General features: G+C 57.3%; 1 protein-coding gene and 1 long non-coding RNA gene across 2 annotated transcripts; one reads left to right on the forward strand and one right to left on the reverse strand.

Annotated features, from left to right (window-relative positions):
• Nucleotides 1-13,401: 13,401 nt before the first annotated feature.
• On the forward strand, nt 13,402-109,914 carry RIMBP2 (RIMS binding protein 2). Its single transcript, XM_053901887.1, is given in 24 exon segments — nt 13,402-13,626; nt 16,579-16,668; nt 25,755-25,877; nt 41,832-41,936; nt 49,424-49,474; nt 60,349-60,550; nt 63,651-63,796; nt 64,425-64,504; nt 68,049-68,064; nt 68,066-68,159; nt 70,505-71,317; nt 79,674-79,825; nt 81,739-81,876; nt 81,878-82,201; nt 83,334-83,477; nt 88,438-88,596; nt 91,099-91,785; nt 93,381-93,498; nt 98,244-98,428; nt 99,314-99,482; nt 103,939-104,039; nt 105,045-105,116; nt 109,130-109,264; nt 109,739-109,914. Coding segments are annotated over 24 exon segments (4,287 nt in total). The 5' UTR covers nt 13,402-13,470; the 3' UTR covers nt 109,766-109,914.
• LOC109257599 (uncharacterized) lies at nt 52,437-54,226 on the reverse strand. The gene is made up of 2 exons (XR_002076048.2): nt 53,145-54,226; nt 52,437-52,602 (listed from the first exon to the last, which is right to left on the reverse strand). It is a non-coding gene; the product is annotated as an uncharacterized LOC109257599 (long non-coding RNA).
• Nucleotides 109,915-115,999: the final 6,085 nt, after the last annotated feature.

Below are 115,999 nucleotides of genomic sequence, written 5' to 3' on the forward strand. Positions count from 1 at the left end.
CCTCCGTTTGAAGCCGCCTTGTTGGCGGTGCTTGGTTCCAGCCGTCGTGCTGATGACCAGGGAAGCGGTCCCTCCCGGGCTGGGCGGAGGGCTGTGCCCGGTTCCCTCTGCCGGTGCTGCTGGGCCACGGGATTCTGACGATGCGGTGTTGCAAGGCTAGAGGACCCAAAGGGGAGAGTCGAGGTGCCCCATACATCAGTGACCGCCAGAAGCGGCCGCCACCCCTGGGACCAGAGGACAAAGAAAAGGGGGGCATCACTGGAACCGAGGAGTGTGGAGGAGGGGCTGTCTCCGCATCTGGTCCCCTGCAAAATGGGGGTGCTGCTTGCCGGTGGCGTGGAGCCAGCGCACAGATTTTCCGGGGAATGTCGCACAGCCGGGGAGGCTCAGGGCTGCTTGAGTTCCGGCCGGTGCAGGAAGGAACCCCGACAGTAGAGGCTCCGCCTGCCCCCTCGGGCCAGCACCCCCTGCGGCCGGGCTACTGGGAGGTGCAGTTCTCAGGCTTCCAGCCGGAGCCCTGAGCAGAGACCGCAGGCAGTCAACCCGCATGTATATTCTTGTTATGTCAGCAAAACCCCGAGGCTTGGAGAGGCGGACGCGTTGGCCTTTGTGTGTGGAGGGACCATACACCTGTCCGCTGAGCACTCCCGCAGCTTTGTCGTGGATCACGCTCCGAAAACCAGGTCGCTGGATTCGCGGGAATGCCGCTTCAGTGGGTTCACGGAGAACAAGTGGCAACGCAGACCACGGTTTTCCTTTTTTCTTTCTCTTTCTTTCTCTTTCTTTCTCTTTCTTTCTTTCTTTCTTTCTTTCTTTCTTTCTTTCTTTCTTCTTTTTTTTTTTTTTTTTGCGAAGCATCCTTACAAGTCAGTTTTGTTCCTGCTTAAAACAGAAAGGCTGTTTTTCCCTTTTGCAATTTAAAAAATCCCCTTGGAAACCTGGGGTCTCATCGGATGAAATTCATTGTCCCTGACGTTAAGGAGCGTTCAAGTCAGATCATGTCCTGGGGCCGCGGGCGAGCTGGCGGTGGCCTTGTGGCGCTCACTTCTGGCTGTGGGAATTAGGATATCGTTGTCCTGCAGAGGACATCCTTTTGGATAAGAATGGCATCATTCCTGTCATACTTCTTTCAGACGGTGTAGTCCGGGAACTCCCCTTCATCCACCACCCTCTTTTCTCAGCTTCAATTTGCCAGTTTCTTTTTCTGCAACAAGAGTATGGGTGTTTTCTAAGGCAAGGGATCAAGCAGATACTCTGATAAAAATTCACGTTGGGCTCCCAGAGCGTCAGAGAATCGAGGGAGTCGGTTGGGAGTCTAGCGGGTGCCTTAGGCTGGAGACCTGCTTCTGGGAGCGTGCACACACGCGGGGGCCTCTGCCCTGCTCCGGGTCCCAGGTGCTTCGTCCCTCGCCCTCCCCCAATCCTGCGTTTTTCGCTCTTTCTGTTCCGGTGTCTCCATCTTCACCCTTTGCCGCGCTGCGCTGTCTGCCTGGCATGCCTTCCGGGACCTTCCGGGACCTTCCGGGACCTTCCGGGACCTTCTGGGGCATATCCACATGGCTTGTTCCCACTCTTCATTAGGTCTCTGCTTACGTATCATCTGATACCTTCTCCGACCTCTTTTTCTAGAAATCTCTATATCTGTTTCCCGCTTTACTTTTCTGCATACACAAGGCTATGTAGACAAATAAATACGATACAAATTATATATATCCAGAATATAGTAGAATACACAAATTCTCCCCAAAGCTCCGTAAGATCGGGATTTTTAGAAGTGAATTAGCATGGCTGTGTTCCAATAAAACTTTATTCCCAAAAACAGGGGGCAGGCTGGATTTGGCATGGCGGCTGTGGTTTGCTGACTCCTGCCGTAGAAAGCCACCAAAGACCATTAACCCGCCCCCGGGCACGTCCTGGGTCGATCCCCCTCCGTCTCCGCCTGCCCAGCTCCCTGCCACCTGCTTCCTCTCCCCTCACTCGGTGCTGTGTGTGCACAGCGGTGGCGCCCCCCCCCCGCAGCACATATAAGAACGGGAGGGAGAAGTCCCGCCTGCCGCTGCCCTCGGTCTGAGAGCCTGGCCCGTGCGGCACGGGGAGCCAGTGGGAAACAGCCTCTCTGGGTTCTCGGCCGCCCGGCCCAGCAGGTCTGCACTGCTCGTGACTCACTGCATCAATGCGAATCCTGCAAAGTCTATTTTGCCACTCGAGAAACCATGCTTGCTTATTATAGCTCAGATGTTGAAGAGCTACGGCGTGTAGACTGTGGTGTGCAGGGCGGCACAGAGGCTGTGCACAACCGCGTGCTGATGCGGTGTAGGGCCAGCCTCACACCTGGGGTCGAGGGGGGGGTGCGGGAGGAAGGGCGGCCAATGCGCGGGTGAAGGTCTGGGCCCTGGAAGGGGTCGCCTGTGTGCGTCCACCCACCCGGAAATGAGGAGGGACAGTCAGGACCGGAGACAGAAGCGTGCAGGTTTATGGCTAGCTGTGACCATTGGCGCATGGGGCTGCCAAGTTTTCTGATTTTTGTTTTTAACCAGGAAGTGTAAATCCTCATTTTTACATAAAATTTCCTATTTTTATTTTTTTTAATGTTTATTTTTGAGAGAGAGAGAGAGAGAAAACGACCAGGGGAGGGGCAGAGAGAGAGGAAGACACAGGATCCGAAGCAGGCTCCAGGCTCCGAGCTGTCGGCACAGAGCCCAACGTGGGGCTCAAACTCGTGAACCGTGAGATCATGACCGGAGCCGAAGTCGGATGTTTAACCGACTGAGCCACCCAGGCGCCCCTAAAATGTCCTGTTTTTAATGTTGATAACTACTTAGATATCTTGGGGCCGCATAAAACATAGTGTGGGGGGCAAAGCCACTCACGTGCCACCGTTCTGAGTAATCTCCCTCATACGACACGGGGAGAAGCGTAGAAAGTGTCAGGTTTTATTCACATCGAGGGATTCTACAGACACGCACTGCTTTGCATTTGTCAGCTTTCGGGGCTCAGAGATCCTGCATGAATGAAAACAGAAGCAGCACATTTGCTGACAGCTCCGTCCGGAGAGACGGAGCGAGAGCGAGCGTGCTTTTAGGCGGATTTCACCCTGAGTTCAGCCTGCGCGAAAGGACCAGTTTTTAAAAAGGACCCGGGCTTGGTTCTGAGCACTTGCTGCAGACCTTCTAGTGACTTCCGCGCGCTGGGCAGAGAGGCAGTCTCGTTTCCTCCCATCAGAAGAAATCAGGATGCTTGTGCTGGTCCCCGGGGCTGACGAGTTTGTGCGAGGGAAAGGTTTTCTTGTGCAGATAGAGACGCCTGGGGAGAGGATTCTGCGGGGGGAGATCAGAAGCTTACGTGTACTTTCTTTCCAATATGGGCCAGGATCTTTCACACGGGCTGCTGATTTCAATCTTCCCAACTACCCTGCAAGGGTGTGGGTCGTGGTGCTCATTTCCGCAGGTGAGATTAAATAATTTGCCAGCCAGCGGGAGAGCTGGGGGCTTCCAAAGCCGAGTCTCAGCCTGCCTTTTCTGGAGCTTTGCCGACCTTGTACTTTGGACACGAAACACTGCCTTCTTCCCGGCCCTGCGCCCGGTGTCTCGCACACGCCGGTGGCAAAACGGGATTCACGGATCCTAAGTTCTGTTCAGAATGTCAGCTACGGAGGCGGAGAGTAGAACTTCTGGGGCAAAGCCCACAAGGTAAATCACGGCCTCGTATCAGCCCAGAGAGATTCCACGGGACCGATCTCCGCATTTGCAGACGTACGGCCCCAGCTCGCTAGTTAGAGCTGGGAATAGAATAGAAAAGGCACCGTAGTTGTGTCCCAGGATCCCGTCCAGGACGCCACACCGCAGGCATCTGCCCACCTGGATTTGCCAGAGTTTCTCACTTCCTCCTTGTCTGCTGTAACCTTGACGCTTCTGAATAGTGTTGTCCAAATCTCAGATGGTCTGTCTCCCAGTTGGGGTTGTCTGATGTCTTCTCATGATTCCACTGGGGTTATAGATTCTGGGGGGAAAGAAACACAGAAAAAAAAACCCCATGTCTCATTGGCAACATTGACCTTGTTCACTTGGTCAAGGTGGTGCCTGCCACGTTTCTCCTCAACTGTTACTTTTCTTCTCTTCCCATGTTCTGGTGTTTGGAAGCAGGTCCCGGAGTCCAGCCCACACGCAGGAGGAGGGGACTAAGCCCTCTGTGCTAGAATCTTGTTTGGTTTAAACCAACTTAAATTTTATTTATTTATTTATTTATTTATTTTTTAATTTTTTTTTTAATGTTTATTTATTTTTGAGACAAAGAGGCAGAGCATGAACAGAGGAGGGGCAGAGAGAGAGGGAGACACAGAATCCGAAACAGGCTCCAGGCTCCGAGCTGTCAGCACAGAACCCGACACGGGGCTCGAACTCACGGACCGTGAGATCATGACCTGAGCCGAAGTCGGGCGCTTAACCGACCGAGCCACCCAGGCGCCCCAAAACCAACTTAAATTTTAAAATGAAACAGCCAGTATGGTGGCTACTGTATTATACAGAGCAGGCCTAGAGCAACTTCTGAGTTAGGGCTCCGGTATCGGGGCTGGCCAGGGGATAATTATTGCACAGTCAGTCAGTCCACAAGTGCCCCGAAGAAATGAAAGTCCAGATACTGTCGTATAATTGGGGTGTGATGGAGAATTTTTTTTCGATGCTAAACTTGGACTCCCAAGCTCTTCTGGAAACTGCTCCCAGAGGATTCATAAAATCAAGCAAGAGCTGGCTCTTCCTTCCTGAGCTTCTATTTTGGGTTAGATAGAGCCAATCGCTCTGACAGATAGGGATCAAAAGTGTCAACCTATTCCGGACCCATCTGTGTTTCGGAAGGCAACAGCCACAGGATGATTGTTTTTTTGACCCAAAATAACATGTAAGTGGGTGGCGATGTTCTCCCAGCTCCATAAGCCAGTCTGTCTCTTTGTCTGTCTGTCTGTCTCATTCTTATACACATCCCTGGCTCTGTCACATAGTTGCCCCATGCCTCAATTTCCCCATCTGCAAAACGGGGGCAGAAATAGTGACCCATTTAAGGGCTTGCCGCGAGGCACCAATGAATCATTGGCTGGACTCACGTCCGGTGCCACCTTAGTCACTATTCCTATCGTCCCAGCTTCACTGTTTGTGCGGCTTCAATACGACCATCACCATCAGCCTCTCTAAGACACATTGTTAATGAACGTGTTCAAGTCGTTTCACCCGTAAACTAAATGTCATTTTAAAAGGACCTTCGTATCGTTATTATAAAATGAAAACCCGTATTGCTTTTTGTATATTCAGTCTAACTGGAGAAATGAAAAGGAGACAGAAGGCAACCTTTGAAGTTCTGTAAGCGGTGGCCTGCCCACGGCTCAGAGCCTGCGGCCCACTTTCTATTTGTAGATGCGCCGAGCCAGGAGCCTAGCACCTGCTGAGACACTCTGCGGAAGGACTTCAAAGGGTTGAGGACAAGGGGGAGCTTTCTCAGGACGTGAGTCAGTCGTTTAAGGTGCCGGGTCCACGCACCACGTAAAACGATCGGAGAGACACGCTCAGTCTGGGCAAAGCTTTGCTAAGTGACCCTGAGGGTGGTTTTGCCAACTCACCCCAGCCTTTACCTGAGTCCGAGACCACGGGAGGCATGGGCCCCGCAGACACGGCCAGGCTTGTACGTAGAGGAAGCAAAGGCATCAGACTGTGCGGCCTGGACTCCGACCTCTGCTTCCACGCTTCCCAGGACCCTACGTCGTGTTGAGTCGTATCTGTCTTTCCACGTCCGCAGAGGGTGTGCTCACTTGAGCAAGAGGATTCAGGCAGATCCTTGCAGGGGCGGGATATGGTTCACGTAAGGCAAGAAGCGGGGCTTCACCTTAGTCTTTAAAAAATAACCTTCGAGTTAAAGGAACTTGGAGATGCGAAGTTTGGAGAGTCAAAACGAGCGGCATCTGATCTCTGACTGAGAGACCAACCGCTCTGCCTGCAAATGAGACGGTCCCACTGAAGAGCTGGGCGGCGGCCGTTCATGACGGAGGGGGCTGGAAAAACCCAGAGCCCCTCACGGAAGGGAGCCTGTCTGAGGTCCTGTCGACGGCGAGGGGAGCGTGAGTTGGCGTGCAAACTTTTGAGCGGAGCTGGTGGCGCGTGGTCCGTGGCCGCCAAACAGGTCTAAGGCAGGTTCTCTTCAGCTGCCTTCACATTCAAAACTTCAGATTTGGGGAGATTTTACAAAACGCTGTCCGTTTCTTTTTTTTTTTTTTTTAACGTTTATTTATTTTTGAGACAGAGAGAGACAGAGCATGAATGGGGGAAGGACAGAGAGAGAGGGAGACACAGAATCGGAAGCAGGCTCCAGGCTCCGGGCCATCAGCCCAGAGCCCGACATGGGGCTCGAACTCACGGACCGCGAGATCGTGACCTGAGCTGAAGTCGGACGCTTAACCGACTGAGCCACCCAGGCGCCCCACGCTGTCCGTTTCTAATAGGAGACGTGGCGATGCCAGCCCACGTCAGCTGTTGGCGGTGGTCGCTTGGGGCTGCGACATGGCACCCTCCCTGAGAGGCCACACACCCTTCTCTTTGCCCCAGTCTGAACCACCACTGATCTTCAGCCCCGGGCTGCTTCACGTGCTGGTGTAACTCCTAGGCTTTTGGGCCATCCGGTGTGAAGTCTGCCTTGAAGGTCATCTCTACCAGGACCTCTGAATCCACTGTCTGCTGACTTCTAGAAGAAGAGCTCTGGCTTCGGTGAGCTTTGCTGTCGTCATCCATCTGAAGGGCACCACCATGCCCCACTGGCGTGGCCAGCCCGGAGGAGAACCATGGGTGCCACGTGTTGGTGAGGACTCCCGACGCTCCTCGCTGTCCAGAACTGTCTGGCGGTTTCTATAAAACCTGAACGCCCGCATGTGCCACGATCCAGCAGCAACATCCCCAGGCAAATATTCGTCAGGAGATACACACATCCGCCAAGAGACATGTTCCAGAATGTTCTTTGCAGCGTTATTTTTAAAGGCTCCAGATCGGGGTCAACCTTGGTGTTCAACAGGAGCCGAATATGAAGAAATAAGCTTTGGAATATTTATGCAAGAGAAGAAGTGCTGAAGCAGTGTTTCACAGCCATGGGTGAATCGTGGACAAAGTATTGAGAGAAATACCCAGACGCCAAAAAGATGTCTCTGTTCCATTTACACAGAATGAACAAAGAGGCGTAACAGATTTGCGGACCTAGAAGTCACAACAGTGGTCACTTTGGGGGAGGGATTGACTGGGAGGAAGGCAGGAGAGAAATCTGGTGCTCCTGGAAATGGTCTCTTTCTTGGTCTGGGTTATGCTATGCTGACGTGTGCCCTTTGTAGAAATTAACAGACTTGTACACCTATGGCATGTGCTCTCCTGTGTATGTATGCTTTGTTTTCATCTAAACAATTAACTTAAAAATACCTGAAAACATCCACGTGGGAAAGGAATTTGGTCTGTTTTCCATGGTGTCAGATGTACCGCGTTGTGAACAGAAGACAGGTGTGGATCTAAAACTAAGGACATGTTTTCTAACACCTGGAGGGCCCTGAGTCATGAGGCGAATTCTGTCAGTGTTAATGGAAGTGATCTGTCTTTGGGGAAAGAAAGTTAGTCTTACTGAGTCAATGTTTGGGTAACACAGAGAGCTCCTTAATTCGTCCAGATTTATAGCCTGACTCTGCCTCGTCGGGCCATGTTTCAGAAGAACCGTTTTCAAAGAAAAAATTTTTATGTGTATTTATATTTTGAGAGAGACAGAGAGACAGAGAATGAGAGGGGGAGGGGCAGAGAGAGAGAGAGAGAGAAAGAGAGAGAGAGCACGCAAGCAACAGCATCTGAAGCAGGCTCCAGGCTCTGAGTTGTCAGCACAGAGCCCAACGCAAGGCTTGAACTCACGAACCACGAGATCATGACCTGAGCTGAAGTCGGATGCTTAACCGACTGAGCCACCCAGGCGGCCCTAGAAGCACCATTTTCATTTGCTCATATAACTCAAGGTTCCTGTGATCAAGAATTTGAGACTTGGTGGAGGAAGGTCTCTGGTTGGAGGGAGAGAGCGAAGCACTGACATTCTCAAGGCAATAGTGCGTGTTGTAACAATACCGATAAATCATCTCTTGAAAAAGCAAGACGCCTTTTTAAAAAGGCACTTAAATATTTTACATTGCTGGGTGATTCGTGGAAGGATCCTAGGAGGCTCATCCTTTACATTAACAAAGTTATAATTGATACATTTTCTTTCTCGCATTAGCAGCTGGCGAGCTCAGTACTCAAATGTGATATTCAATCAATGGGTAACAATCTTCTTTATGTGATTTCCTTGGCATGTAGTTTTCCACACATTGTTCTCTTTTTCTTTTTTTAAAATCATTATTCTTAACTGCCTTATTGCATAAGTATTTTTATTACAGGCATTCTCAAACCCCCCTTTTTTTTTTAGAGTAGGTGAATGCAGTTTATAAGTTATTATGCATTGCACACACTGAACGAGCGTATGGTGGAGACAGATTTTATGCGGGATTCGGTTCTGAAGTCAGCAGGTTATCTTGAAATCACATATGGGAAAACTGACCCTGAAAGTCGCCTTCGGTAAGAGCTGTACTGGAGATAGACCTCACGAGTGCTGGCCTTGCCTGCTAGCCTTGGAGAGACTGCTGTTTCTCGGTTGAGGACCAGATGTGCTGGTAGTTTGCCTCTGGGGACCAGTTGTCCCACGTGGCACTCGGAAGAAGAAGCTCTTGGATACGTGGCGGGGACGTTTGCCTCCGTTCAGGCTCTGTTGCAGGAGACATGTGTGACACCTTTTGCGTCATAAAACTAGCCATTTTACAGTGAACAATCCAGTGGTGGTTAGCACATTCAGTGTTTTACAGCCACCACTTCTGTCCCGTTCCAGAACACTCACCCTACCCCAGAGGAGACCCCATACCCACCAACAGCCACTGTTTATCCTCTCCTCCCTCAGCCCCTGGCCACCATCAGTATGCTTTCTGTCTCATTTGCTGTTTCTGACGTTTCCTATCAAATACATACAATGGACACACAACATTTTATGTTGTGAAAAGGGGCTCCTTTCACTCAGCATGTCTTCAAGCTTCGTCTGTGTTGTAGCAGACATCAGTCCTTCACGCCTTTTTATGGCTGACTAGTATTCTGTTGAATGGATAGACCACTTTTCGTTCATCTGTTCATCAGACGATGGACGTCTGGGTTTCCACCTTTTGGCTGCTGACAGTAGCACTGCTCTCAACACTGATGTATGAGTATTTGTTTGAACACTGGTTTTCAGTTCTTTGGGGTAAATACCAGGAGTGGGATTATTGGGTCATATGGCAATTCTGTTTCACTTTTCTCAAGAATGGTCAAACTGTTTTCCACAACAGGTGCAGCATTTTATATACCCCCCCTTCCCCAGCAGTGCACGAGAGTTCCAGCTTTTCTGCACCCCTGGACAGGTGGCATGATCACTGTTCTCTTCCTCTCTGCTTGCTCCCCAACCTTGTGAATCTTAGGTAGAAGAATTCTGGGGGCACCTGGGTGGCTCAGTTATTTAAGTGGCCGACTTCTGTTCAGGTCATGATCTCATGGTTCATGAGTTCGAGCCCCACGTCGGGTTCTGTGCTGACAGCTCAGAGCTGCCCCTCCCCCCTTTCAAAAATGAACATTAAAAAGAAGAAGAATTCTTATGGGTTTGACCCCATTGTTTTTGGTAGAGAAGAGCTGAGCTGTCTTTGGGGCAGCCTGTGTTCTGATGAGAGTGAACAATGGGAGGCGAACAAATTTTTAACTGTGTTTATTTTCCATCATTAGGACAGAGCATATGTTGCAGGTACATGTAAGTTGATGAAATACTTTTATGGAGAGCAGCTTTATTTAAAATTCAGATGTGTCTGGTTCATGAGCTGGCATTAGAACCTGCTTTGTGTGTTATATTTTTCTGCTTAAGCTTGTCTCTAACCTGTGTTAGAAAAATACCTTTTAAATAGCACAGTGTGCTTCTCTGTAATTGCATTATTGGCGTATGTATTATGCCTGAATGTCAAACAGGTCTGGAAGAGCATGTGTCTGTCACAGTTAAAGCAAGTGCACATTTATAGATTTTTCTGAATATAGAAAGGAACTTAGAGTTTGAGTCTCCCCTCCTCAGACCTGAGGATGACAGGAAACCAGATACAGTTATTTCAGTAACAGTCTCTTTATTGGCATAACAATCTTTCACACTCAAATGGCCCTTTCCAGTTTGCAAAGTGCATGTATACACATTCCCTCATTTAAATCACTCTTGGTGATTTAGTGATTCAGCACTTATATTACACTATATTACACTATGTTAACTAACTAGACTTTAAATTAAATTTTGAAAAAAACAAACAAATGGACACTTGGTAAGTGTTAGGATTAGGCCTCAAACCCAAGTCCTCCAGGCCCCAATGATTTCTCCGTGTAACATGATGACTTAACCAATTGTCCTGGCCTTGAGTGCAAGGGCAGGAATGGGGCTCAGACCCTGGACAGCACGCCAGACAGCACCCCCAGGCAGCACCTTGGACAGCACCTTGCTCAGCACCTTGGACAGCACCCAGGGGGCAAATCACTCCTTCCGTTCTGTATTTTTCACCTTCTTCCTTTGCTTCAAATGCTGTCACCCCAAGGAACCCCCCTCCCCTGCATATACACATGCACACACACCCACACACACACACACACACTCCCTTTTCCTTCCTTTCCTCCGTCCTCCTGGTCACTCCTCTAGGTGAGAACCACTCATGAAGACTTTTCAGAAAGAAAAGCACTATCAAGCACATCCCAGTGTTGACTTAAATTATTTTTATTATATTTTCTTATAGTTAATAATTATACCCTCATTTTACTAGACTTGAATATTATAACTACACAGTCTATATATTTGAACATAATATTATGTATTTATAATTCATAACATAATTACATGTGCCCAGTGATAAAACTGGTTTATAAAATTTTTACAGCTTTCTTAAACTGTAAAGCCAAAGTGAATGAACATATTTGAGGGAAACAAATGTGTGAGGCCAATAAAATCCAAACTCAAACTTGTAATTTAGTATGTCAGATATTAGTTTACTTAAATTTTCCTTTGTAGTGAAGATAGCACCATTTGACAGTTGGCTGAACGGTGATTCACTGAATCTTTCAAGGGAGAAAGTGGCCGTCTTGAACCATTGAAATGTGGATTTAATTACAGTTCCTGGTGTGGATGAGGTGGGGGTTCTGAAGACCCAGGTACCCCCTCGCTCAGCCCTGGAGCTGCTCTTGGGAGCTTTGTGGAAACTCGGGCTGTATCTCAGTGTTTCAGGCAGGGGCTGTGTCTCAGCTTGGGAAGCCGTGACAAGGTACCACAGACTAGGCAGCACCAGCTTTATTTTCTCGTGGTCCTGGAGGCTGGAGTTCAAGGTGCTGGCACGGCCGGTGTCTGGAGAGGGCTCTGCTCCTGGTCTGTAGGTGGCCCCCTTCTAGCCGTGACCTCACGCGGCCTTTCCTTGGCACGTGTGTGGAGAGAGAGCTCTCTGCTGACTGTTCTTATAAAGACACCAGTCCCACCGGATGAAAGCCCCACCCCGTGACCTCATTTAATTACTTCCCTAAAGGCTCCATCGCCAAATGGGCGATTAGGGCTTCAATATGTGAATCTGGGGGGACACGTTTCAGTGCATGGCAGGTAGGTAAGGCAACACAGCGGGTAGGTGTAAGTGGGCAAATTTATCTTTGGTGAACCTGTGCTTCTCCTTTCGCTTCTTGCACCCAGGGAATGCACTTCACCCCCATCCCACCTCCACCTCAACCCACCCACCCTTCATTCTAATGAGGTCTGACTTCTTTCACAAAGTGCCCCATTTTTAAGCCAACATTTTTAAAAAATTTTTTTAACGTTTATTTATTTTTGAGATAGAGAGAGACACAGCATGAACGGGGGAGGGGCAGAGAGAGAGGAAGACACAGAATCGGAAGCAGGCTCCAGGCTCTGAGCCGTCAGCCCAGAGCCCGACGCGGGGCTCGAACTCGGGGACCGCGAGATCGTGACCTGAGCTGAAGTCGGACGCTTAACCGACTGAGCCACCCAGGCGCCCCTAAGCCAACATTTTTAAGACATATCTGTTATGGGAAGGAGCACACAGTGTATGTTTTTGTCTCAGTTAAGAGCCAACATTTAAAAACAGGGATGTTTCAGATCGGAACCCGGACCTCCAGTTCCTAAAAACCTGGAACAGCTGGGTTCTCTCTCCTGCTTCGCATCAACAGGTTGGAGACAGTTTGCTGCTGACTTCTTTAGATGGGGGCATGAGCCTTGCCAATCTCTGCATTTCTTATCACTCTAGAATGTTCTTCTTTCTGGCCCAATCTACCCCTTTATATTGCCTGCTCACTCCCTGGGGTGTTAGAATTTGTAACTGTTGCAGGGACCCTTCTCTTTCGGCTTTATCCTTATCAGGATTCATTCCCCCTCCCCATATTTTTGCTAAACAAGAGATAAAAAATCAAATACAGCTATTTCAGTTTCGTGCATTAGTGGATATTAATGCATTAAAAAAACTCCTTGACTGGCACTGTCTGTAGTTGCCCTTTGAGGGAGGCTTCAGGGGTTACAGGGCGCCAGCAGTTCCTCAGATCGGATCCCAGAACTCTGGTCGGCCCGCCGGGAGCTGGTCCCAACTTCTGTATGTCCCTCTACGACGCAGAAATAGGACTGCGCCCCTTCCTTTCTGTGCTCGCAGGCAGGTGGCACTCTGACTCTTGCAGGGGAGGCCCTCTGTCACTAGGCATCCACCGTCTGGCAAATCCGAAACCCTCTTCCTTTGTGTGGCTTTACGCTTAAAGGGTCTAAGACTCAAACTGTTCCCCTTGCAATACTCAAGCCCTCCCGTGGAAAGGACAGCTGTGAAGTTTGTGCAGGAGCGAGCAGATACACAGACGCGGGTTGTTCTCCCTTCACGCCGTTATTTCAGGTCAGGAGTGCTGAGCCAGAGGGTGATTTCATCCAGCAGTGCTCGGAAAGTTCTTCATTATCTCAGTCCTGGTGATGCGTGAGTCACCAGATCCCTGTCTTCGGGCCGTGGGTGTGTGTCGTCAAACTCAGTTCCCGGCTTTCAGATGTGGTCCACGGTGCACAGTGTCCAACCTGCACAACAGGGGCCGCGAGCGGGGGCCCTGCTTCACCATCGCGTGGAGCGGGTGTGTGCACCTGGCACCCCAGGCACCCCAGGCACCGCTGTGGCTGGCCGCTTACCCCAGGCTGCGGAGAGCCTCGCGACTCAGGCAGGCCTGTCAGGTTATGTTAAATCCACTCCGTCCTCCTCCTCCTCCCCCTCCCGAGAACTGTCATAGCTGGAGCCACCCGCGCGCCTGTTGGGAGACTCTCATTTTGTCGTGTTGCGACCACAAGCCCACATCTTTTGGGGGCCTGCTGGTCTCAAGCATGCGACCAATACACAAGGTGATCTGTATTTTGCTTGGTGGCATTTCTTCGGTGGTGCCGATTAACTCAGAAAGGAGTCCTCTAGTTGGAGCGGGGACAGCATCCCTGGGTGGGCGGCTCTGGTCCTGCACAGTGTCAATGATGAGAGCTTCCAGGGTAAGTCTTCTTACTTTGCGGCATCCGAATAGGACCCGAAGCACGGACAGCAGCCATTTTTGGAATCTTCCCTTACGTACTGCAAATACATGCATGTCAGAGCAGCACCGTGCCCTGGGGCGACAAGGGGTGAAGTCTGCGGGAACTGTAGCGCTTGGGACAAGACCCCCGGACCCGCCCTCCCACCCCCGCTCCTGCAACCGGCCCCATCGCTCCCCGCCCCCAGCCACCTCTGCACTTTCTCCGGGGGTAAACAGCAAGCGTGGATAAAGTGAGATACCCGTAATTTGGAGGATAAATCACATAGGTTTGCAGGTTCAGAGTGGTATCTTCTTTTTTCTTTGGGCCTTTGCTGGGTGTCTTTGCCAATGAATCGGCTTCTGTCGGCATCATTGTGTGGAGGGCTTTGACACGCTGCGCAGGTATTTTGTGATTATCTAAGTGTAGGGCAGAGGATTGTTTGTTTGGGAGTGGTTTTGTTTTCAGCAGCTCCTTCTGTGGTTGGCCTTCTTGCTGGGGGCGGGGGCGGGTCACCAGGATAGTAAGTGGTGCCCGAAGTGCCAACTCATGCTTCAACCGAGCTGGAGAAATGGCATTGGGAAGAGACGGTGGTAATTCTTTTCTTTTGCCTGGCGACGTCGTGAATCAGTGCTGCTTGGACAGGATTTCGATCTTGAGCTGTTTTTCTTGGGAAGACGGATTTCGTCAGGTTAAGCGGCTGACCTGGAATCACTGAGAAGGAACGTAAAATAAGTGAATGGAACTTTTATGTAGCCTCCAAAAAATTGGGTGAATGAGCCAGTGCTGTTTCCTTCCCCTGAGGTTCCTTTTCTGCAGTCAACTCTTCCAAGTGAGGTGCAGAGAGGTGATGTCGTGAGCGAAGGGGTCATCTGGTGGTAGAAAGTGGAAGATGGGAAGACGTAGGCAAAGGTGGTCATGCTTCCAATAGGGAAGGGACCACCTTTTTGAGCCGTCATTGTGTGCGGGGGAGTGTGCTTAGTGTTCCGGGAGAATTATTGCAGTTAAATCTCCACACCGCCTGATCGCGTAGGCATCTTTACATCCTCAGGCCTCAGAGAGCTGTGCGGCTGTCGGACAGCCTGCGCGAGGCCAGACGGCTTACGAGGGGGAAGGGCTAGAGGTTGTATTTGGGCAGTCTGACCTCAGAACCCATACTCCTCTCCCTGTAGCCCCAATGTTTCTCCTGTGGTCCTCTGAGATATTGCTGCCTTCGTCTACCATGGGGCACATAAGGTCTCCAAGGTCAGGACCCTGGTGTTTCGATGAGTACACCCATACCCTTCAGATCGCCGGTGTTATGGGGAATATCCCCGAGGAGGCAATGTGACTGCTCTATTGTCAAGCTCATTCCCGTAGGTTGGGGAATCATTGTTCCCAGAACAAAGCACCATTGATATGGTGTGTTGGGAAGGCGTGTAGGGTTGCTGCCTTGTGTTTTATCACCATGGAAACAAGGTAGGTGCCAAAGAGCAGAGAAGCTCCTGATGATGGAGAGGAAGGGACGTTGACTGAAACATGGGACCTGAAAATAGCCAGGAGGAGCCTCCTTCCTGTGGGAAGTGTCTGAAACCACAGGACTCTGCCCTTTTCCTGTTGGGAGGGTGAATGGAGTGTAGAGGAGAGTCACCAGATCAGTTCTAGACGTGGGTGGCCTGCGGATATTGACTCACTGAGGAGTGAACGGAGGACAAACCTGAAGGACCAGGCAAACAAAATTGCAGACTTGACTGGTGGAGGCTGATGAATCGCCAGGCACCTTCCACTGTGGCCATTAGTTGTCTCTATTGCCTCTTTCTTGTTCTTTTGGATGGATGTCATTCCTTCTCCCTCTTTGCGAGAACCCTCAACATACATATTGAAGTCATTTTCAGATTGCTTTATTATTTTTATTTCCTCTGGTGTCAATGCATCCTGATTACTGATTTTGTCACATCTGTAGAGTACTGTGAGTTTTTCTTTTAAACGTGTTTTGGCATTACCATTTTCAGGCTTTTCTTTAATGGGGAGAATTACCCCCAATTTCTCTCTCTTTCTGTGCTCAGCCCCACTCTATCTTACCTCTCTGCTGTTACTATGCTACACCCTGAATGCCCCCAGTCTCGAATTAGGTTTGGTGACTGGTAGCTCACTGTTCTCTTAGTAGGTGATACGAGGGCGTAACACAGTGCACACACTGAGCCAGCGGGCCTGCTCCCTCTCTGTCTCTGGGTGTGTTACCTTACATAAGCTGGAACTCTGGGCAGACGTCAGTTATATTCAGCTTTCTTTGGGGTCTGGGGCTGGACCGGCCTTAGGGCGGGTGGTAAGCTTTGCTCAGATATCTTGCCTCATGCATGAAATTCAAGTCCCACATACACTGAAAACAAACAAACAAACAAACAAACAAACAAACAAAACCTAGACTCCCAATTCTGTGCCTGAGAATCTGGCCTGAGTGTCCCACTCACCATGGGTGTTCCAGTCATTTGTAGTCCTCATAGATTTTTTTTTACCCCATTTTTGAGCAGGACAAAGCCTTTCAGATCTTCTCTAATGTTATTTTGGCAATGTGTTTGGACTGGCGTTTGTGAGGAAAGGGTCAGTTCAAAGCTTTACTTACCAAGATTGCCTGGTTAGTATGCAAACGCGCAATACAGGTCAACGTGCCACATACTGTGGGTGGTTTATCCGCTGGGAATCTCACTACAGCCTTAATATATATTATTTTATTATAATCTTATAACGCCATGTGGAGGACTGTTACTCCCGTTTTATAGAGTAGGACACTCATGGCCCGGAAAGAAGAAGGAAGCCGGTCCCACATCGCACGGTGTTTGCAGAATCACCTCTTATCCAGGGGCTAACTTCCTAATCAGAAACCTCAGCTACCGTGCTCTGCCGTGTCCCTGAAGTTGGGGAGTCATCTCATGACGCCCTTTCCTTCTGTCCTAGGAAAAGGAACTGAAGGATGCCATCCAGGGGAAGCACCACCTGAGACCCCACTATGCAGGCCTTCCCGCACGGGGCTGGCAGCCTCACAAGGTAACTGGAAGCGGGGTGGCAGGGAGGGGTCTCGGGGAAGGAGGGGCGGGGGAGAGGGAATCACCCAACTCCACCCAGTGCGTGGGTGGCCGGTTCCTGGGTCACATCCCTTTTATTCCTCCGTGCGATGCCCGTACCCAGCACTTAGTGGCATCTCGTTCACCGTCCACTAGTTCTCTCAACGTGGAAGTCTGTTGGGATCATACCCTCAACAAAGAGCCCAGAGCAAACCAGTTGGGGTCCCTCAAACCTGCCCACACCAGGTCCCCCCCCCAGCCCCCTGCCGGCTTCTCTCAGCCCAGCAGATGGAAGGTACCGTCCACACGACTGCCCAGGGCAAGGTGCTAGGCGCCACCCGGACCCTTCCCTCACCTCATGCCTACATCCCGCGCGCCAACAAGCCACATCAGAACTTCCTCCCCGTCACAGCCTCCAGGCCACCACTTTCTCCTGCTGCTATCGTCCCCTAAGGGGCCCATCGCCCTTCTGATCATCCTAGGTCATTTTCTGGCAGCAGCTAGACTGGTCTAGTGACAGGACCAGGTGACGTGGCTCCTCTGAGCAAACTTCCGATGCCTCCCATAAACGGCAGTGGCAGTCCTTCCGTGGTGCCATCTTGGTCAACCTTACCAGCCACCCCACCTTTGGCTCGTGACGTTCTGGCCACTCCGAACCTTCTGTTCGTCAGACCAAGCTTGTCTCAGCGCTGGATAATTTTCCCTGCTAAGAATTCTACTTCCTCGTCTCCAAATACCTGGCAGTTTCTGGGCATCCATTCCTAAGAGGTACCTTCTCGGCAACACCTCTATTGCTGCACACAGGTGGCCCTCTCTCCCCCCTCCTCTGGTCTTGGCGACCTCACTGGGTTTTGTTTTCTCGTATCTCTTACCACATGGTCGATCGCGCGTCTTCATTTCTGTGTCCGCCTGTCTTCCTGCGACGAGAACGCCAGCTCCAAGGGAGCACAGGCCGTTGCTGTCACATCCAGCAGTGTTTCCCCAGCACCAGCAACAGCGCACACAGTAGGTGCTCTAAGAGTATTTGCTGACGATTGGCAGTTTGCAGCTGCTAATTTCACAGGTGTACTAACATGTATTTCAGAGAACGGAGTTCTAACAGTTCACAAAAAAATTAGAGCTTTCTTGATTTGACACTCTTCTGCCTTCCAGTTGGCCAATTTTTTTTTTAAAGATGTGCTTTTCAGAAAATAAGCGTTAGCAAGGATGTGGAGAAGTTGGAACCCTCGTGCGCCATTGATGGGAATGGAAAACGGTACAGGTGTTGTGGAAAACAGGACGGTGATTTCTTAAACAATGAAAAATAGAACGACCAGATGATCCAATACTTCTGTTTCTGGGCATATATCCAAAAGAACCGAAAGCGGGGTCTTGAAGAGATATTTGTGTAGCGGTGTTCACAGCGGCACCATTTGCCCTAGCGAAAATGTGGAAGCAACCCACGGGTCCGTCACCAGACACACGCACCAACAAAACGCGGTCTCTATTACAACGGAATACCATTCCGCCTTAAAAGAAGGAAATTCTGACACCTGCCACGACCCGGATGAGCCTGGAGGACACGATGCTTAATGAGATAAGCCAGTCATAGAGGACGATACTGTATGATCCCACTTAGGTCCCCAGAAATTCAGGAACCCAGATCCCCAGAGTCAGAGAGTAAAATGGCGGGAGGGTTAGTGTTTGATGGGGACAGAGTCTCGGTTTGGGGAAGATGAAAAGAATTCTGGAGACGGATGGAGGGATGACTCCATAGCAGTGTGAATGTATCTTGTGCCACTGAGCTGTACTTAGGAATGGTTGATGGTTCAGTCCTACGGGATGTGCGTTTTACCACTATTCTCTAAAAAGACGTGTGCTCGGTGCATCCCAGCTTTCCAAGTAGTGCCCTTCCCCTCATATTCCCACCAGCCCCCACTCTCTCTGCCCTCTTCCTTTCCAAACCTCTCAGGAAAGACTCTGACAAACTCATTCTCCCTGAGGCGTGAATGCTGAATGAGGCTTAGCGGCCCCCTCTGCCCAGGAGTATGTCTATTTCAACAGGAACGGCCGTGTAACGTAATGGTGGTGTTTCAGGCAGCAGAGGCAGGCTGAGAGCAGGGCGGTGGGAGCTGGCTGTAGGGAGGACTGAACTTGGGGTGGCTTTCTCGTGCACTTGTGTCTCCTCCTAAGCGGGGCTCCTGTGCCTGGAGAGGTGATTCCAGCTTTGGAGGGGCTGAGAGAGACAGGGCGGGAGCGGGGACGATGGTACTTCCCGGAGGCATCTGGCCAAGCCAGTGCTGGTCAGTAATGGGTTAGAGTCCTGGTTCTTGGCGTCACCGTCCAGGCAAGGGCTCCTGTCCGGGACCTGGCTGGATGGCTGTGCTGATGGGCCACCCTGGTCATCCTAGGGGATCCTCACAGAGTCCAACACTTTTTCACGGAAGGTTGGAAACGTCTTCCTGGGCTGCATCCCCGCCTTGACTTTTTACACAAGGCTGCTGGGCACAGACGAGGGCTTACGTTCCTTCCAGCTTTGCAGAGGTGTGTGAGGGCGCCCAGTGACTCACCAGCACAGACAGGAATAGCAGAGCTTTGAGAGAGAAGGCAGGGAGACTGGCGGGGCCACGCAGCTCTGTCCTGCCCCTCTGCCAGCTTTGCAGGCTCAGTGTTAGTTCAGAGTGCCTGGGCTGGCTGTCTGAGATGGGGGTGGGGGTGGGGGTGGAGAGGGGGATGGGAGGGGTGAGGGGGATGGGTTGGAGGTTGATATGGGATGGAGAGGGACCGAGGGAGGGAGAAGGCCTGGGAAACAGCAGTTCTCACAAGACCGTCCTTGGAGCCTGGGTGCATGTCCAGCGTAAGCAGGGAGGTGGAAGGGACCGGGTTGGTTAAATGATGCCAAAATAAGTATTCAAGCCCAGCACCAGACTCATGGATCGGGGAGCCGTCCCTGTGACCCTGCAGAAACACAAGGAACCCTCCTGGTTCTCGGGACGATGCCTGGAAATTCCCAATTCCCCCATCTGATTCTGGCCTGGGTTTGCAATGTGCTTCTCAGGATCCCCGATTAAGAAAGCAGTAGTAATGACCCGAGCTCTTAATTCTGGAGGCAAAAAGATGCATCGTCACTGTCGTCCCAGGAGCCTGCCCGGAAATGATTGCCTCTCGGGTGCAAAATCTGACGTGGGCTTCTTGGGAAAACCGGGTTGAATATCGGATTGGGGCAGGCAGCCCTGTGCAAGGAAACGAATGAGCCGGGAATCCAGGGCACGGGGCACAGAATGTGTTCAAGGTCCTTTACGCTGGCAAACCCGACTTTTCCCTGATTAAAGAAAAATAATTCAGATTTCCCATTTGCCTCAGTCCAAGGGGGCCTATGAAACTCCCCCCCCCCCCCAAACTGGGTAGCTGTTCCTGGGGCCAGTGGGAGGTTCGGGCGCATTCCCAGGGCATCACCAGATGCCTCAGGCTGCACTTCCCCTGGTGCCACTGGTCTGCCCCCAGGCCTGTGTTCTGAAATGGAAATGAGTCAACTGGCTGGATCTGGTGCCCCAGGTGTTAAGGGGCTGCGTCTGTGTGCAGTGGGACGGTCCCAGGGCAGCGTGGAAACCTGGCATCGGCTGCGTCCTGCAGCCAAGTTCGGGGCAGGAGGTGAAGTCCATGACCTATGAACCCATCACCCGTGAACTCCACTTACCTGCTGGCCAGAAATCTGAGGGTGGCAGGAATCCTGGGTCCGGTTATGAATCACTGGTACGAACAACAGTCATCCTACTTACTAGCTGTTCTCACTCTTCGTCTAGTAAGAGAAAATTATGGGTGTTGATAAGGACAACACCTGTAGACATCCGCGGTTTGTGAGGCTAAGAGCCCTGGCTGGAAAGAGAGGGCCCTGGCCCGGGCGGGGGTCACACCGGAATATCATCCGTTTTTCCTCAGAACAAAATCCGCTAGGAGTGAGCACACTGTTACATTTCCATTTGACCAGAACAAAAGAAGAACCGTCCGGGCTCCCGACTTTGAACATCTCAGAACCTTTCCCAATGCGTTTCTTTGTTTTTTTGTGGGGTCGTAGTTTCTGTGTCTTAGTGAAAAGCCCTTTATGTCCTTTCTGCTATTCTGAGAACTCTTTCTCCGCGCCTGGCTCTGTTCCCAGGAGCACGTTCTTGTCCAGGCGCAGGGACGTGGGGGGGATGTGGGTCGGCCCCGGGAGAGCTCTCTGCCTGTGGGAGTGCCCGGCTTTGAGCTAGACGGCAGGCAGCGGGGACCAGGGAAGTGGTAGGCCAGGGGGCTTCTCTACGGAGGCTTCTGGCACCATCAAGGGCTGGGAAGGCCCACTGGGCAGCGTGGTGAGGCCTCAGGCTCCAGCCCCACGCACCCCCCCAGCCAGCTGACATTTACTGTGTTTTTTGTTTGGAGGCATCTGTTTCCAGGCGGGATCAGCTGCTACCGAACCCGAAAGAACGACGCCCTCCCTGGGTTTGTCAGCTGGGATTCTTTCCAGCTGCCTGTAGCAGGGACCCAAGCTTGGTGGCATAAACACCCGGGGGGCATTATCGCTCTCGTGCAGGAAGATGTGAGGAGCCCGGGGCAGAGGCGGCTGCGGAGACGCAAGAGGGCCCGGGCTCTGCTCCTCCCCAGTGCCATCGTGCTGGGGCCATGATGTGTCGTCTCCACGACACGGTGGCTACTCCGTCCCCCAGCATCACTTCCTCGCTGGAGCTGGAAGAGGAGGAGCAGACCGAGCCTCTCTCAGGAAGTGTGTTCAGGAAGGGTCACCGTCCCCCAGAGATTTCTGCTCAGGGTCATGTGGCATCTCCACTGGGAGGCCCGGCGGGGAAGAGACTGCACCCCCAAGGCTGTTCACACAGGTGTGGCCAGTAGGGGAGCCGGCAGCCGGCCCCAGCCGAGGCCTCGGTGCTGGGGACAGACAGGAGATTGTCAGGCAAAGGCATCTTCCAGGGGACAGCTTGGTGTTCGCGGTTTCTGAGACGCTTTTTAGCTTACCGTCGCCTTTGTCCTCCTTCTCTGGTTGTGGGGACTCTGGAGCCAGGCTGCCTGGGGTCAGAAGTCCTAAAACGAAGGTGTGGGCAGGCCGCACTCTTCCTGGAGGCTCTAAGGGAGAAGACGTCTCCTCACCGTTTCCGGCTTCTGGAGGCGCCCCCGTCCCTTGGCTTGTGGGCCCTTCCTCCACCAAAGCCAGAACAGCGTCTTCAAAATCTCCCTTTTAGACGCTGATGCTCCTGCTTCCCTCCTGTAAGGACCCCTGTGATCCCACCGGTCCACCTGGACTGTCGGGGACGAGGCCTGGACACTCAGTCACCTCTGCAAAGTCCCTTCTGCTGTGTAAGGTTCCGGGGACTTGGGCGTGGACAGCCTGCTGCAATCTTCAGTCACGCCTTTGCTTACCTCCCCTCCCTACCAACAGACCCTCTTGCCCTCCTCGGAAAGACCAGAGTGATGCCCTTAATCATTCTGGTAAACGTACGGGGGAGACTCTGGTAAGTTTTAGGTGCGAGAAATACTGATCCTGGTGCGAGAGGAGGTCTGTGACAGAATCAATGCCAACCACTTCCAGAACCTTCTAGTTGTCCAGACGTCCCCTGCATTTTCTTCCTCGTCCATTTCAACTTTCCTTCAAAGCACTGACTTCCAGACCGATAAAACTTGTTCCCTCCCTCCCCCCAACGTCATCGCTTTCTCTCATGTTGCTGTAGTCATCTGCACTATTTCCAGGAACCAAAGTACAGCATCGCGGCTCCACGTGGGGGGAGGGGGGGTTACGGCACACGCGGGCCTCGCACATCTGCCCCAACCTCATCTGCAGCATCCCGGCGGGAGGGCGGGGGTCTGGCGCCTGCCAGTAGGTTCCAGACGCACAGCTGGACTGTGACTGTCCCCAGGTTGGGGACTGTCCATTGTCAACCACGGCCCCCGCTCAGCGCCCCTTCGGGCGTGATTTCCGACTGCCCCACGCTCTTGTGGGGACAGTTCACGTCGCCTTCCGCACAGGGAGCCCGAAACCCACCCCGGCTTCCCGACAGAGCAAACGTGCTTCTCGGAAACGCCTCACTCATGGGGACTTTGAACCCTTCGTTCTGTGTCTCTACTGTGGGAACGTTGTTTTCTTTCGAGAATTAATCCACCGGAGTCCCAGTAGGAACAGTTGGCCCCTTCAAGGTGGGGGACGGAGGAGATACTGCTCACAAAGCTGTGGGTGTGGCTCCGGGAACCAGGCGGGGTGGTGGGGGCAGAAGGCAGCGGCAGCCAGGCCGCTGGGTGGGCAGCCCAGGGGGCCAGGGCAAGAGCGCCGGCCGTAGGTAGGGGGACACTGCGTCGGGCCCCCGGGACCGCCCAAGGTGCGTGACTCGCGAGGGCGACTCGTGGGACTCCGTGTGCAGTCGCGCTCGTGGCCACGGTTCATCACGGCGGAAGGACCCGAAGTGCCGTCGGCGCAGGGAAAGCACGTGAGCAACACCCGGGGGCGGGCGGGCCCCAGCCTCCAGGAGCCACGCAGGACGCGCTCCGTTCTAGCGGCACGTCGTCACGGCGCGTGCGAAGGGTCGCCGCGGGAAGCCCGGCAGGGACTCGGCGTCCAGGGTCATGGTCTCCCGGGCGAGTCCCAGAGCCCCGCCCCCTCGAAGGAGAGCGGGGGGTCAGCAGTAACCACGTGGTTTGCGCAGAGTCTGGACACGGGGAGGCCTCCCATTGGTGAGAAACGGCGGGGGGGGGGGGGGTCCTCCTGCAATCCACATTCCCAGCCGCCAGCCACTGGCCAGCCCGGCCAGCAGGCCCCTTCCAGGGACAGCAGCGTCAGGCCTGCGGACAGAACTCTGTGTCTGAACAGCCCCAGCCGTGGTGGCGAGGGCGTTAACCCCAGCCTGTGTCTTCTCCAGCCCCCGACTTCCTGCTGGCATCTCCCGCGGCCAAACTTCACTAGGAAACGGACAAGCTGGGAGAGCGGCGATGGGCGTGTGGGTGGCCAGCAGACCTGGATGGACCAGCAGAACTGAGTTCCCCGGGAACACAGCCACCTTGCATTTGACCGTCTTCCCCTGATGCCTTTCCGTTCCTGGAACCCTGGCCGTGCCAGGCAGCCTTCCAGGCACTGGGGACAGAGAACTGGGTCACAGGGACAAGTCCTGTCCAACTGGGACTTAGACTCTAACAAGGAGCCACCGCAGGGAAATGTAAACAGCTACGCAGGATCATTCCAGATAGTGAGACAAAGCACGGCAAAGCACTGAGGGCGCTGGGGGCAGGTGAGGGGAGGAGCGTTTTGTTATCTCAAGCATGGTGGGAGGGCCTGATGAGGAAGTGGCATAAATGATGAGCAGGAGCCAGAGCCACCACGATCGGGGGGGTGGAGGAAGGGGTGGGTAGGGGCTTGCTGTGGTGCAGGCAGCACGTGCAAAGGCCCTGGGGTGGGTGGGACTGGGTTTGGCTTGTTTACAGGACAGTCGGAGCATGAGAGTGGTGGTAACGGGGCCTCAGGTGAGAACGGAGAGCTGGCGGGTCAGAGGCTGCAGAAGCGTGCCGACCAGCCAGGAGTCTGGATCTCATTTCCACGGCAGCTATGGGACGTCTCAGTCGGAGAGAGGCAAGCCTTGACTTACATCTGGGCCTGTGCTGGCTGCCGTGGGAGACCGGCCTTAGAGCACTGGACGTAACTCACGGGTCACAATTTCTTGCTGGGGTTCAGGTGTGAGTTCTGTGTAGTTCCATTAGGTCACGACTTGTTCACCTGGTGCGTCTGAATTTTTTCCCCAAGCTCGCGGCCTGACGCTTCAGGCTGTCGCAAAACGGCACGAAAACACTCCTGTGAATCAGACCTCTGTACGACCTCTTAATAACAGCCTCCCCGTGACCCTGTGCCGTTCAGGAGCTCCAAGTGGGTGCCTTTCTTTCTCCTGGTGTCACGGAGATTGTCAGGTTAAACGCACACGCTGCACAGAGGGCGTGTGAAACGGAAAGGACCTCTTTTAAAGCTGACAAATACGACCTTGTGACAGCCTGTCATCGAAGCCCTAATTCATGCTGTAACATCTGGGGAGGAGGGAAAGAAACGAAAAGGCCGCGTTTCGGTTCAAGTATGCCGCACAGTGAAAATTAATGGGGAATAAACCTAGGTATCTTCCCTCATCACGGCATGTCCTTCCTGGTTTCCAAAAAGCCACAGGAGAGATTGAGGGTAAGTGGTGCCCCCCCCCCCCCCCCCCCCCGCCCCCGCCCCAAGTAAATTCAACACTTGGTTCTCAGGGGGTCTGTGGTCTGAGACTGGACCTGGTGTCTGAGGTTCCTAGAGCATCCATCATCATAAAGCACACAGAGCCTTGTGGCCATTTTTGTCCACTTGTAAAACAAAAGTGGAATTTTCAGACAAAAGAACTCGTATCCTGAACAATTTGGGTAACGCTTTGTATCTGTTAGGGGTGTCCGTTCAAAGGAACAGAAAACGATTCAGCTTGGTGTAAGCAGACAAAAGGAATTGGGCTGCGTGACTGGAAACGAAAATATCAGCTTCAGGCACAGCTTGATCTAGGTGCTCAAATTACGGCGTCAGGACCCTGCTTCTCTCTCTGCTTCTCTTGGCTGTCTTGTTGGCTCTGTTCTCAGATGGACTCTCCCTTCCTGATGGCAACTGGGGCTCCAGACCCATCCTTTTGTCTTCAACTTTCCTAGTCCGGGGGGCAAAAGAGGAAGTGTCTTCCCAGGCTTCCATACCAGTCCGGTGTCTCATTCATTCTCCACGGATGCAACGGGGTCTCGTGGCCCTTCCAACCAGTCGCTGTATCAGGGGGTGGGATAGCACTGATTGGCCAGGCCCGGGTCACATTCCCATTACTCCTGAGCCGGTCACTGTCACTGTGGTGGGGAGGCAGGAGGAAGAGGGATGTTGTGTGCTAATTGTCCAGCCTGGGGCACATGCGTTCACCCTGACCCGCCACGAAGTCCGTGATCCAGGGTGAGGGAGGGGAAGGCTCCCTGAAAAGTCACGGAGGAGAAAGTGGCAGACGCCAGCTGACGACAAACCCCACAGATGGGGTGCGTGTTACAAACGGCCCCCCTCTCTCCCCCCGCTACTTGTAGGTGAAAACAGAGCATGCCTGGCTCCAGCACGTGCTCGCCATAGTGACCAGAGAACGCGATTTGGCCGTGAAGGAGAAACGCCAGCTCCAAGCCAAGCTGGAGAACCTAGAACAGGTCCTAAAGGTAGGAGGGGACCCTCTGCCTCCCTTAGGGTCAGCGCGAGGGACGAGGCTGAGGAGCGGAAGGCGGATGAAACCCTGTTTGAAGCCGTCATCCAAATTCAGGGCTCTCGGGGCTGTTTTTACCCTTTCCGTGGCATCAAGAGCGATAAATAACAAAATTCAAATGTTTCTGGAAGCGGTCCCGTGAAACCAGTGACGCATTCCCATTTCTTAGGATGCTAAACACAGCTGAGCGAGAGACACCAGGCGGGGCTCTGAGCAGAAATGGAGCTTCCTCGCGGTGAGGACCAGGGGCGTCTACGCCGGTCCCAAACTCCGTGAATTTTAAGCTGCTCCTCAGAGGTTGAATGACCTTTGTTATAAAGAGAACAGCTAAGTCGGAAAATGGCTTCATCGGGGTGCAGGGAACCGGACAGTCCTCGTGCATTTCTGACGCACTGGGCACCCCGTCAATGTTTAACGGGAGTTGGGGGGGGTTGCTACCGATGGTGCGGAGTGAAGCTGAATGAATTCTCATTGAAGAAAAGTGTTGTAAAACGTAAAAGAATAAATTAGTCCTCACCTGCGGTCCTCCAATGTGGCACCTCCGTGGCCTGGGTCCTTTGTGGTTCCCACGCCACGCCCAGCACCCACTGCTCCCCACCCCCAATCAAGAAGGGATTGTAATTCTGTCTAGGGCCCCATCTGGGGAAGCAGTTGGATCTCCAAGGGAAGCAGATTGGTGGCTGGGAGGGACTGGGGTGAGGTGGGAAATGGGGAGCGGCTGCTTTTCTTTCGGGGTGACAGAATGTTCTGGAATTTGTGTGACGGTTACCCACCCTCGCGAATTTACCGAAACCGCTGCTCTGTACCCGTCCGAGGGTGAGCTTGATGGTGTGGGAGCGCTGTCTCAACTAAAGGTAGAGATGGCTGGGGGCTCAGTGGGTTAAGCTCTGGGTTTCCGCTCAGGTCATGACCTCGCGGTTTGTGAGTTCGAGCCCCACACCAGGCTCTGTGCTGACAGCTCGGAGCTTGCTTGGGATTCTCTCTCTGCCCCTCCCGTGCTCACACACTCTCTCAAAAAAAAAAAAACAAAATAAAAAGATGGCCTGCTCGCCGGTGGTCATGAGGGGTAACCCAGCTGCATATGTGGCTGTCAGCCTGTGCCCACCTCGCCTTCCCTGAAGGACCGGCCGGGCTGGCTCGGACCTCCTGCCTCCCACCACGTGTCACCCTAGACAGATGAGGCCCTGCCGGGCAGTCGTTCATCTCCACAGCGCAGACTGCCGCCTGAGGTCTCTGAAGCCACGAGGCGTGGTCTGTGCCACTCTGCCTTCGGTGCCCGGACAAAGTCGGTGTTGGGTGAACCCCGTGGCGGCTGGGCTGGGAATCCCCGGCCATGCCCTGGGGCTCTGCCGACAGCCTGCTGGATTGGCGTCGTCGTGAAGGGTAGTGCAGAGCAGCGGTTCTCAGCAGGGGTGACTTTGCCGCCCAGGGGACGTCTGGCGGTCTGGAGGCGTTTGTGATCGGCACGACTGGGGAGGGGGCTCTGGGTGTGTAGCAGGCACGGACCCCCACGAGCACAGGGCAGGCGATCAAGTGGTGCTGAGGCGGATAAACCCCGTGGGTAAGCTTCCCACTGCTGGGGTAACAGAGGCTGCGGCTCAAACACAAGTGTCCTACGGTCCAGGGGGCCCGGCGTCCCAAATCCGGGCGTGGGCAGGGCACTCCTTTCCGAAGGCTTTGCGGGGACTCTTCCATGACTTTTCCACCTTCTTCTGGCTGCACACGGCCCCTACCTCCACCTGCAAACCAGCGATGGGGCGTCTTCTTTGCTCTCTGACACCTGCCTCCCGCGTGCACGGACCCTGTGGTCACGCTGGGCCCATCGTGTGGTCACGGTTTCCCCTCAACACGCTTCGTTACACCTGCAGGGTCCTTGTGCCGTGGGACGCGACACACTCCCGGGCCCCAGGGACTGGGAGGGACGCGTCGTTGTCGGCCGACCCCGCCCTAGACGATTAGGAAAGTGAACAATAAGGCCGGTCCTCTCTGTGGGCAGAGGAGGCCTCATTTATGGCTTCAGGTGTGTGAAATTCCCACATGTCCAAACCTCCGTGTGTCCCCGCCTGCCTCTGCAGCAGGTGGACGCCTGGGTCTCGACCAGCGGCGTGGAGCCCGCCGCCCTTCCCGCCTGAGCCCGGGCTTGAACCTCGGCACAAGGGCCTTGCACACATGTACATGTCCCGGTTGTATCCCTCGTCCCGTCCCTACAAACAGCCCTCAGTTTGGCGGCCCTGCCTGCCGGCGTGTCCACCCTGTACGCTCGTGTGTACGCCCACCCTACGTGACGGCGTGTTGGCCCTGCGTGTGGACGTGTACGCCGTGCGTGACGGCGTGTCGTCCCTGCGTGTGGGCGTGACTGCCCTGCGTGTGGGCGTGTCGGCCCTGCGTGCCGGCGTGTCCACCCTGCGTGACGGCGTGTTGGCCCTGCGTGTGGACGTGTACGCCCTGCGTGACGGCGTGTCCACCCTGCGTGACGGCGGGTCGGCCCCTGCATGTGGGCGTGTACGCCCTGCGTGACGGCGTGTCGTCCCTGTGTGTGGGCGTGTCGGCCCTGCGTGCCGGCGTGTCCACCCTGCGTGACGGCATGTTGGCCCTGGGTGTGGGCGTGGTCGCCCTGCGTGCGTGCGTGTCCACCCTGCGTGACGGCGGGTAGGCCCTGCGTGTGGGCGTGGCCGCCTTGCGTGTGGGCGTGTCGGCCCTGCGTGCCTGCGTGACCACCCTGCGTGACGGCGGGTCGGCCCTGCATGTGGGCGTGTACGCCCTGCGTGCCGGCGTGTCCACCCTGCGTGATGGCGTGTCGGCCCTGCGTGTGGGCGTGGCCGCCCTGTGCGTTGCGAATTGCCGTGTGCCCATCAGGGGAGAGGGATGGATTCGCGCATCTCAGCGGCGTCTGTGTGCACGAGACGCACGGCGGATCCCAAGCCCCGAGTTACGTGACAACTGCGTCCCCCGTTCACCCCCAAGTGTCGATGGAGCACTGACCTCGTCCCACCTTTCGGGCCGCGGGGACACGGCGGCCGGCAGGGTGGCGCCAACAGAGAGCGTCGAGAGCGGCGTAGGTGATAGGCCGTCAGGCGGCGGTGAGTGCTCTGAAGGGAAACGGGTCAGGGTGCAGGAGCGGGAAGGGATGTGGTGGCCCTGCGGGGTGGCCTCTCCCGGACGTCCCGCTGCGCGGAGGGCCTTGTCAGTCCTCAGGGGGGGAGCGCTGCGGGCGTTGGGGAGCACACAGGGCGGGAGCACACAGGGCCTGCTGGACACGCACCGGGATTGGCGGCACGGCGCGCAGACGGTGGGGGAGGGGCAGGCGGTGGAAATGACCCGACTGGGGTCAGCTGGGGCAGAGGCCTCCAGGCCAAAGCAGAATTCCAAGATAACGCAGCGTGTCCTGAGGGTCGTCGGACACTGTATCGGTCACGTATTGTCGCAGTACTGCCGGGCCGCAAAGCACCCCAAGGCCTGTGGCCGGGAACAGCCCCCCGCGTCGCTCACGAGTCTGTGGGTTGGCTACGCGGTGCGTGTCCTCTTGGCCGCAGTGGCTGAACGCTTCCCCGCGGCCGGCCGGCTCTCGGCTGGTATCTGCTGGCTCCGGGCGGGCGACCGGCTCCGTGCCTGGTTGCTCCGTCCTCCGGTGGGCTCCCTCCGGCTCCCGATCGCCGCGTAATCGTGCGCGTTGCAAGGGGCGGAGTAACAGCCAGGCTCGTGGGGCTGTGCGGTCCCGCGCCAAGCTCGTGGGCTCAGGGCAGGACAGCGTTGGGCACGCTGCGTGGGCAGCTCGCCGCAGAGGCCACCGGCGTGTTGGCGGGTGACAGAGTGCATCTGCTGTCCCGTTTGTGAAGGGGTCGCTCCTGTGGCCATGCGGAGCCTGGCGTGAGGAGCGGGAGACGGATGGGGAGCCGCCCTCCAGCCCGCCGGAAGGGCGGCCTCCCCCAGGGGGCGCAGGGCAGAGCCAGAGGTGGGTTTCCGAGGTCAAGTCAGACCTCGCGAGGGCCTGGACGTGGGGCGGGACAGACGGGGTGGCAAGGACAACGGCAAGGGCTGGGCTGTGAGTTTTCGCTGTGATGCAGCACACCGGCGATGGGGGCCGGGGGTCACGGTCACCGTGTGTTGGAGATGGGGTGCCCGGTGGCCGTGGGATCCTTTGTGCGGAAGAACCCCGTGGCCTCACTCCAGAGACCATCCTGCTGATGGTCCGGAAGGCGGCTCCGTTCAGTTACAGATGACGCGTGTGGCAGAAGCGGTGCGCTGGGTTCGAGTGTGATGCTCGGACGGCACTGCTGGCACCTTGTCACCTGACCACCTGCTGGTCCCAGCCGGCTCGTGCCTGACGCCATGGTGAAAGCCCCCGAAGTGTCGGGCGGCAGAGGGGACGTGCCAGAGGGGACGTGCCGCTCGGTAAACGAGGCCCACTCCCTGGATGTTAGCGCGGTGTAGTTATGGGCCCTGGCTCCGTGCCCGGGGTGTCTCAACTGATAATCGGCCCGTCGGTCACGTTCCTAAGTTGCCTCTTTTTGTTTCCAAAGATCGCCGATCTTCCGCCGGCCTGGGCGCTGGTGATTCCGTCTAGCTAAAGGTGCCCGTGACTCTTCTCTGATGGGCTGTAATTGGCTGTGTACATCACGGGTCCACTGACACACGGCCCTTCCAGAGACCCGTCTGCCATGCCAGGGGCTGCCTGGTAGCACAGGCCTCAAACGGACAGAACAGTACGACCCCGTGTGCCAGCTGGAAGGGGAAACGGGTTTCAGGGTGCCTCAGACACTTCAAGAGCTCCTGCAATCGCCCCGCTGAAAAACCCAGTGGGACCCACACCCAAGGACACACGCGTTCGTTCAGCGGTATTTAACGGGCACCTAATATGTGCCAAACGCTCCGGGTGCTGGAGAAAAGGGACCTAAGTCCACACCCTCGATTCAGGCCAAGTTTATCAAGAAACTAATGTTTATGTCGGGTGGGGAGAAGAACGGGGGGTAAAGACGCAAATGCCCGTTTGTCTGCAGTGCTTGGGGAAGCTGCGTGATGCTGTGACATGTGGGCAGCGACCTGGGGGGAGGGAGGGAGGGAGGGAGTGTGCAGAGCAGGTACCGAGGCTGAGTCGGGTGGGTGCCTGACATGTGTGAGGAACGACGAGGGGCCTGAGTCGCAGAAATAGGAAGCAGATGAGGCCAGGGAGGCAGGGAAGAGCCAGGAAAGCTCAGGTCTTGAAGACTGAGCCACACTGGCCTCCTAGTGCTTCTCTGGGCATGCTCCATCCACCCCAGGGCATTTGCACTTGTGGTGCCTGTTGTGCGATGGCTTGTGTCCCGATCACCCACAAGGAGACGATAGGTGCCGGGTGGGCAGCTTCCCTATCTTTTCTGCTTATCAGCGAATGCCCGGTGCCCACGCAGGCATAGAGAAGCCACGTAATAAGCGTGGGCTGAGTCACACACAGGCATGGGATATTCTTAAGTCTGCCCGGTGGAACCGGTCACTTCCAAGCGACCTGCTCACAATGGCCAACAGTGCGAGGCCCTCAGCTTTCAGAGGCCTTCAGGTGTGCCCTCCCTGCGTTATCCCCCAGAGCCCATCCTCCACACGGCAGCCACAGCCATGTTGGCAAAAGAACACAAGACCGCTGTTTACACCTAGCAAGTGCTTCTTCTTGCCCAGAGATTAAAATCTGCACTCTTGCTACAGACCCCAGCCGCTGCCCCCCGACCTAGTCCTTTACCCCTGCTCCTATCCAGACCCCTTCACCCTGTGCCTACCCATGCTGGTCGTCTCTGTCTTTCTGGAACATACGACACCTGTTTCCACCTCAGGACCTTTGCACTTGCTGTTTGGAATGCTGTTTCCCTCAGCACTTTGTCTCTGTCTTGGTCTCGTGTCCCTTCCTTGGCGATTCTTCTCCCGACCCTCTTCTCCACAGGAGCTACTGTCCTGCCCGTCACCACCACGTTGCCTGAATACGTTTTCTTCAAGACACCCCGTCTTCTTTGTTTTGTTTACTTGCGTGCTGTTGGTTTTCCCTCCCAAAAGTAACACACTTGAGAGAGCCTGTTTCAGCGCCTAGGACAAAATCCGGCATATGGTGGGCACACAGTAAGTACCAGTCGATTGAGTAGATCGGCGAACGAGTGAACGCAGTGTGAGCGTCCCCGTTGCCAGCGCTCTCTGTGCCGCGGGGGATAGCCGTGGACTTGAAGGCCGGCAGCCAGGGGAGCTTGTCGGGGCGGATTGCTTCTCTGGGGTTTGCCAGTGCTCTGCCAACACGCAGCCGCAAATCAAGCCCTGTCTCCTCCTGGCACAGACAGAGCGTCTGCAAGAGGACAAGACGCTGCAGCGCTCGCGGCTCCTGGCCTGCGCGAGCCTGGCCGGGGGGCGGTCTGACATGGACGCCCGTGCCGAGCTCTGCGCCCGCATGCCCAGCGGTCCTGGCAAGTGTCCGACCTGGTGGCAAAAGGGAGCAAACCCACGTTTTCTTCCTCCAGCTTCTCGGGCTCTAGGATATCCCGCAAGAAAGCCTCGGTGTGTTGCACGCGGACTTCCCGTTGCCCGGCAGTCACGGCCTTCTAGATCCTAGCGTGCCACCAGCTCCCGTGGAAAGGGAGAGCCGCTTGTGGCATCACGGCCGTGCGTCCAGCCAGGCACAGCCGCCTCCGTCTTCTCTGGCTTCTGGTTCAGGGCCCGGGAGGTGGTTCTGTTTGTCAGACAGAACAGAGATGTCCCTCTGTAGTCAGGAGAGGACGAGAGCCCTGGCAGGGGACAGCGTCCTGTCCCAAGGAGAGCTCAACACAGACACCGCTGAGGAGCCACAAAGCAGGGAGGGACCACTGCCCCCCCTGAGAGGGCACGGCCACCGTCCCCTCCCAACCTGGGGGCAGTTCCTGGGGGCGGGGCCGCAGCCGTGGAAACTGCAGGGCGACACAGTGGGGTGAGCGGTGTCCCCCACAGTCACGTCTGCTCAGAGCCTGGCTGGGGGACCCTGTCCGGGAAGAGGGCTCGGCAGGTGGAACCCAGCAAGATGAGACCACACGGGAGGAGGACGCAGCTTACCCGAGCCTGCCGTGTAGAAAAGGGGGTTTGGAGACACAGGCGTGGGAGGCACACTGCGGGAGGACGGGGCACAGACGGGAGTTATGGGGCCGAGGCTCGCCAAGGGCTGGTGGCCATCGGCAGAGGGGCCCTGCCCTGAGCCCCTGGGGGAGCCTGGCCCTGCCCACACCTGATTGCAGGCCCCTCCAGAAAGACTGCGGAGCGAGGCTGGGTTTTATCCTTCTTTTTTTTTTTTTAGTTTTTTTTAATGTTTATTTATTTACTTATTTATTTATTTATTTATTTTAAACGTTTATTTATTTTTGAGACAGAGAGAGACAGTATGAACAGGGGAGGGGCAGAGAGAGAGGGAGACACAGAATCGGAAGCAGGCTCCAGGCTCTGAGCCGTCAGCCCAGAGCCCGATGCGGGGCTCGAACTCACGGACCGTGAGATCGTGACCTGAGCCGAAGTCGGACGCTCAACCGACCGAGCCACCCAGGCGCCCCGTAATGTTTATTTATTTTTGAGAGAGAGATCGAGCACAAGCAGGGGAGGGGCAGAGAGAGAGAGGGAGACACAGAATCGGAGGCGGGCTCCAGGCTCTGAGCTGTCAGCACAGAGCCTGACGCGGGGCTGGAACTCATGGACCGTTAAATCATGACCTGAGCCAAAGTCGGACGCCCCACTGACTGGGCCACCCAGGCGCCCCCTGTCCTTCTTTTAAAATCATGGCTTGGTCGAGGCCGTCCTGCACGCTCTTGGTCCGACACGCGGGACGCCCGCGGCAGGTTCCCCGTGACTTGCTCAGTCTCCCTTCAGTGACCGGCTGGAATTCACGGCACCCTGTGCCAAGTCTGCAAGTTTGACCTGAGCATGCAAAAATGTTTTTGATTAATTAAACTCGGCGTGTTATGGTTTATGATTCAAAGGAAAAGGGAAAAAGCATTGAGGACCAGATTTTGTTCTTGTAATCAACAGATTAGTCCATTTAAACGTACGTAATCTAAGGCTTATTTTGTTAACGAACAACTGATTATCTGGGATTAATAAGTGATTCTCAGAGTAACAAGTAATCTTCCTCATCCGCGGCTCGTTCCCCGTGCCCCTCCCGTGTCCTTGCACCTGCCCGTGGACATGCGTCCCTGGACCTGCTGCCGTTATCAGCTGTATTTAACGTTTTCTGGCTCCTTTTCTAAGTTCTGATTCTCAAACACCAATAACACCCTCCGGGGTTTTTCTGCAACATGAGAATAATGTTTAGGGCTCCGTCTCCAGCAAAACCCTGGATGGGCCTGATCCAGACAGCGATAGTATCGTCTAGATGTTCAGACACTAGCCGCAAACAGGAAATTTGCTGCTCTGGAAGCTTCCCTGTCCACCTCCATCTCCGTGGGGAGAGGCTCTGCAAGCGGCCGCGTGCTCGCTGGCTGGTGGTGTGGACGCACGCGTGTCCTGCCCTGTTCTGCACCAGCGAAGGGGATACTTCGGATCAGCGTGCCGTCCGTGAAAACTGAGTCAGGTCCACACTAGCGGCCAAAATGTGTATTCAAGTGAGGGCTGTGCCGTGCCGGTTTGCGTGCACACTGGACCGTGCCAGGGGGATTGCCTCATTTGCTCCAGATCTGCCCGCTTCCCTCACCTCTAACCACCCGGCCCGTGTACCCCTGCACGACAGAGATGCACACCAGGCCGGCTGCTGCCTCAGTGAGCTTTCCCTGAAACTGTGCTTGACTGGCGCCTTGTCGTCCTGTGGGTCTCGGCCACACGTCACCTCCCGCTCCAGCTTGAGTAGAGTCTCTGCTCCCTCCTTCTCCCCTCTGCACACCCCCCCCCCGGCCTGAGGGGGCCCCCCAGCTTTTATCGGTCCCTGAAACTCTGACTTATTTGCTAGGTTGCCTGTTTATTTCCTGCACCTCTCCTCCACTGGTGGAACGTATGCTTCACGAGAACAAAACTCATCTTTGACTTGTTCGTTAACGGAATAAGTGTCCTGTAATTATTTTTGGCTAAGTGAAAGGACGTATCCAGGAGGTAAAGCACGTCTCAGCAGGAGCCCACAGCCACTAAAATGAGAAGTCCAGCCTCACTGATTCTCCGTTTTCCCGCCCACCCAGCTGCTGTGTCCAGAAGCACGCAGCCCTTCTTCATCCTGACCAGGCCGCGGTCACACCAGCCTTCCTTTATCCTCACGCTCGCTTCGATTCTTTCTACCACGGGACCTTTGCACACACCATTCCCTGTGTATGGAATGCCTTGTTCCTCCCCGTTCCCCAAACCTCCACTCATGGGTCACCTCCCCAGGGCTCATGTACCTGTGCGTTTAGACTCTCAACATTGAGCACCTCTCCACGGGTTTTCGTGTATTTGGATTTAGTCATACCTGAGACAACCAGTACGTAAAACGGGAAAGTAAGCTGTGTTCCCGTTTCCACACTCCACCTGGGAGGTGCGTTATCGTTCTGAGTAGACTTTTTTTTTCTTTAACGTTTGTTTATTTTTGAGAGACAGACACAACACGAGCAGGGGAGGGGCAGAGAATGAGGGAGACACAGAATCCGAAACAGGCTCCCGACTGAGCTCTGAGACCCGATGTGGGGCTGGAACCCACGAACTGTGAGATCATGATCTGAGCCGAAGTCGGACGCTTAGCCGACTGAGCCACCCAGGCGCCGCTGAGTAGGTTTCTTAAACGTAAACGTGTGTATTGAGATGCCTGGAGCCACCGCTAAAAGTTACATGAAAATTTATAGCCAGACGCTCAATAGATACGTTGAAGTAAAATGCTGGAAACCGTCCAGACAACCCACAAGAAGGCAGGGAAGGGGAAGCAGAATAACGAAAAAGGACAGAAAAAATGGGAACAGGTGATAAAATGGCACACTGAAAACACACTGGTCGTTACATTAAACATAACTCTGGGTAGGTCCCTCGAGTTAGTAAATACTTCATCTGGTCCTCGCCACAGCCTTGGGAAGGCGGGCTTTTGCCTCCATTTGATAAACAGGCGTGTCGGGGCCCAGGGAGGCCCCTTCCCGAGAGCCCCGTGCGTGCACTCTGGCTGACCGTACCCTCCGCCTGCCGCAGTTGGGGCCGCTGGGCACCGGCAGGAGGGGCCCGAACTACTCTGCTCGGGTCGAGTGCCCCTGTCCCTGTGTCTCTGCCTCCTCTGGGGTCCCATGGGGAGCGGGGGCCAGTCCGCGGGACTAAGGACACGTGGGGAGTGGGGAGAGAACCAGGGTTTTGTCAGAGGGGCTTCTCCACCTCCCAGTGTTTTGCAGCACGAGACTCCGGTCCTCCGGCTAAGACCCGTCTCAGCTCCCAGAACGTACGCGGCTCTGTGTCCGTGCCGGTTCTCGTCATGAACGAGTCTGAGTTGCAGAGATGGGACAGGACGTCACAGGACCCGGGGGACAGACAGCTTCAAGCGCTTCCCCTTCCTCACGTCTGAAGGCGTGAGCTCGGGAGATGCTGCTCTTGTCGCCGCCAGGTGTCGTGTGGAAAGAGAGCGTGTGCAGAAACGGCACCTTGTTGCCGCTGCGCGTCCGGCCGCCCGAATGTGGTGGTCAGCGCGTCGCCGGTAACTCTCGTGGAGGGAAATCGGTTTTTCCGTAACTTCTTTGCGCAGGCAGGGAGGACCCGGAGCAGAAGACGCATCCGCCTCTGCCCTGACACCGGAGGGATAGCGCGGTTTGCTCCACGCGTGATCGCGCTGTCTGGCGCCCAGGCTCCCGCCGGGAAGGCGGGCCACTTAAGTGCTGGCGCTGATGTCGACATCCAGCTGTGGCGTCGCCACCTGAGAAATACATCGCGCCACAGACAGAGCGCTCTCGACAGGCGTTTCCTGCCGTGGCGGATAACCCTTGGTACTTTTTAGATGCGAAACGTTCCGGTGGAACGCAGCACGTGGCCTTGCCGTTGGGAGGCTGTTGGTAAAAGGAAGTGAGGGCAAATGTTGGGAATTTGGCGGAGCTTTGTCTTCGGGGGAGGGCCGGGGTTTTCAGACTCCGTGAGAACTCGTGGCCCCTAGCGCTCCCGGGGACGGCCGGAATCATCTCGGCTCAGGAAACGGGAGGGGTGACAGTGTGAACCGTCTCCCGGGAGCCGTGCACGTGGGTCCAGCGGCCTGAGCGCTTCGCAGGCGGTGCGTGCAAAGGGCTCCCTCGGCTCCTCTCGCAGGGAGCCTCCCACGAGCACGGGAGGGTCCCTTGGGAAGCCTCCTGGGGAGCGGGGAGCTGGGCTGTCTGGGTTCAGGTCCTGGCTCGATCATTTCCTCGCCGGGCAACGTCGGGCGGGTCGCTTCACCTCCCTGGGCCTCGGTTTCCCTCTCTGTGAATGGGAGTGAAAATACTGCCTGCTTCAGGGGTGGTTGTGAAGAGGCAGTGGGTCGTGTGTGTGAACCGCTTAGCACAGCAGTCCTTCCAGAACTCGTGCTTGGCTACGGCGAGGATGCCGATGTCTGGGGTGGGAAGACCAGGCCGGCAGTCTGCTTGCAGGGACGAGAAGGGCGTATCTGCACAACGTACAGGACAAGGAGGGCTTGGGTGCTGTCCCCCTGGGTCCCTGACCTCCAGTTTATACTCTTTCTGCTGCGGAGACGGTGTCAGTTGCTTCTGGAAAGCTCCTTTGGCTCTCTGGCTGTTTCGTACCCCAGAACAGGGAATTGAAACAGCCCCAAAGCTGTCATGATCCACCAGCTGTCTCTTTATTTTGAGAAGCAAGACTAAAAAATCATGAAGCGTCAGTGCATAACGTGAGACATTATGGAATTAAATTTTGTGGCAGCCGTAAATGCTGTTGAAAAATATTTTAGTTTGGACAATTTGGGGTAAAGTTCACCGAAACTTTTGTCAAATACTTCGAAGAAACAAGAGAGGAAAAGCATTAGTTTGTAAAGTAGGAAATAGGAGAGAGAGGTGAAGCTTCAGGCATGGCTGAATCACGGAGCTCTGATGAGGTCACCGAGAAGAGTCTGTCTTTGTGTTTTGTTGCTGCTTGCTTCCGCGTCGGTCCAGAGAAGGTGAACTTTGATTGGGCCTGGGGCACAGGTGGGTGTGTGAATAGTTAGGAGGGAAGCAAACCCCTGGGCACAGGGACCACCCTAATCGGAGTCAGGGAGGCGGAAATGACCTCGAAGTTGTTCCTGGGACACCAAAGCCGGCCGCCGTGGGGGCACTCGGTGGCCTGCCTAGGGGCTGATCGAGAAGCCTGAACGGTAAGGGAAGCGGGGAAGGCTACGATGTCAAAGCCGCTCGTCCGTCACCCGCCCGCTGAGGTCTCCGCAGAAACCGGGAAGACAGAGGCGAACGATAGACCCGAAGACGTGTGTGCTTCCCTTCTACCTCGTGTCTGGAACGTCAAGTATTGAGTCGAGGGGTGACGTCGGAAGTAAAACGGGAATGTGTTTGTGGCTGTCCCGTTCGTTTGTAGCCTTCGAGAAAGACTGGCCCAGAAGTAGAAGGGCACGGAGCAGAAGAGAGCCGCCACGCAGAACGTTGCAGGTGGCGCGTGTGGGGCAAGGATACCGCGTCTGTCCATTCGAGGTGGTGCGGATGATGCGCGGGGAGTGAGGGTGGTGCCGCGTCACGTCACGTGCCGAGTGGTGACGGAGACCGCCAGCGGCGGGGGGCGGGGCCGCAGGGGCGGGGCTCCCACACAACCTTGGATTCCGGACGCCGCGGGCCAGGGACGCCCTAGGCCCTGCGGGTATCAGTCGACCGAGGTGTGTCCGGCGGCCTCAGGACCTCAGTACAAGGCGGGAGGAGGGAGGAAAGAGGGGAAACGTACAAACGCAGTCATCTCTGGCCGGGATAAGTGCTGTGGGGGGGCGGGCAGCCACGGGGGGACACGGGCCAGCATCTCAGGCGCTGGGACTGGTACGCTCTGTGATGTGCGACGGCGAGCTGGGGGGAGGCCAGTGTGGCCGACGCAGTGAAGAGGGGGAAGTAAGACGTGCGGCAGAGAAGTGGTCCTGTCACAGAGGAGCCCGTCGGCTGCGGGAAAGAGTTTGGGTTTTGTTCTAGAAGCCTCTGGCACCCACTGAGTGCTTCAAACAGGAGCAGGTGCGTATGTGAGAGGAGATTTAGCGTAAGAATTGGCTCACGCGGTCATGGAGGATGAAAAGCTCCTTGATCTGCGGTCCACGAGTCTGAGTCTGGAGGTCCGACCGGAAGTCCCGACCCGAGTCTGGAAGGAGGAGATCCAGGAGCACAGGTGTCCGAGGGCAGGAGGACGGATGTGTCTCCACACAGGCAGAGAGAGCGAATTGGCCCTTTGCCACCTTTTTGTCCTTCAGGGTCCCCAGAGGGGTGGATGGCGGGATGGGCTCCTTTCCTCTCCCACCCGTTCATAATGCCAGTGTCTTCTGGAAACCCCTCCCAGAAGCGCCCAGACGGAACGCTTCCCCAGCTCTCTGGGCACCCCTACGCAGTCGGGTGGACACATAGAGCCGTGGGGTGACTTCTGTCCTGGAGGGCACACCCTGGTCTCACTGGGGGGGGGGGGGGGGGCGGCCTGTCGGGGGCAGGAAGACCAGCTAGCCGTGTGTGTGGTTACGACCCAGGTCAGAGGTGACGGCGGCTGGCCTGGCGGTGGCGGATATGGAAGATCATGCAAACGGAAGGATCTCGCAAAGCTCTGGATGTTGAGTGGGAAGGGACAGGGGACCAGGGACGACAGCCAGCTGTTTGGAGAGACAGGTGGATGGTGGTGCCATTGCCGAGATGCGCAGCCTGGGGGGGAGGGAGGAGGGTGGTTTGGGAGAGAAAACCCAGAACTCGGTTTTGCACAGGCTAAATTTGAGATTCCTCCTGTCCGTGCACGTGGAGAGGGTGAGTGGGCAGTTGGCTACCAGCAAAGACATAAGCGTTTCCTTCGGAAGCGTGAGCTTATAAATGGCAAGTCCAGCTGTGATGCGGGACGGCCACACGGGAAGGAGTCTGGCGGCCCCCCTGTGTTGAGGGACCACGCAGGAGGGAGGGAGGCGGGCAGGCGTGGGGCTCCGGGCAGGAGTGGAGCGGGACCGTCCTGGGGGATGTCGGAGGGGGGGTGTCAGCAGAGGGGTAAGGAGCAGGGAGCGAGGGGGTGGATGCCTCTGGAGCTGCATCGCTGAGAAGGGAGGCAGCCGGGGGGGTGGGGGTGGGGTTGAAGGGACACGTGCGATCCGAGTTCCCGCCACTGTGTTCTCCTGCCGTGGCATCACGGTGACCCCAGACGCCGTACCCGCGAGGGACACGTGTTTGTCTGCACGTGTGCATTCCGGACAGCTCCTTCAGCTGACCGGTTCATCAGCCTGACACGCGTGGAAGCCCTTTCTGTCCCCGTGGTTTTCGTGCCCTGGGCGTCCGGGCAAGAAGCCCACGGAGGGGCCGCGGCCCCGCCGCACCCCGTGACCCCGGACCCCGCACCCCGCACCCCGCGGCCGCACGCTCAGACCACCTCCGTGTTCGCTGCGTGTTTCTCACGAAGCCTTGAACCCTCGTAAGCAAAGTGGTTTCCTCCTTCCACTAATCACTTCCTTCCCGGCGCTAAATAAAGATTACACAGGCCGCACGTGGCCGTGCCGAATCCAAAATAAACAGAAGCACAGAAATTAGCTGGAACAATGGTGTCATTAAACAGCCGCTTAATTGTTCACGCAAAGCAGGTTGGCTCTGGGAGCCTGAAAACGCTCCCGAGCCCCCGGGTGGAGTTTCACAGTGCAGACGGCTCTTGGTAGCGGCCCCAAGCCAGGAAAGGTCCGTGAGTAGGCAGGGCCGTGACTTTGAGGCCTGACACCCCCGGGAAGGGCTTCAGGCGCTGCCGTGGCCGTGCTGTGTGGCCCTGGGCAAGTTGTTGGGCTCCTCTGGGCCCGTTGGCTGCCGCCAGCATCAGGGGCGGTGTGAGCACAGCGAGTGCTCCGTAGACGGCGGCGAAGCTGCTTCTCGGCCGCCGTCTTAGCGGTGCCGTGGTCCCAGCCGCCTGTCCCGTGGGAAGAGGCCCTGCTGCCTACAGGCTCCACGGTTCCCCGTGTATCTGGAGCTGCCAGGGCGGCGGCGCGGGGCTTAGGGCCGCGCCACGTGCACGAGGCTGGTGGGGCCGGATGGGGCTCAGTGATGCTCCGGGCGGCAGGTGACCCGGGACGCTGTCAGGCGCTGCTCCCCACTCGTGAGACGTGCGCAATAGCTCTGAGGGGCGGGGGCTGCTCGTAACTGACTCATCAGCACCAGTCACGTCACTTGTCGGTAATTGGCCGCTGACAAATGGCTGATGCTCGTGAGAGAAGGAAATGCACGAAGTGGTTAAATCACCAGCCCAAGCTCAGAGCTGGGATTTGAACCCTGGCAGCGTGGCTGTTCGGTGCCGCGTGCTGCCCCTTCACTGCCCCGAAATGCAGAGGCGGGTCTGTGCTGCCACCGCGGTATCTGTGCTGTCCCCACAGGCACCTGCCGGAGATGCTTGGAAAGTTCCAGCAGCTAGGAAGAGGCCAGTGTGGCTTCACCAGCAGACAGTGCCCAAACCCGAGATACCCAGGCTCCCTCGAGCCTGACTTGAACCCCGGACGGCCGCTTGCCAGCTGAGTGATGAGCGAGGACAACCTCCCCGTGCCTCAGTTTCCCCCGTGTAGAATGGGGCCGGTGATAGTGCCCGTCTCCTAGAAGATTAGGAGGATCACAGGGCCCACGTCACCCTAAAAGGCTCAGAACCAGACCCACCGTGGCGGCAGAGATCTCTAACCTCTGGCTGTCACTCACAGGAGACGGGGGAGGAATTCACCTCGGCTCACGCGCCCGTGGCATTTGAAAGAGAAGGGAGGGCAGGGGGGAGGGCTTGCTGGCATCCCAGGAAGGGGAGGGGGCCGGGACAGCCAGAGCGGGACTCCCAGCCCCCGCCCCGACCTCACCCTGTCCCCCTGCAGCACATGCGCGAGGCCGCGGAACGCCGGCAGCAGCTGGAGCTGGAGCATGAGCAGGCCCTGGCCGTTCTCCACGCCAAACAGCAGGAGATCGACCTGCTGCAGAAGGTGAGCGGAGGGCACGCCCGGGGCGGGGGGCGCGGGGGGCACGGGGCGGGGGGCTGCCCACCCGAGTCTCCCTCCCAGGCCGGCAGAGGGCGGCTCCCCTCCTTCCCCCGCTGCGGGGACGTTTCGGACATCTGTACTCCCCTGAGCGACCCAGGTTCCCGTGCTTGCCCGCGGACACGCGACGCTGGCGGGCCTGTGGGGAAAAGCACGCTCCCCACACGCAGCAGTGGCGGCTGCGGGTGTGCGTGGTTTCAGCCTTGGGCACGAGCAGCCTGCCAGCGGCGCTGATCTTGACCCTGCGACCTTCCATTCAGGCAGAATGCCCTGTTCAAGTCCGTTTGTTTTTTCTGCACTGCTCTGTGTGGGCTGGGGGTGGGGAACCCCCCTCCGAGGGCGGGGGTTTGCACTGTGGTACACCCGGACCGCGGACCAGGACGGCGTCATCTTGAAAGGAGTAATTCAGGTTTACATCCGCTGCGTTGGGGACAGTTTTGTGATGTGTCTGTCGTTAACTGAGCAAACCAAGTCTCAGGGCAATATTTACAGCATGGTCTTATTAGCAGAGGAAGAGAGAGGGAGAGAGCACAAAGATGGAAGAGAAGGAGAGGTTAAGAAACGAGGAGGAAGAAGAAAAAACAGAGGGGAGGACTGAGCAGATCGGGGGGCGTCCCCGCCTCATCTCCGTCACTGGCGATGGTCCTCGTGTCTCTCTCCACGTGGGGCTTGGGGTCCGAGGGCTGGGGCCTTCCCGAGGCCCCGTGTCCCACCCGGCCGGCGATGGGAAGGAATCTGCCGGCACGGCCTCTCCCCGAGGAGCCTGGGAGCATGCTTCGCACCAGGTGGGGAACGCCCGAGGCCGCTTCTCCACTCGTTTATTGGGACCGCGTGTCGAGGATAGACGTCACGAAGCCGGTGCTGATGGGGACGGTCGGCCGTACCGCCTGCCGTGATAAGTTGGCTGGCGCACCGAGAAGCGACGTTGCGTCACACGCCGTCCAGAAAGGTATTGCTCGCGGGCGTCCGGGCAGCGACATTGCTCTTTCCTTGGCTCTCCGCACGGAAGGGACTTCGGGTGCCTGGACCCAGCTGCCCTGCTGGCACCTGCTCCCCGGGGCCCTGGAAGCCGCAGCCCCGGCCCGGCGCCTCCTGCACACACAGTGACCCTGCGGAAACACAGACATCCTGCCAGGAGGGCGGCAGGTCGCTTTTTCTCAGCAGCGCATTCTCCGGGAGCCTGGAGTTTTATTTACGAAGCATCTGATGCCAGGGAACGTGCACCAGAGCCGGTCCTGTTATTCCTCTTCCCCGGCACGTCGTCCACATTCCTGTCTCCTTCCCCTGCATTCATCTCAGTCTCTATTTTGGACCCACTGATGCCTCACCAGTGGTGGGAGCAGAGGAGGAGAAACTCGTGCAAAGCACAGTACGGATTCTGTAACTTCCTACCACTCTGAGTGTTAGAGCATTTGAAGAGCAAGGTCTTGAGGGCAGGGCCTCCGGGCAGGGCCCCACCAGCGTGAAGCTTAGGTCAGTGGGAGGCATGGGTCGTATGAGTGCTCGGGTCCCCTGTGCCCGGGGAAGGAGGCCCCAGGAGGACACAGGTCATGCCCGGCAGGCAGGGGGCGCATCCCTGGCAGGTGCCGCCGAGCCCCAGGTGCTCTGCAGGAGCTTGACCTCATTCCGAGGCAGAGGGTTGAGGCAGGGGTTAGCGGGTCTGATGCACCCTCTTCGAGCATCGCGCTGGGGATTGGTGTGTGGAGAGGCAGGGAGGCCCGTCAGCCGCGGCCATGAAGCCTGGTGTCCGGGACTGGGGCAGCAGTTGCAGAGGGGACACGCAGACACATCCCAGTACCAATCAGGAGGGTGACCGGTCTGCTTATGGGCCGTGGTAGGAGGGGGAGGGGCGTGCGGGGATGTCCAGGCTGGTCTGGGCTCGTTGGGCTTCAGACATCAGTGTGGATCTGGAGAGAAACTGCCGTGGCCGATGTGGTTCTGGACGTGCTGAGGCCCAGGCTCAGGTGCATCGCGATGGGAGGAGGGGCTCCGGGTTGTACGTGGAGGAACAGCCGTGGATGTCGTGACGCCCTCAGGTGACCCATCGTCCGTGTTTTCATTTTCTGGGAAAAAGACCGTGGAGGGGGCATTTCGTTTCCACGTAAACATCGCAGGGCCGCAAAGACCCGTGGACAGGCTGGGCCAGTGTCGGGGGCGGGGAGGGGGGACGCTGGGGCTGGGAAGTCACGGGGTCACGTGTCACAGGAATGAGAAAGGGCTAAGGAAACAAATGGCATCTTTACCCTAAAGGAGGCCGGGGACGGTGTTTAACAAGCGTGATCTCGGTTCGAGCCTGTTATGACCCTACAGCGTGTACCAGCATCATCACCCCATTTCTGAATTGAGGAAGTTGAACTCTGTAGAGGTCAAGGAACTTGCCAAATGCCGTACGGCTCGTAAGCAGTACAAGCTGGATTTGCGCTGAACCCGCCAGGCCAGGATGCTGCCCCATAAGGCTCAGGGCCGACTGAGGTCTGGCTCTTGTCCCCCTACCGCAGTAAAAGTACCAGAACCATCCGCGGTCAAGGCTGAGTCCCGGGAGACAGCAGGGCGGTTTGGGTGTCCCGTCTGCCTACAGCTCCCCGGCTCTCTTGAGCCAGCTCCCCACCGGACCCCCACCTTCCTCTTGCCGGTGAAGTGGCTCTTGCTGTCGCCCACAGAGGGACGTCATGCCAAGGGCCGGCCCTCTGTCCTCATCCCCCGTGACCCAGAGCAGTTTTGGGTGGTCCGTCCCTCCCTGCTCTGGGACACCGCCCTCTCTGGTCATCTTCCATCCACACGAATCCCCCATAAACGTCCCGGGTATTCCCCGCAACTCGGCCCGCAGACCACGTCTCCTCTCCCGTCTACGCTGGCTCCCGGGGCGACCCCGTCTGGTCCTGGGGGTCTAAGCGCTGACCGTGTGCCAGCTGCCACACTAGCTCTCCACGCTGGCTTGCGAACCCACTGCCTTCATCCAGCCCTCCTCCTGACCCCTCGGTGCCTCGGCACAGATCCCAAGTTGAACGGCGGCCTCGGCAGGACCTGCTCTTCACCTGCCCTGCCCGGCTCTGCAAATGGCGGGGTGTCCTTTCGTGCACGGCCTTGCCTTTGCCCTGGAGTTAGTTGGCTCTTTCTGTTGGTCTGCCTAGTTCTGTGTGTCCGCCCCTCCCTCTCCCCCAGACTCTCTGCCAGAGCTGCCAAGGTCCTCTCAGGATGGTCACCCGTGGGGAGGCGCTAACCCCACTCGCCCCAGGAGCCTCCTGCCTGGAGCCCCAGCCTCCCTCCACCCACACCGGTTTCTCCTGGGGATGCAGAGCTGGGCCTGGGATGCCCTTCGCCCACGTCTGGGGGCCGCCCTTCACACCTGTCTCTGCTTTGCCGGATGGTCCGCTGTCCTGGGTCCTGCCGTGTCCCTTTCCTTGCTGGGCAGCACGTGCTGGGGGAGGCAGGTGTATCATTTCCCTGGAAACGCGGCGGTACCTGGAGGCTCTCGCGCGGCTGCAGCCTCACCTCTGGCGGGGACCCGGGACCCACACCTTCCCTGGGGAGCCTCCCTCCCCCTGGAAGCTCCGTTCTTCCATCTGCCCAACGCGGTGCTTGAGAGAAGGAAGCGGAAACGTCGCCGAATCGACAGAAGCGAGATTCAGGTGCCCAAGACTGTCGGAGTGAGGATCTGGGTACGGTAAGGCCATCCGGCCGGCCCGTGGCTCTGGTAGCCGGGGGGAGGCAGACTCTAAAAATACAAAAGGCAGCCGAGTAGGGCACAGCCCCATCTCTGGGCAGCCAGGGGCCTGGGCTCTGCTGTGGGACACCTGTCCTGGAAGTCAGGGGGCCAAGAGCTCAGTCCAGAATCCTTGCTTTCATCCATTCAACGAACAATTCAGGAATCATCAAGCACCTTGTGTCGGTGACGTTTCAGGGGCTGGTGACACAGTAGTGAGGGAGGCAGGGTGTGAAGAGGCCAGGGACAGCGACGCTGAACGTTCTCAATGTGCAAAGTCCTGTCGTGCGTGGATGGTGGAGGACCACCGACTGACCCTGACCCACTGCCCGGGAGGCCTGCTCGCCTCTCCTGAGTTCCGGCTCCCGGCCTCCTCGTCTCCCGCGACCCCTGCTTCCCTTGTCAGGCTGCGGCCACGCTGGCCTCTCTGTTCTTGGCCACGCCAGATCGGCCCCCTCTCGGATCTCCGCCTGGGATGCCTGGTCCCTGGATGATGCAGAGCTGGCTTACCTTCGTGCCTGAAGTGTCTGCCCTGCCAACTCACCTGAAACGGGCTCCCCTCCCTGCCCCCGCCCCCTGGAGCGATGTGTCATTTGCTCCCTGCCATAGACTTGCCGATCGTCTGTCTCCGGAGGGGAGCGTCTGCACTCCCAGAACACCGCCCCGCACGTAGCAGGTGCTCAGCAAACATGGCCAGCGAGGCGCCGAAGGCACTGGACGGGGAAAGAGCCGTGATCCGTGAACGCCTGTGGAAGGGATCGCGGAGACGTGGCTCCGCCCTCCCCACGACCTGCGAGCGCCGGTCCCCCAGAGGTCTGGTTCCCAGACCCCGAGCCCTCTCTAGGTGACCGGTGCCCAGACCCCAGCCTCTCTGCTGCTTCAGACTTTGGAATTCTTGTGCAAGTGACGTCCTTGCCTGATTACAATAGCCGTGACGATAGTCTAAGGAAGGGCTTTTCCGTATTTAAAATTCATCTGTAGACCTGACCGATGTTCCTGTGGTTCAGAGCTGCTCCCACGTGTGAAACGGTGGCTTTCCCTGCGCTGTCACCAGATTGTGCCGTGAGAGAAGCTGAGCCCACCATGCGCGTCGTGACCCGTGCTTTGCCTACGGTCTGAGTGCTTTTCCTGGATGCTTGGGATCTCGCTGTTGTGGATGACAGAGGATCACAGACCGACCCTGACCCTGCGTTCAGTCAGTGGGGCCCCTGCTCCAGTCCTGTGTGCCCCCGCAGTGCACGCGCGGCGTACCCGTGTCTGTTCATCCGCTTCCTCAGCTCGGATGTGAGGCTCCTTGTAGCCCCCAGCCCGGTTCCGTGACTGCCGGCCCCTTGCCCGCAGCACCCGCGATGCCCTCACCTGCCACATCCTCACCAGCACCCGCTAGTCGCCACGGTGACGGGACGTCAGGTGTGCGGTCCGTCCCAGCCCAGGGTCCAGACCTGACCTCAGCACGTCTGCACCTCTGTGCCTCCCTCGAAGCCGCTGTGAGAGCCTACTGCCCTGGACGCTCGGTCCGCGGGACGACAGCCCCCTTCCTCTGACAGCGGGCCCCTGGGCCCCTCTCCAGAGTCACCATGTTCTGTAGGAGACGGTGCCTGCGTGAAGGTCGCAGCTTCCCCGCAAGCTCACGGTGGCCCCGAAATGAGCTTCGCTTAAGCTGCTGCTTAGATGTTTTGAGAATTCAACGCTGCCAATTTTAACTGTTACTTTTAACAATCTATTCTGATTGCCCAAACGGCCCAGCTCGCGATAGCCTATGAAAACGAACTCCTGATTCTCTCTCGAAGCCGGAAACCGAGTCATTACCGCAAACTTGGCGGAGTTTTCACAGACCGCCTTGGGGTTTTTTGTTATTTTTCATCCTGCCAGTTGGAAACTATCTTTGACTCAACTGGCTCAACGGTGGGGTTATTTATATAATCTCTGTACGTTCTCCGGATGGCTGTCTCTTTTACCGTTTTGTTATTTATCGTGGCTCTCATTTCTGCTTTGAAAGGAACGGTTTTCAGCACTCTGAAGATGGCACCGAATTCAAGAACAGTGTAATTAATCTGGGAGTCTGTTCGCTGCCCCAGCTCTTGAAGCCCCTCCTGGGGCATTGGCGCCCACGAGGTGCCTGTGGGTGGAGTCGGCAGGAACCTCAGGCTGCTTCATGGTGTCCGACGCGCCGGGAAGCCGGGCTCCCGCCTCCTCCCGAGAGGCTGTTAAGATAACACTGCCTGGATTCCTTGAGATGTTGGGTGGCCCGTCCCCATTTACTCTGCCAGCGCCTGGAGATGACGTTGCTCTAGAACCGAGAGTTCTAGCTGTGAATCTCAGTTGAACACATGGATCCTTCACTAGTGCTCGAAATTCTGAGGCAGGTGCCTTTGGTGGTGGGAGATAAACCTCTCCAAAGACCCACTTCTCAGTTCCTTTGGGAATGAACCCAGTGTGAGGGGGCATCCGTGCGGCCACAGCGGGTGGGGACAGGCTTTCCCTCCCGGTGTGGGATTCAGCCTCGGGCTCTCACCGAACCTCAGTGCTTCCAGCTTTAAAGCGGGAAATGCTGTATTCTCAAACGGCTGATGGTTGTGTCCCTTAGGACTCTTGGTTTTGAGGGACAGAAAACAGAAAGGGAATCTCAGTCGAACACGCGGCCGAGATGGGCTTCAGACGCGGCTGGATCCAGCTCGCTCCTGCCTTTGCTCTCCTCTGCGCTGGCTTCGTTTTCGGTGTCCAGCTGGAGGCCACTGGCTGCTGCAGCCTCGCCCCTCATGTTGGCCGACAGCTGTGGCGCTCCACACTGTCCTTGACTCCGGCTCGGGTCCAGCAGGCCTGGGGTGTCTGTCCCCTCTCCCCCAGCATCCCCAGGCAAGGCGTCTTTGCTGTAACCTGGCTGCACACCTGCCCTTAAACAGCCAGTGGAGTCCAGAGCTGTTCTGCTCACAGTCCGGGGGCTGTGGCCCCAGAGCACTCAGGACCCTTCCTACAAGAGGGGGCCGTGAGTGCCAGGCAGGCAGGCGGCAGACATTCGCTGGCATCACGAGGCCAGACCCGGGTCCAGAGGGGACGAAGGACGATCACGTTACGTTTCGGTTTTGCGTGAACTCTCCACTTGGCTCAGGCAGCAGCCGTCCTGGGAAACTGGTTTAGTGAAACTCGTAACATTTCTCATTCTGTGAAGCAGATGGCTTTGCTTCAAGTAATTTGAGGAGGCCGCCCCCGCCATAGGCTGAGCCGCCGGGAGCCTGCCAGATGCCCGGGGCCCCCGTCTCTGCCTGTCCTTGGGGCCCGGGGACACTGTAGCTGACCTTCAGCTACCTGCGGGTCAAGTCTGCATGACGCTGAGGGCAGTGGAGGGCCGTGAAGGGCACCTGGGGAGACGGTGATGCCCTCTGAGGTGGCAGGCAGGGTTGTCCTGCTCTCCTGGGTCCAGCTGCCTTTCGCGTGTGGCCGCCTGTCAGGACCGGGGCCTTCGCCCTGTGCTCCGTCCGGCCCGTCCCTTCGTTGCCAGATCGGGGCACGCTTTCTGGGTTTTACGAAGAGCATCACGGCCGGCCAGAATTCCTTCCGTCTTTTCCGGAGGAGAGAGAACTCAAAACCGACCTAGCTCCTCACCACTGGGGGGGCTTCTTAGGGGGGAAAAGGCGGCGACTCGTGCCTTGATGATCCAGACATCGGTCTGAGGGTCTTTTCTTTCCCCTGCTTTAACCCTTGACTCTTTTCTCTTTCTGCCGTAAAAAAGGCTCAGGTTGAAGCTAAGAGAAAGCATGAAGGTGCCGTCCAGCTGCTAGAGGTGAGTGCCGGGGTCAGCCGGCTGCCCTCGGGGGTGGGCGGGCCCGGGGACAGGCATGGCATTCACGCCTCCCAGAAGCGGGCGACGGCTGCGAGCACCCACTGGGAGCCGGTCAGTAGCGCGGTGCACCCGTCCCTGCATGGGGTCCGCACGCACAAGCGGGCCGAAGCCACGTCCCCGTGGCCACGCCGCCCGCCCCGGGGGCGGGGGCCTCAGATGGGACCTGCTGTCCCCTGCGGGCGCCTCTCGGGTGGCACGTAGGGAGGATGAGGTCGCGCTCTCACGCGGGAATGAGGAGAGAGAGCAGGTGGGCCACCCCCCTGGGCGCCCTGCCCGCAGGTGAATTGTGCAGGGCACACTTTAGGGGCCGGCGCTGATCCCGGGGAAGCCTTTGGCAGGTGGTATCTGGGGAGGCATTTGCAGAGCTAGGAGGGGGACGACGTCGGTGATGAAAGCGGTGACCGGCATCCGAGGTGCCGCCTCAGCGCCGCCCCCAGTGAACGCAGCGTGGGGCCTCCCTGCAGCCGGTCCTGCTGGCGCCGGGGGGCTCGGCAGCGAGCTGTGCAAAGTCCCACCCGCGTGGGGTCCTGGGAGGAGTGACCGCACCTCTGTCCCTCGCGCGGAGCCCCACGGCTCTCCAGGAGTGGCGGATGGGCGGGTCTGGACGGAACTCAGACTCCCCCCGAGGCCCAGCCACCTGCACGCTCTGTGCGTGACAAATGGGAGTAACGACCACGCCAGGCCTCCCGCCTACGCGGACACAGGTCAGACGGTTAGCGACCCCCTCGCTGCAGACGCACGGGCGTGGGTGACGTCGGGCCTGCCATCCCCAGGTACGGGACGCGGCTGTCCCCCGAGATGACCTCGTCCTTCACCCACAGGGGACCGGCGGCCACGGACCACCGCGTGCACACCTCTTACGTCTCTCACGTTGCCTTTCAACGTCTATTCCTCCCGCAGGGAAAGGTTGCTTCGCTACCATCACGTGTGTTAGAATTGATTTTTTGAGAGCGTCCGTTAGCTAACGAGTATCTGGAGGGGTGAGTGTGACGAATGGCAGTGGGAGATACACAACCTGAGAGAGTGGACGCAGACCCCAAGTGGCCTTGCTGCTCCCTGACAGATGATCTCCGCCCCTGCCTGAACACCCCCCCCACCCCCACCCCCGCTGCCATTCACATCATCTCCTGGCCGCAGGTCTGCTTCCTCCGCCATCACCCGGAGCCCGCTGATTTCATGTCTCTTGTTCTAACCCGCATTTGGAGCTGCCCGCCGAGGCCCCGCCACCCGGCGCCGGTGGCCGTGCATGCTTTGGGACGTGGTAGCATCGTAACGTGCTTTGGGTTTAACGAATGGAAAAGGCCGTGCAGATGTGCTGAGAATCCTCTGTCTTCTTTTGTTCACAACACCTTCCTGTGATTGTGTCCTGCTTTGCGCTCCGCCCAGAACGCCTTGGACAGCATGCAGGTATTGGAGGGAACCTCGTGTCCCCGTGTGTGCGTGGCGATGCCTTCCGCGTGCATGGGGCGCCCACGGGTCCCTGGGCCGGCTCAACCCAGCTCTTCCTCCGGAGCCGGCAGCTGGAGGTTCCTCCTGGTGCAGTGGGGCTGGGGGCTCGGGGAGCCGCTTGCAGGGGGCTCCGCGGGGGCCCCGGGGGCGCGAGCTCTGGTCTCGCACGTGTTGAGCGGGCCCAGCGAACCTGGTCTCCCGTTTTCCGCGAAGGCTGTAACGGTCAGGCTGGAAGGGCATGTCGGAGCCCCGATGACCACTGGGGGTGGGGGGGTGGGAGTCGGTGGGGCTCGTTCTGCCCTCGGGTCGTTCACGGGACCCAGGGCCCAGAGCCCAGGATGCAGCTTCTCTGTCGGTCATCGGGGATTCGATCCTGGCCCCTGAACGCTCCGCCTTTGTGTTTGTGCTGGGGGCTTACCTTCTTCCGTGAACAAGCTGCCACGCTTCTCAATGACCCCCCCCCGCCAACCCTCCCCCCCCCCCCCCCCCCCGGGGAACACGAGGAGCCGCGTGTCCCTCTGATCAGGGTTTTGAGCGTTTTCCGAAACTCTGACTCGGATCACGTATTCACGGAAGGGACGCTTTTCCCACTTTGGGGGTGAGTGGTTCTCAGAGTGGGGTTCCCAGGCTGGCCGTGTCAGCATCACCTGGGGGCTTGTTAGAAATGCGGGTTGTCGGGTCCTGCCTAACCTGTGGAGTCAGACGCTCTGGAGGAGGGAGCCGGGAACCTGGGAGGGACCCAGTTCGGATGCAGCTGGCGTCTGGGAAGCATTGGTCAGTGTCTGCGAGGCTAGTCTGGAGAAGGGCAGCACGTTGGACCAGCCAGCCCTCTGGGATCTTAGCCGATCCGTGGCTCAGCACGTTAGTGACCCGAACCTCCACCCCTTCTGCCCCCTCACCGTTACCAGAAGGGTCGACAAGGAACATCTGTGGCGTGCCACACGCTTGTGCTGGAACGTGTCTGTGTCCCTGGAGGGTCGCGCGCTGGTCACTGCCACTGGCCAGGTGTTCTACTCAGCAGAACAGCCCAGAACAGGCCCCCAACCTTGCCCAGTGAGACAGAAAACAGGAGTAGTAAGGATCGCCTCCAAAAACACATTAAATAAAACCCCTCAGAACACCGTTGTGCTCGGAGCCGGTTCTGTGGGTGTCCCAGGCCCCGTTTTCTGATGAGTGAATGGCTAGGATGTTTGGGGACGGCAAGAGGGGCGCTGTGTCTGTTCCCGGTCAGGACGTGTGCAGAGTCCCAGCACCCGCAGAATCGTCGGGGCTGGCTTCGGGGCTTAGCAAAGATGGGTGTCGGGAGTTAACACAGAACAGAGCTTTTCCAGAATCCCGACAGAGCACTCTGTACGCCCAGGAGTAGGTAGTGTCAGTTAATCCCTCCGTGAGGGAGTTCTTTCAAGACAAAGAAGCAAGAAAATGTTTTAAAATCGATTAACAGCAATGACAGTAATAGCAGTGACTATAGTGTTTATTGAACACTTACTCCGTGCCAAGTGCCGTTCTAGGGATGCATCTAGGGACATCTAGGGCTTGGTGCACATGTTCACTTCATCTCCATGACGACCCAGGGGAAAATGAGGCACAGTCAGTTTAAGTGACTTGGCCAAGGCAAGCTAGTAGGAAGTAAAATCTGGACTCAAACCCCAGGAACTTGGTGCCAGAGCCCCACCCTTCAGCCGCTGCGTTGCAGCCTGGCTTCCCGGGACCTCCCTGTCCCGTCCTCCCTGGGAGCCGGGCTCAGCTCTCCTACCAGCAACACTGCGGCGAGAGTTGAGTCGTGAATTAGCTCACACAGTGCAGGACTCAGAAGCCCCGCCTCCCCTGGCGGGTGCGTCACAGCAGGAGACGGTCCCTCATACCACGTGGCCACTACCCGCTGGGCACTGGACCCGGTCAGGTGGCCACCATCGGCATCCTCTTTACCGGTTGGAAATCAGGCACAGAGACTGAGCCAACTGCCCGGGGATACGCGGCTCGCAAGAGCAGAGCCGGGCTGCAAGGGCAGGCGGGCCCCCTGGTGGCACCGTCTGCGGCGGCTGAGGAAAGTGTGCAGGGGAGCAGCGCCCCTCCGTGGGGTGGGAGGGGACGGGCTCTGGGGTCCGTCGCAGGGGGAGCCCCCCTCCTGCCCCCACCCCCGCGATGAGCTTGCTCTCACCGGTGTCGGTGCCGTGTGCTTTACGTGTGCGTTTGGCTGCTTTGTGGCTTGTTCCCCCGGGGCGTCTTCCTAGCGCCTCACTGCTTTGCCCCCAGCTTGCTGGTCGTCCGCTCCGGGATGAGGCATCAGATGGCCCGCGACACCAGACACTCGTCACAGCCAGGAAGGAACCCTCGCGGGCTCCTTTCATCCCTGGGTCGCATCTGGGGAGACTTTCCAGAGCAGACCGCGCTCCCCCAACCCAGACAGGCGTGGGGTCCTTCCTAGAGGTGGGACCCAGCATCCGGGCTGCGTTGTGACTTTCCTGGGCCCCGTGAAAACATCAAGTGTCACGTTTACGTATATCTGCGTGGGCGTAAAGAGGGCTATCGTCCAGGTTGGAGTCGTTCTTCCCGTATTCTCTTTACTCCTGGTTTTCAAGGAAACTAAAACGAGAACGTTTCCGCGGGTCCCTGAATGTGCCGGCACCGTGTCGCGGGGCCCTCAGGGAGGCGTCACCCTGCTGGGCGGGCGTTAGGACACTTGGTTACTTGGTGACCCCGTGGCACTGAGTGCGCATGTGGGTGAAGGAGCACGTGGGTTTGGTCCCGTCGGAAAGCTGGAGCTGGTTGTCAGGTGAAGCGTAAGGCCAGCCTCCCCAGCGCATCGCAGCCTCACGCTGCACACACAAAGGTCGCTTCCTGTCGGCGACACCCGCCGCCCACCTGGGAAGGCCCCCCGGGAGCGCCCCGCCCGGGCTCCCTGCCTCCTGTGGCTGTGTGCGGAGCACAGGGCTTCCCCGTGACTGCGGCAGGGACGGCTCCTACCTTCTCTTCTGTGTCCACTGTGCACCGGCCGTAGCCAGTGACACTTCGCCACAGGAGAAGCCGGGACAGCGTCACAGGCCCAGGAGACGAAGCCGAACGCGGTTGAGCTGTGGCATCGTCCCTGCCCCGCCTGAATTCTAGAATCCTCAGGACGTCTCGGTTGTGATCCTGAAGCGTGACAGAGGATTAGCCACGTCGAGAATCTGAAGATTCATCATTAACGTTTTCCATCCTCCGTGTCTTGAGAATCCTCTTTGCCCCGGGAATCGTGGTCGGCTTGGGGTCTCTGCCCCCCCGGAAGAAGCTTCGGCAGCCCCGTCCTCCTGAGTCTCCGCTGGAAGGCGACGTGCGTAGGGACAAGGACGGCACGCTCGCTCCAACGGTGGGGAGTTCGGCTGCCCCGGGACCAACCCCCCGAGTCCAGCTCTGTGTCCCCGATGCCGCCGCCTCCGCTCACTGTTGGTACTACCCCTGAAGGCGATTCAGGAGTTCCGAGGTCCCGCCAGCGATCGGTGCTTATCTGCCCCTGTAAAGCCACGTGACAGAGGGTGTCCGTACCGAAGCAGGAAAACTCCAGTGGTCCAGACCCGCCGGCTTAGAATCCAGTGCGATTTAAGTTGGACAGTTGGGGAAACGCTCAGTCGTATGAACCAAAGCAAATGTCTAAGACACTTGTGTTTTAGCCGTGCTGGGTCCACACACTGTAGGATGTAAGACCTCAACTGGAGAGACGGCTTCCCTTACCGGAGTCTCCCCTTGGCTACGACGCGGTTCGTTTCAGTGTCAAGATTGCATCATCCTGCAGACGTTCTAGAACTCAGCCCGTCCACGCGCTTCCGTGGATTTTCCCATGGGCTCTGCTTGCAGGCAGGAGCCGACCCAGACGGGTATGAAACTGGCAGCGGAAGGCATTCCTTCATTCGTGGGGTCACGGGGACGACGACACTGAGTGTCCCCACTAATGGTGAAATGTAGGGGATTTTGATAGACTTGCATGGGCTCCAAGGTGCTGAAAAGAGACATCCGGCCGGGGGGGTGGGTGTGTGAGGGAGCTTGGGTGACTGAGTTACTAGGATACCCGATCCCCCACCCCCAGCAGTGTCCGTGCTGAGGCTTTGCCCACGGAGGGTAGAAGGTTTCTAGCTTCTGCAGCGGAGTCCCCACCCTGCCCCCCAGGGTCTGACTTTGCAGTTTGCCACTGGGTTCTGGAACACGTGCTTCGCCCTATGTTATAGGTGAAGGCAGCGAGGCCCACTGAGGCTGTGTGATTGACTTGCCTCCAGGTCCCCCGTGAGTGAGTGGGGACCCCCCCCGTGAGTGAGCAGGGGCCCCCCCGTGAGTGAGCGGGGGGTCCAGGATCTAGAGCCAGCTCAGAGCCTGGACTCAGAGGCCTGGCCTCGTCCGGCCACTGCCTGGTGGTGTGACCCTGGCCTTTGCGCACCTTGGCCTTATTTCCTTACTCTGCCTTGGGCTCCTACCTCCTTACCCCGTGGGTCCCCCCGACGGTCCGCGAGAATGCGTGAGAGCCCCCGGCAGCGCCTGGCATGCAGCAGGCGTGTGGCGCTCAGAAGCGGCTCCCGAATCCCGTTTGCACGTCAGGACGCCACACACAGCCGCTGCTCCCAGGCTGCCTGGAGCGCTCCCTGGTTTCGCCTGCTGTTCTGATGACCCACGGCGGCCCTGCTCGGACGCCGGTGACCGGGCACGGCCCCCCACGTGGCCCTCATTCACGAAGCCCGAGCGCCAGACGTGAACTACCCAGTGGCCGAGCTGGGCCCGCTAGCGATCGTGCTCATGGTGTGTTTTCCGTCATGTCTATAAATACCCGCATCCAAATGTGCAAGTCGCCGCGTTTCTCCCAGGGATGGCTGACTTGCCTGACGACTCTGCCATCTGTTCCCGCCGCGGTCAGAACACAGCCGCTTCTGGGCGGCCCCCACTCCCCATGCCTGCAGGTGGCCGGCTCCCCGGGAGGCCACCCACCCAGGAGGCGACAGTGCCCTGAATCCTGAAATAAACACTTTTGTTCAAATACGCCAGCCGGGCGGATCAGCGGGGTCGCTGCTGCCTTCCTGTTTGCGGGGAAGTGGTTCCTCCTGCTGGTGGCTCTGGGACCCTCAGAGGCACCTCCCAGCCGCTGGCCCGCATCTGCCACCCGGGCCGCCCCTGCCCCTGTAGCCAGGCCGGGACGCCGTGCTCCCGGAAATCCTTCCTGTCTTCCGGGAGGGGGAGAGCCTGATGGAGCTTCCAGAGGGAGTGTCTTCCCGTGCAATGCACGTTGGGTGTCACGGGTCCCCAGCTCCCATCTCCTCGCTGTCGTGAGTCTCCACCCACCCAGGCTACAGAGAACAGGCACCCGAAGCTCCTGGGTTCCGAGGGTTGACGTCCTGCTGCCCTACAGCCGTTGCCCTTGATGCCCGGAGGAGAAGCGGGAGAGGCAGTTAGGTGTGGCCGGCTCGACTCCTCCGTTCTCTCTGGGAGCACCTGGAGGTGGGAGAGGCTCGGCCACCCCCCTACACCTTTACCCCAGGTTATGATGGGAGCAAGGCCCAGACCAAGTGGCCTCACGTGGACAGATGTGGGTTAAGCAAACGCCCTGACAGACAGGCACAACACGGCACATCCGTGTTTGTCCTGTAGCCCAGCAACATCCTGTCTGCACCATTAGGACCTTCTGCCATCAGCTCCCAGGGAAGGTGTGCTCAGGGAAAGATGTCAGCCTGACGGAGCCTGGTCCTCGTGGCCTTGGGCAGTCGGACGTCCTCTGATCAGTATGTGGACGCAGGACCGTTTCGAGGCTTGGGGCCTGCGGTCTTCTGCCCTGTTCGCTCAAGGGTGGGATGGTACCTTTAACGTCACTGGTAATTGTCCGTTTCTCGCATTCATCATGCTTAGGGAAAAGCTGACCATTTCATCAGGGTTGTTTCGGTTTTCCTGATTTGGGCCGTACCGGTGAGCATGGCTGGCCGATAGAGGCACAGAGAGCAGACGTGTTCGGGGCAGGTGGCTCCGGGCTGCAGCCGTCCTAGCGTCATGCTGCCCACCCCGGGAAGGGCTTCTCAGCGGTGCCGGCCGATTGCTCTGGAGTAGAAGTCCATGCTGTTCATCCAGTAAGAATGTCAACTATCCATCTGACAGCCTGGAGCCCCAGACCCTGCGGGGGATCATCCTGTGGGCCACGAGGGCCACCCAGGCCAGCCTGAGCTGGTGCCGGGGACACTAGCCGGGAGTCATGGAGCCACCGTGCCGTCTCTAGATGGGACTCGTCAGCCCGGACCGTTTATTGGCCTCTGAGATACTTGCCGGCATTTAAAAACTGAGACGTTTTTCATTATGCTGAAGACTTTCTGCTGCTCTCGGGAGACGAAGTTTTGCCCACGGTGGGTCTGGACGGTGCTGAGTGGATGCAGACAGGACACCCGTGCCCTGGTTCGCTGTGTCCCCCACCCCCCGACATCCCGCGGTCTTGCCCCTGCTCCCCTCCCCACTGGCATTCCCCGCCAGCCTCCGTGGGCGCCCCAGGCACCCCGATGCTCTGAGGTCCGCTCCCAGCAGAGCCAGCCGCAGGGGAGGCGGCGTAAGGGGACCCTGGACACAGGAACACACCCCGGAAGGAGGGAGTCACTGAGGGCCGGTCTCAGGGGACTCAGGTCCTGGGCCTGCCGGCAGTGGGTGCCAAGGACGCCGTGGTCACAGCGGCACAGGAATGGTGCTGCCACCGGGTGCCTCCGCGTGCCCCCCGTCTCCCCGTGTGTCTGAGTCCTGCGGGGCCCGGCCAGGGGAGCTCGGTCGCCCTCCTCCACCTCTGTGCCCGCCCTGTCCCGGAAACCTCAAGCCAGACAGCTCCGGCCGGCCCCACGTGTGTCTCAGGCGCCGGGATCCAGCGGTGACCCGTCAGGACCTCGGCCGCGCTCCGCACGCAACACCGTTCACGCGCCACCGAGACGTTCCTGGCGCCTGCAGGCCGCCTGCAGCATCACTTCTTACTTCGTTGAATCTGCTCATTTTTAAAAACTTTTTCTTTTGAAATAATTTGAGACGCACAAGAAGGTACATGAACCGCTACGATCCTTCCCACGTTCCCTTCGCTCGGCTCCCGGGGCCGTGGCGCACTCTCAGGCCCAGAGCCCGTGTTGGCGCAAGCCGGGCCGCCAGGCTGCAAGCCGTGATGTGGATTTTGCCCGTTTCTACGTTCATCCTCTTCCCCATCTCGTGTGAAGTTCCGTGGGGTCGGTTGTACGTAGAGATTCGTGTCGCCACCGTGGGAATAGGGATGCCCCATGGCCCCAAAGACACCCCCTCCTGGTACCCCTGGGAGTCACGCCCTCCCCCGGCCCCGGCCCCGACAACCGCTGATTTGTTGTCCGTCACTATGGTTTTGTCATTTCTAGAGTGTCACACAAGCGAGGAATCTGTTCGCTGTTTTTAGCAAGGTCACTTGTCACGTGCACACAGTGCTGAGGACTTGATCTGCCGGAATTTGTCGTGACGCACGTGAAAATGAACTCACGGCCATCTCAGTGGTGCTCGTGTTCTCCCACGAGCCACCTGATACCCCACACACCAGCGCCGGCACCTGGGAGCCCACCTGGATAACCCAGGGGAGCTCAGGCCTTCCAGCGCCCCTCGCCCGACGTGGGTAGCCTGCCTGCCTGTCCCCCAAGGGCTCGCGGCTCTGCCCTGGGGCAGATGTTACCCCGTACTTGGGTCCCGGCGGCCCGGGCTGGGGGCGGGTCTGACGCCGTCCCAGTGTCCCCCGCCTGCGCCTGGGAGCGCTGGCTGATGTCGCTTCTCTGCCTTCCTCGCTGGAGACAGCTGTCACAGACAAGCTCATTCAGCTTTTTAAAAGAAGCCTGCTGCTTTTTTTTTTTTTTTTTTAATGAATCAAAGAAATTAATTATAGGCTTGGGGTTTGTTAGGGTTATTTTTAGAAATCCCTGATCTCAGACATAAATAGCACTTCATTCTATACTAAGGAGCTGGAAAGCTTAATGCCAGAGGAGGGGAAGGGGGGGAGGGGGAGGAGAGGGAGGAAGGAGGAAGAGGGGTAGAAAAGGAGGATGAAGGGGGGAGGAGGAAGGGGAGGGGGAGGGAGAAGGGGAGGGGGAGGGAGAAGGGGACGGGAAGAGGAGGGGGGAGGAAAGGGAGGAGGAGGAGGGGCGGGGGGAAGGAAAGGCGCCTCTGTTGCTGGCTCTCCACAGTTGCGGGCCTCCCTGGCTGTCCCCACCCTCCTGCGTGCACACCTGTGTGAACCACACGCCTCCTGAAGGCCACCGAGCTCTGTTCCAAGTGCTGGGGATGCCGCAGGAAAGCCAGCAGCTCCTGCCCTCGTGGGGCTGGCACGTTAGTGGGGGAACCGGGCAGTACGGCAAATCAACACAGTAAATGGCATTTTCCGTTTATCACGGAGTAAGGAACGGAGCGCAGGCAGGACTTCTGTGCAGACGAAGTAAGCCCCCCGCACAGCAGATCGGTTCCCCCTTTCGTGGATTCGGCAGACGTGTCGAGCACCTACTGTGGGCCTGATTCCGTGAAAAGCACTGAGGCTGTATCAGGGAGGGAACCAGAGAGGCTTGGAGCTCACGGTGCGGGAGACAGAGGAGAAATAGCCCAGGAGCTAATGCAGCAACGTCGGGGGGCGGTACCGCAGGGAAGGGGCGGAGCTGACCCCGCTCGCCTCCCTCCCTGGCGTGCGTCCCGCAGTGGACAGTGCGGGACGCTCTGGTCCCCACGGCGAAGCCTGGTGTCTGCACCGGGATGGGAAGTGTGGTCTGTGAGTGGGGAGCGGGGAGTGCGTCTCCAGCCCCCCGACCTGAGAACCACCGGCTGGGACAGGAGCAGGCAGTCAGCAGGGAGCTGCCCCTTCCCTGATGCGTGTCTGGGGGAGCCCCCCGCCCTCCCCGGTGCTCCCGAGACCCCTCTGGATGTCTGCAAATGGCGGCTGTGTTGCTGACCACATGCAGCAGGTAGAAGTTCCCTTTTATTGCCAAAGCACTTCTTTGGGGTTAGGTTCCTTGAACGGGTCGGTGGGTTAGTAGCCGAGCTGCCCCCCTGTCTGGGCTGTGTCAGCCTCGCAGTCCAAATTTCAAATGGCTCCGGTGGGGCGTGTCCACCACCAGTCCCTGGGCTGCACACACAGCCCAGAACAATCCACGGTTGGCTGGGAGCTGACCGTCCGTAGGGTTTCTCTGCACTTGTGGTTTCCCACGTCTGTCTGGTCAGGCACCACGGCCAGGCCACTCAGGACGCTTGGTTTGATGGGACACTGTCCTCCTGTGGAGGTGGGAGGCAGCACACGTGTGCACACACGCGTTCACACGCTTTCACACGCAGACGCACGGACACACGTGTCCCCCGCCGCCCGTCCCTGACCGCGTGTCCGTGCGTCTGCCGTGCAGAGCAAGGTTCGGGAGCTGGAGGAGAAATGCCGGACGCAGAGTGAGCAGTTCAGCCTGCTGTCGCAGGACCTGGAGAGGCTCCGGCAGCACGCCGGGAAGATCGACCTGCTGGGAGTCAGCCCTGGCGTCTCCGTAGACGTCCCCGCGCCCGGCAAGCCTTTCCCGCAATTCATGAACGGACTCAGCCCCTCCATTGGCAAAGGTGAGTGCGTGGCAGAGGAGGGATGGCCGGTGACCCCGCATCTGGGCGTGCGTAGTGAGCGTCTGTCTGACCCGCCGGCCTAGGCACCGGCGTCCCAGGGCTCCGAGCGACGGCGGGCCAGCCGCAGTCACTGCGCACGCACGGTGCACCAGCCCCCGTTCTGAGCACGTGATGCCGTCGGCAGACCCGCTCCTCGCGCGGCCGTGTGCCCTGCGGACGCTGTCCCGGTCCCGCTGTGTGGAGGAGAGAGACCGGGGCGAGGCCGGGGTCCCGAGGTGCACCGCTGGGCTGCGGCCGCCTCCCGCCTTCGTGCCCTGCCCCCTCCGTGTGGGGACCGATTCCCGTTCCTGCTCAGGCGGCGACGGTGACGGCAGTGAATTGAGCGCCCCCCCTGTCACACTTGTGCTCAGGACGCAGGATGGGGACGGACCTTGCACATCGGGGGAGGGATCTCGTCTTTGTATCCGGCACGGAGATCGCAGACGTGTGTCCTCAGGCCTCACCGCGGCTTCCAGCTGGGGCACAGAGGCTGCCCTGATCAGTCGGGACTGTGCTCCCCGCCCAGGGGCGGCTGTCTCAGGACACGGGGGTTGCAAGAATACCTGCCTGTTTAAAAGTTACTGTTGTTTTTAATTTGGGGAGATGAGTGTCAGAGCCCCCCCTTCTGAGTTCCGTCGGAGAGAGAACGTCCAGATCTCTCCCTGTTGGCATCAGAATACGTGATCGTTTCTTTCTGATGCTTCGTGATATTAAGACAAAGCGAGGCTGCTTTTGTCTTGATAAATGACGTGCCCCGTCCTTCCCGCTCAGTCATTAGCTACGTGCCACGTGGCTGTGAGCAGCAGGGCAGAGGGAGGAGGGTCTGCACACCCCTCCAAGGTGTTCCGAGGGCATGGTGCACCTAGCCCGTGTGTCGGGGCTGCGGCTGGGAGGTCAGCCAGCTGGCCAGGCCCCTGTGGAAACGCCTCTCGGTGGCTGGAGACAGACAAGGGGACAGATGCGTGAGGACAGAGTGACAAGCTAGAAAGTGACCCAGGACTGCTTCAGACCAGGTGGACGAAGAAGCCTGGCTCTAGGAAAGGACGTTGGGCTGTGCCGTCTGAAGGATGAGAAGGGGTAGGACAGTTTCAGCTGTCACTAGATGAGACAAACATTCTTAGGCTGGGTGGCCGCATGAGGTTGGCCGGTGATGCTTTTCAAGATCCTGACATGGGACGGGCACACGTCAGATCCTCAGGGACAGGGACAGGGTGCCTGGAGGCCACGCAGAATGCCCGCATGCGCTGAAAAACGCAGCCTCTGAGTGCAGAGTTATGGCCCAGGGAAGCCTGTGGTTTCGTGGCACCCAGGGCTTAACGGGCCCATCACGTGGAACCTCTGCCTGGCGTGCACCTGAGCCCCAGACCGCCGGCGCAGGCGGGTCCTCGCCCACGTCGGGTCTGCAGGCTGGTCACAGCAGAGCACCCGACCCACCGTCGCGTGCCCACCCCGGCCCACGTGGCCAGCCGTCCCTTCTCCCCATGGTGTCTCGGGCTGCTGTGTGCGCGCCTCCGTGAGGCATGCAGACGTGCGTCCAGTGGGAGGGGCTCGGTGTTGAAACAATCTGGAGAACAGGGTGTGACCCGCGGTGGTGGAAGGTGCCCACTCAGACCCACAGTGGTTCCGGGTCGCCACCAAGCGGATCGATGAGATCTGGTGTGCGAATAGGTTTGTAGCAAGCCTTCCACACAGCCGCCAGGATGGACGTAGCTCATGTAACAGTCAGTGACTCGCCCCACGAGGGGGCGCCCTTGGCAGGGCCCACGCGCCCCTGGCTTCACCCTTGCCCTTCCGGCATCGCCGACCGTGGCTCTGCGTTCCTCTGAGGCTGGCGTAGGGCACTGGCCCCACTGTTCTCGCTCAGGAGTGCTGGGCTGGAGGCACAGCCTCTCTGTCTGGAATGTTCCTTCGAAGAGGAAACAGTGGACTGTGCACGTGCTCAAACAGCTTCTGTCCAAAAGCGGGACTCGTGACTTCCACTGCCAGGGGGTCGGACCGGCCGTGGGTCAGAGGTTGGCCTTTCCCCCTTCTCAGCTGGTGCCCCGGGGCTCCTGGGCACGCATTTGCGCAGCATCACTTTGCACCTGCTGTATGCCGAGCGCTGCCGTGAGCAGTGGGGACAGACGGCAGTGACCAGGCCACACCTCTGCTCTCTGGGATCTGACGCCCCAGCAGGGCCCTGTGTCTGTTCTGGCACTGATTCTGTTTCAGGGGTGTTATCCCACAGTTCCTTTAACCGGGCCGGAGCTGCGGGGCCCCTGGCGGGTGAAAGCCTCTGTAGGGACACTTCCCACCTTACTGCGAATCATTTGGCCTTTCCCAGCATGGACTCGGCAGGTTGAATCTTCGGTGAAATGATCCCGAGGTCTGGCCACTGAGGACAGAGGCTGGACAGAGAGGTCAGGGAGGGATCACTGCTCCTGTGCTTCTCCTCGAAATTCTAAAAATTCCCAGCCTCTTGGCCGCTTTGTATGTAAATTAGGACACTTTGGGTCGTAAATGACAGCGATGCTGACCTAAATGGGTGTGAGCCGCCCGGAACTTGCTTATCACCTGGAGTAGATGAGCCAGTAGGTCTGGCTCCCGCACAGCTGGATTCGGGGGCTCCAACTGCGCCCCCAGGATGCGTTTCCTACCCGTCTGGCGGCTCCCCTTCTAGGAGCCAGTTCCGGTGGGACAGACCTTCCGCCTCCTGGGGGCAATGTGGCTGCAGCCTCACCAGGCCTCACAGCCTCTCAGTTTGCAGCCAGGGAAAAGGAGAGGCTCTTTCCCTGTGGCTTCTTTTAATTCCCCGTGGCTGGACCTTCCCACCGCATGTGTAACACTGCCATCGCCACCAGACCGTCCTCACAGCCAGGAGTGGACTCTGCCGGGGGGATGGCCTGGCGGGACAGGGGGTCAGGTGGCCAGTGGGGACTGACGGCAGGAAGCAGGCAGCTCCCAAGATGGAAACCTGAGGCTGGTGCCGGCGAGGGGGACGGGCACGCTGGAAAGGCAAAGGACCCACGCGTCTGTCACCTCACTGGCATCCTTGTTCAAATTGTCTCGATGTCGTGGCCAGGTCAGGAGAGCACCGTCGGAAGCCGCACTGTGACTGGGGACTATATCCGGCCCCTCCCGCTCCCTGGTGACAAGCCGGAGCCTCTGCCCATCAAGCCCACCTTTCTGTCGAGATCCGCTAGCCCAAGATGCAGATTTGAATCCGACGTGAGTTTTGGCCCGCCCACGCGGATCCGTCCGGTGGGAACACGATGGTCCTCTCACCTTCCTTCCTCCTCCCTCCTCCTCCCTCTCCCTCCGGGCCTCTTCCCTTCCTCCCGTAAATTCCCATATCTGGTCTTCATCGGCCCTCGTGTCACCTCCTCCATGCAGTATTCCCGGATGTCTCAGCCCCACAGCACCGGGCACCCTCTGACACGTGATCGCGGTGGACGGTGTCTGTCTCCCTCGCAGGGCCGAGCCCCTGCGAGCAGAGGCCGTGGGTCATTGTCCGTCTCTGTGTCCACAGATGCCCGGTAGGGCCTGGCAATCTCGCGCGGTCTGCCCGGCGAGTCCCACACCCCGTGTTGGGGGGCCCCACCTCCGGTCCACTCTTGGCTCGGGAAGATGCGTTCTTTATAAACGTCCTTCTGCGTGACCAGGGGGCCCACACTGAGGGAGCCGCTTCATCTCTGGGCCGGTGCCCAAGACACAGAAGTTGGTCTAGTCGGGGCTCGTGGGAGCTCCGCGGTCTGGGGCGAGAAGGCTCAGCGAGACTGAGGGGTTTCCTGTGTGCTTCCCGCAAAAACGTGACCCCGCCGCTGCGTAACCTGAACGTGGTTTGTGTCTTCACCAGATGGATCATGAACGCAGTTCCGGTACCTCCAAGCAGCAGAGGCACTCGGGGAAAGTCCACCTGTGTGTCGCCCGCTACAGGTAAGCACGAAGCTCCTCTCTGCATCCCCGAGCATCCGTGGACGTGCGGGGGGTGCCTTGGGGCTGATGGGGCCGCGGGTCTGGGCGTGCTCCCCTCCCCACCCTCCCCGGGTCCTCGGCCGAAGGCAGGCAGTTCGGCCAGACTCGGGAGACGGGGAAGGTTTGTTGTCGGTTCTGATGGAAAGCGTGTAGGCGGATTTGTTTCTCAGGACGGCCGTTAACGACTTAGCGCAAAGTGGGAGCCTTAAACCAGCAGAAGCACGTTCTCTGGCGGCTCTGGAGGCGGGAAGTGCGGGATCGGGTCAGCAAGGCTGTGCTCACTGGGGGCTCTTGTAGCTTCTGGTGCTCCAGGCGTCCCTGGGTTATGGGTGCATCCCTGTGGTCTCTGCCCGGCCTCACGTGGCCACTTCCCTGTGCATCTGCTCGTTCTCTCTTCCTCTGTCAGTAAGGACACTAGTCACTGGATGGGGGCCCACCGACTCCAGCACGACCCCATCCTGATCGCATCTGCAAAGACCCTATTTCCAAATAAGGTCACGTTCCCCACACTGGGGGGCTAGGACCTGAACCAACATTCAGGGGGACGGTTTAGCCCTCAGCAGGTGGCAAGCTGAAACTCACAGGGGCACACTCTTGTCCGGAGCCCCCGTTTACTGCCTTTCTGGGGTCCTCACACTTGCGAGGCGCCCCTCGCTAATTTCTCGCTGGGGTCCTGTGGTGTCCACGCTCAGTGGGAACTAAGGAGCCATCTGGTCTGAACGACCCTCAGAGTCTTGTGGGGAAGGACCCCCCAGTTCTGAGACGGGTGTGGGGTAGCCGCCTCCCCACAACTCCGCTACCTGGGGACCGTGCCGGCAAGCCCGAGACCAGATTCTGCCACGGGAAGGAGTTAGCCACAAACCACATCGTTCACGTCTCCCGTTCCTCACGCTCGATGAGGACCCAGCCTCTTGTCCTTGGTTTCCGCCGGTCGGTATACCTTGCACGCGTTCCATTTTCTCCAGCGGGAGCCCTTCGTGATGGCTCTCGCGCTGAACTGGGCTCTCAGGACTGGCTCGCTTCCCAGCTGGCCTGCGCCCTGGTGAGCCACACTCCCCAGCCTCCCCGCTGGCGAGCCGTGTGCCCTGGGCTCGCATTCCCTCCTCTTCCAGGAGAGGCGAGGTCTCATTCCGGGGACAGGGGCCCAACAGCCGGTGCACCCCGTGGACGCATTCTGTAGCCAGCGTGAAGTCGGGCACGGGAGAAGGCGGGCTGACCAACCGGCTTCCGTCTGCTGTTGCCGTCACCAGGCACGGCCCAAGTGCACGATGTCCCCTCGTTCGTTCTCTTCTTTGCTGGTGCCCTTGATGCGGTGCTGGTGCTGGCTTTGTGACTCTTTCAGCCACCCTGCCAAAGAAGCCCGAATCACGTGAGACCGAATGGCGCAGAGAGAACTTTGCACGTCTGAGTTCTCTTCGTACCTTACCGCCCCCGCTGGGGTGGTTCTGAAGGTAAAGGCAGGAGTTTGGGGGGATCCCCTGGGACCAGACACGGACATCATTCAATAAGCCTGTGGAGGTTTCCCCAAACCTGAAACGAGACAATACCTGCCTGAGGCCGCCCCCCCCTCAGTGGCTGGGGCAGTCACCTCCTGGGATGGTCGCCTGCGGTGCGTCTGCCTCTGCCCCCGCCTCTCCTGCCCGCCCGAAACCACCATCGCTCTGTGCAAACGGCTTTGCAGACACAGAACTCTGAGCTCGCGCGTTCAGTGCATCACGCGAGACACCCCGGACTGACCCTCGCCCCGCTTGCTCGGTGCAGCCGCGCCTGACCGTGGACCCGGCTCAGTACGTGTGACCCCCGTCTGCCCACCCTGACTCAGCTCTCAGCCCCCCCCCCCCCCGCCAGAGCCCGTGTCCGTCACCTCTTGAGCCACTCCTGATCCGGTGTCCTCGCCCCACCTGCCACCTGCCGGCTCCCCATCCATGGGACACCCGAGTGTCTCTACCGAATGCAGGTGTGGTCACATCACTCCCTGCCTTAAATCCCAATACCTCCCAGCACCGAAGATGAAATCCACACCCACGGGGACCCTGCCAGTCCCTATCCCTCGACGCTCCTGCGGTCAGCACCCTCCTCCAGGCAGGCTGACTCTTGGCGCCCCAGAGGGACCCTGCTCCTGCGTCTGGGCCTTTGCACGCGCCATTCCCTTTGCCGGGAGCTGCTTACTCTCTTCATCCGCCCGCTGGGCTATCACGTCAAACATCCGTCTGTGTCTCTTCCTTACGCAGATGGCCCCTGGCAGTTACTGACTCAGTAAAACCATCAGACTGTTGCAAAACTTGCCTAGACCCTGGACTCGGACAGTGAGGGGCACGGTGACTTGGTGCCGTTAAACCTGCAGAGGACAGGGGTCAGGAGACCTTGATGTTGGTCCCCAGCACCCCCACCCCGGGCCTCTTTGTGAGCTTGTGACTTTGGGCGGGTGCCCCTGACCTCACTCTGGGATTCAGATTGGGAGAAATGGTATCTTCTCTGCTCGCCTCGCCGAGCTGGAACGCTGATCTCGTAAAACGTACACGGAAGTGCTGGCGAGCTTTCTGGTACTGTTGGCGTGCGAGTCGCTATCGCCTCATTATATTTCTACCACACGTGTCTATCGTCTTTGACTATCAGCAGATGCTGTTTTAATTTTTATTGGGGCCTTCTCTGTTATTCTGAACTAATTTAAAAAATCCCCATTTCATTTACTGTATATCTTATTTGCACATTGGGCACGATTGTAAAAAATGTCATGTTTACGAAGATATGTGACACAATGGTGATTGTATTAACCAAAGGTTAGAGGCCACATCGGTGCCCAACGTTAGGACATCGGTTAAGTGAAGTATGCCAGTCTGTTCAGTGGAATATTCCACGTCCATTAAAAAAGGTCATGACAGAGGGGCGCCTGGGTGGCTCAGTCGGTTGAGCGTCCGACTTCGGCTCGGGTCATGATCTCGCAGCTCGGGAGTTCGAGCCCTGCGTGGGGCTCTGTGCTGACAGCTCGGAGCCTGGAGCCTGCTTCGGATTCTGTGTCTCCCTCTCTGTCCTTCCCCCACTCAGGCTTTGTCTCTCTCTCTCTCCTTCTCTCTCAAAAGAAACAAAAACCTTAAAAATTTTTAAAAAAGGGTCACAATAGAATCTTTCATGAGGTAGAGGGAGGGTCACGCATACTGGAAAGTGAAAGAATAAGATTACTGCAAAGTAAATGCGGTGTGGTCCTACCTTTGCTGAGCGGTACATACAGAAAGATTGTAGGGTTAATTATTCTTCTTTGCTTACTGATGTGAACACCTACGGCAGACGTGACGGGTACGAACCGAGATCGGGGTCATCAGTGTGTCATGTGGCACGGGGACCCCGAGCGTCCCCCTCAGTTTCAGAATTCTCTCTCTGTTTTGAGTGTGTGCGAGAGCGCGTGTGCTGCCGCCGTTCCTGGCGGGCACACGGCTGGCGCGGGGGTGCAGGTGCCCACCGCCCTCCGCGTGCAGCACCTGCTCCACGAGTGTCCTTCTTCCTCCAGTTACAACCCCTTCGACGGGGCCGAACGAGAACCCGGAAGCTGAGCTGCCCCTCACGGCGGGGAAGTACCTCTACGTGTACGGGGACATGGACGAGGACGGCTTCTATGAAGGTGTGTTAGGGCGCGGGGCGGTGGGTGCCGGGGCTGCTCCGCGCACCTGACTGGTCCCCGCGGACGGGCCGGGCCCCAGCTACGCCTGCCCGCCCCAGCCCTCCGCCCTGACCCTCCACCCGCCCTCCTCAGCTTTCCCCCTTCTGACGACTGAGTGGGGTGCCCTGACCCCGCAGACCTGAGGCACTGGCGGAGGTTTGCAACGTCCGTCCCCGCAGAGCTCGCCGGGTGGCTGTGCGGACACACCGGGCCGACGGACTGCTGTTCCCAGAGGGGCTCTGTTGCGTCTTCTATCTTACTGCCCCAGGACCCCCGGACCCCCAGCTGACCTCCTTCCCGGCAGGACAGATGACCCCGCCTGGCTCAGGGCGGTCCCACTGACCCCTGGGCTTTCTGTCTGTCTGCCCCACGTGCCGCTGGATCCCTCCCTTCAGGGTTACCCCGCCCCGCCCAGTCCGAAATCGGGAAATGCGACCTCTTCCCTCCCTCTGGGACGCCTAACCTTCCGTCCCTTTTGCAACCCGAGCATGAGCTCGGGACAGCACCAGCGGCTTCACGAGCCTCGCGAGACTCCTCAGTCCCCAGTCGCTCAGTCACCCTGGACGAACGGAAGGGTCTTGGCCTCTTACCTTGAGCTGTGGGACCAGTTCTTGCTAAATTAGCGGGCTCCTGTTTCATGGCCTTGCTGAGTGTTCCCAGGGCTGATAGACGCAGTTGGCTTTCGAGCTGGTGTTTGCTGGACGTGAGGTTGGATTGCTTCCGTTTTTTTTTTAACGTTTAGTTTTGAGAGACGGGAGTGGGGGAGGGGTAGAGTGAGGGGGGACGGGATGCAAAGGCTCTGTGCTAACAACAGAGAGCCCGACGTGGGGCTCAAACTCATGACCTGTGAGATCATGACCTGAGCTGAAGTCATGCTCGAACGACCGAGCCACCCGGGCGCCCCACAGGTTGCCTCTTGACGCTGAACAGCCGCCAGGCCGTGGGCTGCGTCGCTCGCCAGTAGTTGCCGGGCACGTGGTAGCAGAGCCGTGGGCCGTCCACGCGAGAAATCCGCCACGGCTGGTGGCAGCACAGCCCGAACTCTTAACCTACGTTCACGTCACCGTCACTGTTTTTCACACCTGTAGAAACAGGCACCCGAGGCGGCCGCCGGCAAACCCTTGTTGGAAATCTCTAGAATATTCACAGCAGGCATCTTGCCCGCATCAGCTTTCTGGAGGCCTGATTCAAACAGGGCTGCGAAGCTCAGGAATTTTCCTTGTCTCTGTGCCTTCCTCTGTGTAGAACGGAGAAAGCGAATTCGACCTGCGGGCAGCCTTGGGTAAATGAGGTGCAGGGCGGGTAGGACAGGACCCGGTGCACGGTGAGTGAGGTTATCACTGTCGGCGTCACCCGAGCACCGGCCCCCGTGAGAGCATCCTAGGGGTGCCAGCTGACCCACACCCTACGTGGGGCCGGGAGCAGGCCGGAGTCCCCCTTTACTCTGGGGGAATCCACGGCCCATCGTATGGTCGCGTGCCCTCCTCTGGGTCCATCACACGTCTCCTGAGGCCAGGGTCTACTGGGAGCGGGCACCTCCCCGCCACGCCCTGCCACGTACTGGGCAAATGGCCCGTCCCGCTGGTCCTGCGAGATTACCCAAATCACGGCATCTTTGAGGCTCCTGAAAACACTTCTTTTTTTAGACCTCTGCTGCTAACAGGTTTTGAGCCCAACTAAAAAGAGAGCATTTCGCAGAATAAGAAGAGGTTCTCCCTGTGGCCGCCAGTAGCCACGAGAGCTGGTGTGATGAAATTTTTTGCCACTCAGCCTACAGGTGGTCTGGCACCACATGGCCAGTCTCTTTCTCACAGCAAACGGGCATTCTGGGAGCTTCCTTAGGACATACACAGTGTGCTTTGCCAGGGGGAGAGGTCATCTTTAAATCCTATTGATATGATCATACCCTCAAAAATAATAGTAAGATGTTTACTTTCTTAACCTCCCAAACCCTCGTCTCATGCACGTTTGTTCGTCCATAAACAAACATTTACTGGGCACCTACTGTGTGCCAGGACTCTTCAGTGTGACGAACGGAAAGAGATCTCTGCGCTCATGGGGTGTCCGTGTCCGTAGGCAGGTGTTACACTAAGCAGGGGGCCACGCTGCCTGATGGGTTCGCGGTTCGCAGGGGGCAAGCGGTGGGAGCAAGGTCCCGAGGACGGGACGTTTGAGCAGGTGTCCGTGACGACCCGTGGAATCCCATGGCTGTACCGCACGGCCCTGTCGGGGAGCCGTGCGGGTGCGGCGGGACCTCGGGGCCCCGATGCGACGGCGGGGTGATCTCACTGCCTTTGTACCAACAGGCGAGCTCCTGGACGGGCAGAGGGGCTTGGTGCCCTCCAACTTTGTGGATTTTGTCCAGGACAACGAGTCGCGGCCGGCAAGCACGCTGGGGAACGAGCAGGACCAGAATCTCATCAACCGTTCGGGCATCGGCTCGGAGGGGGAGAACATTCTGGACCTGCACGCCCCCACCCCCGTCGATGCCGGCGTCGCGGACGGCGGTGCGGAGACGCTGGGCGGGAACGTCGACGACGTCGGAGAAGACATCGTGCCTTACCCTAGGAAAATCACCCTCATCAAACAACTCGCCAGAAGTGTCATTGTGGCCTGGGAGCCGCCGGCAGTGCCGCCGGGCTGGGGGACCGTGAGCAGCTACAGCGTGCTCGTGGACCAGGAGCCGCGCGTGAGCCTCACGCTGGGGAGCAGGACCAAGGCCCTCATCGAGAAGCTCGACACGGCGGCCTGCACCTACCGCATCTCCGTGCAGTGCGCCACCAGCAGGGGCCACTCGGACGAGCTGCGCTGCACGCTGCTGGTGGGCAAGGACGTGGCGGTGGCCCCCTCCCAGCTGAGGGTGGACAACATCACCCAGATCTCGGCCCAGCTCTCCTGGCTGCCCGCCAACAGCAACTACAGCCACGTCATCTTCCTCAACGAGGAGGAGCTCGACGTCGTCCGGGCCGCGAGCTACACGTACCAGTTCTTCAACCTCAGGCCCAACGTGGCCTACAAGGTGAAGGTCCTGGCCAGGCCCCACCAGATGCCGTGGCAGCTGCCCCTGGAGCAGCGGGAGAAGAAGGAGGCCTTCGTGGAGTTCTCCACGTTGCCGGCAGGTGAGCCCCGTCCTCCCGGCGGGGGAGGGGGAGGAGGGAGGGGTCGGGGGTTGGGGAGAGGGCAAGGGCTGTCACCTGTACGAGGGGAGGGGTGGGTGAGAGGGGGCAGGCGGGGGGGGGGGGGAGACCACATTCAGTCAGCGCTGTCCTAGAAAATCCCGTTAAGTCAGCAGGAAGCAGTGCGTGTGCGTGTGTGTGCATGTGTGTGCACGCGTGTGTAGGTGAGTGTGTGCGTTGTGTGTGCACGCGCACATGTGTGCATGTATGTGCATGGGTGTGTACGTGTACACGCGTGCATGTGTATGCATGTGTGCACATGTGTGCGTGTCTATGGGTATGTGTGCACATGCGTGTGAGAGAGAGAGAGGGAAAGAGACCACTTGGAGTTTGTTTGGGGACCGTGGTTTTGAGAACATTCCTTCTGACACTGGCACGTGCAAGAGGCCTAGCCCGGAACGGACGGGAGGAGGCGAGACCACCTCGGGGACGGGCGAGGACGTCTCCCCAACGGCGTGGCCGCCACACGCGTGCGCTCGTGGAGGGCAACAGCGAATGAAGCGCCTACATGCCTTCGCGACGGTTCTTTTCCGTCTCAGTTTTTCCTTTGGACGCAAACACGGGGATGGATTTGCGTAGAAGGCGTGTCGTCCCACCGTAGACGCCCTTCTGGGTTCTGGGCACGTCTGCCAGGGAGAGCCCGTCTCCTGTGCGTCCTCCACTAGGAAGAATGGCAGGAGAAGTGACGCGCCTCCCTTCCCACACACACCCTGGGCGGTTGTAGAGAGGGGCTCAGGTACACGTGCCTGCGGGGTCAGCTCGTTGCCGATCCTCCAGGGTCCCCGTGCCGCTAAGGGGCAGCTACCCCCCCCCCCCGACCTCCAGAAACGTCTGCTGTGCTGCTCTTTGCTGTGGGGCCCGTCCAAGGCCGCCCTTCCATGTAGGTCAGCTGTGCCCGGTGGGGGGGAGCCTGGGTACCGGCGGGAAGAGCAGCCTTCTTGGAGCCAAGAAGGTCATTCTTCGAGAACGTTCAGGGGTGTAATCTGTCTCCTGTGGATCGTCTCTTAGTCCCAAGTTACTCGCGAGATCCCCCGGAAGTGCCCGTCTCAGCCGCCCCTTTTTCGGACCTCTGTGATTCGTTAATCCCGTCCTGCCGAACCTCGCTTGTCAGTAGTTTTCACAAACAGTTCGTTTCTTCTCCGGGATCATTTTAAGCGGCTGCATAATGTCTTCCGTCCCACACAACGTGGGCTTTTCAGTTCGTGATGGTTTACTTCCGTGTCGTCGTGTTCTCCAGCGTGTGCCAGGCCTGTAATCAATGGGCGCCTGACCCACAAAGCAGCCTGACCCGCGGGCAGGGGGGCAGACTCTACCCGACGGCGGGAGGCGGTCTGAGGAGGAGACGAGTCGTAAAGGGTCAGCGCCTTTGTCTTCCGTGCTGACTCGATTCCCTGCCCGGCCACCGGCGTCGGTCATGAAAACTGGGATAACGAGGACCCCCCCTTTCCCCTGAAGCCTACCGTGAGGTTGTGGGTCAGTGCTGGGGGCACAAGAAACAAGACACGCCAAGCTCAGGGCTCAGTGGGGGCTCAGGAGGGACGAGGGGGCACACGCATTGGTCCCCCCCGGAGGCTTCTAGAGAAGCCCAGGGTGCGATGGAGAGGACGGGGTCCAGGTGGGGTGTGAGCACGGGTCGTGTGCCGCAGCTTAACTCCCCGTCACCGATGTCTTCGTCCGTAAGCCTGAGGGCTCACGCCGCGGACGGTCTGGCCTCACAACTCTGGAGGCTGGATGTCTGAAACCGAGGCACCGGCAGATTCGGGGTCTGGAGGCGAGGATTTGGGCCCGTGAATTCTGGGGGTAGCGGACCCAACATTGGGTTCGTCGCAAACGTTTCTGTCTCCCGACCAGAAGGAGCGGTGTCCTGTCCGTGGTGAGTGGAGTGAGTGGAAGGCCTGGGGGCAGCTTGCCCTGCGTGGGAGGAAAGGGGTGCTCCTAGACCAGCCCCTCTGAACTCGTGTCGGGTATGACTCGTTCGAGGCACCCCGACGTGACGGACGTGAGCGCCGCTCCCGCTGGTCCGCATCTCTGGGCCCGAGTGTGGGGAGCTGGGCCGGGGGTGGCGGAACGGCAGTTACCAGGCTTTCTTCACCCACGAATCCTGTAGTGTGATTCCACCGTAGGTAGAAGTGAGCACCGAGGCAGATCCCGGACCGGTTTCCGCTCTTGGCCATTGCCCTTAAGAACAATGAGGCCTGATAGCTTAATCGACTTCCAAAGTGCCAGAGCCAGGTGGTCAAGGGAACACTGGTGACCCTGAACGAGTTAACGGGGTTTCTGAAGACTGGTGCTAGCCACAGGCTGCGGCGCAAGCCCTCAGAAAACTGGTCTGGATAGAGCGACCCGCTCCGCAGAAAGGCTGGCACATCACGAGTTCCAGAGTCCCTCCTTTACGAGAAGCCTCTCACACCCCAGGAGACAGATCTCGTGGGTCCCGAGCAAGCCAATACCGGATCTCGCAGGTGGGATTGTAACTGTCCCTGCATGTCCCAGGGACAGTCATCAGCAGTGGGATGGGCAATGTGTGTGCTTTGGGACACCAGCCATGTGAATGGTTTGGGGCAGGAAACGTTTTCAGTGGTAGCCGTTGTGGTACCTAAATTCTCGGTGTGGAATTTAAAGGTGGCGTTCACCGGCAGATTTCAGATCAGAATTTAAGATTATCTTTAGGGTTTGCAACACTGCATACAGCATTTCCTCAAAAGGACTCTGGCAGCTACGGGACCCAGCAGGGCCTAGACAAACAAGGCACATCATTCCCAGCTGGCAGCGGGCCCCTGAAGAGGCCAGGCCTGCTCACAGGGAGCGGCCTGACTTCCTCCCTCCAGCCTGAGCCAAACGTTGCCCTGCGTGACCCCCACTCTCCCAGTGCCAGGTGAATTGCATACTTGAGTGAGGACAGAGGGGCTGGCATTTCTCCCAAGCTATCCTGTCCCCCCTGCCTGCTGGGCCTGGCTTGGTATTTGCAGCCTCCAAGATTCAAAGCAGATTGTGACCAGGAGCCTGCATGCAGAGTCCCCCGTCGCTGGGAAGGGCAGGCTGCTTCCCAGATGGGCCATGAGAGACCTATCGATAGAACTTGTAAATTCCTCATGTCCTTCCTGGGTTTTGTCTGCTTGGTCTATCCGGTCATTGAGAGTTATTGTCTGTGTGTCTAATTTCTTCTTCAGTGTTCTCATTTTAGCTTTATATATTGTGGAGCTCCATTTGTAGGCACATACACATTTTTGTAAAATTTTTTTTAATGTTTTTTTTAATGTTTATTTATTTTTGAGAGAGAGAGAGACACAGAGTGTGATCCAGGGAGGGGAAGACAGAGGGAGACACAGAATCCAAAGCAGGCTCCAGGCTCCAGGCTCCGAGCTGTCAGCACAGAGCCCGACGCAGGGCCTGAACCCACGAACCATGAGATCATGACCTGAGCTGAAGTCGGACGCTTCACCGACTGAGCCACCCAGGCGCCCTGGCACATGCACATTTAAAATCGTTAGTTTTTCATGATGAATTGACTCCTTTTTTGTAATGAAATGCACCTCTTTGTCTCTGATAATTAGTTTTTGTCTTGAAGTCGGTTTTGTCTGATACTCACAGGACTACCAGCTTTTCCATGCTTAGTATTTGCATGTTATATCTCTTCCTAACCTTTCAAGTTCTTTGTATTTTTATTTTTTGTATGTCTCTTGCAAGTGGTCTGTGATTGGGTTTTGGTGTTATAACAGTATGACAGTCTCTGCCTTTTAATTGGAATCTTTAGTTCCTTCACGTTTAGTACAGTGACTGATATGACTTTAAGTCTGCCATTTGTTCTTCATGTTTCATTTGTCCTGTCTGGTTTCTTTCTTCATCTTTCCCTGCTTTTGTGTCTGGGGGGGGTGGGGGTGGGGATCAACTAAGAGTTTTTTTTCTATTCCATTTTCTCCTCTGCTGACTCTTTTGTTGTTGTTGTTATAACTCTTTATATTTGTTTTAAGATTGATGTAGGGAGTAACACATGCCTATTTAGCTTGTTAAGAATTAGTTTACATTAATAACATAATCTTATTTATAAGGGAAGAATAGTACCAGTGTATAATTCCACTTATGCACCTTCATTTTTGCTATTGCTTTTATATATTCTATCATATGTTTTATTGTGTTATAATAATGTTATATCCCTTTTTGGTCCACATTTCCATCTGTTATGATTTCCTTTTAGCCCTGAACAATTTCCTGTAGTGTCTCTTGCAGAATTCTTTTGCTTAGGTAAAAAAAAAAAAATCCTCATTATTTCACATTTATTTAAAGATAATTTTTTCTCTGGATATAGAATTCTAGGCTTTTTTTAAATTTCAGGACTTTGGAAATGTCATTCCTTTTCTCTTGGCCTTCCCTATTTCTACAAGGAGTCAGCTGAGTTTTCTATTGTCCCATTCATTCCCTGACTGCTTTCAAGATTTTTCTCTTTGTCTTTTTTGAAATTTACTGACAATCCTTGATATAAGGGTGGTATTGGTGGTAGTTTTTCTGCAAATTTCAAATTTTATATCTCCACATTTTTTCTACCTTATTCTGTCTTTCCCGGCTGAGAACCTAATTGTACATGAGTCCAATTGCTTGCTAATGTCATACAGATGTATGAACTTCTGTTAATTTTTTAAATCATTTTCCTCATTGTGTTTCAGTTAGGATAATTTCTATGATAATATCTTCAACTTTATTAGATCTGTCTTTTGCAGTGTCCAATCTGCTGTTAAGACCATTAAATGAAATTTTTATTTTGGCCATTGGAGTTTTCAGTTTTAGGATTTTCATTTGGTTCTTTTTTTTTTTTTTAAATTTTCTTATCACTCTGGGGATTCCCATCTCTTGGCCTATCACATTCATCTTTACCTATACATTTTTAACCTGTTTGTAATAATTGTTTTAAAGTCTTTGCTAATTCTAACACCTGAGTCACATATGGGCCTGTGTCTACTGACTGTTTTTTCTCTCAATCACATATTCGCTCATTTCTTTCCACATGTGGTGACTTTCATTGTGTGTTGGACAGTGTAGATTATGCACTGTGGAGACTGAATTCTGTTACCTTTCTCAGTAACAGCTACAACAGCACCTCTGGAGGGTGTTGAGGTTTATCCTTGCAGACAGTTATATTACTTGTGACATATCTACGTCTAGTATATGCTTGTTTTAGCTTTATTTGGTTGGGTGTATTTCATTTTTGCCTTTAGAATACAGCCCTCCATCCTGATGTATGATCCCAGCTTCTGTGGTTTGGACCTTCTGTGTCTCCAGTGGAAAACCCAGGCTCCTCTGACTTGGCAGGACTTGAACCCCAAATCCTTCGTTTCAGCACCAGGCAGCTCTCAGAATCACCACTGAACTCTGCAGCCGTCTGGCTGTTTTCCTTTCCTGTATGTTCCTTGCATCCTTGTCTGCCCTGCACAGGCACGACTTAGGAGTCACTGCGTAAATAGTGTGAGGGGAATGGGCGCACAGAGGTTAGGGATCCTGTTGCATTGCGTCGCCCCTCTCCGGGATTTCTCTTCTCGATTTCTGTCATCTCTGCCATCACTGAATGCCAACTTACAATTCCACGATAGCAAGACTGCCTGCCACTTTCTGCTTGGACTCTGTCTCTCACACGAGCCAGCTGGGCGGTGCCCTAGGAGAGAATGAGAAGAAATCTGGTTACGTGTGCGATGTGCTATGTGTTTCCCATCTTAAAAAGTGCAAACCACGGTGTCCGCCCTCTCTACCCCGTAGCGCGGGATGAACCACGTTGGGCGTGTTCACGGGAAGCATTTTGAAATGGGTCGAGAGTCTTCTCTCTGCCATGAGGCGTGGGCTGCTTTTCTCCCTGCTGGGTGTTCTTTGCGACAAAGGAGAGCAGTCTGGCTCTGACGAGAACCACTGATTGCTTTCATCTTGTGAACGCAACCAGGTCACGAGGACAGTGTTGGGGAGACTGGGGGAAGTGGTGCCCCACGGTGTTTCCGAGAGCCCTGGCAGCCAGTCAGCTGTGAGTGGATGAGAGCCCCCGCGATGTGTCCCATGCTCTGGGGGTGAGTCCGCGATGGTGACCAATCACAGGGAAGGGAGACAGACGGCACTCACGGTTGATGCGATTAGCAGTGCTTGAGAAGGAACAGTCACCCTTGGAGACTGAGCACAGACTCCTCCCCGCGAAATCCCCGGAGTCTGGTCAGACACCATCCGACTACCAGCAGCCACTGAAACAGGTGATTCCCACCCAAAGGACTGTTCCCTCCAGAATGGCCCTCCACTTCTGATATAGAAGGTGGGGATTTCAGTGTCTTTTATGGGAGGGGGAGCAGTATCGTGCCCTGGGGGTCAAGTTGAAACGACCGGTAACAACAGTAAGCATACAGATGGCGCTTACTCTGGGCCCGTGTGCTCTTATGAGCACTTTACGTACATCTTAGTTCTCTCCGTCGCGCAGCTTGGTGAGCTTGGTGATACTGATTGTTTATTGTATGTTAGAAACCGTGATTTCTCAGAGGCTCGCGCACGAGTCGATCCGACGCACACATTCCTGGTGGGCAGCTCTGTTCCAGCGGCCATCCGGGGACCTGGGCACGTCCATCCCGTGGCCTCACCCTTTCTAGTACGTGGCCTCTAAGGTTGCCCCCGGGGGTCATCTCCTTCTCAGACCACCACAAGGGGCAAGGCCTTGAAGGTTCACCTGGGGAGTCTTTGGAGGGCTGCTGTGCGGAAGTCTGTCACTTGGCCCGTCTTACCGAGAGGGAAGTTTGGAAACTGAGTGTAGCTGTCTGAGCAGAGGCAGAATAGTAACATGACGACGATGTTCTAGTGAGTCCGTAGCCGTTGTTGCCGGTAGGTGCCGTCTTGCGTCTGTCTTTAGATACGGTGACTAAATAAAGACAGGAAGGGCGAGCGGTCGTCCAAGGTCCCACTCCAGTAATTGGCGGATGTGGGACTGGAACCCGGGCGGGCAGGCTCCGGTGCCCTCTGATCTGCGCCCCGTCCTGTCCGTCCTGCCTCTGGCTCGTTTGCGTTTCTAGGAGGATGTGGTCACAAAGCGACAGGTCCGGCGTCCAGGAGGGGCCGAGTCAGCGCCGAGCGGTGAGTGGATGGGGGAGCACAGAGGAGAGGACGTCTGCTCTCTGGCCAGGCCCTCAGTACGCCTTCCTTTGGTAGCACGTCATGTGTGAGGGAGCCGTCCGGGTAGAGCTTCCCTCCCGGCCAGGCTGCGAAGACGGCGGGAGGACCTTCCTCACGGCGGCTGTTTGACGGTGGACTCGAAGCTGCCCTTGCAAGTGGGCCTGGGCGGGTGTGGGCGTGAGCCCCGCCTCCCACACTCGATGGCTCAGCGACTCCTCTTGAACCCTGATCGCCTCGTGTGCAGAGTGGGTGCGCGCGGCCACCCGAGGCCTGTGTGAGCACCCGTGGCGGGTGGAAGAACGTGTGGCTCACGGAGGAGCCTCGCCGGACAGCTGGTGCCCTCCCACCCGGAAACTCACGCCTTGGGGGGACGGCAGCAAGGCGTGTGGGGCTCAGGGCCTTCCTCCTGGACGTTATAAACACATTCCCTTCCAAGTGAAATGCCACGCGCGTTCCAACAGGAAGATGTGTGGTGGGGGGTTGGCACCAGACCCACGGGAAAGGAGGTCTCCCGCAGGTGACAGGCAGCACTGGCGATCCTGTTGTCACCAGGAGCCGCCAGAAGGACCGGGGACACGGCCGCTGCCTCCACGTGGCTTGAACCGGCTGCTCGAGACCAGTGGGCACGTCCAGACCGGCTGAGGCACGACACGCACCTGGTGTGCCACTGGTGCACCTGTGTGCACAGCTGGGCTCTCAGGTTCAGATGGTGTCCTCGCACCCGTGTCTTGTCACTCAGCTCTGTCCCCTCCCTGGGGTGGCAAGATACGTGGCCCACGCCTGCGTCCTGTCTAGTCTGATGGACAGAGAGAGGAAGGGGAGGGGGAAGCAGGGAGAGGGGCAGGGAGAGAGGGAGGGATCGCCTTCGTCTCCCAAACGCGGGTATCTCCTAGCGCGACCGGAGCCGATCCCGTGGTGGGTAATGGCATCCACCTGGTGGGCTGGGAGCAGGGCGCAGGTGGCCCCGGAGGGCGGATCAGCGTCCAGGTGAGCGGCAGAGCCGCGGTGCACGCTGGGAGCTTCCGCCCTCCTGCTGCCTCTGCCTTTCCTCACCCCGACCTCCTGCCCTGGCGACCCGGCCCGGCGCTGTCCTCCCAGGTGAGAGCAGTGGGCAGAGCAGCCGCCCGCCTGCCAGAGGGCCGTGCCCTGAAAGCGCTGCCTTCTGTGCCCCCAGGCCCTCCGGCGCCCCCCCAAGATGTCACCGTCCACGCTGGGCCCACCCCAGCAACCGTCCAGGTCTCCTGGAAGCCACCCGCCCTGACGACTGCCGGGCTGTCCAACGGGGCGAACGTGACCGGCTACGGCGTGTACGCAAAAGGGCAGAGGGTGAGTTCTGGTTCGGTGGCGTGTGGGGGCGGGGCCTGCCCGCACCTGCTCCTGGAGGGGTGAGCACTTGGGGGCGCCCTCCCTCTCCCCTCTCTCCTCCACCCCCAGGACCACCAGCACTTCCTAAACAGCACCCAGAGGGGTGCCCACCGCCCCCCGCAGAACGCCCCAGCCCCCTTCTCTCCTGTCCTTCCCCTTTCCAGAATCTTCTTTGCCCTCCTCCCACAATGTTTGCCCTGCCATGGGCGGTTCTTGCAATTCCCCTCAGTAGTGAAAACTCACTTCTCCGTCCCCACAAAATCAGCACTCCCCCTCCCCGCCGCTGACAGGCTCACAAACTCCACAAGGTGGTACCAGCGGCCGAGGGGAGCCCTCCTTGGGAGCACTGAGCAAGACAGCCGCACCTCAACACACGAGGCCCAACTCTGTCCTGGCCCATGACACAGACGTTGGTGCCTTGGGGGGAGGCTTGGGAAGCTTCTGTCCATCCTGCTGTTCCCCCGAGGACCCAGGGTGACCTAGCAAGTGCAGGCTCCTCTCTGACATCGGCCTGCCTTGTCCTTAAACACTGCCACCTGCAGGCGGTATGCTCCCCTGCACCCTCCTCCCCAGGACTCCCCTCTGCTCCCCTCCTCCCCAGGACTCCCCTCTGCTCCCCTCCTCCCCCGGACTCCCCTCTGCTCCCCTCCTCCCCCTGACTCCCCTCTGTTCCCCTCCTCCCCCAGGACTCTCCTCCTCCATCAGGACCCCCTCTGCTCCCCTCCTCCCCCAGAACTCCCCTCTGCTCCCCTCCTCCCCCAGGACTCCCCTCTGCTCCCCTCCTCCCCCAGGACCCCCTCTGCTCCCCTCCTCCCCCAGGACTCCCCTCTGCTCCCCTCCTCCCCCAGGACTCTCCTCCTCCCCCAGGACCCCCTCTGCTCCCCTCCTCCCCCAGGATTCCCCTCTGCTCCCCTCCTCCCCCAGGACTCTCCTCCTCCCCCAGGACCTCCTCTGCTCCCCTCCTCCTCCAGGACTCCCTTCTGCTCCCTTCCTCCCCTAGTACTCACCTCTGCTCCCCTCCTCCTCCAGGACTCCCTCTGCTCCCCTCCTCCCCCAGGACTCTCCTCCTCCATCAGGACCCCCTCTGCTCCCCTCCTCCCCCAGGACTCCCTTCTGCTCCCTTCCTCCCCTAGTACTCACCTCTGCTCTCCTCCTCCCCCAGGACTCTCCTCCTCCCTCAGGACCTCCTCTGCTCCCCTCCTCCCCCAGGACTCTCCTCCTCCCTCAGGACCCCCTCTGCTCCCCTACTCCCCTAGGACTCACCTCTGCTCCTCCCCTTACTCCCTCCTCCTCCCTGCTCCTCCTCCCCAGGACTCCCCTCTGTTCTTCACTCTTCCCCTCTGTCCCTCCTCCTCCCTCAGGATCTCCTCTGCTCCCTTCCTTCCCCTCCTTCTCCAGGACCCCCTTCTGCTCCACTTCTGTGGGGAAGCCCACAGGCAGGCTATGTGCATAAGAGGAGCTGTCCTCCCTCTCAGGCAGCAGGAAGTCCACTGTGGCCTTTGCCTGCCCCCCTCCCCCAACCCAGCTTTCGTAGTTTACACTGAGTGTTCTCATGCCTCTGGGGCCCCTGCATCTGTATCTGAATTGGTGCCGGACATGGAAGGAAAAAGCGTGGCCCTGGTTTGTGCCCTGGAAACCTCCAACAGCTGGCAGGTGCAGGGTTTGTAGAAGTCCCCAGCCCCCAGTCCAGGAGCCTGACTCCTGCCTGGTCCCCTCTCTAAGGCCCATTTGATCTCCAGGCCGGGCGGTGCGTCTAGCTGGGCACAGACGGGCCCCAGTCCCTGGGCACGAGAGGCTGTCTCGCGCTGGTCAGGGTGCAGGGGGACAAGCTGGGGGGACGCGGGCAGCCCGTGACCAGCGCTCTCTGTGGACAGGTGGCCGAGGTCGTCTCCCCCGTGGCGGACAGCGCGGCCGTGGAGCTGGTGCGGCTGCGGAGCCTGGAAGCCAGGGCCGTGACCGTGCGGACCCTCTCTGCACAGGGCGAGTCCGCGGACTCTGCCTTCGCTGCCATTCCCCCCCGACCTCCTGGTGCCTCCAACCCCCCACCCGAGAACCGCTCCCACACCGAAGCCATTAGCAAGTGCCGGAGCCCCTGATACCAAAGAGGAACACCCGGGTCCCCACGTCATGGCGGACGAGGCCTGGGAGCAGAGCCGGGCACCGGCCCCCGCCCACGGGCACATGCTGGAGCCACCCGGCATGCAGGGCTCGGGCCCGGGGCGGCGGTCGCCCTCGCCCAGCCGGATCCTGCCACAGCCGCAGGGCGCCCCGGTCTCCACCTCCGTCGCCAAGGCCATGGCCCGGGAAGCCGCGCAGAGAGTGGCCGAGAGCAGCCGGGTAAGGCTGGGTGTCTTCTCCCTGGTCCCACCGTCCCTCGGCCCGGCTGGGAGCCATGCCCCCCTCCCTGCCAGGGCCGGGACCCCATCCCTTCCTCGGGTGCATCGGTCTCCTGGGGTGCCCAGCATGTCTGCTGCGGCCTGTGGTCAGGGCTCTGGCACGGGGACCGTGGTGGTCAGTGTCCCCCTCCACTCCGCCTGTCCAGCCTGTAGGGTCTCCAGGAGCCTGCCCCCTGACGGCGCCCTCTCTGAGCCGCCGGATGGAGAGATCCATGCCAGTGCTGGGGAGCCCCCACTTCTGGGATGTCCCCAGGGCTGGCCAGCCTGCCTCCGGGCTGGGGACCAGGCCAGGGCACCTCCGGAAGGGTGCAGACCCTGAAGGTCAGAGCTGAGAGACACAGGGACATTCAGAACAGCCAGGAGGGATGAGGGGTTCAGTGACAGCCTTCAGTGTCGCCTGAAACACCACAGATCCAGGCTTTTATGTGACATCTCCTAGTTGATTCAGTATGGGCCTGGAATACTTAAAAAAAGAGTTCGACATTAATTTGTGACTTGTGACGAGAACGGTCCTGAATATGCACACTGACCGGGGGGCCCCCCGCCTTCGTGCTGAGTCTCACAAAGCAGAAGCCCAGGCCCGGAATGTCAGGTGCTTTCGGCGAGGCTTTGTGGGCAGGAAGGGCCTGGCAGGTGAACAGGTGCCCCTTTGCTCTCCTGGACGGCAGCCGCACATCCCGCAGCTCTAAGACCCCCAGGGAGGGTCCCCGACAGCAGGCGGGAGCCAGAGACCGGGGCTGCTGGTTCCCTGGCCAGCTCGCTTTTCGGAAGGCATGGAGAGAAAGCAAATGTCTGAATCTCGTTTTTCAAGAAAACGTTAGTTAATCAGATCGAGAGAGCCAGGCAAATGGGACACGTGGAGAGAGAACTTTCCGTTGGTTTCAGCAAAGACTGGAAGTGGTTCTGTCAAGGGAGGGGGGCAGCGCACCGGAAAACCTGCCCAACCCCACGGTGGCCCCCCAGGGGGACAGGGGGCTGGGCCAAGGAAGGGCCGAGCCCAGGAGACGTGGGGGCCTGGAGGCCCCCTTCCCCTCTGCAGCCCTCCCGACCGCTTTTTTCCTTGTCCTTCCAAGTTAGAGAAAAGGAGCATCTTCCTGGAGAGGGGTGGCAGTCTGTATGTAAACTCAGACGAGGAGGACGGCTACGGCTCCCCGGACGTCAAGAGGAGGGGCGCCTCGGTGGACGACTTCCTGAGAGGCTCAGAGCTTGGCAAGCAGGTAAGCGTGGACTGGGGTCCCCGCCGGCCTCCCCTAGCCTCAGTGCCCTGGCCTCTGCAGGGCCAGGGCCATCCCCGTCCCTGGGGGAGGAGGAGGCACCCGGCCCGGTTACGGCACTCGGTCGGTTTGGGAGCTTTAGATGTAACGGTGCCCGTGCGTTTGTGACCTCCCCTGGGGATGGTTCCAGAAGGCTTCCACACTCCCCGACTGCCCTGTCCTGGCGTCTGGTCATGGGGGCGGTTTTGTGGGCCAGGTAAAGCCACAGATAACCACCTGGTCAAGTTGGGCAAAACCTACCATTTGTTTATTCACTTTACTAATGGGAAAAATGTTTGTTGGGTATCTGCCATGTGCCAGGCATCGGGGCGGGGGGGAACCAGAAATTCAAGGGTCCGCATCCCGCCCCCAGGGCACGTCCAGACCAGCCTCTTGGGCGGCGGGTGCATCCAGTGTGGGTTTTGGCTGCAGTTTCTGGACGTGTGCGCTCTAACGGAAGCGTCCTTGATTGGTGTCAGGCCCTGCAGTGGGCGGGGGGGGGGGGGGGGGTGTCAGGGCGTGAAGACACCACAGGTCATCCGCCACCCACGGCACACACAGGGCAGGGCAGTGTCACGGCCTTGGGGGCGATGTTGGACTCACACACTTGGGGTCACATCCTGGCCCTGCCTGGCTGGCGGTAGCTCCACGGGCAAGTTTCCCAGCGTCTCCAGGCATCGGGGTTCTTTGTCTGCAAGGTTAAAAGAATTCCGCTTGCCTCGATGTTAACACGAGAAACAGGACACCCAGCTAACGATGACAGAGGGGATGAACATACTTCATTACCCCACCATACAGCCATACAGGAATAGGAAGCCCACGCAGGAGGAAGGTTGATTCAGCCTTCCAGGTGCGTCTGGGCTCTGGCTTCTCAGGCTTCGATGCTTTTGGCCTTCCTCTCGTGGTTCCAAAGTGGCTGCCATGGCTCCGATAATCACACCCTCATGTGGCAGCCCCCCAGGGAGGAAGGGAGGAAGGAAGGGAGAAAAAAGAAGGGGGCTTTCTTTTCAGACACTTTCTCTCTCTCTCTCTTTTTTTAATGTAATTTATGGCCAAGTTAGCTAACATACAGCGTATACAGTGTGCTCTTGGCTTCGGGAGTAGATTCCCATGATGCGTCACTTACATACAATACCCAGTGCTCATCCCAGCAAGTTCCTTCCTTAATGCCCATCACCCATTTTCCCGTCTCCCCCCACCCCAACCTCCCATCAACTCTGTTTGTTCTCTGTATTTAAGAGTCTCTTACGGCTTGACTCCCCTTCAGTTTGTAGCTATTTTTTTTCCTTCCCTTCCTGCATGGTCCTCTGTTAAGTATCTTAAATTTCACATATCAGTGAGAACATCCATCTGTCCTTCTCTGACTTACTTCACTCAGCATAATACCTTCCAGTTCCATCCACGTTGTTGCAGATGGCAGGGTTTCATTCTTTCTCGTTGTCGAGTAGTATTCCGTTGCGTGTGGTGCAGTTGTAAATGGGATCAGTTCCTTGATTTCTCTGCCGATTCATTATTGGTGTATACAAGTGCAACCGATTTCTGTACGTTAATTTTATATCCTCGGACTTTGCGGAGTTCACGTATCAGTTCCAGCAGCTTTTTGGTGGAGTCTTTCGAGTTTTCCACTTAGGGTATCATGTCGTCTGGGAAAAGTGAAAGTTTGACTTCTTCTTTGCCAATTTGGATGCCTTTGATTTCGTTTTGTTGCCTGATTGCTGAGGCTGGGACTTCCAACGCTATGTTAAACAACAGTGGTGAGAGGGGACATCCCTGTCGTGTCCCTGATCTCAGGGGGAGGGCTCTCCGTTTTTCCCCGTTGAGGATGATATTAGCTGTGGGCTTTTCGTAAATGGCTTCTATGATGTTTAAGTATATTCCTTCTATCCCGACTTTCTTGAGGGTTTTCATCAAGAAAGGATGCTGTGTTTTGTCAAATGCTTTTTCTGCATCTGCTGACGAGACCATATGGTTCTTATCCTTTCTTCTATTAATGTGATGAATCACATTGATGTGCGAATATTGAACCTGCCCTGCATCCCGGGGATGAATCCCACTTGATCATGGTGAATAATTCTTTTAATGTACTGTTGAATTTGATTTGCTATTATGTTGTTGAGAGTTTTCACATCCATATTCATCAGAGATATTGGCCTGTAGTTCTCCTTCTGTGTGGTGGGGTCTCTGTCTGGTTTGGGAATCAAGGTAATGCTGGCTTCATAGAATGAGTCTGGAAGTTTTCCTTCCATTTCTACTTTTTGGAACAGCTTGAGAGAAGGATAGGTAGTAACTCTGCTTTAAATGTCTGGTAGAATTCCTCAGGGAAGCCATCTGGTCCTGGGCTCTTACATGTTGGGAGATTTTTGATAACTGATTCAATTTCTTCGCTGGTTATGGGTCTCTTCAGATTTTCTGTTTCTTCCTGTTTGAGTTTTGGAAGTCTGTGGGTGCTTAGGAATTTGTCCATTTCTTCCAGGTTGCCCAGTTTGTTGGCATATAAGTTTTTTATAGTATTTTCTGAGAGTCATCTGTATTTCTGTGGTGTTGGTTGTGATCTCTCCTCCTTTCATTCATGATTTTATCTATTTGGGGTGTCTCCCTTTTCTTTTTGACAAGTCTAGCTAGGGGTTTATCAGTTTTGTTAATTCTTTCAAAAAAACCAGCTCTTAGATTCATTGATCAGTTCTACTGGGTTGTTGTTGTTGTTGTTGTTGTTGTTGTTTTGGATTCTGTGTTGGTTATTTCTGCTCTAATCTTTATTATTTCTCTTCTGCTGATGGCCTTGGGATTTCTTTGCTGTTCTGCCTCTAGTTCCTGTGGTTGTGTGGTTAGGTTTTGTATTTGGGATTTTTGTTGCTTCTGGAGATAGGCCTGGATTGCAACGTATTTTCCTCTTAGGACTGCCTTCGCTGCATCCCAAAGGGTTTGGGCTGTCGTGTTTTCATTTTCATTTGCTTCCATATAGTTTTTAATTTCTTCAGTTTCCCGGTTGACCCATTCGTTCTTTAGTAGGACGTTCTTTAACCTCCATGTATTTGGAGGTTTTCCAGAATTTCTGCGTGTGTGGTCGATTTCAAGTTTCATAGCATTGCGATCCGAAACTATGCGTGGGATGATTTCAGTCCTTGTGTATTTATTGAGGGCTGTTTTGTGGCCCAGTGTGTGATCTGTCTTGGAGAAGGTTCCATGTGCACTCGAAAAGAATGTGTATTCTGCTGCCGTTAGATGAAAAGTTCTGAATATATCTGTCAAGTACGTCTGGTCCAGTGTGTCATTCAGGGCAATTGTTGTTGTTTTTTTTTTTTTTTAATGTTTATTTTTGAGATATATAGAGAGAGACAGAGTGGGAATTAGGGGAGGGGCAGAGAGAGAGGGAGATACAGAATCCAAAGCAGGTGCCAGGCTCTGAGCTGTCAGCACAGAGCCCGACGTGGGGCTCGATCCCATGAACCATGCGATCATGATGTGAGCCTAAGTCAGACGCTTAACCGACCAAGCCACCCGTGCGCCCCCAGGACCATTGTTTCTTCATTGATTTTCTGCCTAGATGATCTGTCCGTTGTTGTAAGTGGAGTATTACAGTCCCTTGCAATTACAGTATTCCTGTCGGTAAGTTTGCTTATGTTTGCGATTAATTGATTTATATATTGGGCAGGCACTTTTCTCTTAACTGGGAGAAAAGTCACTCCCTGCTACATCTCACTGGGCATCATGTGCCCAGCACCGAGAGAGGAATAGGATTCCCACCAACGATGTCCCTGGCGAGCAGTAGACACCTGCTTCCATCCCGAGTTAACTCCTTCATCACGGGGTTGGAATCCGATGAGACCGTTCTCGTGTAGGAGGGCACTTCCTGTACACCTGGGGGAAGACCTCCTTAAAATCAGCCTGGTCTCTGTGTGTTTAAAGCCATTCGTTGTATGTCTTCTCCTTGGTGCCTGACTGAAAGAATGACAGCTGGAACAGCTCAAGCCCCGAGGTGACAGAGGCTCAGGCCGAGAACCTTCCCGGCCACTGCTCCCCGCCGATGCAGGCAAAACCTTAGGCCACGAGCTTAATGTGGCTGGAAGTGCTTGCATGTTTTTATCTAGGGTAGTAATCAGAAGCTGGAGTGTTTTTAATAAGTGTGTCGCAGGATGCGATGAAATGCATTTGTCTTGTCGCCCACCAGGAAAATAAAGAAACCTTTCTTACCGCCATCTAGCGAATGCAGAGTGCGTTCGTAAATCTGAGCTCGTCAGGGCGTTCGGTTTCGGGGGGTTGCAGTCTGTTTTGCCGTCGGTGCTGGGGGTGTCGGTGACGGACGCTCCGTGAGTGAGGACGTGGCGCTGAACCGCAGCTGAGCTCCTGGCCGGGCTCTTTGTGTTTCTGTTTGCATGTTACCAAACCCGCAAGGGGGCTTTCCCGTGAAACCGTTCACGCGGCCCCCAAGCTGGGCGCAGGGTGAACACAGCCCATGGCGGGGGAGTCCACTGCCTGCCCGGGCTGGGCTGTTCTCCAGATGCCCCACGGTGCGCGTATTAGACCACATGGTATCTGTAAGAGCCTTCAGTGCCTTTGTATGGTGCGTACACGCCCGCTTCCCACCGCCCTCCGCCCTGCACGCACCATGTGCCCTAGCCCTGTGGCCGCCTGAGCCGGCAAGGGTCTGCGCCTGTTCCCGCTGGGCTCCGAGCGGGCAGCCCCGGGCTGTCTCCCTGCCCTCCTGGCTCCCTGCGCTTGATGGGATGGACACGTGCAGGCCCTTGTCACCGCTGACGGGAGCCACATGCACGTGTGCACACGCACACACGCATATGCATACACACGTGCACGCACACGCACGAGTCGGGGGCTCCCAAGGCTGCAGGGCAGGGAAAGGGTGGCAGCACAGCCCAGGGGCCCCGACTCCGGGGGCCCCACGGTGTCCCCTGCTCTCGGCCCCCAGCCGCACTGCTGCCACGGAGACGAGTACCACACGGAGAGTAGCCGGGGCTCCGACCTGTCCGACATCATGGAGGAGGACGAGGAGGAGCTCTGCTCCGAGACGCAGCTGGAGGACGGGGGCAGGAGGCGGCCTGGCGGCACATCCCACAACGCCCTCAAGGTCAGTGGCCCGGGTCACCGGCTCCCTCCGCGCGGCCTGGGGCCCCCTTTCCCCGTCCCTCCGCCGGGGCCGCGCCCTGCCGTTTCGATCGGCTTCTTCCTTGGTGCTGAGCTCGTGTTCAGGCACTCCTCCGGTCTCCTGTCCCAAGCTCGCCCCAAAAGCCCGGGAGGAGGAGCTCCAGAGCGTGTTTCACCCCTGGGGGTGCACGACTCAGTACGGGGAATGGAGTGGGGTAGGAAAACGGCACAGGGAAGACGCCCGGCCCGGCCCTGAATGCTGACCGCAGAGCCAGCAGCCGGGACACAGGTGTCTGAGTCAGACGAGGGCTGGGGATGAGCAGAGCCAGCAGAGGTTTTGCAGATTTTCCGGGAAAGGAGGAAGCTGGGGAGCGCGCTGCTCCACGGGGCACGGAGGCCAGAGGAGGGCGGGGCAGCAGGGGCCACACGGGCTCCACACACAGGCCCCTTCTCAGACACCCCCAGAGCCCCGCGTCCTTGGTGCGGCCGCCAGTGACAGGCTGGATGGGGGTCACCTTCACGGAACATGAGCTTGAGGCCTCCGGAGAGCCCAGTAGGAGGCCTGTCCCCGTGCGCGTCCCCGTACCCGGACCGCGTCCCGGGGCATGAGCCGCCCGCCTCTGCACCAGGCCCTGCGCCAGGCCGAGCCAGCAGTGCGGCCGTTCCCAACCCCGGGGGAGATAAAGGGCCGCCTGGCTGCTGGGACCCCTGTGGGGTTTGCAACTGGAAAAGGCCACGGAGAGGAACGTTCTGCTGGGGGATAGCACACCCCACCACCGAACTCCTCTAGGACACGCAGCCAGGCATCTTGAGTGGTGGATAGAAGGCAACATCCAGTGCTGGCCGCCAGCTCAGTGCCCGCTTGCACAGACAAGACTCAGATGTTCTCGCAGCAAAGGCCCCCGGCAGAGCCTTGGAGATCCTCTGTCACCAAAGAACGTTCCAGATGCGCATGCAAATCCTGCATGGTCGCAGCTCCCGGCGGTCCTGGTGGCTCCCCCCCAGCCTCTTGCCAGCTCCCAAGGCAACACTGGCCAGCGGACTCACAGCAGCCTTCCTTGAGGGAGGCAGGCCCCAGGCTGCCCCTGCTCCAGCCTGACTCCCCCCAGGCCCCCCCCCAAGACTCCCTCTGCTTGGCCCCAGAGCTGCCTGCAGGTGTCTGTGGCTAGGCTGGGCGAAGCCTGTATCCGTTTTTCCAGGATGCTTCTCCTTTGGATGGAGAAAGCCCCTGGGATGGCACTTTCTGCAAATAGTTTAATAAAGAAGCAGAGGGAGGCTTGGAGAGCAACAAGTTCCTAGGAAACTGATGGCCCAGTGCCCCCCCCCCCCCCAAATCCCCTGTCTGCCTGGGAACTAGCTGGCAGAGGGCAGAGCTGGCCTGTGGCGGCCACAGGCTCACTTACTTTGTTGTGCCCACGGCACTCTTACAGGTTTTCAAATCAGGAGATTTCACAGGCTGGTGTGGACTTGCAGTTCTCTAGAAAGTCCCACCAAGTCTGGCATGGTTGGGCTCTGCTTCCCACCTTGGCACAGTTCCCTGTGGCTGGGCCAGCTTCCCCCACGGCAGCCTCTCTTTGGAAGCCCCGGTGAGACCCCTTTCTCCTGCTCCCAAACAGACTCTGGCGTCAGGTCAGCAAAGGGGAGAGGTTGGGTCCAGGGCAAGGGCGCGCTGCCCAGGCCCTCCCTGCAAGCAGTGAGCTCCGGCCACAGCGCCGGGGCAATGCGCCAGGGCCCCCAGCTTGTGGAGCCCCAGGCGGGGGTCCCGGAGGAAAGGCCTGTCCGCAGGGGCAGGGAGGGCCTCCGGAAGGAGAAGCTGTCTGGGTGGGCTCGGTGGGTGTGGAGGATGGGCTCGGGGATGCCCCTGAGGACAGAAATGTGTGTGACCTGTGGGCTCGCAGTGGCCAGGTCACCTCCGGCATGGGGCAGCTTCCTGGGTGGCGCTGTGCAGGCAGGCTGGGCCTGAGACCGGGGCGGGAGGGGGTGGGGCGGCTGGGGAACGTGGCTCCCCGCGCCAGGGGCCAGGATCCAGAGGGCCAGGCCCACCAGGTCCTCTGCAGACACTGGCGGAACAGGGCTGTGCAGCCACACTGCCCCAGCCAGGATGTGCCCAAGGGCCGAGGCCCCGCCGTCCCACAGGCGTTTAGCTGCAGCGGAGGGGGATAGAGGAGGGGGGGCGCCGTGGGGACCGCCTCCCCGCACCGACTGCCACTTCCGAGTTCAGACCCGCCCGGGCCTCCGGCTGTTCGCCCACCGCCCCCCACACTTGCGGCCTCCACTCCACTCAGAGCGCGCCTCCCGCCGGCCCCGCTCCAGGCACCGTCCGTTAACCTTCTGTTCTCATTCCAGAACCGGGCCAGAGCATGCCTTTCGCCCCCGAGTGCACGCATGCTTGCCCCTCACCGCGTCTGAGACTAATCCTGTCTATTTTCTTTCCTTCCCCCATGTCACTTCGGTCACACCCCGCATTAACACACCACCCTTTAAGGAGTGCTTTCAGAGTAGCCGCACTGAAGGGGTCTTCCCGGAGCGCCCCGACCACCCCCAGCAGACCTACCACAGTAAGGGGCTGTTCAGTATCCCCGAAGTAGCCGAGGACGGGGAGCAGCTCTGGTTCTTGCACAAGCAGGGCTTAGGGTACTCCGCCAGGGCCAGGGCCCGCGCCCGCAGCGGGGACGAGGCCCCCCCGGCGTCCTGGCTCCCGGCAAAACCCAGGGGCCCCGGGGTCGGCCCCCACGCCGAGGACTTCGTGCCGGAAGACAGAGGCTGCCGGTTCGGCCGCTCGGCCAGCAGGAGCCCGGACAGCGGCCTGGACTGTGGGAGCGACGAGGAGGAGCTGCACTTCAGCTTCTGGAACACGGCCAAGTGCAGCCCAGGCCCCGGGCACTGTCGCTGTAGGAGGAGCCTGAGGCCTCTGCTGGCCCGGCGACGGACGCTGACCCGGCAGAGCAGCATCGAGGAGGACTTTGGGGAGCAAGCAGTCCCCGGTGACGCCCTCGGGAGCGATGGCGCCCCCCCGAGCCCAGAGAGAGCCACCCCCGGGAGGTCTGGCTGGGAGGAGCCCCTGGCTCACCAAGGCTCGCGGGATGTCTGCAAGAAAAGCGTAAAAGTGCCCGACAGTAGGGCCACTGGCCGCCAGGCACAGCCGCGTCCCGGGCCCGCAGAAGGCCCCTTGGTGTGTGAAGTACGCTTCCTGCTCACGTCCGCTTGCCAGGCCAATCCATTTCCATTCTCTCCCCCGGTCGATTTATTTTGGTAGCCATCCCTGGGGAGCCCCTCTGCTGGCTGGCTTTGGTTTCCATGCATTTTGGTTTCCGTCCCATTGCTTCCTGATCTTTGCCCACGCTGACGATCCCTTTACTTTGCTGTCGAATACTGACCGCCTCCCCCACCCCCACCCCACAGAATCAGCGATGATTATGGCTGCTGTAATTCAAGGGCAACTGAATCTAAATTTTAATTAAGGGTTAGCTGAACTGTGATTATCCAAAAGTTTGGCAACACTTTTTTTTTTTTTTTTTTTCCAAAACGAACCCCAGGGACCTGTTGGTGACCACCACCAGTAGTCTTTACTGATGGTTTTGGTGTTTGGTTGGTGTTGTGTTTTGGTCTTTATCCATAACTGGGGGAAAAAAAAAAGAACAGTTATCGAAGAGATCCATTTCTATATATTGTTTCCAAAGTGGTTTTGTTTTTGTTTTGTTTCCTTCCCCTTTCTTGCCTGTGTCCAGTTTTCAGAATGGGTTTTCCATCATCTGCTGTAGACGCACCCCCTGCCTTGTGTTCCAGGCTTGCAAGTGGGCTGTGGAGAGTAGGGGCTCATTCAAGGCTTCGTTCATGTCTATATTGTGCCCTCTTTTCAGCACATCCGCTCCTGTCACGCTGAACTTTTCCATGAAAACAAGGGCGAGACGCGGCCGGGCGCCAGGCCTCCGGTCTGAGCCCGTGCAGTCGCGGTGTGTCCACCAGAGGGCGCCGATCCGTACCCCGCTGAGTCACCTGCCACCTGCAGCCCCCCACTACCTGCCCCCGCTTGTCACAAGCCGCCTAATTCCCGGGACTCCCTCACCACCGTTCATGCCCCGTGTCCCTGAGAACTTCCGGACTCAAATTACTTCCCAGTGAGCTGGAGGTTTCGCTGTGACTCGCTCGTATGATTCTGACCTTTAGTGCAAATTAGGAGTGAACCCGTCCATAAAGGAGAACCATCCGAGTCAGCCCTGAAAATTGATTGGCGCCTTCGGATTAGGGCCAGGACGTTGCCGCGAGTTTCACAGCCGATAATGCGCAGAAACTTCTGTCTTTGAGTTTTTGGTAACCTCACGTACAGCGCGGTCCAGGCGGGATGTTTGGAAATGCAGTCATCTCCCCGCCTCCGTGATCGCTGCCGGCGGTGGGCGGTTCTGGGACCAGGCAAGGGTCGTGGGAGGTCAGAGGTGCCAGAGGCATCAGGTGCCTGTGTCGGCCCCTCTCGCTTTGGTTCCAAGATTCCGGCTTCCGCAGCAGTAGCCACAGGAAACAGTGCCTCCCGAGGAGTCCCCTCTTGCCCCCACCCCCGTGAGTGTGTCGCAGAGGGACTCTGGTCTGGAAGACGGGGCGCCTGGGGTGAGCAGCTTGTTTCTCTTCCAGGTGATTCAGCTAACCTTTCAGTTAAAAGCTAAGTTTAGTTGCCTTTAGAGCTTCCGCTTCTAAGTTGACTTGATTTGGCTGACTTAGTTCTTGTGTCCCCCGAGGCTGGCAAGACTTATGACTCCGTTGTTTTGTCTTTAGATTTTAGGAAACCCGGTGTCTGCAGGACGGGCCGACAGGGCGGACCACGCGGGCCGGAGGTTCCCCCACGGCAGTGCTGGCCCTCAGAGGTCGCGGCCAGTGATGGTCCCATGCATCGGTTAGTGGGCCTGGTTGACACCTTTCTCCTTCTTCTGAGCACAGAGCACGTGGCTGCTTAGTCCTTGATCTAAACACGTTTAAAAACTTATGAGAAATAGCATTTCAACCACACGCAGAAAACTCTCCATTGCTTATGGCAAAAAGAAGGCAGAAAGCACAGGATAGATAAAACCAAGTACCATATTGGCTTCTTAGGTCTGTCTTCTCCCTGCCGATCTTTATTTATGTTTTCCCGGAGCGGCCGGACGGCACGAGCCCCGGAGAGATCGCAGTGCACTGCCTCCCACGTCCCCGCTCGTGCTCGCGGGACGTGCGCGTGGTCAGAGCGGCACGGGAGCGGGGATGGCGGCCAATCTCCAAACACAGAAATAAGCCCCGAGTGACGGAGAGTTGTCCGCGTGCACAACACGCTTTGGCAGCCGGGACCCAAAGTGACAGAAATGCCAGGAGGCCCAAATGTGTCCTCGGAGCATGTGCCGCCCTCCCCCATCCGGTCACCTCCCTGCTCGCGAGTCCCCGTCTGGCACCCCATGTCCGTTCTTTCCATTCCTTTTTGGGATTGAGCCAGTCTTGCTGACATCCGTCATCTTCGTCCCTGTGACCGACCCGCTGGGCCAGGGGGACGTGGTGGGCGGTCGGATGGGAAGATGTGTGCCAGGGTCATCAGCCCAAATAAACCAGCCTTTCGTGAAAATGCACGCACACGTGGGAAACAGAGCAGGCGGGACTGGGGACGGGTGGAAGAGAATGAGACCCCTTGCCCTGGCAATTCAGGGCTCCAGGAGACAAGTTAGGGGCCTCCAGACGCCCGCACACACGGCTCTAATCGCAGCCAAACCGCTGACATTTGCTAGACTGTCCTTTCTGTCACAGCAGCTGGAAAGACGGACAGACGTGGTAACACAAAACATCCTCTAAGTGTCGTCCTCCTTCTGGACTTCTCTTCCTTGTAACGTCCAGACAGCAGGGAAAAAAACGTTTCCCCTTCCACCTTCACAGCCTTAGGATGTTTTTATTTATTGGCGACAATTTCACGGGATAGGGTCTCTTCCGTTAACTGGAAAATAAGCGGATGCGCAGTCTGACTTGGAAGACGCTGGTCTCTCCCGTAATCTGTGCGTCATCCCCCGTATCCCTTTCCGAGCCCGGCGGGGTTCTCCTGGCGTGTGAGCGGCTTGTGGGGGACTGACGGGCCGTCTGTGGAAAGGAGGCGGCCTGGGCCAGACGCACGCCCAGACTCTGCTCTCCTCTGCGGTTGTTGTGGGTGTCGGGGTCTTCACTGGGCTGTGACTGGAGGCACGGAGGGCACGGCGAGGCTCGTCACGGAGCCGCTGCTGTTCCCGGGGTGGGAGCGTTAGTGTTGTGGGTGCTGGGGTGGGGTGTCCTCCGGCCCCGGTCCCCTGGGAGAGGGAGGGAACGTCTGCCCGTGGCCGTGGACTGCCGGGGGGGGGGGTGGCGCACAGGGGAAACATCAGTGCGTCCGAGTCGGGCCAGCGGACGCTCACCCCGGGATGGGCCTTTGAGTGGCTGTGTCTTACGGTAAAGGATTGAAAGGGCTGCACGCGTGTCTCGATCTCAGTAAGACTCTAGTGACGTTAGTGGAAAGAGTAACGCTAACATTTTAACGACGACAAAAGCTCTTGATGACGTAACTCAAAAACGCGCTGCATAAGTTTGTGACTTACGGCTTTAATTGTACCTGACTTCTTACCGTGTAGCAATGCAAGAAACCACGTAAAAGCACGATTGGTGTCATGCACGCGGTACGTTCACACACACACAGAAACGCCTAGTATATTCTCAAAGGACAGAAGTGTCGTGCGCTCGGAAGCTGCCAGTGACCCTCGGGAGCTAGTGGTCGGTGACGCGCCAGAAGACTTTCCCCCCAGGTCCTCTTCCGTTTTTCTTGTGCAAATATCAGTTGTCATTTTAGGGGTCTGCTCTACTCCAGAAGCATCTGTGGTCTTTTCCAGGGGACCCTAAGTCTACAGACCATACGTTTCCCCAATACATTTTTCAGAAGCAACGCACTCACGATTGAATTAAAATACCGTACCTTTTCGTATTCTCTGGGTTTTCCAAAATGAAGGAAACAGCGCCCCTCCTGATGTAAAAAGACAAGAGTTGGGGAGCTACAGCTGTAGTGTCGATCTCACAGTCAGCGTGAGGGGGGCCTCAGGACACGGGTCGGTGACTCCACGGGTGGATTTCCCTGGGCCCGGCTTCTGGCTTTCTCCTGTTTGGTGTTTGTATTTACCCGTGTACCCGGAGGGTGCCCCTTCCCCTGGCGAGGATCCCGTTCTAGGAGTCTGTGGCCTCTCCAGGTTTTCCCATTTCCTCGGCTGTCCCGGCTGCTGAGCTCCCAGAACGAGGAAACGCAGCACATTCTGTGCGCAGAGGAACAATTGAAAATGAATATATGAAGCTTGGCCCGTTAGAACAGAGATGCCTTTTCCATGGGTTTCCTGGCGAGGAGAAAATGAAACGGCGTGAAGTATGTTTAACACACGACTCCCTCTTTCCCTGCACAAATGACCGCGGACGTTACCGGTGAAGGCTGCTGGTCTCAGGCAGGGAGGGCCGGCTCTCACCCGTATAAGACGGTGCTTGTTGGCACGGCACGGCTGGTCTCAGGAGGCCTGTCCGGGCGCATGGTGTGCAGACCCTTTCTCCCTCCTGAAGAGACCCCCCTGAACCCGCCAGGGTGACCCGGGGTCATAGCCTCAGGACAGAGGGGGAGGAGTGCCCACACCAGGTCAGACCAGGGCTGGAGGGGAGTTCCTCCTCCTCGGGCCGGACCCCCGGCCGCTCCCTGCGGTCTCTGGGGAGGCCAGGGCCATGGCCACGTTCCACGTGGACACCGTCCTTCTCTGCAAGAAGAGGCAGTGAAGCCCCCCTCCTGCCCACACTCCCACCCCCTGCCCCACCAGAAAGAGCCCGTGGGGCAGGTGGGCAGTTCTGCCGTCGTCTCCCCCCGTTTCAGGAGACTCCGGCTGGAGCCTTCGCTGGGACCCAGCCTCGGATGCCTGCCCTGGCCTCCGTGCCTCGGGCAGCGTGGCCACCGTCAGGGTCCCTGAGCCGGGCCAGCTGCCGAGGGTGTGCGGGCCAGTGCAGACCGCAGGGGTGGCTCGAGACCCTCAAGGACGATGGCCGTCGTGGCCAGCCTCCGCCTAGGAGCGGACCTAGTCCCCGGCCCTCGCGCTGTCTGGCCATTGGAGACGGCCGAGAACCCCTGGGAGTGAGTCTGCCTTCCCGGCCGTTCTCCATTGTCCGCCCAGGGCAGGGCGCTGCTGGCTGTGCTGTCGCGGGCACCGGGCCCCTTCTGCGCACCAGCCACCTGCCCGGAGTAGAAGCCGGCCGCCTTCGTGCTGCTGACGGTTTTCTCCGCCTCCCCCCTGCACGTGCTCACCCGAGACCCCAGAGGCCACGGGGTGGCTTATGTAGCTTCCCACGATTTCAGTTAGGTAACGTTGAAAAGTAGGGGGAAATGCATGAGATCTTCCCATTGACCATAAACAAAATAAAAACTTAGGACACGAATGACGCCCCCCCATTGGCAAGCTTTGTTCCCTGGCAGAAGAGAAATCACTGAACTTCTAGATTATCTAGGCGTCCTTAAAGGGTCCCCAATTTAAATAACGTCAACAGTGCACTGCATTTTAAAAGTCCACTTTTTCGGCTGCTAAAGTGCTTTTTATTTATTTTTCAACTATTTTTTTTTTTTTTTTTTTTCTGGGGAAGGAAACCGAGTGGCTTGGTTCTTCACTTGGTCTCCTGTCTTTTCTGCGTCCCTGTGGCGTCCTCCCGTCGGGGTCCTGGTCGCCGGGGGCCTGGCTGGCTGTGTGAGCCGCCTATGCTCTGCCTCGGTGGCGGTTCCCATTCGCTTCCCACTGCTGTGGGAGCGCGGCCCGTGGGAGCAGGGCAGTGTCATCTGCCAGCGAATTCTCTGTCCCGCTGCGATGACGTATACAGCGACACCGACGATGATGTCTGATATACGAGAACATAATAGGATTTCAAGGAATAACTTTTAGCAGCTGGATGATAGGGGAGTTTTGTGAAGAGTGCATTTGTTGCTGCTGCAATATTTAATTTTTTTAACGTTTGATTCATTTTTGAGAGACAGAGACCGAGCACGAGTGGGGGAGGGGCAGAGAGAGAGGGAGACACAGAATCGGGAGCAGGCTGCACGCTCCGAGCCCTCAGCACAGAGCCCGACGTGGGGCTCGAGCTCAGGAACCGGGAGATCGTGACCTGAGCCGAAGTCGGCGCTTCACCGACTGAGCCCCCCGGGCGCCCCTCTGCTGAAATATTTAGAGCTGAGCGGACAGCTCAGCGGATGACCCCGGACACACACACGAATGTGTCTCGGTCACGGGAGGAAGGCGCCGTCCTCGCCTGCTGTGGACACGGGTGGCCTGTCCATCCCCACTGACCCCTCGCTCCGGTCTGCGGCTGGTGAGGCCGCCCAGCATCACCCACCTGTCACGGACTCACGCGGGGCGGGCCTTCATACTGGTGCTTGATGACCGCGATTTGCCACTCAGACCCACTGGTGTCGGTCCACACGTTAACCGCAGACTTCTTTTAAAAGACGAGTTCTGGTGTCTCAGCCCTCCTTATTCCCTGAGCCATATTTCGTATTAACAGCACACATTTCTGAGTCAATGAGGGGCGGGGGGGTGGGGGGCATGGCGGGCGGGAATCACCTAGCTTTCTGTCTTTGTCCCCACCTGCTCCCAGATGAATACAGTGAGCGAGACCACCTTTCTCCAGACTTCTATGAAGAGTCGGAAACAGACCCTGGTACAGAAGAGCTCCCAGCCCGAATCTTTGTGGCTCTTTTTGACTATGACCCCCTCACCATGTCCCCAAATCCGGATGCTGCAGAGGAAGAGCTTCCTTTTAAAGAAGGACAGATCATCAAGGTGGGGGCTTGGCTGGGGCCGCCGGGCTGGTGGGGCACATGGGGGGAGGGGGGGGCAGATCATCAAAGTGGGGGCTCAGCTGGGGGCCACTGGGTTGGTGGGGCACCCAGGGGGACAGATCCTCAAGGTGGGGGCTCGGCTGGGGGCCGCTGGGCTGGTGGGGGCACCCGAGGAAGGGGGGAGCGGTCTCACCATACCTTAGCTCCTTAGTTCGTCCCGATGGCTGGCTTTTTTCTGTTGCATTAAATATCCAGCCGGCTGAGCAGCAGAGAGGAGGGACGTCGTGAGTCTGAAGTAGGAGCTGGAGAGAGAGCCTGGTGCTCAGTGGCAGAGGGAAACAGGGAGCCCTTGAGCCCTAAGTGTTCAGGTTCCCCAGAGGGCACGCCAAGTTGCATTTGAACGTGGTTATGATACGTGTCCAGTAAGACACGCCCTTAAAGCGTGGTGCTGTGACCCCAGAGAGTGATGAACAGCTCTGGGTTAGATGAGATTCCTAACTTCTGGAATCCTGACACGCCACACCGTCTGGCGGAGGAAGCCACTTGCTGCGGGCGGGGACACCGCCGTGTGGGGTCTAGACGTCCTCTCCGCGGGTGGGGTCATCGCACACGGCCTTCGCTGTGTGAGTTCAGATACGCGGGCCGCGCACAGAGTGGAGCCAGAGCCCCGACTTGTGGCCCCACCGCCACCTGCTGATGGGAAGAGCAGCGTCGTCCAAACCCTGGGGCAGAAACTCGGGGGCCGAGGGCAGGAGCGCAGCTGTGCAGGGCGCGCGTGGGTGACCGCGGTCTCGTTCGTTCGAGCGTGTTCTGACGACGTGCCGGCAGGGCTGAGGCGCTTGTGAACCCACGGTCCTGCCGCCTTGGCCTTTCACACCGGCTCCAGGTGTATGGGGACAAAGACGCCGACGGCTTTTACCGGGGGGAGACCTGTGCCCGGCTCGGCCTTATTCCCTGCAACATGGTCTCGGAGATCCAAGCCGACGACGAGGATATGATGGACCAGCTTCTGAGGCAAGGGTTCCTTCCTCTGAACACGCCTGTGGAGAAAATAGGTAAGAGACCGGCCCCTGTTCACCTGCGCCTCCCCCCACCCCTGCCCGGCGGCCCGTAGCCACGCCACGGGCTCACGGGCGCCCAAGGCGTGTGGGCAGGGTCCAGTCTGTGCCGTTTAAACACCACGGGGGAGGGGTGCCTGGGTGGCTCAGTGGGTTGAGGGTCCGACTTCGGCTCAGGTCACGATCTCACAGTTCGTGAGTTCAGGCCCCATGTCGGGCTCTGTGCCGACAGGTGGGAGCCTGGAGCCTGCTTGGGATTCTGTGTCTCCCTCTCTCTCCGACCCTCCCCTGCTCACCCTCATCTCTCTCTCTCTTTCTCTTGAAAATAAACGTTAAAAATCAAATGAACATCCCAAGGGAATCCGAAAGTTAACCATCCACTTTTTGGGGCAAAATCCACTCTACAAACCAGGTCAAAACAGTCCTGCACGCTTTATGGGCGTACGTGCTCGACATATCCCTGCAGACACAGAAGATTTTCTAATGGAAGATGAAGTGTAGCCTTGCTTACTTAAAGTCTGTCCCGTCTAGAAAACAGACTACCGCTCTGAGGGTGTCTTTGACTGGATGTTGTGTCCCCCCTAAAATTTTAAGTTATGACGTAAACCCCACGGCGATGGTGACTGGGGGGAGCTGAGGTCACGATCGTGCAGCCGTCGGAGGGGCATTCCTGCCCTCTGAAAGACGCCCCGCAGACGTCCCTTGCCCCGTCCACCCTGTGAGGACAGGGCGAGAAGATGCCATCTGTGAGCCAGGACGCGGGTCCTCACCAGACCCCGAATCTGCCGGCGCCTTGGTCTCGGACGTCCAGCCTCCAGAGCCGTGAGAAGTGACCGTGTTTTGTCCCGGCAGCACGGACGGACCGAGACGTCGGTGACGTGCCTCGAACATTAGCCCGTCGGTGGTGAAGTCCCAGAGGCTGATGAGGTCTTGCCACGCTCTTCCTTGCTTCTCCAGAAGCCATCGAGGGTTTGCACCTGTAAGGTGGACCCGATGACCCCGCCTATCACAAACCAGTCCGCGAGCACCCGTGAACACACAGCAGACTATTTTCAGTGACTCTAAGCAACGTTATGTGTGTGATCTGTGATCTTGCCCACGTGCAGGAAAAATCCACTCGTTAGAAGCACCTTTGCTTTTTCTAAATGGGAGACAGATCCGTTGGATGCCATTCGTGTTCAAGGTTTTACTACTTCAAAACATAAGGTGAACTTAGCTCGAAATGAGATTTCAGAGACAAAACTGAACGACTCAAAGAATACGCATATTTTTAAGGACAGTCACAAAACCACATCAAACGCGTTTCAGTCTCTTTGGTGTGAACGAACACAGCATTTGAGGTTAGAACCCGCATCTGATAGTCGAGGCCGCCTGTGAATGTGCTGCCCGGGTCAAGTCCACGAGGCCGAAGCCGTCTGAGTACACGCCGCCTCTGTCCCCGGAGCCACGTGCCCGGTTCGGAGGGGGAGCGGGCTCTGTATGCCGCGGACCGGAAAGCCAGCAAGCGCTCTGCCAGAAAGCAGCTCGATCCATGTGATCGGTTAGGTTAAATGTCTATTTTATTCTGTTTTCCCAAACATGACTTTTGAAGGAACCAGACTGGGATACTAGTGTGTTTCTAGCACCAGGAACTATCTAGTTGCTACGGACTGAGTACGCCCCTCCCGCGGCTGGGGCTGGACGATGGTGTCCGCCTCTCAGTCCCTTTCGGACACCACGCGCGGGGAGACAGGAGGGAACGGTGCACGGACCGGAAAAGAAGACGTTCGACGTTTTCTACTCACAGGTGACCTAAAATCTAGAAAATCTCAAAGGATCCCGTAAATTAACTAGTGAGTTTATTAGCAAGGTCACTGGATACAAAAGCAGTTGTCTTTCCAAATGTTAGCAGTGGAAAATTTGAAATGGAAATTTGAGAAGTAATACTGTTTACGGTAACGCAACAGAGACGCGAAAGGGGGAGGGGTGAGTCTACCGAGATGGGTGCGGGATCTGTGTGCTAAAGATCCCCAAGTGCATGGAGGCGCCGTGTTCCCGGACTTGGGGCGGCGAGACGTCCCGCATCCCCAGACTGTCCTGTGGATGCGGCACAACCCCAGTCAACGTCTGGGCAGGGATTTGTTTGGAATCGATACGCTAAGCCAAAAACGTGTATGAAAAGGCAAAGGAACTACCGTTGCCCAAGCAGATTTAAAAGAAGAGTGGACGTTAACGGGATTGTAAGACCATACAGGGAGACGAATCCAGATGGTGGGATCGGAGGACACAGAGGCACACACGTCAATGGAACGGAACAGAGTCCACAAAACGGACCAACACATAACACCGTCCACGGATTCGCGTCCACGGTCAAGAGGCTGTTCAATGGGAAAGGACAGTCTTTTCCATAACAGGTGCTGGATTCGGTGGGGAAATGAAGCTCGGGCCATACTCCCGCCAAACCAGAAGACTTAACTTAAAACTGAACACGGTTTCAAATGTAAAAACTAAGACCGTGAAAGTTCTAGAAGAAAACATGGAAAAACTTGGTGGTGGTCAGGCAGCACTGTCTTTGATGTGACACTAAAACCATGCCACGGAAGAGGAAAATTCTGATGTTGGACTTTATGGAAATCGAGTCGTTCTGGGCTGAGAAAGACACCGTGAAGAGAAGGAAGAGAGAGGCCACAGGCTGGGGGAAAAGATTTGCACGTGACCCAGCTGAAGGGGGACTTGAATTCAGAGGACACATGAGAAGCTTTCAAAACGCAACAACGAGAAAGCGAATGACCAATAACAATGGGGACAAAAGATTGAAGAGATCTGGGGGGCTCAGTCGGTTAAGCGTCCAACTTTTGGTTTCGGCTCAGGTCACGATCTCACAGTCTGTGAGCTTGAGCCCCGCGTCGAGCTCTGAGCTGACAGCTCGGAGCCTGGAGTCTGCTTCGGATTCTGTGTCCCCCCCCCCCCCCCCCCCGGTCTCTCTCTGCCCCTCCTCTGCTCACTCTCTGTCCTGGTTTCTCCCAAAATAAATAAAGAAAAAAGATTGAAGAGATCCTTCACCAAGGAGGACACATGGAAGCAAGCACGTGGAAGGATGCTTCACGTGATCAGTGAAATGCAAATTAAAGGCATGGCAGGGAGCCAAGACTCACCCACGGGCACAGCCACGGGGGCACACCATGCGTAGGAGGGATATGGAGCCAGCGCACCGTCGGCCGGAGGTGAACCCGCCTGGGGCATCTCCGCAGTCAGATGTGCAGGTCCTTCCGAGGCTAGACACGCTTCCGGCACAGTCCCCCCGCTCCCCCGCTGAGTGCTCACCCCCCAGGAATAGGACTTCCCGCTCAAATCCTGCACAGGGTGTTCACAGGGGGCTTGCCCGGGCACCACCGACAGCGGGACACTCAGGTGCCTTTCCCCTGGTAGGCGGATCGGGTAACTGGTGCGTCCACACGGGGGCTCCCCCTCGCGCGGGGGAGTAGGACCGCTGATGCACGCGGTCACACGAGCGGGTCTCAGGTGCACTGTCCCCGTGAAAGAAGCCACTTTCTAAAAAAACTATATCTGGGATGATTCCACTTAAATGCTACTCTGGAAAGGTAAAAGTCTCGGGACAGAAAGCGGACCGGTGGTTACCTGGGGCTGGAGGTGGCATCAGAGAAGCATCCGGCAATTTTGGGGGCTGACAGAACTGTCCACCTTGATTGCTGCCAGCTGTGGTCACAGGACTGTGTGAGCTCCTCGAAGCTTACCCAGCCTCTGCCGGAAAGGGTGAATTTCACTGTTACTGCCACCCGCAGGAATTCGTACTTGCAACTTGCCCTGGAAAACTAACAAGCCCGGGAGTGCTCTAATTGATCCCTGGAATAACTCTCCTCTGTGTTTCGAGGAAGCAAGTGCACAGGCCCTACAACGGTGCCCTGCTTTCTCTAAATGAAGCAGTGCCTCTTGGGCAGGAGCCGAGGTGCGGGTGATCTCTGGATCTTTGCACAGCCGGGCCCTGTGCCGGCTGAAAACCACTGACGGGGCACAGAACCAACTTTAGGTGCTTGCAAAATACCTGCCTTCCACGGTTTTCATTTGTATGAATTCCAGAAACCAATTCTAGGCGCAGAGTGGCTGTGTTTGGAAGAAATGCACAAATGCCAACTTCCTCCAGGAGCAATGTTCTGAATCGTTTAGATTTATTCCAGAGAATCCCTGCTTTACCTGTCTCCCGGCCTGATGGACATGCCAGGGAAAGGAAAGTGTCCTTGGCACTGTGTGTGTGTATGCTGGGGGTTGGGGGTGGGAGGGCTGTGCCCGAGCAGAGATACTAGAACATGCAGCCCAGGGCGACCGGCCCCCCTTGAGAGGGGGCGGGTCTGGTCCCAGCGGCCAAGTGCAGCCTGCTGTGCTGCTTGGGGCAAGGGAGGGGGCACCTCTCCTCTTGAAATAACCACACGACGGCTTTCTTCTTGTGTGTAAACAGAGAGAAGCCGAAGAGGCGGCCGGCACCCGGGGGCGACTCGGAGGGTGGTGGCCCTGTATGACTACGACCCCAGGGAAAGCTCACCGAACATCGACGTCGAGGTACCCGCAGCGCGGTTTCACTGCGGTGCTGCCCCGGGAAACCGGGATCTGGCCTCCCGCCATCGCTGGAACCGTCCACAGGGGGCACTACCAGAGCGGTGAATGGTGTTAGGGAGCCAGGAGGGAGGAGACAGAGCACAGCAGGTGCCGAGCAAGGTCGCTGCTGTGGCCGGGAGGTCCCCATCCGGGATGCTCCCGGCAGAGCAGCTGTGATCCTGGTCTGCTGGGGGTGGCCCCGGAGGGTCGTCTTGACGAGGGAAATAAAGCCCGAGGGAAAGCAGAGCAGTACGCCCCCCACCCCCGCCCTGACACGCAAGAAGCCGGGGGACAGGCCCGGTGTCCTCTCTGCACGTGGCCTGGGCCGGCGTGGCCACGAAGCACCGAGACTCGGAAGGGGACCCGCCCCCAGCTCGTGGGCAGACGTGGAGCGCGACTGACTCACCAGGCACTTCCGTGCAGATCGATTCGTGTGCCTGGTGATGCTTAGACGCGCGCCTCCCTCCCTCGTTTCCAGGTCCGGAGATAAAGCTGCATTCACGTGCTCCTGTTTTCTCACGCCCTCCACCAGTGCCTGGCACTGAGCGGAGTGGCATTTGAGAACTGAGTCAAGATTGTTTTGGCGCTCAGTGGGGGGGCGGGGGGGGGGCGGTAATTTATGTAACGGTCCCCAGTCTGCAGAGAACGTCTCCCTGGAGATCAGGGTTTTTCCAGTTAACTATTTGACTGCTTTCAAAGAACGGCGACCGGGGGAGCCCAGCAGCGGTCTGGAGTTGTGGCCTCGGACCCAGCGCCGGGGCGCTTTTCGTTTCGGGGGCCTCACGTTGAGCTGTGCTTACAGGCGCTCGGCGGCCTCCTGCCTTTCTTCCCCGACGACTGAGGGAGTGGCTCCTCACCAAAATAACGAGAGAAAGAAGCCAGTAGGGCAGTCGTGAAGAACCTGGGAGAAACAAAAACCCTCCTGGTTTGTGCGGGAAAGTGGCACTAGCTTGATGTTTGTCTCTACAGGCGGAGCTGACGTTCTGCACGGGAGACATTATTACCGTGTTCGGTGAAATCGATGAAGATGGCTTCTATTACGTAAGTTTCCGGAGCCCCCGGGAAGCACCGCCTCGCGATCGATACTTTCGCCCCTGACTTAGGTGCACGCTGTGTGCTCGGCTCCCCGAGAGGCCCGCCTGCCCCGTGTCCCTTCCGCGGGGTCCCGTCTAATGCAGAAAGGCCGTGCTGTGTGCCGCACCGCCCCTTCCCCTCTGTGAGGGGCAGTTCCCACGCGTGGAAGCCGTAAACACAGCACGTGGATTCACGGTCTTTGTCTTTTAAAGTGTATTTATTTTGAGAGAGAGAAAGAGGGAGCAGCGGGGAGGGGCAGAGGGAGAATCCCAAGCAGGCTCCGCACTCCCGGCACAGAGCCCGATGCGGGGCTTGAACCCACGGACTGTGAGCTCGTGACCTGAGCTGAAGCAAGAGTTGGACGCTCAACCGACTGAGCCGCCCAGGCGCCCTCCCACATTCTTGTATTTAAGATTTTCTTCCATCCGGACACATACCAAACAAGTTAGCTTTCTGATTATTTGTAAGGTAACAAATGTGTTTTCATACGGGAGAAGAAGGAAATACGAATGAGCAAAGTTAATGATTTCACACCGACAGAATGTAGAGCTCCTCCCCGACTGTCCTCTGGGCTGATGGCTGTTGGCAGTGTTGGCCCGGGGCTCTGGGTCTCCGCCCAGTCGCCTTGGGGGCCCGGCCTCCCCGCTTGGTGCTCCTGGGGGTATGGCTCCTGGCATTTGCTGAGGAAAAGAGTTTTATTACGGTTACTTTATTAAGAATGCCCACCGATAGGCTGATCTTAGTGTTTCTGCACTGGGTGCCTCCTGTGAGAGCCGCCCTCCGAGCCCAAGGGGCCGCCATGGAGCTGGCAGGACTGCGGGGGGCCTGGTGCAGTGGTGGCTTGGGGACAGGACGCCCATCTTGCACCAGCCTCCCCACCACCCCCTTTTATTTTATCAGAATAGTTGGGAAACCATCAAGTCCTTTGTGAGGCAGGTTTCTCTTTGAGTCCAACGAGTTCACGGCTTCGGGCACGTGGGACTCAAGGGTCCTCACTTCGTGCAGGTCCTGATTAGTGAGGCCTCTCACGCTTTGTCCCGTTTCTCCTGGGTGAGACTCTCAAGGGTCTGTGAGTGGGACAGTGCCAGGCTTCCTGTCCTGCAGGTGGTTGAAGGGCGGCGGGGGCCCCAGGGGCCAGGGCACAGGCTGCGGGCTGGGCCAAAAGACGGAGGAAAGTGGACAGAAGCTGGCGTCTGTATCACCCAGAGCTCAGGCCACTAGTTGGGGTAAGAGTGTCGTCCAGGGAGGACCCCCAGGTTCTGCCTCAGGTGATGGGTGCCCTTGGGAACGTGGGCGTAAGGACACGGCAGAGAGAAAAACGTGCTTTGGCAAATAGCGAGCTGGAGGACAGCTGACCCTCTCCGAGACGGAGCGGCCTCCGTGCCGTTGATCCCGGAAGATTCTGGTGGCCACCAGAAGGTCAGATGCAGCAGCACGCAGCAGAGGGGGCGACCATGAGGGGGTCGTGAGCACTTCCGACGCGTGCGTTCCTAAGACGGCCTGTGGGAGGCCCAGAGCAGGGGTCCGCCTGGACGCCAGCGTGCACAGGACCGTCCTGGGTCGGGGAGCCGCAGGCCCGCGTGAGGTGAACGCGGCACCACCGGGGAGCTGAGCGTGAGGCTGTGCGTTCCCACGGGACACGGGACACGGTCCCACGTCCCCCAGACGCGAGCCGCCCGCGGCCTCACCCGGAGGAGCCGAGTTCTCTGATGCTGCTGGGGAGTCTGGTGGGGCCGGGTTTCCTGACAGACGTCTGGGCCGCGGAGACGCTTGAGTGCCCGCGTGGAGATGTGACTGGGGACCCTCGATGTGAGCAGAGGCCCGGGGGCACGTGTCCTAGAGAGAGTCTGAGGGACGCTGAGGAAAGTCAGCTGAGGCCTCAGGGAGGAGGATTGGGGGCTCGCCAGAAAGGGGAGAGGGGTCTCCAGGGTCGCAGCCAGGGCAGGTGCCCCCGGGCATGTGCATCCTGGGCCCAGCGAGAGTTCTTGCTGGGGAGACGTGGGAGGTACCTGGGGCCGCCTCTCTTGCTTAATTAAGTTTTATTTTTAATTGCAAAAACCGTACAATTGGCCGTCCTCATCGTCAGGCGTGCCGTTCAGTGGTGGTGGATACGTTCCCGGCGTGACGCAGACGCCACATGGTCGCCGTCCCGCAAACCCGAGACTCCGTCGCCACTGAACACAGTTGGCCTTTACCCTCCCCCACCCCCCGACCCCCGGTCCCGGCCCCCCGTCTGCCCTCCGTCCGCGCGGACCCGCCTGCTGTCGGGGCCTCGTGGAAACGCGGTCACCGCGTGAATTCTGTTCCGCCCGCCTTCACCAGGCACGAGTCCCGTGGGGCCGTCCGCGTCGTAGCACGTGTCCGCCCCCGGGTGCTGCTCCGCGGTGGGGACACGGGTTGGCTCCCCGTTCACCCCCGTCAGGGGCACGTGGCTCCCGTGAAGTACACAGTCGTGAGCGTGCTGCACAGACACGTCCCTCGGACCCTGCTTCCAGCTCTCGGGGGTCTAGGCCCAGGAGTGGAATCGCTGGGTCGGGGGGTGCTTCTGCGTTTAACTGGGGCTGCTGGACGGTTTTGCCCCCGGCAGCCACTCCGATCCACGTCCCCACCAGCAAGCGCACGAGGGTTCCGGCTTGTCCGTGTTTTCGGCAACACTATTTTCTGGTCGTGTTTTCTTTAATTGTTTTTGTTTTCTGTCCTGTCCGTTTAACGGATGTGAGGCGGTATCCTGTGATGTTGATTTACGTTGCTCTAAGACGTTCATGTCGATCGATGTTGAGCATCTTCTCATGTGCTTGTTGGCCATTTATGTGTCTTTCCTCAGGGGAAGTGTCTATGCAAGTCCTTTGTCCGTTTTTAAAAACGTGTATTTATTTTGAGAAAGCGTAAGCAGGGGAGGAGTAGGGAGAGAGGGAGACAGAGAATCCCAGGCAGGCTCCGTGCCGTCAGTGCAGAGCCTGAAGTGGGGCTTGAACCCCCACACTGAGAGATCATGACGTCAGCTGAAATCAAGAGTCGGTTGCTTAACAGACGGAGCCCCCCAGGCGCCTGTGCGTTTTTTAATCGGTTTCTTGTTGTGGTGTTGAGAGCTCTTGATGCGTTCCGGACGTTAACTGCTTCCTAGATAAATGGCTTGCAGATACCCTCCCATCCTGTAGGTTCCCTTTCCACGCCGTTGGCCGTGTCCTCGGGCACAGTTTCTGGTGCGGAGGGAGTCGGCTGCCCGTCCCATGCCGTCGTTTCCTAGACTTGTGAAGAGGGACGCAGATTCCCATGTACACCGGGGGTCACCAGTTTGGGACTTGGTTCTGGGCACCGCGGGGGCAGGTTTGTGTTGGGGGTGGTGGGGAAGAAGCCATGAGGTGGCTGTGACCCGCTGGGTACAGATGTCCCGTGGATGGCGACCTGTGTAGTTATGGAAAGGAGAGAACGTTCCGGAAGGGAAGCAGTATCGTCCGAGGAGGGGTCAGCAGGTGCTTTCATTTGCCCACGTTGTTTGGATTTTTAGAGAGATGACGTGTGTGGACGGATCAGTAGCTCCCCGTCTTGCCCGCACGTCACATCGCCCCGGATGGGTTCGGTCCGTCTGGACCCGCGTGCCGCACAGATGGCGTTTTTCAAGGCTCCGTAGGGATTCTGAGGGCAGCCGGGGTCGACGGCCGCTCCGTGAGGGCATCCCAGCCAGTGGTGCCCAGGAGTGGCTCCGGGCCCCTTGCCCCTTGCCCCTTGCCCGAGACACAGGTGCCTCGGCGTCAGCCCAGACCGGCCAGACGCAGACCCCGGGGAGCTTGGTCGGCGTGTCGTGAGGCTGTTCCCGTGACCAGGGTGGGTTTGGACACACCGGGGTCCCTTTGGAAGTTCCTCCGCTGTTGAACCAGAACAGACCCAGCAGGCCACGCTGCTCGAAGCTTCCCTCCCGCAGCTGGAGCAGGAAGTCGGGTTCCGGAAAAACAGGGTAACTCGTTCTTCTGTGCTTCCAGGGGGAACTTAATGGGCAGAAAGGCCTTGTCCCTTCCAACTTCCTGGAGGAAGTGCCTGACGACGTGGAGGTCTACCTCTCCGACGCGCCCTGTCACTACTCCCGAGACGCACCGCCGCGCTCCAAGGCCAAACGGGTAAGCACACGCCCCCAGCAGTTTTGACTTGTGTCCCGCTCTGCCACGTACGGCCTGCCACGGTCCTTGTGCTGGTATTTTTGTATCTTTTGTCTCCGCCCTTCCCTGGGGGTTGTGCCTCGAGATTCTTACGCAAGCTTACTTAGTTCGCCAAAACAGACCCTCTCGATTCTTCCAAATCCGCCTTTCCTCACCAAGGGAGCCCCCGTCCTACAGCATAGATGCACATTCCGGTTCGGTTGAGAGCGAAGGGGTCGGCTAGTCCTTCCGTCCAGGGGGCACTGGCGGCCGCCTGCCCCGCCAGGGTTTCAGATCTCTTGCCACAGACCCGAGGGCTCCTCGAGCAAAACTGACTATTCGATTACATTCATGTGTAGTCTCTCATTTTTATTTTTTTCCATCACTGCCAGTTTTTATATATTACATTTTTATATATATATATTTTTATTTCTTTGCTCATCTGCTTGGAAACAGAAGAAGAGTGTTCATTTCACACCCTAATCAGGCACTGTAGCCCTTCACGTAAGTGAGCAGCTGAAGATACCTATAAAGATACCAACTTAAGCTACCTTACACGGACGAGTGCAGTAGACTTAAGGCTTCACTGTGGGGTTTAAAAAAAAAAAAAAAAAGAAATATGTCTCAAAAACTCATTGGACCTAAAACATCAGGCCGTTACTGGCCTCAGTTGTAAAGCAACTGAATCTGTAGTAGGATAATCATGTTGAAAACTCCTTTCCTACTGTCTCCATTAAGAACATTTCAAAGGCCAACATTGGGAACATATTTCTTAACAGGCTAATTGTTTGTTTACATAGAGAATGTTCCAATGTCTCCTCATAACTGAAGCTGCATATCGCATCGTTAGCCCCCCTCGGAAAAAGCACAAGCTCACGACTCTGTTTACTCTAGGAGATCTCACTCCCAAACACGTTAACTCGAGATCGAGCAGATGAGTAGTGGGCGTGCGGCCACCTAGCGTTGGCTCCGAACACGCCCCGGGCCGGCTGGCATGCCAGGCGAGCTTCGCTCGAGCCACCGTACCTCTCTCTCGCGAGCGAGCCGAGGCTCCTCGCCAAAGCACAAACACGTGTTCCGAGCACACGGGCGGGGGCCCCAGTGCAGTACTGAGCTTTGCGACACATGCAGCTCCAATGATTGCCTCAGACGCATAGATGGTATCTTCAGGTGTCCTTTGGGATGCTTATTACTAGGTGTTTTCCATTGGAACGAGACCTTGATTTTAAATCCAAGCAAGCGTCAGGCCCTTGGCTCCTCTCGTGTGCCTGCTGGCTCCCGAACACCCGTGCTAGGCAGACGTTGCGGCCGGGGAGGCGAGGGGTGCGGGGCGGAGGACCCGGGTCTCCGGCGCGTAGAGCGCGGGGACGGGGACGGGGACGGGGACGGGACGCACCGGGCGCCACCGCGCGGAGGACCCGCAGGCACCGCGGCGCGCGCTCTGTTGGCAAAACCTCATCTCCAGTCGCTTGGAAATGATGAAAGGCGACAAGGGCCTCGACGCTTCCTTTGATTGCAATTGAGGTTCATTTTAGTTTTTCTTTTCTTTCAACCGGTGTGCCGTCTGCTGTAGCCCACTAACCTCCCCCCCCCCGCCCGCCCCTCGGGGACGCCCCCGCCACGGTCCGCACTTCCATAGCCGAGCCCCGAAGCCCCCTTTCAGAGCGTTCGCTCGTGCGATGCCGAGGGGTCCTCGGCCACTTCCACTCAAAGCGGCACCCCCACCTCCCACGCTCCCGCATTTGGTCTTGACTCACAAAGTAAATCACTACCCAGCCTTGTTTTGCCGAAGCAACGGCCGCCCCCCAGCCCCGAAGACAAAGTGACGGCAAAGCAGCCGGTGGTGGCCAGGCCGTCCCCCTCGGGCCCGCTGCGGGGCCCCCTTTCCACCCCGAGGGAAGCCGCGGGCCGCCCCTTGTCTTGCCTGGTGGGAGACGGGGACAGTGTGATGTCACCGAGCGGATGGATGTTGTTGGCGCGCACGCACTCAATAAACTGTCACACTGTACCTACTAGGTTCCTCCCGAGGGTTCAGGTACAGCAAGGAGAGCGTCATCCCCCTCAGCCCATCTCCATTCGGGGTCACCTACGTCATCTATGGGTACTGGTAGTCCTGGGAGAGGCAGGGAAATGTCCTCGAAAAAGAAAAAGGGGCTGCTTTCCAAAGGCAAGAAACTGCTGAAAAGGCTGGGTGCAGTGAAATGACCCATGTGCTTCTGGACAACTCCCACACCTCCGTAATTCTCCTTAATTCCAAACTAGGGCTTTCATGACTCAAGTACCTTCCTAAACAAACACTCTTCTCCCCTGACACCAGTAGAGAAACGCTCTTTGCGCCACCGCGCACTTTAAGGCCACCGCAAGGACAAAGAGCTGCTGGTGCCCCTCCCCCCACCCTCCCCCCACCCCTTACCCCCCCCCTCCCCGCCCCGCCCCGCTCTTGCCCGAGGGCTGCCTGGAGGCCGGGGGGCTCCTCCGCACGCACGCGGGGGGCCAGGGGCTCCTCGGGCTCCTCCGGTCTCTGTGCATTTGTCATCCGCCCTTAAAGGAATGGTTTCCACCTTGACCCCCTTTCCAGAATGCTTGCCTCATGACGCATAACTCACTCTAACTCTGGTCTTGAAACTCCTAGTCTAACCGCCTTGATGTTCTGCCTTATAAACGCACAATGGTTTGTACTGTCCAATAAAATCTACGGTGTGCACTTCGTACGTGTTGTACATTCAGCGCTCGTCACCCCCACAGACACACTGCTCTGGAATCGAGTTGTGCATTCCGAGTCCCGGCTTCTCGTCTTTCCAAGCCAGCCGGGTAACACAGAAACACAGAAAAGAAATGTTTACTTACTCAGATCATTCAAAAACAGAGAGAGAGAGAGAGGGAGGGAGGGAGGGAGGGACTTTGTTCGGACAAGTCCCACTCCTCCAACCTGCCAGGAAGCTGACCAGGCTCATGGCTTTCCGTGTCCCCTCTCGTGGCAAATGCATTTCTGTTACTTCCGTGTTTGTCCAGTGCCCGCCCCCCCCCACAGCCCCCAGCAGCGAGCAACACACAGTAGAGCAGCCCCCACGATGCACAAGCCACACGTACAGCCCCCGAAATCTCAGTCTGTTCACATCGATTCCACACCAGTCTCCACCACTGGCACTCGAACAAGAGACTTGCAAAGTTGCCGGCAGATGTATTTGATGGTTTCTATTTTGTAATTCTTGTCCACTTGTAAATTGTTTTTACTCTTTATACATACTTTTCAGACTGCCTTTCTTTTGTAATTTATGGAAGGTTTATAAACGAATGACCAAGCTTTCCCCCATTGTGTCTTCAAAACCTCTATTGTAAATTGTAATATATTAGTGTGTGGTCCATTTATTAAAAGGAAGTTACTCAGTGTGTGGCTACATATCATGTGCGTGTGTGCATGTGTTCAGTTAGTGTAAAATATTTTCTAGAAATAAAATTTGTTATTTTATACAAGGCCGTTTACTCTGTGTCTTTGTTTCAAGCGCTTTTCATCAGAGCAGCCTCCCAGAATTCCTTTCTCCCGTGCGCACAGGCGACAGACGGCCCGCTCGGGGAAACGGAGGCAGTTGGCGCTGAGTGGGTAGCTCTTGTGCGCGAGGACCGCTCTCGTACAGCCAAGGCTTCGAGGGTGAACCCCAACCGTATTTGTAACCTTTCCCCTGGCAGCTTTACAGTTCAGATGATGGGACTAGAGAACACCACACAGTGTCGTGTACGTGTGAGATCCAAGACCGACCCACCAAGAGCGGGATGCTGGGTGCCAGGGCGGGGGGGAGGGGGGCACGGGAAGGTCGGAGGGCACAGAGCTTTAGTTGCCCAAGATGAATCCACCTTGAAGAACTAATGTAAAAACAGTGCTAGATGCAACGGCATGTCTGAGGTTAGAAAAAAGAATTCTAGTTCAAGAAATGCTGATTTAAGAAATTAAAGTCTACGCAACGGTGTGAATGCACTTTGCGCCACCGCACAATTAAAGATGGTTGAAATGGCGAAGTTTCCTGCGTATACTTTACCACAGTAAAAAAAAAAAAAAAAGTTGACAATTTCTCAAAAAAAAAAAAAAAAAGAGCAAAAGTAGCCAGAACTAATGTTCCTCTACATCTTTGAAAAAATGTACAAATTTCCCAAAATCTGTAGGCAAACCCGCGACAGTACGAGCTGCACCTCGCTTTGGCGAACACTACTGAACGTTTAAGGAATAAATGATGCCGACTGTATACAACTCCTGGAGAGAAGACAGATGCCCAGACCCCTTGGGTCAGCCGTATCCAGATACCAAAACTAGACGTCACAAGAGGTCTGCAGACCAAGAGCACCACGAATTTTTTTTAAAAACCCTAAACAAGGGGCGCCTGGGTGGCGCAGTCGGTTAAGCGTCCGACTTCAGCCAGGTCACGATCTCACGGTCTGTGAGTTCGAGCCCCGCGTCGGGCTCTGGGCTGACGGCTCGGAGCCTGGAGCCTGTTTCCGATTCTGTGTCTCCCTCTCTCTCTGTCCCTCCCCCGTTCATGCTCTGTCTCTCTCTGTCCCAAAAAAAAAAAAAAACAAAAAAACCCTAAACAAAATATTAGCAGATTAAAACAGCTGTTCAAGAAACTCGGCAAAGAAAGGAGTTGATCTCAACTTCATAAAATTAACGGCCAGCCCCATACTTAACAGTGCAAACGCTGACCGCTTCTTTCTTTCCATCAAAAACGACACAGGCGCGTCCATTTGACTGCTCGTATTCAACATCGTGCTGGGCTTCCAGGCAGCGCAAGAAGGAAAGGAGGGGAAAGAAAAATCACACAGTTTGGAAAGAAAGGAGCAAAATGGTGTTTATGTGCAGATGATATGATGCGAAGTCAGCTACAAGATGCTGTTGGAACTCACGTGCATTGGGCAAGAGAACAGGTACAAGGTCAGCGTACACGAATCATCGGTATTTCTACAAACTAGCAGGGAACAATTAGGACAGAAATTAAAAGAGAAGTGGTACAGTAATAAAAATACATGTGATTAGTTATATTAGCATCAAAACCGTGAAATACTTCAGGGTAAAGTTAACAAAATGTGAGCAAAACCTGTATACTGAAAAATAAAGAACGTCACTTAGAAATAAAAGAGCTCTTAAATGGAATATGTTGGTGGTGTAGAAAACGTAATGTTAAATTTCCAATTTCTCCCAAGCGGATCTGTTGATTTAGTGAAATCCCGGTCAGAATCCCAGCAAGCTTTGTCTAGAAATTGAGGAGCTGGTTTAAGTCCTGATACAGAAATGCAAAATGATCTACAACAGCCGAGACAATTTTGAAAAAGATTGAACAGAGTTTGAAAAGAGTCACGTGGCCCGATTTTGAGACTTGTAAGGCTACAGTGACGGAGGCGGTGTTGGTTTTGTGTAAAATGCGCACGTTGAAATCACTGGGATGAACTGGGGAGTCCGGAAGTAGACTCACACATATGTGGTGCGTTCATTTGCCGCAAAGGTACCGAGACAGCTCAGTAGGGGAAGACGCGAAGTATGGTCTTTTCTAGAAAGAAATGTTGCAGAAAGAGCTACTTACAGGGGAGGAGGTGGGAAACTGACCCTCCTCTCACGTGGTGCACAAAATTTAATCCCAAACAGATCACTGCCCTAAATGAAAAAGTTAAAACTATCAAGCTGCTAGAAGAAAACGGAGAAATTTGGCCAGAAAAAAGTAAACCCTGGTAACTGGACTTCAGCAGATTTAAAAATGTCTTCTCTTTGAATGATACTTAACAAAACAGCAAGCCGGAAACTGGGAGACAGCAGCATAACGCATAGCACGTGTATCTGACAAAAGAATTGTCTAGAAGGTAGAAAAACATTTTCCAATTCAATAAGACCAAATTTTTTTTAAATGTGCAAAAGATTGGAACTTTTTAAATTTTATTTTGAGAGAGCAGGAGAAGGGGAAGGGCGTAGAGACAGGGAGATTGGGGCGCCTGGCTGGCTCAGTCGGTTAAGTGACTGACTTCGGTTCAGCTCATGGTCTCACAGTTCATGAGTTCGAGCCCCACATCAGGCTCTGTGCTGACAGCTCGGAGCCTGGAGCTGCTTCGGATTCTGTGTCTCCCTCTCTGTCTGCCCCTCCCCTGCTCCCGCTCTGTGTCAAAAATAAATAAGGATTAAAGGAATTTTTTTTTTAAATTTAAGAATGCAGATTTCATTAGAATATGTTCAGTTGGTTGAACATCTCACTCTCGATTTCCGCTCAGGTCATGATCTCACGGTTCATGAGTTTGAGGCCCGCGTCGGGCTCTGTGCTGACAGCTCGGAGCCTGGAGCCCGCTTCGGATTCTGTGTCTCCCTCTCTCTCTGCCTCATGCTCTGCCTCTGTCTCTCTCAAAAATAAAAATAAACATTAAAAAAAAAAAAAAAAGATGCTCAACCAACTGAGCCACCCAGTGTCCTGAACACGTATTTTATAAGAGATATAAAAACGGCCAGTGTGCAAGCACAAAAATGCTCAGTATCGTTTGCCAGCAGGGAAATGCAGTTAATAACCCAAATGAGAGAACATTCTACGCCCACTGCTATGGGTGTGTTTAATCTTAGGTTGACTTTAAACATTTTAAAATTCTGTGAAAATTAAAAAGACCGACATCATCAAATATGGGTGAAGACGCGGGGCGGCCGGAGTCGTGTCTCGCAGAGCGGGGCCCGGGCGGCTTCCATGCGGTCAGACTCTT

This window comes from Panthera pardus, unplaced genomic scaffold (genome assembly GCF_024362965.1).
Source record: "Panthera pardus isolate Hobbes unplaced genomic scaffold, ASM2436296v1 HiC_scaffold_14, whole genome shotgun sequence".
Classification (NCBI taxonomy): domain Eukaryota; kingdom Metazoa; phylum Chordata; class Mammalia; order Carnivora; family Felidae; genus Panthera; species Panthera pardus.